The sequence below is a fragment of the Stigmatopora argus genome, chromosome 9 (assembly GCF_051989625.1).
Source record: "Stigmatopora argus isolate UIUO_Sarg chromosome 9, RoL_Sarg_1.0, whole genome shotgun sequence".
Lineage (NCBI taxonomy): Eukaryota > Metazoa > Chordata > Actinopteri > Syngnathiformes > Syngnathidae > Stigmatopora > Stigmatopora argus.
In genome coordinates, this window is record NC_135395.1 from 11,402,362 (window position 1) to 11,544,794 (window position 142,433).

Consider the following 142,433-nt stretch of genomic DNA (forward strand, 5'->3'; position numbering starts at 1 on the left):
GGAAACTACTTGTTTTTAATATATTGGTCAGATTTTTAAAACCAGATTAGAACCATAAAACATTTAGGGAGGGGGTAAAAAAAAAAAAACCTGATGTACTTTCTGGAAAGTCAGAATTGGGGAGCACAACACTAAAATGGGCCAAAAAAGGGAGTGTTAGTCAAACTGCAGAGTCGTTGGAGGTTCAATGGTGGAAACTTCATGATGCCTGAAAATAAAAATGAAGCATGGCATTTCAATTTAGGGTTTGCGCACATGGGGGACTATTAATTCTTACTTGGAAGACTTGTACTTCTCCTTGACAGACTGCTGAGGATGCTGTGGTACGTTCAGGAACATCTGGTGCAGATCCTTCACACATAGCATGAGGTCTTGCAGAGCGTAGCCCGTTTTCTCCACCAGCGACTTGGGCTGGAATTTGTGTGGGCCACATTTAAGCCACAGCCTTTCTTAATTCATTTCATCTTAACATACCCATGATGCACCAGTGATCGTGTGATTGGCCAGGAGGTAAGCAGCGGCAGCAGTCTGAGAAGGAAGATACTTCAGGAAGGGATCTGAATCCACCAGGCTGAGCTCACCAAGGTACTGAAGATTAAAAAAAGGGCATTGAATTTCCATTTAAAAATCCTTTTAAAAAATCATTTGTTTAGCCTTTAAGCAATTACCATGGCAAGGCTCTCCACTTGTTTGCTAGCAGCGTGGTGTAAGAAGTACTGCGTGAGAAACTGGTTAATGGTGGGTGCAGCCATATCAAAAGAGAGAACTTTAAGCACCAGCTGCTCCATCCTCAACACCTGCTTCTTGGTGTAAGTGTCATCTGTGATGTACACAAATTCTGACACCTCTGGGGGGTAGATTTCCTCAAATTTGCTGTTGGGCAAAAAAGCAATTTAATGGGCAGTGGGGTGGAAAGGAAAAACTGCAGGCAATGTTGAGACTACTTACGATGCCAGTAGCATGGCAGCAGTGCCCACCAACTGTAATTTGCCACGCAGCACCGACATGGACGATAGAAAGCGGTCGATGTAATTGACGGCCAGGTACAAAGTCTCACTCTGGAGCTTGTACTCCTCGCCCACTTCCACCAGCCAGTCCACCAAAATGGCACGCATGCTGTTAGTGATGTCAGGCTGCTTCTTCATGTAAGCCACCCGCGGCCTACACTTCACCTACGAGGCAATTCAGTCATGTTTAAGTGTGGCAAGTTACTAGCACAGTGCTATATTTTGAATTTAGAAGTGTGAAAATTACGATAACTTTCTCTTTTTAAAAGTCTTCATTTCAAACTTCTGTGAATGAGTAAATAATTGACTTTCCTCCTTATTCAAATATGAAGGTATCTACATTACCTTACTTTATAAGAAAAGAGAATATGAAATATGGTTTTAATAAGTATTTTTGTTGCTCTTTTGTGCAATAAAGTAAGACAATTCCCTTGTACTATGAAAAGTAAATAAAGCCTGCAGAAATGTTGACATGCGTCTATTTGTACAAATTTGCCCTTAAACCAAAAGTTGCTACAACATTTTCAAATGGGGAAACACATTGGTATGAAGTATGAGAAATAATACAGGCTGTCCTCAAATGAGGACAGTTTCAATAAGGCTGCTCTTTGCACACAGGAGGCATTTAGAGAAGAAAAAAAGATTACCACACAATTGCACCCTTAAAGTTGTCAGAATAGTCTTTCAAGATGTAGTTGCCGACAACTACACTGGGGTTCCACCATTATAAAATGAACAGCTGTAAGAATTTCTACTTGTATGCAACTGGAACAGGCTGCCACAAGATGGTCATTTTATAAAGTACTTCAGCCATTTGGATGGAATGCACCCTATAGGACTCATGAATACCAAAGTAGTGTTGAATTTACGAGAAGACTCATGTTTAAACCAGGAGACACATTTTCTCACCTCCATTTCCCGCAAATAAGTGTGAATCTCTGCGGCATATTCAGGCACCTCCGTGACGTCAATGATCTTCTCCTCACCACCGACCATGGACATGTCCATTGGAGAATCTTGGGTGGGATGGGGGTTTCACATCAGCTAAAAACCAGAGCTTTGGAAAAAGTAGTCTCGTTACATACCAAAACTGAAATCCATGTTTCCTGTAGGGATGTCGAGTACGGCAAGAGGCTGGCGTAGGCGGGCGGCGGCATCGTGGATTTTCAGCGGGGTGTCCTCGGCGAGTTCCTCGGCTTTGACAGTGGCGGCGGTGCTGGACTTCTCCTGAACGGAGGCCTGGTCGACGTGTATCTGGAAGGCTGGTGGTTTGGAGGTTTTGCCAAGATCTTCGTTTTTGCACACGAGTGGTTTGAAAGATTCCTGCAAAGCATATTTTATGTTAGGAGAAAGGCTCGTGGACATGGGCAAGGGCTCTCCATTTGGAATAAATAGATCTACGTAGAATTATGTGTTGGCTTATCATCTATACTTTTGATGGTGATTGTCATGCCATACATCTGAAGTTTGAAGACTGACTACATTTCAATGCAATTTATAGAAGCAGATTTCCAATCCATTTTGAGATCACCGTCAATATGTTAAAATACATTTTGCCTGATGGAAGTGGGCTCCTAAAATTACATTTAGTTAATGAAGAAATCTAATTGATGATTAAGTCTTATTTGCCAAACTGATGCCAGGTGATTGCAGACTTTTCATTACAATGAGCAATGAGCGTTCAGAACAAAGGTTTAAAAAGAAAAAAAAAGATTCAAATATAAAAGTTTGCATTAAACGCGCATTGCATCGCTGATATATGTTGCAGAGAAGTTTTAAAATGGCGGACAATGTGGTCAGTTTTTTTTTTATTCTACTCGCGCATTTATTAATGCATCGTCGCGTTTCTAAAGCCCACAGTACAAAAGTCCAAACCCAATTCTAACAATGAATGCATTCCGCTGAAGCGGCTTTAGATCGCAAAAATGAAACCAAGGGGGAAAAAAGATGAATTCATCAAGAACACATCTTAGCACGCAAGCTAATGAATGGGCTAGCGCAACTAACCTGCTTGTGGGCGCGCTGGTTCTGGGCTTTGCTCCTCTGGTTGTTCGATAATGCTCCCAACACGGTCCTAGTAGCCGCCAACTGAGGCGCAAAATTCTCCTTATTGTCCGCGGCGTTCGGCCGGGACTTATGCAAGCCTCGCAGTCTCGACAGCATGTTTTCTTGGTCCCCCAACGTGCTGGTTCCGTTATCGTGCACCCCCGACATACTTTCCGCTGGCATAGGATTTTACTCGATCCAGAAAACTAAATGCAATCAGCACTTGGCTTTTTTTGCAGTTTGATTTTCAGGGGAGCAATATCAAACAATAGAGTGGCTAATGCTAGCTGCGTGGGAAGCACTCGGGGCTGAAGGAGCAAAGTTATTGTACGAGATGCAACGTTAGGGCGCCATAATTTTTAAAGTTGACCAACCTGCAAAGACGCGGCGAACCGCCGATCGATTCTGGCTCTGACTGCACTGACTCCTTTCGAATTTGGACTTCCTTTTCTTTCGTTCAAGCAGCCCGCGAGGATTGAACGAGCCAATCGGCAGCCGTCATTTTTGGTGACGTATGATGACGACGGAAGCCGACCGGGGACAAGGCAGATGATTGGATATTCAAACCCGGTTCGCTAATACGTAAGAATAAAGTTCTTGTATTTTCCCTTTTACTGAATTACATGTTTTTAAATTTGCAATCATTTTATTTTTTCAAAGACTGAACAAAATGAGTGCAAAAATACACTTTGCTGCCAGCCCCAATTAACACTAACTAGTGTTTAACTTACTGCATGCCATTGACAGTGGTAGATGTCCAATTCATTTAAATTGGGAGGAATGGACCCGATTGCTCATATTTCAGTGCCATGGATGTTAGATGTGATAATGTCATTTAAATGTTGTTTAGTTTGCGTCTTGCTTGTAATCCAAAATGTAGACAAAAATAAGTAGCTATCATCAATATCGTGATTTATTAATCACCACACTAGTACGAAAATAATATATCACACGCGCATTGCAAGATCTACTGTGAAAGCAGTAGACATCTACAAAAACAACATAAATCATAATGCTTGACATACAAAAATATCTCAGTTGGACGACAAGATTACGCCTCATTGAAAAAGTCTAATAGTGAATTTAAGTCGTAACTATCGAGGATCTCCAAGAGCAACGATACTTTGGCTTTGACATTCTGTCCTTTGAACTTAAACTTATCGATGAACAGGTCTGTGATCATGCCTGCAGGAAAGAAAGCGGAAAAAAAAACAGAATCAATGGAAAAATAATCCCCAATATGAATGATGAAACATTACCATAAAGCCTTTCCAAATGTGCTGGCTGCCTTTTGTACTCTTCCAGCAGACTGTCCGACTCGTCCAGGATGCTGCGATATTCTGAGATGAGGAAGTCGGCGTTTCCCTCGTGAAGCTGCAGCTCCTAAAGAATTTAATAGTGGAATTTCATTTCAAAGTGACAACAAATGGCCCACGTGACCTCCATTTTTATGATGAATCCTTATCAAGCTACACACACTTGCCAACATTTTTTGTTATTCCATGAATGGAATAACCACATCATCCCGTGACTTACTTTCAGTGCATCAATAAGCTGAACTTTTCTTGCCAGCACCAGCTGATACTCCAGTTTGGGGTGGATCATCTTGAGGGTGTGACTCACAGAGTCATCGTTGATATCTGCGGAGGAACTGGTGATTCCCTAATTGTTCAACACGATTGTAATAAGCCACACGCAACCGACCGTATGAAACGTTGAGGTTGATTTTGCGTTTGGTGGCCTCTTTGGAGAGGACGTCGCTCAGGATGGAGATGGTGGAGATGTTATCGGACCTGAAGTGACCCTCCCCTTTGCTGGAAAACAAGTGCCGCTTCATGTTTAATCTGTGTCTGTGTAACGTTCGAGAACAGGAACGGACCTGTAGGTGGTCTGCAGCTGAGTGCCCAGGAAGGTGTTGAGGAAGTAGAAGGTGATGCTGTCTCCCGCCGGCGTCTTCTCTGGCACCTCCGGGAGACAGAAGACCACCCAGGAGTGGATCTCTGCAAAACTGAACTGTCCCACCAGACTCAGCCTGTTCATTGGCCTAGATACACAGCACGGTTAAAACAAGATTCTAAGGTTAGCTCATCTTCAAAATACTAATAAAAAGTGAGGGTAAGTTACCTCTCTTGGTCGATGTTGTGAGCACGCTGGTGAAGAGACAAAGGTTTGATGTGGTACTGGCGAACCTGACACGTCTTGGGCTGCAGTCTGTGGGTGACGTAAGCCTGCAAGGTGCCGTACTGCCCTTCGATTGATCTCACCTACAAAACAATTGTAGGCGTTAGATTGTTATGGAAACCCATTTTTCTTCCATATATGATGGAGGTTGAACATCTGGCTAACCTTGAGCTCCAGTCTGGTGGTGTTGGCTTGACAGCGGTAAGTTGCCAGCAGGAAGTTGCCATTAGGCTGTTAGAGAAAGAAATATTGAAATAAACTGACAGTGAATTAAAAAGTGGACTCTCTGCTTTAAGAACTCACCTCGGAGTCGCACTCGCTGAAGCTGACCACCGCGGAGTTGTTGTCTACATCGAGCAGGTCGATGGGGACGTCGCTCTACAAAAGACAGAAAGACAAATTGTCATTTTTTCCCCTAGATTATGAGAAATATCTGGGTCTACCACCTTGTATCTGTGAAGTTCCGTCACTGGAACATACCTGGAGTAGCAGGTTGTCAATGGCGGTCTGCACCTCCAGCGTGAGACTGTAGCTGGCATCATCTTGACACAGCGTGAATTTGTCGTTGATGCTGAAGGCGGGTACCACGGAGACGGCCGTCTCAGACCGCGACGTCTGCTGATACTCATCGCGACCCAGCTGGACTTTTACCTGGAGCTGCTCCAGTTCTGCCCTGCGGGAAAAGAGCGGCTCGCTTTTCCGCATCTCGTTTTGGATGCTCAACGGTGGCGGATACCTGAGGGCTTCCACTTTGGATTGGATCTCTTTACTCATCCTGACTTCGTCTCCGGCGCCCACTTCAGCCTTTTGGGGCTCCGTGGTTAAACCTGTAACCCAGCCTGCAAAGAAAAAAAACAACAGTCATAAAAAAATGTATTTGGAAAAAAAACAAGGGATTGAATGCATGTCGATTAGTGATGTAACCTGTATAGGTGGCGGTCAAGACCTCATCATAGGACTCCTTCCCCACGCATCCTCCCTGGATAGAAGTCACGCTTTCTGACAAGGCCTAAACAAAGGGAAAAAAATCACAAAATGTTGATGCCTTCAAGCCAAAATTAAGTCAAACAAGATTGGACATCTATTGCCAACAATGGCAGTGAAACATGATCCCTTATTGCCAGGTAGTTGAAATGGATTTCATGTCTATCACTGTCAACGGCTGTGAATGAGTTAAGATTTAAAAACCTTTCACTAGTGTTTTTTTGCTTTAAAGTAGGTGCTACATGACCCCTCACGTGCTCAAAGCGTAGCGTTGGCTCATTCGTGCTGTCAAATCCGTAAATGGCCACCATCCCGTCGTCGCGGCCCACCAGGATATCATTCACACCATCGCCAGTTATGTCATAGGTGTCGAGGCAGAGAATACCTAGGAAATTGCAGCCAAATTACAGGTTAGTGTATCATGATTATCCAAGCGTCAGATTCAAAGATTGAGGACAGAGCACTGTATGTACCTCCTTTCTTTTTGTCGTTGTCAATTTCCCATTTGGTAGACGCCTCACTCTCGCCGATGTGAATTAGGGCAATTTTCCCATCTGTTGTCCCGTACAGGACGCCATCGCCTGACAAATGTCAAATAAAATGGCAAACAATTGCGGTATTTTTCAGACTGAGGATTATAAAGGATATTAGTGAATCAATGTACTACAATGGTAAAAAAAAAGGTGGGACTAACTCACCTCCATCTTTGTTATAACATTCTAACACTGACGGTTGTCCGGACACTTCCACCTCGTAGGTCAACTCAGATCCCTGTCAGATTGAAAACACACCCCAAAGTTTAATTGACGTCATTTAAAATGAATGAGCAGGACAAGTGAAGAGCTTGGTCTACCTGCAGCACCCTAAGAACGCGATCTTGACACGCCAGCACGGGGACGGGGCGAGCAAGGTTCTCCGAGGACAATGAGACAATGTCGTTAATCTTGTCCCCAGACAAGAAATAGTCCTGGTCCTTGCAATCACAATAGTGGTTGTAGATGTAGCTGGCACACACAAAGAGGTCGGATCCGGACACATACCTTTGCGGGGGGCAAAAAATATGTTTTACGTTCTCATTTTTGAAGACACTTAAAGTTACTACCCTACTCTGTTTGAATGTTGTTGCTATGGTGGTACTAGTATGAGAACCAGTGTTGTTTCGTACATTGCGTTGATGCTCTCCGTGAGGTTGGCGTCAAAGGTAAGGAACTGTTTGCCCTTTTTGGTGAACCCTCGAACTTGAGATCCGGAGCAGACGAAGATCTTCTCCTGCGGTGTTCCTGCCGCACCGCCCAAGTCCATTCGGGATATTTTCTGCCCTGGGAGTGTTTTGAAGACAGGCTATATGACACATGGGCTTTTGTTAGCATCGATATCTTGATAAAATGCATCATTGATTGAATGGAAATGTCACTCACTACTGCTTCGCTTTTCTTCATCCCAAAACAGGTCAAGATACCATCTTGGTCGGCAATAGCAACCTGCAAAAAACAACAAGACACACACATATGTATACATTATTTATTGAAATGTGCGAAAAACATTGCCTTATTTGGATTAGCATTTTATGATGATACCTTCTGGGTAGCTTTTCTTCCAAGTGCTGGCAGAAGCTTCATTGTTTTTTGCGATGTTACCCCAACCTACAAATGACAGTTTGATTAGGAGAACAAAACACAAAGACCTTTATATAAAAGTTAAACTTCCTGAAATATGCCCATAAAGGTGTAGACCCAGCTAAAGTAAAGATTTACCTGGAGATAATCAACTCGGTTGAGATTAATCTCCATCTTTATTTGAGGCGAATTTTGAATCCGGAAGAATTAACGACACAAGCCGCCAAATGTGATGTTCATCTGGCTATAAAAGGTTGAATCATTCGGTCCATCTGTCAATTACAAATCGTAACCGACGTCTGATGTTATTCATTGGAAGAAAAGTAAGGAGATGGCAGATAGAGGGATTAGCCACTCAAGAAGATTAGCTCGAGTGCTAACGTGGGTTAGCTAGCTAGTTAGTAATTGCGACGTAATGACTCGAATTGTAAGGAAGCATTTGCAACACGACGACGAGCAGGGCTTTAAGTAAAATACAGATACAACGAACAGGTGAAAGTAAACGGAAACAACCCACGGGTCGAAAACGAGAGGAATATAGAACGAAAACGAGAAGGATGTAGACTTAAACCAGTTTCCATGGCAACGTTGCACATACAGTAAACTGCGCGATCATTGGACGGGGTTTAGAGCATTACACGTTGTAGTATTGTGATTGGCTAGCACGTTCCAATACAGAGACGTAGCCACAAAGATGGGAAAATAACAGTTCAAAAATACTATTTAGTATTTTATTTCCTAATCTTTAAGATCTCAATTTGGGTTAAACGTGGTTCATCAGGAGGCAATTGTTGAGAGAACATTGGCAAAACAATTAGTACATGGATAGCAAATGCATTAAAAAAGGATACTATATCCAAGTAATCATTATGTATATAAAGGCCGCCTCACTTCAACTTTGTGGATGACATGCATCATGCAGTTCATTTCATTTTCAAGAGAAATTCAAAAGTATAATATACATAATTTATGCTTTTGTATAAAATACAGCAGACGTGACAGTTGGACATTAAAAGAAGTGAAGCTAGGCCTTTAAAGAGCATGTACAAAAAAAAAACAATGTTAAATATAAAGTGAATCTAAATCACAATCATTACTCTATCTTCTTCTGGCACATTGTTCTTATTCGTAATCATATACTATAAGACCAACATGTTACTAATCTCAGAACATTATTGAATAAATAAGGTCATTGGAGGACATTAAGATGTATTCCGCTTTCTGGGGCGTAACAAAAGATGGTTGGGTCCGCCTTTTTTTTTGATGAGGTTATATTAAGACAGGAGATGGAGAAAAGGATGACAAAAAAAAGATACTTCAGTGCCGCAGTGCCACCGGCTGGTCTTGAATTGAAGCAAGCTGTCAATTTGTCATCGCAACAACAAAAACACAAAATGTCCATTGACGGCGCCATTGTGTGTCCTCATCCAAAATGGAGGTCACAACTTCAGCGGCGGTCGAAGAGGAATGGAGGGATGTCATTTCAGACGCCAGTGGGGGCCAGGCGGCTGACAAAAGCGATACTGCTAAGGCACATCCTCCGGAAGAAGACGGGGCATGCCGGTTTCATGATGAAGTGCTCCAGGAGGATTCGCAGCTCAGAGAAGAGAGTGCTGGCAAAATGACACGTCGCTATAAGAGAGAACAAAATGACGACGACCAGTCGGTTCTCTTACCGGCAGTACGGGTTTCTTCTGGACGTGTAGCGCAGGCTGAGGAAGCGATAGTAGATGAAAGGCAACAGCAAGTTTCCCTGGCCACTGCAGACAAAGGAGAAATAAAATCACGGCCTGCATTCTTTATCCTACTTACTACCAGAAAATACAATTTATGGGAAAGATTTACTTTCCCGTGAGTAATGTCCTACGGACGATTAGGATGTTCTTAAGCCGAACCTGAAAAGCATGAAGACGGTGGCAGGCATCAAGAAGATCTCGTTACAGGCGATGAATTTGAGGATGTTCTGCTGATTAGTTGAAATTTTGTCCATGAGGTTCCTGAAGAACATCAAGCTGTTGGGGCCTAATGCCTGAAGGGACAATAACAATGGTGTTTCCATGTGGAAAAACTCACCCACTAGGACTACATCTATTCAAACTAGCAATTATAAGCTTACGGCAACAACAACTAATAACTAAAATGGCAAAAAAATAACTCACATCAAAGAACTTTTTGGTGTAAGTGGTTGCGTGGAGTAGGGAGAAGAGGAAGACTGGAAAGATGCTCACTGGAGTCAAGAGATTAAGGAACAACTTGGGGACATTTTCACTTATAGCTTGAAAAGATGGTTAAATCAAGGATACTGGTAATGGGGTAGGAATTCACGAGGATGAGCGAGTAGAGCAAGTAGTGGCAGCTGTCCTCCTGAAGAGCTTGCGTCAGGAACGCACGGCTCAGCTGGAATCTGGGAAGCCTCTGGTGCAGTCGCAGGGCGCTAGTGAGCGCGTTGGACAGAAGGGCCCGCTGGTAGAAATTGGACGCTGCGTAGGGCCTGAGACAAAAGTGTCTTCGTGTAATGAAACATTTTTTGATTGGAAACGACGACGGATGTCAGTGAACTCACCCCAAGATGGGCAGTATGAACATGACTGAGCAGTAGACGGTGAAGAGGCGTGAGAGCCACATGGCTGTCTCCAGCTTGTTGCTCATTAGAAATTGCTAGGGGAGCAGAATCTTTTGTTAAAAAGTGCCTTCAGTTACAAAATATTGTATTCATTTCATCATTCGATTTATTTTGAAGAAAAAAATCTTAGCTATTCATTGAAAACAAAATCCAATTTTTGCATATTTTTGTTCCAAATAGACGAACACCTGAACAACAAAACACTGCTTCGACTAAAATGTAGTATTAATATGTTAAGAAAAACACATTTGTGTAGTTACTATGGAAGAAGCAGTCAGAAAAAAAGTGATTTGGATTTATGGGTGTCTTGATTCCGAGGACCATTCCAGAAAATACCACAAAACAACAACAAAACTTGAGGAATATTTGGTATCGTGTAGAAAATGCAAATTAATAGACAGATGCTTCCATGCTTGTCTTTTTGCCGAAAATGTTTTTAAATGGGTGTTTTGGGTAGGCCTACTGTGGACAAGAAGATATTACATTTGGGAAATTGCAGTAGCCGCTAACCAGTATGGTTTATTGTCATGTTCCAGCTGTTTGTGGTCTATCTCGTGTTTGTTTTTTTTATCTTAAGCATCCACTTGTGCTGTACTGAAGTTTTCAATTAAATTAGACACTGAGATTGATTGAATTTTGGGCTATTACGTAAAGTTGCGTACAGACAAGCTGCAGAGAGGAGAATGACTGGGAATTATTTTTTGGCAATTGTGAGTTTTAGGCATATCTAAGCAAATACACGAGAAAACAAAGTTAAGTTGGTGACTTACCAGTGGCCCTGGTCTCGGAGGACCTTGTTGGCTGTTGTCTGCCATCTTAAACACCGGTGTGCGTGTGTCACTCTGTTCAGGATAAAATACAATATATATATGTGTTTAATAACTTTGACGTAAGACTCGTGTTAAAATATAATAACTTATAAGACATGATACATAGAAGCATTACAATTTGAGAAGTAAAAAGCAGTCACGGAGGCGAAAAATGAGGTTGTGAAAGTCAGTATGTAGTTTATACCAATATATGGCCCACTTTGATAGCTCATGAATCCCATGTTGCAATCGGGTAATAACAAAGACATCATTTGAAATGACATTCATTCATTCATTTTCTGCATTACGTTAAAACAACCTTGCTTCTCGACAAGTAAACTTCCAAAGTTGCGACCGATCATGGAATGCTTTGCCATCACCGGTTGTCCTCTGAGTCATAAAATAGACTTTTCAATGAGATAACTTTATTTTCGACTTCACTATCAGGAATCAGAGATATCGACGTGAGCGCGCATTAACCACGATGACTCTTGGCTTTTCGACGCCTCTTCAAAGGCAGCTGGCGGCAGGTGAATCTCGAAGCTTCTTTTCGGCTAGCACCGGGGCTAAAGCTAACAGCGGCATTCTCCGATGTGCGCTCCCCAGATGACTAAATAACCTCGCTTATTTGCCATATTGGTGCACAGAAGGGGAGTTGATGCCGGACTGTAAGTGGACAATACTTACATGTGTCCTGGCGTGGTATCTCTTTGCCGCTTGTGGTGGTCTCCTTACTCTGACGTACACGCTAGTAGTGAATGATCAGCTGACCTTCTTGGTTGGACCACGAAATCTCCCAAACTATCGCGACAATAGGAAAGAGGCACATCCGGAGTTGGGTGACTTCCTGTTAACCCATCTCTAACGGTAGACACGATCCATTGTCAATAAAGTTCTGTTTATTGAATGTGTCTGAAACAAGATGGTCACCTTGAAGTGTTTTACACAATTTTGACAACAGAGGGCGCCCTTGGACAGAAAACTGGAGCCGAGTTTGCATACAGACAAAACTAAAGCGCTTTAAATGCACTTTATTCGCTCGCACCATGTTTTTAATGTTGCACTTGATTTTTTAGTGCATACCTGCGTTTTGCGTTCACTGTGCAACAACACAATATTCGCTTTCTCTCATATGCAGACGCCATTCGAAAATATAGGCAGCGCGTGTAAGCAGTGTAGAATCTAATTATTTCTTTGCAAAACCCAATTAGGCATTAAAAAAGGTTAACGCCGGCGCCTGAAACGTTTTTGTTTAATAATCCCATTACTGGCGGCTCATCATGTATAAAATGGTGCGCAGGAGGACACAAAGTTTTCACTTGCTAAAGGGAATCGCAATTGCATGGGGGAAAATATACTGCTTTATTTTTTTTTTCGTATTCATGTGACCAGGCGGAGGACCAGCACACATGCACATACACCCCCCCAACCCCCCAACACACGCACACACACATTGCGTAAATAGGTAAGAACCGCAGTCTCCTTGCATTGCATGCTTTTTTAGTAAAAAAAAAATGGACTGTATTGTTTGTGTTTATAGTAGGTGATTAATGAATGCGTTTTAATTAATCAGCTTTCAAGATTGATTGTGACAAATGAAGTAAAATATGTCATGCTTTAAAAAGGGACATGCACACACACTTTAAATTTCATGTCGTTGCGGCAAACCTGTGGGATTTGTAGTAAAGAGATTCACATTTTTTAAAATCAAAATCATCTAAAAAGATGATTGCATTTAATTTATTTTATTATTGTTTTTTCTGTATGGTTTGACAGTAGTTATTTGATCATTTGGGGGATATAGAAATGCTAATGGGTTAACAAACGGGGAAAACATGGAATATGAATGGTTTTAGTCTAATGTTTTCATTTTTAATATTGATAGAATTATTGGATGTATTATTTGTAAAGAAGACAATTTTACGTAATGGTACAGATGGTCATTGCATGGTATTTTGAAGATATTCAGTCAAATACTGGCCCATTCTAATTGCTGGTTTTCTATCAAAGCGTTCAAACGTAATTCTATATAACCCATACAATATTATTTTTTTAATATGTACATATAATTCCATTTTGTATTTTTTATAAATAAAAACTCGCTATTCAATTTTTAAAACGATTTAAAAATATACTTAAAAATAAGATGCAGTGCACATGTAGTATAAAGCCCTAATAACACACATTTTTTAATATTTGGAAAAACTTGTAAAATATTTGAAAACATAAATATAACATTTAATATATATTTTCCTCGTTGGTCCAAACGGAAATAAAGAAATAGTGAAATAAACCTAAAGTACACGTTCTTTGCCGATATTTGCGCGTGTTTTGAGTCTAAAACATTTCTTGGAAGTTGAAAGAGAAACAAAAAAAAAGAGAAATCAAAGTGCATGCGTGATACATCAAAGTGTTTGAGGAGAATAGAAGTGAAGCGTTAAGATTTGACTTCTTTTATGATGGCTCTTTTTAAAGTCCGAACAAAATCGTATTTGTTTGCCTCGACAAGCGAGGAAAAGGAAGCTAGAAAGGAGGAGGAAAAAAGCATAAGAGGGTCGTCACCATATCACTAATACAATTACCAACGCTCTTTTTACTTTTTGTCAAGCTTGGATTTGTTCTTTTGTCGATGGTCATGCACATTTACTGGATAAAATGTGTTAAAAAAAACTTAACTTGACAAATATACATATGCATATAGTTAAGAAAACAATATATTTAGATGGTAAAATGTATATATATTAATATCTCCAGTAGAAAACTCTAAAAACACACACAAGCTATTTCATTTACTGTATATACAGCAATTTTGCAACATAAAATACTTTACTGCATCTGTTTTTTTGTAATGTTACAATTTCAGAAATAAAAAAATAATTACATGATTTAAATATTTTTGTCAAAGATTGTGAATATTGATTTCAATCTAAATCGATAATGCTCATTTTATGAGTTGGGTCCAACAGTTTAATTCAGGAAAAATATTTGCAGGCCGCCATAGTAAATACAACTGAACATTAATCTAAAGTCAAAAATGTATTGAACAAAAAACAAAGGTAAAATAAATTTTTAAAATTTGAAAAAAATTGCCTTCCTGTATAAAGAAGAAGAAATATGTATCCGGCATCAATAATTATTGTGCACATGCAGTATTTGCACTACAAATGCCTTACAAAATATAATCTATTTACTACGGAGGCAAAAATTAGACGTAAATTGGGAAGCGTCAAATATTAATATGAAGATAACATTTTTAGGAGAAACACAAAGCAAGCACTATATAATGACATATTCCAACGCGCTGTTCATAAGCTCAAGGTATCATGTGTCGGACCACCGTCACCCCTTGGGAGCCTACTCGACGCATAGTGCAGTAAGCAAGAACACTATTGACATTGAAAGGAAAGAAAGGCTGACTTTTCTCAATTCGTGTGTGTTGAATTAGGGTGTCCACACACATACACAAACAATGGCAGTGGTGGCATGAGGAGGATGGTCAGCACAAAATGGGCTGCATGCCGGGCGTCCATTACTTGTCGTCTGGTCATGTCCTCCTATAATTTGGTCATTCATCAGTTCACCTCAGAGGCATCGGGCAGGCGACTTCTTCCACTTTGAATGTGATCAGGGGACCCTAGCAGAAACCACCCTAAAACAGACATCGCTCCCTCTAGCTATTTCTTTATCTGCAGTCCCAAATGGATGCAGTTATTAAAAAATAGCAATACTTTTAATTGCCTTTTGATAGCATTTTGCAAAATGAGTGGTGTAATAAAACCACCAACACACACACAAACAATCTCCCTACAACACACACCTCAAAACCAATCCCAAAATGCTCACAATAGTTGCATTATTATTAGCTATCTGGCAAAACAAATGTATTGAGGGGACACATGGCTGTATATTAGTTCGGATAACCTTCCAAAAATAGTGAGAAAAGTGTCAGTTGATACTTGAATTGCAAAATGATATAAAGAAGCATTTCAAATAAGTTCAATTATGACTGACGGCTTCTTTGGGCTAAATTGGAACTCAGAGGCAACAATAAGTCTGCATTTAATCAATATAATTAGTTATCCCTGAGACAAAAAAAATAAGTTGTAAGAATTGATGGGTTTTCATCCCGAGAATGTATTTACCAAATTTCATTTTCATCCATCCACGATTAACGTTAGAGTAGCAATTTTAATTAGTCTTGTCAAGTGAGAACCTTATATATTGAAAACTTGAAGTCTAAAATATTGTGAAAAAGTAAAACAAGTGGAAACAAGATTTCGTTGGACTTTGGTAATCATACTATCATTTCAATATAATAGAAAACAGAAGAGTAAATGCAAATGTATTTTATTGGACATCATTATAAAGTATGGTAAGACATTCACAAAAAAACAATAAACAATATTTAGGATGCAAAAGAAACACCCTAAGTATTTTTCTTGTGACAAAAAGAGGAAGTAAATAAAGTCATGCTATTGAAAATAATATTGAAATGAAATTCTGCACTCCCTCAATAACAAAAATTAAAACCAAACCAAAAATACATATTTTGTTAGACTTTCTTTTCAAAATAAAAAATGCAAATTTCCAGCCATAACGCCAAAATGTGAGGACCCATGTTCTCTTTAGGGAAAGACAAAAAGCAATCGAGATAATGTTAATAAATATCCTCGTTTAATCCCTTTAAAAAAGGCTCTCCACATTATTGCAACAGTTCTTCTTGGTGACACCTCGAAAATGTCATTCATAATTTGCATGATTTGTATGGAAATGCCCAGGTCCCATCTGGGGAGCAAAACAAAAGACCTCGACGGGCTTCAAACAAAATCATGCAAACATATTTGCGCGGCAGTAAAGCGGTCAAAAGTGCTGCAAAGTCAAGCGTCTTTTATTGCATCCTCCAACACAATCAAAAGGCAAATTAATCAAACGCACTCTCGCCCGCTCATTGTTTGCGCGTAATGGATGTGCTGTTAAATGTGCCTTTATTATTCGCCGTCCTTCCCGGGGAAACAAATTGAACATTTATTGCATATATATTAAAAATTATACCTAGCACTTGATGTCTCTGTTATTGAGGCGCACCGAGAGGTGAGATCCCAGCGGATCAATTTCGCTAGTTGCTGGATGTTTGGGGAAAATGCCTGCACGGCTAAATTGATTCCGAAACAGATTCATAACTTGAGGGGCTTTAAACAGCCCCCCACCACCCCTGCCTGCTAAGAGATGAGCAGAAGCCTCATTTTGAACTAACGGGATCCATTTGTGGAGGGCTGTCTGAGTCCAAAGTTAACTATTTCCCTGAACGGTCGCTGCCAGTTCGAATAGACTGGACGTCCGTGACCGACAAATGCGGTCGGCGAGTAAGCGCCGCCGAGATTCGTGTGTTTGATACACTGAGTTTGGGTGGTTTGGCAAACACAGCCATGAAGAGCTAACAATGCTTTTATTGTGCCCTCCATGTGGAAACGGACCGCCACGTCCGCGACAAACTGCAGAGAGAAGGCCCCGCTCTTTGTGAGCGCGACGCCAGATGAATGGCCCGTGTCAGCCGCATGATTAGTTTGCACTATTAAATTGTCAAAAAGGAAGATTTTCTTCTCCCCCAAAGAATTATGGAATTCAGACTTGTGTGCGACTGGCGACGATGGGTGGCGGGGGGCAGGGTTGAAGGTCACGCAGAGTTCTCAGCGTCTTGCGAGGACGCGACATTGGGTGCAAAGCCTATAATTAATGCCGTCTTCAGAAAGATTTGTAACATACTATTTACCAACATGGATTTATTTGGCGAATTATTGGTTACAAATCTTCTGGAAGTGGCTTGAGGAACTTGACTTAAGTCACTTTTGATCTTGTACATCTATATATCATGTGTTGTTTTGCACCAAAAAATCTTGCAATGCATTCTGGGACGTATGTCGGGGTTGAATGTACTTAGTGTTGGAAGGATACCATTTTTTTTGGTTCCCGATATGATATTTGATATTAGCTTGGATTATTTTATCGGTACACGGTCGATTGGTCGCCCGGAAGGTTATTGTAATTACCATTTAAATCGTTGCTCAAATTCCCTAAATACAAACTGCGAATTACTATTTAGTCATAGTTAATGCCCTGTTAATTATTAGGTTAAAGAAAAGCTCCAAATTTCCTGGACTTTTATTGTTTTTTGTTGAAGAACTTGTTAAGACCCTGACTGACGTACCTTCTAAGGGGACAACTCATGTACATACAAACTCTTCTACACTCACACGTCGGCTCAGTGAAACTGCTCATGGCCATTGTTGGCTTTCATTGATGCGTAGACTGTGTTGTTTTACCTTGTCTGGTCGCCGGTCTTTTGGTCGCCCGTTGTCGCGGTGTGGGCGACCAAAAGACCGCGACCAAAAGACTGGCGACCAAAAGACGGCGACCAAAAGACCGGCGACCAATCGACCGCACACGATTTTATCAACGTCAAAGCATCTGCTTCTTACTCATGGGACTAGACGTCAAATCTATTTGAAGTGGGAGGGGTGGCAGCAAATGAATAAACATTCACTCGTAACCACTCATCACCGATCATTTGCACAGCAGAAATTGGTGGCCATCTTGTGTCAGGCGACCTGCAGTTGTAAAGTTAGATCTCGAAAAGTGAATAATACAGAACATTGGCACATTATTTCCGAGTAAACGCCAATTCTATTTATATCATCGTAAACGGGATCGTAAACTAATATCGGTGCTGGTTCAAAGTAGCATTTGGGACACTGAAGTAGCGTTCAGGGACACTGAAGTTCAAGAACAGAGTAAACAGCACATGCCGGAAAAAGGACGCCCTGAGCATTGAAAGCTTTCTTAAGGTGGGCGTGGTGCTACGTTGAAAGTCCCGTTTTAAATATGGGAACGTTGAGGCAGCGGGGTGAAAGGGGGTCAAGAAAAGTCAACAGGAGAGCAGTCTTGATGACAGAAGGAATTCGATATCAAAAAGAGATAAATCTCGCCCTCCAGGGCAGGCGTACAATGGCCACAATGGAGGCAAGTGTTGGAGTCAACACACATTTGTTGTGGGCCATTAAATGCGCTGTGCCGACTTGTTAACATTTAACACAAAAAGTTGGTGCGGTGAGAAATGGCTGAAAGAGGAAGAAAGAAAAAAGGGCCTTCCCAGATTGAGTGGGTGGGGCGGCTTTGACACGCTAGCGCTAAACGGGAGAGTCGCGCACGCCTCCTGATCGGAACACTGACTAAATGATTTCTTTTAATTAGGACCCAAATTGGCACCACAATAGGATGCTGGTATTAAAAATGTAATGTTATCAAATCTTCTCAATCTAATAATTGAGAACATGAACTGTTCTTGAACATAAAAAGATTTAGGGATGGGAACCTGTTGATACGTCCCGATGCAATTTGCAATAAAATGAAATTTCCCGAATATGGGATGAATAAAGTTATCCAATCCAATCCAATCCAATCACAATAATGATTACCTCCTAATATGGCTATACAACAGGAAACCAATCTATTATGCAACTATTACTGTATTAAAACTGGCTATTTTTTAATGGAAAAATAGTTCAAGTTTATTTATTGCACATAGGTGGACAATCTTTCAAAAACTTTTGTGTTCCTCTCAATCTCTGAGACTACTATTTCATTGACAACGATGGATACTCAATGCATTCAGACTGGGAAGATTGCCTTTAAATGCTCATGTCTTAATGCCATTCACGGCATTAGACGGCAGATTCATTTTTTATTGTGAGGGGCAAATGATAGTACATTGAACCAAACAAAAAAAATGGAAATGAAATGATTGAAAGAAAAAAAGGAATGCACAGCACACATATCGCCGCATCTCATGCTTTGGCTTGAACTATCAACGCGTCATAACACAATGAAATTGAAGCTGCCACAGCACTTTCCCTTTTACAAAGCGGTGTCCGCACCTTCCGGTATGACGTCCGTGTTGTCCATAAAGCCTCCCCGGGCCTGCCCAGCTTGCTAATTAGTTAAACAAACCTTCCAACTAATGATCCCACTGGCATGGTGAGCTTCTGGGGCTTTTTGTTCGACTTTTTCCTCGCTGGAAACTTGGCCCCTGCTGACCCGAGCTATCAGAAGCGCTGTGGCGACGGCCGGACCGCCCTGTCCGGAGAGCCGCCACCCCCTTCTCACCCTTCGCCAGGGTCAAAGGCCACCGTCCAAGGGCCGGGAATGCCACCACCAGCTGCTGGCGGTGACACGGGGTACAAAAGGGGCTTGGTGAGCGATCCGTCTACGGCCTGTCAGAGTTGTGACAACGCTGGAGACACTTTTTGACTTATTTGTTCGCGGTGTCCAAGATACTCTTGGGTAAAACTGATTGAAAATGGCTGCTTCCTGGGGAGTTTTTAGGCAGGGTTTGTTAAGATGTTTCTTTTGTTTTTGGTCCATAAATGATAGATCTTCTGACCAACTTTCGTGATGCCGACTACAATTCAATGCACCCCCTGCCTACTTCCCGTAGTTGGCCGGGATAGGCTCCAGCACCCCTGGTTATCTCATTGGATCTTCGGGAGCATGACAGCCCAAATGCAACTTTCGCAAGCTCTTACCTAGAAAAATGTCTGTTACATGAAATGGATGCGGGAATGACAGTCCCAATACACATTTGTGAGATTTGCGCAAGAAAAACAACATACTTTTTTCCAACCCACGTGTGACAAGTAATCTGGGTTGCTTTTATTTGCTTGTCTTGTTTGTGCCATGATTCATATCACCTGTCCAGTCTAATTGGCCTCTTTTATTAATACCAGCAGCGTGCGTCCCCTTTGCACCCAATAAGGCCCTTATATTGCCTACTTAATACCGCATTGCCCAAAGGGAGCTCCAATAAATCTCCCTTTAAACACTGTTTTTTTTTCCCGCTCGCCCGTCCTAAAAGTGTCCTCGGGGCGACGTCGGGACCGTGTCGCGGCTCCGATTGTGCGTGGCGCGGTGCTTAGGAGCAGCTGCCGCCACCACAGACAAGGCCTTGTCAATTAGAGGTTGACAAGCTGCTCCACTGGCTGCCTGCAGGCGCTTAGTGTCGGCCGCAGCCGGCAGCCCCGCCGCCCGCGGGGCCCGCAATTAGGAGCCGCGTCAGCCCTGTCCGGGACCTTCGCGGACTCCGTGGGCAGCGGTGAGCTTTCCAGTTTTTTTTGCACCGATGCAACACACTGCTAACTTTTTATGCAGTGTAAGTACGAATTGCAATTTTTTTCCCAATCTGGCTCATTCGTATGTGGATAAAATCAGGATAACTCGTATCTGATGCCCCCGCATTAGAAACAAAGATCCATAGAAATATTGATCTTGAACAAGTGGCAATGTCGCCAGAAAAAATCTATACAGATACTTTTTTTATTAAATGCCATAAGACATCCAATATATTTCAAGTCGGAGACTGACCGCCAACCTCCCAGTTCAAGTAGATTGGACGTCTACTATTCACAAACTCATTTAAATTCACAGTCGCAGGATGATTGGATGTCAACTGTCCTTGATACCGATTAAGTCATTTTAATGCCATATATTAGTGCAACACTCCATGATACTATACTAAAAGCTAGATAATGTTAGCTCCGATTGTATAAAACCCTAAAAATTTTACAATACAGGATGCCAGAAACCTCACAAAATATGCATTTACGTACTTTCATAATACACATGACAACGATTTACAATGTGTATCTGTTATTTCACCAACAAGTCAGCTTTTTGCAGTGTGTACAGCCATAAAAAAAGAACAAAAATTCCGAATTCGCCATCATGGTGTGAACGCAGCTTTAGATTCATGCCCCATTAAGAGGGAAATTAAGGGAGGGGTGACCTTTATACTATATGCATCTTTATGTTGATCCACACCAACAATCAATTCATTATCCTGAGAGTGTTCTATGAGCCCGATCCTCGTCTCTATAGCTGAAAGCAGCAAGAACAAGTACATTGTTTCAGTTGTTAGAAGAGGAAAAAGTTTTCCTCCACTTTCCCACTGCCTGTAAAAGAAAACTTTGGACTTTTTTCCCCCCCGTCCCTTTTGAGGCTAAAATGGTGATTTCTTCCCTCCCGGGACGTGGCTCCCCTTTTCTTTGCGTGGGACAATGGCAACAGTGCAGCACCCCGCCGGTGCGCCACAGTTGGGGATCCCCCGGATTGCTTTGGACATCTTTGGATTTCATCAATCAAAATGACTGCGCTTTTCCATAAAAATGTGGAATTCGGTGGCTTGAAGCGAGCGGTGCAAGGTAGTAACATAAGAAAGCTGTCCGGTCGCCATGATAAATGGGCAGCCTTTGATTTGGGGGGATAAGGGGCTGGGGGCTAAAGAAATAAATACACAACAGTATATCACAACATTGGTGGAGCAGGATACGCTATTAGGTACACCTGAACCATATAGAGGTCGGCTCAATGTTTTAAATGCTGGCTATTTTCGTAGGCATGCATTGGACAAAATGGGGATTATTGAAGTCGTAGACATTGTGGGAAAATACCTTCGGAACCAGACGTGGTAAAAGACGTCCTCCGTTGTCCCGCGGTGACATTTTGTTCGCCGAAGGTCATGGGGTCAACTTAGGAAGATGAATTGCACCTGAAGTAAGGAGCGCACAGTTGGGGAAATACTTTGTTTTCATCAATCAAATGAGCTGTTGAGTCGTTTTTCCAGATTGGGTCTTTATAAAGGCCACTCATTTTATCCCTTGGCTGCCATGGACGGTGGTGGACATGGGATCCATTTTGACCGTGAGACGCTGGCAGCGATCATAGGTCGCTTGCACTTTTGGGTCACTTCCTGTAAAGTTTGGGGCATTTTCAGGTCAGTTCTTGTTATGTTAGGTCATCTTTTTCATCCCTGAAAATAAATTGGCATCAACATTAGTAATCAGTTTGTTTCTGCCTGTTTAAAAGGATTTGCATGGTTATTGTAGTCAAATACTATAAAATAAACAAACGAAAAAATGTAAAGTTCAATGGTGACGAGAGGGTATTTCTATTTTACCCCATTTAGTTGTATAGTAATTTTGTTTTCATTATTGTCACAATAATTTATACATAAAATTATAAAATCATTTAAAAAAAATAGAACAATGATTTATAAAAAATATTCATATTGTATAAAATTTGAGTTTAAATGTTAAATCCCCTCCCAGTTAAATTCATTATATTATGGCAAGTATTTTTTTTTGTTCAAGAAGAATTTCTCTTAACTCCCACCACTTTTAGAGGCATTGCATCCCCTTCCAGGAAGAAAAAGAAGAGGAGATCCAATGTGATTACAGAGCTATTTTACAGCAGATGCTGGCAGAGGCGCAATAAAGGCAGAGAGCACGGAAACTGGAGCGAGGTCCCATCAATTAGATGTCTATTAGCAGCCAGTGCAGACCTCACCTCAGGAAACGCAACCGCCTGCTACAAAATGAGACGATTCGTCAAGCAAGTCTTGCCACTGGCGCTAAAAAATCCAGAGCACTTCTTTTTATTTTATTTTTTATTATTATCAACCTTTTCGCGGACAATAGTCATTACAGTGGAAAGCGATTCGAAAGATGGCCCTTGTTCACTTTGGTCATTTGCCCCTCCAAGTCGAAATGGATTGGACATGTAGGGTAATCAGTGACAGAAAAAAAGTAATGATCAAAAGTTTATGCATGAAAGGGTTAAGAATTGTCTTCTTTAGGTTGATTATGGAGTTTGTTGGGACTGGATTGACTCCTAATTCATCAACAGTCCTTGAAACGTGTTGCAAATTTTGACCATTGACCTCCTTGTTAGAGTACAGAAGAAGTACTGAAACATTGAACAGTTGCTTTATCAAAAGGTAAAAAATCACACATTTTACATTCAGACTGTACATTTCCAAATTCCAATTTTGGAATGATTTTCTTTGACATTATTTTAGGTCGAAAGTTTTCCCCTACTTAAGATACTACTTCTGCGGTCCCTTCTCGGGCGCCGAACCGGCTCGCTGTCACTCAAAGACGAGCGCCGTCAACACGCCAATGTTCTATTTGTCTCTTTTAGAGCTTCCTGGAGGGCCCTGATTGGCCAAGGAGTCCGGACGGCGGGATGATTGATGACGGAGAGGGCAAGGCCGAGCACTGGCGGCATAAAGACCCATAGACGCCTCAATAAAGAGCCCTGGATAGTGGAGAGGCAGGCCCCCGCCACCGCTACCACCGCCGCCCGCTCAATAGAGACCCCACCCCCCTCCCACCAGCGCCCGTCCACCTCAGAGAAGGATGTTGGCGGGTAATCCGTTTATCCCGTCTGCAGGATGAGAGCAATGGTGGATGTGTTCTGGATGAAAATGTTCTACCACTGCTGCTAGCGGTGGCAGGGTCCAGATTGGAAGTGGGAACTCGATGATCCGGCCTCCAGAAAGTGATTGATGGTGACGACGCCGTCAGCAACTCTGGTGGCCACAACAAGAACGCTGACCTCTGCCGGGACGAGTCAATGACAGGCCGCTAGCTGGGATTCCTGCGCTACCCTGCCCCCACCCCCCCAACCCAAGACCCCCACCAACTACACACCCTCGCCCATCCGTCGGTGCACAGCGGCACTGAAAAGCACAATTAGACGACAATCTGCTCCGATGGCCGGACGACACGACGTCCTGCAGGCCAACATGAAGTTGCGATGACGGTTGCTCATTCCTACTAACTATACACTAGATCACATGTGTCAAAGTGGCGGCCCGGGGGCCAAATCTGGCCCGCCGCATCATTTTGTGTGGCCCGGGAAAGTAAATCATGAGTGCTGACTTTCTGTTTTAGGATCAAATTAAAATAAAGAGTATAGATGTATATTAAATTTCCTGATTTTCCCCCTTTTAAATCAATAATTGTAATTTTTTAATCATTTTTTTTCTGTGTTTTTAGTTCAAAAATCATTTTGAAAAATCTAAAAATATATAAAAAAAGCTAAAATAAACATTGTTTTAGATCTATAAAAACTGAATATTCAGGGCTTTTAATCCAGTTCTTTTAATCCATTTATAAAAAAAATCTAAATATTATATCTAAAATGGTCCGGCCCGCGTGAAATCAAGTTGATGTTAAAGCGGCCTGCGAACCAACCCGAGTCTGACATCCTTACACTAGATTGTTTTAACCCTGAAATGTTTGTATTATATTCATAAAGAACAGGTGTCTTAAAATTGTGGCTCAATGGCAGCCCATGGGACAATATTTTGGAGCCCTCATTTGAAATCCAATTGTAGTATTTTATATAAATGTATACATTATTTTAAAGAAAATGAATCCATTAATTGAGGGATCCAATTTGGAAATCATTCAGATCATACATATACACACAAAATCCATGAATAATGAAAAGTATAAATGATTCTAAATAAATAAAATGAAAAAAACGTTTGTAATAAATTGAAAAAAATTAAACTTTTGTTGTAAATCTGTCATCCCTGTGTATTTTGCCCTGGTACTCCTATTTTTTTGCTGTTGTGGGATCTCCCTTAGCTTAACTCTGGCTGATTTTGACGGCAAAGGACGTCCAATCCACTTAAGCGGTAGTTCCTAACATTGTTTTTTTGTGTGTCATTTCAATAAACAACTGAGAGTAGCAAAGTAACATCTATAAGTCTAGAAAAATATAAAAAAAATACACAAAAAGCTCAATGTCATAAACACCTAACTAGTAATATAATATAATTTTAGACAGCTACCAAGATTTAAATGTTCATCAAGCACTTGATTCAATGCAATTACTCCATTGCCGTGCCGATGCTGTTGTGCGGCTAGAGGGTCAACATGAGGCCGAGATGCGCGCTGGGGGAAATTATTGGCGAGCGGAGAATCAACGCAGCCTAATCCGATTTTCCATCTTCGATAATGGACAGATGGATAAATAAGAAAAAAAAATCTCAGGGCAAATTTGTGTAAATGAAAAAGGATTCCTCCTGACATAATGGACGCCTCTAATGAGCAATAATCTGTCTAAGAGCTTCTTGCATACACACACTCACTCACACACACACACACACACACACACACACACACACACACACACACACACACACACACACACACACAAGCGAGGAAGTGGATCGAAAGAAGCACTCTGCACAATTAAAGAATTTATAGTAGGATTATTTTGGCAAAGGTAACTATATTTATTAGGAATCTCCGGGGATTGTAAAAAATACCTTGAGCATAACCATTGTGGAAATGTTAAAAAATATTTGTTTGGGTAATTTAGTAGTTCTTTTGAATAAAATACATAATCATTTGGGAGGATTTTGTGTCCCAAAAATGCACCCAGTTTTTAAAGGTAGTATGGGACATAAGAATATTATAATAAATGATTGAACATTGTTTTTCATAATGGGTGTTTGTGTTAAGATTTTTGTGATACGAGAGGCTAGTGCTGGTGCACAACTTAAGATTTTAAAGGAAAATATAACTACAAAATAACCATACCAATAATAAAAACATGGAAAAATTAACTGGGGAGGACAAAATCGGGGGAGACGCAATCATAAAAAAGACAGAAAACACTTCCAGACTGACGCACTCAAACACGGGGTTTAAATACACAGACGGGTTGATGACAATCACAAATATCTGGGTCACACAAGGGAAAGAGAGCCAGTAAGGACACAGCAAGTGAAACTCATATGCAATCACACGGACAGGACACACAAAGAAAAAGACACCCAGTCACCAAACCCCAACAAAACATGACAGTTTGTAAAATGAAAGTATAATAAAAGAATCTGTTGGCAAAATCTGAATATTTTACTGGTTCGTATCAAGTTTGTAAATTTTATGATTCAGTAAGAAGTCATTCACGCCATGTACAATATCACCATTTTAGTGTGTCAAAAGGAACAAAGGTGGCCCTAAAATGATGTCAATATTTAGCATTGTTGTGGTAGAAATGATCACATTTATTGTACTTTATATTTTTGCATATTACACAGATTTCAAAGTGCCACTCACTTATCTCAATGCACAAACCATTACTTGACTTTTATTAACGTGCTGGTTGCCACCAACGGCAATAGACATCTAAAGATTAGATGTAACATCTGTTACCATCAATGACAGCCAATTAGTTAAAACAAGTTATTCGTAATGTTGCACCGAACAAACGTTCCGTCCTAACTTCCCACGTCCAAAGGATTGGACACCTAACTCTGTCAATGGAAGACAATAAGTTAAAAAATAAAATGTTGCTGATAAAGTCCTCATCTTCCTTCACACAGAAGGTTGGCGTAAAACCAAATTCTTCCTCATCCTCGTCTTCCTCCCCCCTACTCTTTGCCTCCAGCCACATCCTGACACCGTTCATAAATTATTGCAGATTTTCATATTTCAAATTTCATCTGCATCCATGCGGCCCTGGCGGAGGGGAGGAAAACTACCGTCCACCGCAGCCCCCACCCGCCCCCCAAACTTCCACTCCAAGCCCCACCAGTAGTGGCACCGGCTGCTGCCTGGCTGGCTGCTCGGCCCCAGAGACCCTCCGCCCTAATTGAATTGCATCCTGTGATTCGATTATCTTTGCAGCAGCTTGCTGCCAATCTGAAGTATGGCCGCCTTCTATCCTACTTAACCCCTCGGCCCCCCGCCCCGCCGCACACACAAAAACACACACAAACACACACGTAGGCATACGCACCCTCAAGGCAGAGTGCCCGATATATTCAGCGCGGCCATCACAGTTGGCCCGCTTGGTTATTTTTCTTTGGCCGCGTCCGCCTTTGTAAAAGCGGCCATCTTTCACTGGAAGGCCGGCCCCGCCCACTCACATCTACTTTGCTCGACTTGGGTTTTTCTTCGTGGCTTTTTGCCATTTTCCGATTGCAGTGGGGAGACACTAACTAACTCTTTCAGGAGTAGTGGTCACTACAGTGGTCCCCTATTCAAAAGTTATCAATAGCTTAGCTCATTCCCTGCCAGCCCAGGTCGCAGAGAATGTGTTGTGGTAGTTAGTGAAAAAGGGAAACTAATATAGAAAACACCTGTTGACGGCTATAAATGTCCGAGAGGCTCGAAAAGTATCTTAATGTCAACAATCTTTCTAAAGAGTATGCTGCAAAATTGCAAAATAGATGATTCATTTGTCAATTAATCCTGAGGCTGCATACATTAAATCTCTTAAAATAAATGGAAAATTTCCAGCTTTTCGAGTTGTCCATGCAAAAAAATGAGGCATGGATTTCACGCCAATGGGATTGTGTTTAACTGTAGTAGGCAACAATAAACAGAGAGAGGAGGAAGATGAGGAGGTCACATGATGTGATTACAGGAAGCAACAGACCATAATCACATCACAACGTGCACACACGCGTATTGTTGTTTTTGCATGGGGACACACATGAAATGAAAAGTCGCCTGAGGTAACGTTTGCAGTCAGTGCGTGGGAAGGCGGGGCCAAATATTCATCCATTTTTGAATCTATCATCCATCCACTTTTCCTAATGATTGAATTAAAGGCATTAAGCGAGACATCCTCTTCTCAACCACCTGCTCCATAGAACACCCCGTCTCTCATTTGCCGTCATCCATCTTTGGGCGTGAGCGTAACCCCTAAAAGCTTTCTGACTGCTCCATAATGGGGGACAGCGCTGGGTCAGGGGGCCAACAGGACCGTGAGCTCAATGTCGCCGTTGATGTTAAGGGGAGGGGAGCACCCTATTCGGTTTGACCCTTGCTTATATTTCCCAGAATGCTCCGTAAGAATTTCCAACTTTATGCTATCTATGGTCAAAACAGTACATCAATATATATATATATATATATATATATATATATATATATATATATATATATATATATATATACACACATATAATATATATATGTATATATATATATATATATATATATATATATATATATATATATATTTTTAGCAACGATCAGATTGCAATGCAAAAAAAAAGCTCAACATTACATTAGTGTTGCACTGATACAATATTTTTGATTACCGATGTCAATTCTGACACCTGGCTGTGTGTTGCATTTTGCTTTTAATACAGCATAATCACATACAATGTAATTGTTGTAATAATTGCAATATAGATGTAATGCATACTCACTTGAATGTAAAGTAATTGCTATTCTGGCTTGGTGAGACACTGCTTAACTCGATTTTCTGTCATTGACGATGCTAGACGTCCAACTTCAAAAGGATGGGAGGTCTGTTAATGATAAAAGCATGGGTGGGTGGGTGTTTCGTGGCTAGAAGAAAAGCAAATTTGACTTTTTAACTCATTGTCTGCCACGGACAGCAGACAAGCTAACCCAACTGCATTTATTAAAGCCCAACAACAACACGGATGGCCCTCCGCCAACAAGCGTCATGTTGGCGACTCAGTATGGGCGGGTTCGGGCGCGGACCGCATTGATGTCATTGCGTCTCGTCACGCTGACCTTTGCCGCGATGGCCGCCGCAGACGCGGCAAAGTCTCACATCAATTTGCCCCAATTGGATGTGGCATGTCTCGGCTAACTCGATTTGCCCACAAATGCACCTGTCTCTGCCTGCTCCACCCCCGTATAGATTGACTCCCCAGTGGGGAGGGGGCGGGAGTGGACCAGCAGACGACCCACCCCCCCCTTCCCAAAAATCCTTACTTACATTTGTATCAAAACAAGTTCTCATCTTCCACTCTGATCTTTTCTCTCCTTCTTACTTTGCAGATGTTGCCTCTCTCCAGAGTGTGTGTGTGTGTGTGTGTGTGTGTGTGTGTGAATGTATTTCTATGCGGGTGGGTGGGCAGAGCAGAAGGAAAGCCATTAGCCAGCCTCTAATCACATTAGTGAGACGTTAAAGGGGGGATGTGAGTTTAAACAGCCAGCAGCAGAGACGAGATGGAAAGGGTTGAGGATTTCAGAAAGGGGGGGCCGCAAAAGTTGTTTTTAAGGTGGGACGTGACTCGCGTGCGTGTGTCACGGGCAAGGTCACTTTTAAAAAATGGGCTGTCGTTATCAACGGTTGTTGCGAATGCGGGCGATGGGCTGCAAGGTTTAAGCATTGATTATCAAGCAATTGGTATTTTAGAAATGTTAAATAAAATTTGAATTCTAATTTGAAGAGAAACATCATTTATTTGAAAGATAATGAATTAAATATGGATTTGATTTCAGTCATTGTAGTCTTTAAATCACCAATTCAGCTGTCTGGTCATGAAGGAATTATTCATCAATTAAAACAAATTATAGAATATATTGAAAAATTGAGATGCAGGAAAACATGCATGAAATCCAAACCTATTGGAGGGTCTTTGTAATTTTCCAATTTCATATTGATGCGATATCCATTCTTGGGCTAAAAATGTGGTATTTGTCCATATTACACTTTGCCACAGATTCGGTTCGTCATTTCACAGGCAAAATTTCACACCCAATATTAGCTTAGCCGCGAGAGGTTAGCCGATGTTTGCCACTTCGCACTAGTTGTACAGAAAAAGAACTAAACGCGAGCTACGTCGTCTCCCATAATCGATATCGGGCCCCCAAAAATGGCGTAGGTGCAAAAAAAACCACACAAACATGATTAGCCTTATGAACTTTTTCTGATATTTCTCTATGTCTATTCTACTATGATAGAACAAATCGTTCCAAATGAACAGAGCACAAATATCGGCCCAATCGAGTTCTCATCTGACGCGAGAAAGGAGGCTTTTGCAGCATTTTCGAGCTGCCCGCATTGCAATCTGGCTCTTCCGTGGCAATGTAATTGTTCTCACCAACACATATTGCCTATCAATTTCGTATCCGACGTGCCACTCGGACGCCCGGCTCTAAATCCAATCCTGACTTCATCATGCTGTCACCTGACAGTTTTTGAGAGCACGCCTACCCGTCTCGGATGATCACATTAAGTCTTATTGCTCGGCTCGCGCTTTCCCCAGGACTCGATATCACCCCCGAGGCCGTCGGGCTTTCATTACGAGGGTCCGCGTTCGGGCCCGGACCACCTCTGACCACTGAGACGAAGCCTGGAAACTGTTTCCAGGTTCTCTAGAGATCCTCACGTGGCGCGGTGATGCATAAACATGAGAAGTAATGCGACGATTCATCATTAGGCGAGCGGAGGCCTTCGGGGTCCTCTCGCTCAGTCGTGATCAAATTTGCAGTTGGCGATGATGAGGGAGCGCACGGTCGCTCGCAAAAGTGCCCACGCCGGTGATTTGTCACGTCGAGATAAAACGGCAGGAGGAAGAGGAGGAATAGAGAAAAAGGGGCCTATTTTTAGGGCAGCCAAAGGAGCACATGTCATTAAGGTGGTAAAGTTAAAAAAAGGGTGAAATATTAAAATGAAAATGACAGCTAAAAATGAGAAGTCCTAATCATATATTAAAATCTGTGAGGTGGCGTTATGTACAGAATAACTGTGATGTGGTAAGGGAGCACGGTTTGAGTTCCAAATTCATATAAAATGACCGTGACCGGACGTTTGGTCGCCCAGGTGAATATCATTTTGAGAGCTGGTTTCAACAGTAGATATTTAGATATTAAACTCTCTCTCATGAATATAATTTTGAGAGCTGGTTTCAACAGTAGATATTTAGATATTAAACTCTCTCTCATGAATATAATTTTGAGAGCTGGTTTCAACAGTAAACTCTCTGTCATGTTGTCAAACGTCCGGCGACCAAACGTCCGGGCGACCAAACGTCCGGCGACCAAACGTCCGGGCGACCAATCGTCCGGCGACCAAACGTCCGGCGACCAAACGTCCGAGTACCTAAAATGACACTAGTATAGTTATTTTTTGACAGGGTCACCATTTCATAAGGCTTCAAAACCCTATTTAATTTCTACCCACTCGCTGTTTAGCAACGATTATCTTCATTACCCGCATGCAAATGAGCAGCGTGACGCCTGGTCGATGCAGGTGGAGGCCGCCGGCTCAATCAAGTGGTCACAACCGAATATGAAGTGAAGGTGGCGGGGAGGGGATGCGCAGGTGTCCGCGTATCCGTGGGCGGCGGGGGGCACACGTACCATCGTGGCAAAATGACGACCTTGACGTTTTATGATGGATGGCGAGGAACAGGGGGTACTGTAATTATGGCAGAGCTTCCTCTCGGCTAGACCCTCCGCGCCCACCCGCCCGCGCAGCGCCATTAAAAAGCTCTCCATCATTCTCTGCGCCGCCTTGTCGCCTGCCGCTCAGATGACCATTAATCGCCTCATTCCAGTAAAGGCGGTCCGCGCGCACAAAAGGCCGCTGTCTGCCGCTTAATGCATGTGTGATTAAGCTTTGAGGCATTATTAGCCAGCAGGTCCTTGTATAGAGGGGCCACATGCCTTCAGGGGGCCCGCGGACAGGGGTGCGCCGTGGAGAGGGAAGGAGGGAGGGAGCAAGTTAATGACACTGACCCTCACTTCCCCAACAGCTATTCAATTCAACAATAATAACGGGTCACGCAGCTGATTTATGGGGCCTAATCGTCGTCGATTGCTCATGCGGGGCTGGAGGGGGGTAGGGGGGGCTCGGAACGTAAAAATATGCTTTGACCTGCCGGTGTAAAACTGATGATGCTTCAAAACACTTTCTGAAATATTTTGGAAGGAATATGACAATCAGATGGACTATCTCATACAGGATATGCAAATGTGAGCAATGGGATATTCAAAGATATAGCCCAAAAATAGAGGGGGAAAAAAGACACATTTTCTGTTCGAATCACACAATTTGCACTTGAAAAAACAATACAATATGGCACAAAAAAGTTTTGCTGTTGTACCAATATTTGAGGAAAAACTGTTATTTCCAGTGGAGGAAAAATGAAAACATGTTAACAGTAAGTGACCTAAAAAAAATAAATCTACAGAAAGTGACTCAAAAAGGCCCTAAAATCAAGAGGTAATGATCCCAGAAGGAAGTGACCAAAAATCAACAAGGAGTAACCCACCCAAAAAACACAGAAGAGACACAAAATGAAGGCATTGCAGCCATTTTGACCAAATGGATCGGACGTCGAGCGACATCAACGGGAAAGTGACCGATGCACGTATCGCAGTCCGAACCGAGACATCCCGCACGGCACGGCCACGAAGCACAGTGAGCGCGGGCGCTGGCCAGATTGAATTACGAGTTTATTTACAGGCCGAAATCTCATGAAGGCCATCGGGCAGCCGCGTTAAGCGGCCGACCGACCAAAACGATGACAAGCGCTCCCGATAAGAATTTAATCCCGACGATTTTATGAATCAAATTCCTGAGCGCGGGGCAAAGAGATTTAATGATCACATCTTCTTCTTCCACCGTCCAAATCGGATTTGGAAGGCGGGTCGATGGACATTTGCCTGCGTTAATGTCCACGTGGAGCTCCGAGTCATTTAGGGATTGATCCTCTCGCTCGGCCGTGCCAAGGCCGCGTCGGAGGCTCCTGCGCTTCCTGATCTCATCCTCGAAATGAGATTTTTATGCTAATGCCCAGGCCCGCTTGCTCACTTAAGAGGCTGACGGTGGGGAAGAAAGATGCTGAGCTTTACGCATCTCAGCCTTTGCGAATCCTCTCAATGGTCATCAAACGATGACGCCATGCAATTGTCTGTCCTCAAACAAAACGCCCGACAAAAGTCGAAATATTGCAAGGAAAAAGGCATTAACATTAGGAGGTTTAATTAGGCGATGGAATGTTACGGGGGAAAGTTGTCACTTTATTTTAAGCGTAATATTAGCCGCAAACAAATCTGAAAAAATGACATGGAATTAGAATTATCCTGGTATATGCATTTAATGTTGATGTGCCAAAAGAGTAAGAATTTCCTTTTTTAAAATACTGATGACGGCCTCATGAACTGCTCTCAATATTTTCATGGGGGCGGCAAACTGCTTTGTAAAGAACGTAGTAGTCAATCCAGCAAAATTAACCACACTGAATCCATACATATTATATAAATATACCCCAAATTTTCTCAGTGTTAGATTTTAATCTTGTGATATTACGCAAAATAACATTATGACTTTATTCTCACAACGTTCAGTAAAGGCATGGAGTAATTCAACTTTAATATCGCATCACAATCATTTTTTTTCTCAATATATAATGACTTTATCTTGTAATATTAAATGCATGACTTATTCTCATAAGGCTAAAATTATTATTCTCATATACCTAATCTTTTTGTGTGTGTGATTGTGTGTAGCCCAATACTTCGTCATATGTGGTTCCAAGAGGCTGTTTTATGCATCATTTTAGGATAACCATTTTCATTTAATTGAAGTGCTTTTTAGTTATTAATTTATGAAAATTTAGAAATGATGAGAATGACTCTTCCAAGCAAAATGGTCAATTTCCTCTTAATGGGGCCTTGAGACCCAATTTTGAGTAGACCAGTGAAATTGGTGTCATTTATTTTTATTTTTGTGTGTGTTTCCATCATTGAAAGAGTTTTGGGGGCTTGGTTTTGTACACCACGGAAGTCTGTCCAATTTAATCAAGAAGGCTTTTCATGGCATAGCGCAACCTTCCACGAGCAAGTCTGAATGCATCGGTGACATGTTTTCATGCTGGTGCGTACTTCCTGAAGGCACGCGCGTGCGTGTTTGTGTGTACGCACAGACTAATTGAATTGGCTTCTTCTCCAGATGTCACGTTCCATCTGCGTGCTGGGAAACGCAACGCTTCTTCATCCCGTCTCACTTACTTTTAAGTCACATTTGTCATTGGCTCCCAAACAGGCCACCAAGAACTTAGATTTTTGTTGATGTTTTTCAAATTCAATTTCAGGCAACTTTAGAATAAAGCATGCATTTATCTTAAAATATTTACAGGTCTTCCCTCACTGAAGTACAATGTAGTATTAGGATCACAAATGGAAAAAAAAAGTAGGACTAGGACAATAAATTCATAATATTATGAGAATATTGTCATACCATGTATAATACTATGAGTAAAGTCTAAATATTACCATATTACTATAGTCATACTTTACATCAAATTATGATAAAAAAGTAAATTAAGTTACATTTTTGCAATATTACTAAAAATATTACAGCATAAATGTCATGTTAGGTATTTTAAGTTGTGCTTAATGGTTTTCGTTAAAATGAAATTTAAAAACAAGCGCTACTTAGTACTTAATAGCTAATTTTGCTCAATTAAACGCACTGCCTCCATACATATAACACCAACATAATGATAACGTTATTCTTGTAGCATTTCCACTTTTTATTATACAATTGCGAAATTGTTCCCGTAAACCATATTTTTCTTTGTGTGCCATTCATTTTTTGATATACAAAAGTGCATTTTGTCTGATCATAGTGGTACTCCTTAACTAAAAATACTGTTGTGTTAAATAATGTATACATTTGGTCATAATCATTAATAAAGGCCACATGTTATATATATTCTTGTGGGCAAATTTTGAAACTTAAGATTTTAGCCATGTTGGCAATTGAGACATCAAGTTAAAAGGTTGTTGTATGAATACGTACATATTAAAAGTGAACCAGCGGTGATATTAATGATGACAATAAGGAGTGACAAGGGGACCCCTCTGGCCCAGCCCCTCTTTAACCCACCACAATGGCATTCCTGGCCTCGGTTAAATGGAGGGGAGGCGTAAAGCTTTGTGTTGTGATTTATTGAAGTGAGGAACATCTTCATCTATTTTATACCACCGCCCCACCACGTCACCCTATTTTAGGAGGACCTTCATGTGCAACTTTAATGGCCGCTATATAGACTACATGGCTTTAATGATTTACTGGGGACAATATGCAACAATAGTTACCAGTCCAACAATAATCAAACAATATTGGTGCACACTTGAGTTTTTTGGGTCACTTGATGTTTTTTTAATCTTTTATTTTGTGAAAATTATTTTAACTCTTTCAGTGTTTACTACAGTGCACAGATGCTCAAAATTGCTATTTAAGACTTTTTCTCTGTGTGGGCTGGTGACTATTTTTGACCATTGAAAACACTTATGTTTTAGTATGCATATATTAATTTATATGCAGGGGCGAATGGGTCCTTCCAGTCAAAATGGACGTCTTCGCCATCATAAAAACCATCATAATTCGCACATTAATGGGTCTTGAATTTAATTGAATGCCATTGTTTTATTTATATGCTTGTTTTATAATTATTTGTAATAATAATGTATGAATACTGTGTATAATGGTTTAATTTGGTAAAATATACATTTTTTTACCGTACGTGTAAATATCTAAATACTCACATCATGCAAGTCCTTAAAATATTTTGTAATAAATGTTGTTGTTTTCATTTTAAAATCCTTTTATGGCCTTTTCATAATTTCAAATGAAATGGCATTACTTGTTTAACATTTGCACTTTTAATTTGAAGTATTGGTTCAAATTAGTGTACATTCAAATTATCTTTATATTTTTGTTCAATCATCTTATTTGGACTATCCCAACTGAAATTCATGGATAATTTAATATCTATATATTGTTTATTATCTTCATTTTTTCTATAATTTCTACATAAATGTGTGTGTGTTATGCATGTGCATCGTAGATATCGCTGGTTTGGTAGAGGCAGATGTGCCTCGTATTATGACCTGTGACTTGCAGCAGGTGTAAACATGGTAAAAGAGAAAAAGCAAAGAAAAGAACAAAGAAAATGGAGTTGGTGAGAAAGAAGAAATAAAAAGAAGGTGGGGAATACAGGGTTTGGACGGCGAGAAGGGCCAGCTTTTAATTGCGTTTGGACTTGTGCTTCCTTTTGAGCCTTATTCGATTACTTTTGCTGCCTTTGTGTGGCCGCCAGACGCGTGGAGGGAGGACGGTGGGCGCCGTTCGGACCTTTTCCCCCTCCGTAATCCAATTAGCTCAATTCTCCTTCTTCTGGCCTAGAAATGTAGCGAGCTGGTTCGTGTCAGAAAAGAACCTGCACGCCATTTACATAATTTGTTGGGCAAACTAAGCAAAATGACACAAAACTCACTGCAGGGGGAGGAGACGTAACAAATGCTTTTTGTTGCAAAAGACATGGGGTATTTTTGACTGGGAAATTTGAACAAAATATGGTTTTTAATAGGAGGGCTGTCAGCATATTTTCAGATTTTGTGGAGGAGAATCTGCTAGACTTGAAATTTGCTTGTTTGAATGGGTTTGGCCTCTTGTTTACATTTTTTTAAAGACATGAAAGCATTAGAGGAAGCAATAAAGACAATTAGGAAGTCAATTGAATGACGTTTAACAAGGAAAGGTGGATTGTTTATAATCATGTCGGTTCTATGAACTCACTTGAAAAAAAGATACTTATTCGAATGCATTGAGATTATGGGAGACTAATAAATCCCACAAAAAAAATAATAATTTATTCATTCAATCCTTTTCTGCACTGCTTAAAATATTATTTACAGATGATGTTTATACAAACACTGTAAGTTAATTTAACACAACTGAGAAAACATGTTTTTTATTTTAATTATTCATATTTTGACTTCATTTTCTGTAGCAGTTGAACCAAATACATGGTATTAACGCTATTTATTTATGACAATAAGTGTTTGTTCACTTGAATTTCACTAATTTATAAAGATGGGATATTCCAAGGGGTTTTAGTTGTTAGGATGTTTGTGTAAATTACACTTGTATATATGCTGAGTGGATTTTTATGCTGATTCATAGTAAAATTAGCAAAAGTTAGGCAGCAATAGACGTCCAATCTCATTGAACAGCAATTGAATGTTAATAGTCATCGCACACATTCAAATGCATAACTTCAATTACACACTATAGAGTTTACACCACAGTATTTTAGTGACGTACCGCAAATTCAGAATTTCTTTCAGCGCACCACACAATATTTTCTTATTGGTTTGCTATTGACGACGATAGACATCCCATCCCTTTTGACTTGGAGGGTTGGCAGCAATCAAGTTGGAATAAATTCAGAGTCATTTCTAATGTTACCAACCACTATTCTAATTTGAAAATGTAAAATTTGTAAGCGATCCAAAACGAACGCTTGCCCTTAAAGGCTCTTATATAGCTAAATCGCATGAGGGCGAATCATCGCCTTATAGGCAAGTGGGGAGATTGAATTAGATGCCCCCCCACCCAAAAAAAAGGGGCCACTCCTCGGCTCCTTTCCTGCGCCTGTAATGGCGCTATTGCTATTGCATTGCAATTAGAGGTGCAGCCACGTAGGGGCGTGGGGGTGGGGGGCTTACTTCTCGTGTCGGATGGGTTGGATCAATGATGCTGCAGCTCGGACGATAGATAGACTGATGACTTATTGTCATGTAAAGCAGGGAGGCAGCAGCAGAGCTCGTAGTAGGAAAAGGAGGACGGAAGGAGGCAGTGCACCAGCTTTTGTCCGCGCTGATGATGAGCTCTATATGCTCTGGAGACCTCCGGCGAGGCGGCTCTTAGGGGGCTTTTGACAAAACGCGACTGGGCTGCTATAAAGGGGGCCACTTTTGGAGCGGCCGCCGAGCAGTCAACATCAAGCGCACAGCCCTCCCCCCAAAATAGTAACAATCCCCATCAGCAGCATCAGCAGCATCAGCACCAGCATCAGGACCACCATCCCAGCCACAGCCGAAGCAGAAGCCCCCCGTTTTCGAGGATTTCGCTCAATTCTTTTCTCCCACGGGTTCCCCCCTTTCCCAAATGTATAAAATGGAGTACTCTTACCTCAACTCGTCCGCCTACGAGTCGTGCATGGCCGGCATGGACACGACCAGCCTGGCGTCGGCCTACGCGGACTTCAGCTCGTGCAGCCAGGCGGGGGGCTTCCAGTACAACCCCATCCGGACCACCTTCGGGGCCACCGGCGGATGCCCGTCGCTGGCGCCCGGTTCCTGCAGCCTGGGCTCGCTGAGGGACCACCAGAGCAGCCCCTACGCGGCAGGTAAGCACGTCGGGACATTTGCTTACACACAAATGAAGGAATTTTTTGGGGGGGCGGGCGAGTGGGCTCGTGCTTTCGTGTTGCGAGCCTAATTCGGTTACGGGCGCGTGTCACACCCGAAAGCCTCCAACAGAATTATCCTATAAGCCGCCCTAATGTGTTTACTTTGCGATGAGACGAATAATTAGATAAGCAAAGAGCAAAACTCATTATTGGAGACTAAATTAGGAGTCAGCGCGTGAGGCGAGCGCTTATGACAACTTGAGACGATTTACGCCCGTTTTGACACGCAATAAAATACTTTTACATGGAAAACTCACTTGTTGAATGCTTAAGTTTTTTTATTTTTTTATTTTTTATTTATACCCCTCCCCTACATTTCTCCACTATGCGTGAAGCTATTCAAAACGCACGCTGTGGTATGGTTAGTCATTTTATCTTAAAAAAATCCCTTCACCAGATTGGACGCCTATTTCCGTCTAAAAGTTGAAGCACTCCCGTTGGTGCATGATTTTTTTGTTGTTGCTTCCTCCCCCCGCAGTTCCATACAAGCTGTTCACGGATCACGGGGGTCTCAACGAGAAGCGCAAGCAGAGGCGCATAAGGACCACCTTCACCAGCGCGCAACTTAAGGAGCTGGAGAGGGTCTTTGCCGAGACTCACTATCCGGACATTTACACTCGGGAGGAGTTGGCCCTCAAGATCGATCTGACCGAAGCCAGAGTGCAGGTACGGTGGGATAAACATCGTCATTTTCAACATAGGCAATTTGTCAATCAAATAAGTCACTTCATTTCAAAGTTGCATTTCCAAAGTCCGATTTTCAGCTGATTTAGAAAAATGTTTGAAACATTTTTTATAGTGTAAATGGGGAGGAAAATGGCAATGCATTTTTTTTTAAATATTAAGTGGCTCAATTTGAAGGCTTCTATTTTCTAGTTCTGCTTTTTTTCATTCTATCAAAATATTTGATTCATTTCAAGTAACATATGGTCATTGTAGTTAAATCATATTAGTTCGATTCGATAAAATTAATGCATATTTGTACATTTTATAATTCCCCAAAAACATTTGGATTCTTTTCACAAATGTAGTCATTCAAGTAAAATGTGTTTTTTTCTTTCTGTAGGATTAATGTAAATATTTGAAGTGGAGTTACATTGGTGCAAAGATGAATAGTGACCGAGTGCTACTTTCCTGCACAGTATATATTTAGAACTAGCCTTTAATTTTCGCTTTAAAAAAAGTATCACCACCATTGATGTAAGTGTCCTTTTTTAACAATAAAATTATACTTACATTAATGCTGGTGACTGGTAGAGATTGCTGTCTTCCCAGTGAAAATGGGCGTGTAGCACCGTCAATGGCAGGCTATAAAAAGAAATGTTCATATAGTATTATTAGGTTGTAAAAACAGTGTATTATTTTTATTCAGTTTTTACAAACATTTACTTAATTAATATATTTAATGAAAAGTATGTGAAATTTATAGAAATACAATTCAAAAAATTAATGCAATACTAATGGACAATATTTTTAATGTAAGTATAATTACGTGCCCTTTAAAAGTTCAATTATTAACGGTTCCAATAATATCACTGACTTTCGTATAAAATAAAATCTAATGCATTTAATTTCTGATATGAACATATTCAGGTTAACAATATCTCAAAAAGGCCTACCTGGGATTACTGTATTATTATAATTATTTAGGACATTTAAAATTAAAACTATTTATCGGCTTCATCTCCAGGTTTGGTTCCAAAACCGGCGGGCCAAATTCCGCAAGCAGGAGCGTGCGGCAGCGGCTGCCGCCGCCGCCGCCAAATCCAGTTCCGGCAAAAAATCGGACCCGCGAGACGACGACAGCAAAGACGCCAAATCCACCGACCCGGACAGCACGGGGGGCCCCAACCCGGTGCCCACCTCCAACTGCGGGGGCCCCAGCCCCACCGGCGTGCAAATGAACGGCGGCAACGGCGGACAGGTGGAGGCCGGCAAGGGCGTCGTGTCATCCGGCATGGGTGTGACGGCGGTAGGGGTCACATCGGCGGGTCAAGGCTGGGCCCCCGCTCCGGGGACCATCACCTCCATCCCGGACTCGCTCGGCGGGCCCTTCGCCAGCGTCTTGTCGTCCTTGCAAAGACAGAACGGAGCCAAGGCCGCCTTAGTCAAAAGCGGCATGTTCTAATGACTGTCACAGACTGATGGACATTTCAAACCTGCTTGTTTTGTCCTCCTTTTGTGTGGCCTTTGCTGTACTTACCGAGAGCGTTCCTTTACACTTCCGAGCGAGCGAGCGTGGCGGATGGCCATTGGCTGCCGTTGAAGGCCATACGCGTCCAAAAGATCCACCTTTCCACCCATTAGTTGATCACTATAGTAGAATTCAATCCATTTCATTCACTGTTAACTTTCCCACTTCAAATGGATTGGACGTCTATCGCCATCAATGACAGCCAATGGGTTAAAATGTTTTCTTAAGGGAATGAAGTTATCACACGTAGCTTTTATTTATCGGTCCAAGGTTGGATATTTTTTCTTTTTAATACACCAATGGCCCTCTCTAATAATAATAATAAAAAAGGCACAACTACAGCAAAGCCCCCCTTCCCTTCCTACATGGACATGAATTTATGTTTTGTGAGTCTTTCTACTTCAGTGTGTTTGTGGCTCCAATTGTAAAGTGTTCAAACGTATTCTTGTCTCCTGATAGTTGAATTGTAGGCGCGTAGTCTTCATTTTATGTCGGAGAGTTTATTTTTGTTAAAAAGGGAATGTATGCAAATGTTGTATTTATTTAATTTGCATGTTCTTTTTTTTAAATCTCCCACTTTGTTGTGAGTGTTATTGTCTGGAAGGTTATTTATGTTATGTTAGGTACTGGATACTTATATTTAAGAAGGGAATATTTCTACGTGTGCACATAGTTTTCCAAGGTATTGAGATGGTTGTTGATGATACAAAAAAATAATAATTACCGCAAAAAACAAAAGGCCTTTTTTGTTTGTTTGTTGTTGCAGTTGTAGTACAGAACACACATCTATTACATATTTTTTGACATTATTTTGTTGCTTTTTAGCCCTTAAAAGAATCTTAAAAACCTTTTTTTCCACCTGATTCCGATCTCGTATGATGTGATCAGGCTGATGAAAGTGGAAAAAAAACACAAACTGATGCCGACTTTGGATGATTTTATTTATAAACACATCTTTGCATTGACACAGTGAAAGAAAGAATACATCTAAATGTGGTGATAGTTTAGGTGACTACTACAATAAATACACAAAAAGCCTCCACAGTACAAGAGGGAGAAGCGGGAAAATATTGACAAGAGGAAAAAGCTCGGCAAGCACATTGGCTATTGCTTTAATTTTTGAAAACCCTTTTTTTCTTTTTTTTTTACTTTTGGTTTTAGGCTTAAACGTGCATTTCATTTGCATTATTTGTAAAACATCTGCAGCACATTGAGCAGCTCTTCAAACGCAAATGAAGCAAAAAAAGGGTAAAACTCATTGCCCAGCATTGACAGCAATAAACGCCCAATTCATTTGGTAAGAAAATAAAAATAAAATCTTCCTCTGGCTAAGATGCACCCTTCCACCAATTTATCACTAGTGGACGTCTAAACCATTTAAAGTGGAAGTGCGGCATTAAATGAATGAATGCAAGGTTCATTTGCCATCCCTCTCCCACTTCAAAATGGATTGGAGGTCTATCAACGTCAACGGCCGTGAAAGATGACTGCCAGACCTCCAAGTTGAAATGGATTGGACGTCGATGGGAGAAAATGGCAGCTCAATTTTTGGGCTATTCAAACGACTATACGCGGAAGCCTGCATAGGTTTATCAAGAACAGAAAAGAAAACTTCCATTCAAGCATTGCGCACTCACTTTAAGGAGTTAAGAACAAAAATATACAAAACTGGATGATTCCGAGCGGCGCGGTTAAAGCGAAAGGTCAATTTTCAAATGGGACGACAAGTGCATTCAATCACTGCAAAATCACTGAGGCGGAAAAGTGGGCGACTTGCAACCAAGGAGTTTGCAGTACAATTACTAGTAGGCTTTGGCCACTTTTCTCCTTCAAATGAAATTTCACAAAAGATCCACCTCCCCCCCTTTTAAATGTTTCTTTCCCGCGTGGTCATCTTTTTTTGTTCCTAAGGCACGTGAAAGTAGCGAGTTAGTTATTGCCCAAGTGAATTACATTCAAAGCGTTTGTGTCAGTGGAAACTTTGCGGATGGTTTGGAATAACCATTTTGATCGTCGATACTCAAGTGGACGATTGAGTGCTCATTCAAAATAATGCTTTCCTTGGTGGAGGTCCCTTATTGCACGTTGCGAGGGTTCGTTTGCGTATCTCGCGTCTCAATTTCGGCAATGTACATCTTTTGGTGAAAAATAGTGGTCAGTTGCTTTCAAAATCCAATTAAAGTAGCGTAATTTTTGGACTATAAGTACTTTTTCATCCGCTTTGAACCCTGCGGATTACATTGCATTGCGGTTTATATGTTGATGAGCTGTGTGTCTTTAATATGTATAAGATAATTAATCATATTGGAACGCATAAGTAACGATACTCAGAGGTTTGGTATCATTTTCCTTGTTAATTCATTGGCTAGACGGCCGATTCATCTGAAATGAGAAGACTTCCAGTTCAAATGGATTGGACGTCTACTTGTGATAAATCAATTGTTGGTAAGGTGCATCTTGGCCAAGGAAGAATTGTATTTTTTACCAAATTGGATGCTATTTGTGGAGAAGTTTCATTCTCTGCCAACCTCCCAGTTCAAACAGATTGGACATTGGATTGAAATCCTTTTAAGAGTTTTGATTTAGTCGTTTTGAGAGCCACATGATTGCAAATATATCGTCAATGGCACTGAAAGAGTTCATAAAAAAATAATTCAATTTAGATTTTTTTTTATGTCATCACAAAAAGTGTACGGTGCGGCTATATATGAATATATACTATTTTCTTGTAAAAATTGGTGGGTGCGGCTTATAGTCCAAAAATTACTGGGAATAAACTGCGTTTGTTTTACATGTATGGAACTGAATAGCAGTTCAAATTGATTGTGCTTCATGCCAGTGATTGTTTTTCAGTGTTGACACTCACCAGTCAAAAAATAATAACACTGCGGTCAGTTGATGAAATAAATCTTTGCTTGGCCTCACATTATGACTGGGGGATTGGGCGGGGGCTTGGCAGGCGACAGGGTTCCACTTGACTGGAGGTGTCACAAAGTCGTGGGTTGTCCAGCCGCTTCAAAGAAAAATCAGCAGAGATCAAATGAGGAAAGAAGAAAAGTGACGAGGGTAGTATATACGTATGAACATAGTCGACTTACAGCGGGAGTGAATGTAGCACTGGTGGCAGTTAAGGAGGCCGCTCCGGATCCGCACGTCGGTGCCGGTGGACGTGTCTCCTAATTGGCCCTCGCACACACCGCACTGATGACAAGAGACCAAATAATACAGTTCAGCCCGTTCCTCACATGGGATTTCGCTGTCGCTCGCTCCCACGTTTGACTGACCTTAAAACAGTCAATGTGAAAATAGAGGCTGAGTGTCTCTATGATCATGGCGGCCCCCTTGCCCAATGGCTGCCCGCAGCTGGAGCACAGCTTCTTGCCGCTCACAGACCTACATAGAAAAGCCATTAGTGAACAAGTTTATACCAAAGTATTACCGGCACTGCTAACTAAGTCAGGAGGAAGTGAAAATCGCAGACAGACAAGAGATTATTTTATTCCACAGCCTGTTTTTGTGTTGCTTGCTACACAATGTACTCTGACATGCTTATGATGATAACAATGAGAGTAAATGAGATGAGAGTGCAGCAAAGATGAAGGTTTGTTTCCAATGAGTAAAGAGGAAGGCACGAGTAGTTGATGCCCTCTGCTGGTGCAACAGGCAAAAGGAAAGACTGCAAGTCATTCACGCAAGCTGGGCTTCTATTATTGAGCAGCAGTACAGTTGCCATGGTTACACTTTACCCTCATCAATTACTGCCAGTGGCAGAAAATATCTTTAGATGATGGAACACAGAAGCCAAAAGTAGACACATCAAGTCCATTTACACACACACTCATTTAGCACATACCTACGGTCTCCAGCAGGCTGCATGGTATCAACGTCTTTACGCTTCTTGACGGACGTGGACGTCTTTTGGTGAGACTTCTGGCCATTCTGCAGACAGCTGCTCTGAATTCCTGTGCTGAAGAAGGCCACAAAAAGACTACTTAGTGTTGCAACAATTCGGATGCAGCTTTTTTTTAAAAAACATAACATTCCAAGGGGCAATTTAAAGTGTTCAACCAGCCTACCCTGCATGTGTTGGGGATGTCGGACTTGGGATTGGACTCTCGACTCCAGAACTCTGAAGCCGACAACAAGTAACCACTTGGCTGCCAGCAACGGCCCAGTATGAGTTAATTATGAAGGGTGTAAAATTAAATTTTGTTCATAGGAAATGAGGAAGCTCTGTAGCGAGATCTCATGTCCTCTATTTTTTTCTTTTTTTCTAAGGCATACATTTGGCAGTGAAAAAGCAAATGCTGAACATAACCTGCGATTTTCACCAATTGTGAACAAACCTTTTTGCCGTTCGGACGCTGTCATCGACGGTACTGATGTCACTATTCTTGTTGTTTTCTCGGAGTCGACACCCCACTCTCTTTGTACCTTCCTTCTGCGTTGGCCAATCAGGAGGCAAGTACTTCAGTCAAAAAATCATTTCATTTGAGGCTACAAAATTGGTATAAGATTGCGAGGCATGTCGTTTCACAACAACTTTCAGTTGCAAAGGTGTAATAATACAACAACTAACTTGATGTGTTTGCAGTAAAAATATTTGCAAACTCGCATACAAATCACTGACAAAGACAATGTACGAAGGGTTGTTGTTTTTTTACCGTAAGCTTTTCTAGCCGCTCCTGCTTGCGCTCCCAGTCGGCGAGCGAGCGCACAATGGTGTCCTGGCTGTGGGAAGCAGGCGAGGCAGATGATAGTGGCGTAAGAGGTGTGACTGTTTCTTGCAGGATTAGACGTTCCTACCACGAGATAAACCCAAATTCAATACATACCATATCACAGGGGAGTATTGAATTATTGCTCCCACCTCCTCAAGGTACCGCCTTTCCTCCTGGGCCACCTCCTTCTGGGCCTTCTCCCACTCTTCCTTGAGTTTCTCCTGCTCGCGCTGGTACTTCTCCTATGTTACCATAGAAACACATCACATGTGCATAGACACAGAAGAAGCCAAAATAATTTGATGGATGTCAAATGTGTTTTAAAAAAGATTAGTGTGTACAAATATGAGCTTGTCGAGGTGAAATATGATGAAAAAGAGGAGAAAAAGAACAGCAGGCAGAAGCTGAACATGCAAAGATAAGAAGAACAAACTGTGGGTGGCAAATGTAAGATGTTTGTATGACAGGCTAGCACTGTTTCTACATGATTTAAGATATATCGGAAATGTGTCTAAACATCCAAAAGTGAGCATTATTACACTGGTCAACACAATTTATGTCATTTTGAGTATGTTGGCTGCTCTAAATACAATTTTGGGTAACGGAATCCCCAAAAAACGGATCTAATTTGCCGATACAGCACTGAAATGACGTTAAGAATTAACAAGCTGAAGCGCTGCGATATGTAGTCTTTCCCAAAGACATTGTGGGCTGGCAGCGGGCTTCTCTATCACCAGGTTTGCCCGTTTTCTGGGGGAAACGCTATTGACGAGATACATTGAAACAACTGAAATTCGTTTAGATTCGGCATTTAAGTTGAAAAAAACTGCTTTTGGGCCTGAAAATAATGGACATTTTACTTAGAACATGTTGCCCAATGTTAGGTTTATAATGACACTGATGGAATCACAAAGCAGGATACACAGAGGGAGGGGAAAAATAGCACAGAATGACATCACACATTCACTCATCGTCTTTGGCAGAAGAAGCCTTTCCAAGTGTGTAGCAGAAGAGAGTCAAGGGAACATTTAGGCAGTAGCACAAGCTATGAGAGCTTGTACTGTGCAAGGTTGCCCTGCAGATGGTGGCAGCGGAACGCAGGTGGATGTTTAAGACAAGTTAAAAGCACCGCTATAGAAGGCTGCGAACATTTAAAAAAAAGAGCAATGAAGGTCAGCTCAGGGTTTACTTATTAAGAGCAACGATGGGCAAACACCAGAAATGAATAATAATAATCCTCAACTATAACAAAATAACCAGAATAACGTGTCGGAAATGAGGAAGTACTATAAAACTATATGTATGCAAATGTGAAATGGTTTTTGACAGTCCCTTTCGCAAATAAAAACAAGGTTCCTGCCAGTGCAAGGAAGGAACCTCATGCGCCATGCTTTGTCTCCCCAACTATTCTTGTACTACCTGCAGCAGGCGCTCCTGCTCTTGCTGCCACCTTTCCTGACGCTTTCGTTCCTGGTCCGGGTCCCAGGACCAGCGGTCGGCCCGTCTGGCCTGAGGCGACACCGGCACAGACACCTAATTGGACGCCCGCCCACCAACATCGAACACGTGCACCCACAAAACCCACAGCACAGACATAGTCATGCGCACGCCGGACACCCTCAGACAACAGGAAACACACACACACACGTACAGGGGAAAAAAGAGGAGGGAGAAGAAGACTGAGATAGTTGATCTACCACAACAGCACTACTCCAATGCTAGCCAATCCACTCCTACTGAAGGAGAGAGAAGACAGAAAGGGACAGAGGTGAGCACAGGTGTGAGGAAGCTTCCAATGTATTGCGACCCCGCAAAATTGCGCCTTGGCATTATTTGTATTTAAACAAATCATAAACTCTGAAACGTTGAGCCAGATGAAAATCCGGACAAGTGGTCTCTAAACAATATATATAAAAAAAATGAATATGTTGACTGTACTAACGATGCTACGAACAATATATAAAAATATATAAAAATATGTTGACTGTACTCACGTTGCTAATGTGATCCTTGGCTCCATTATCTGCAGGAGGTGAATGCAAATCAATGTAAATGCTTTTCAATTCATTTTCAAAACACAAGAGTTAGTAGTTCAGGTTATAGTGAGGGGAACCTGACTGGAACTAGTGTTGAATCGATATTAGTTTTGGGACCAACAAGGCACTAAAATGACCTCGCCAGAATTAGTATGTACTAAGAAATAATGCGCCAATGTAATTATAATATTTACTGCTGGTTGCATACCCAAGATGGCTGCTAGCTACCACCTAGTACTGTCAACGGCAGCCATTGATTAAAGGAAAAAAAATGGCACACAATGAGTTAAGCAGTGGGATTCCGGTGTCAGAATCAGTATCCAAAAATGGTAACCAAATCAAACAGAAATCAAAGTAATAGTTTCCAGAAGGAAAATTATAAATGGAATTTACCCTCCAACAAAAACAGAGGTGCACTATAATTGGGAATTGTAACAGATGTATTTAATAAAATACTAATTCTACCACAAAAAGCCAGAAGGGGGACTTTTACCTGCAAAGAACTCCCAGCGTAAATTTAGGTTGCTGCTTGTTTGTGGAGAGCAGCTACTGCTGTTCAAAGCTGTGCAAAAATATATTTAAAGTATTCAAAAGGAGAAGGCCATTAATAGTATTTTGAGTAAAATACGTGTGTCGTGTCACCTTCTGGTGTTGGCGGCTGACATCCCACACAAGGAACTTCTATCTTCTGGTCCTCCTCTACGTGACTCTGTATGCTCATCTACACATTTCACAGGATTATTTAAAGGAGAGCAAGACAGTGTGTTATATATGAGCAATCCATTTTAACAGAGTGGGTGTCTGTCACTGTCAATGGCATTAGGAGTTATTGACTCACCACTAAGGTTCCAGATGATGGACATGACAGTTCAGTCTCTTGTTTGGTTTCTGCAAAGACATTGTATGAGAATTATGATGTGTACAAGTGAGAATCCACACCCATATAACCCTCTATGAAATGGGTATTTATTTCCCCTTCAAACTAATAATGGGTTGTGTCACCCTTAGGTATAAATTTTTTGAAGGAAAATTGTGGAAAAACAACGCACCAAGCCTGCAATATGAAAGATACACAAGCATCCAGGTGGGGGTAGCAGAGCTGCATGAATCTGACCTGCATATGCCTGGTCTTGTGTTGCTGGTTCGCTCATTTTTTCCACTGGCGCCAATAGTGATTGCCTTCCACTCTTCCTACAGCAGCTTTCCTCAGGCGAGTGTAATTCCTGGTTCAACAAAAAAAAGTCATTTTCCATAGCTTGTAGTGTCATAAATCATTCAAATATGCTAAAATCACTGTAGATATTACAAAATCACTGATTTGTTCACCAAAGGAAGCATGAAGTGAGGGCAAATGATGAAACAGAGGGATTATAAAGTCACAAAACGTAATATTCAGGGAGTGTTTTTGATCAAATTCACAGAATATGCAATTAATTTACCACTGGCAGTGAAGTGGGCCTGCTGGGTGGCGTTGAACACCGAACGACTTCTTTGTCTTGGACATCGCTTGACGCTTCCTCGGGGTTGGAGAACACCGGACTTGCTCTTTTGGTAAAGGTGTTCACAATATGGTCTGTGGTTTGGGGGCTGCTTTTGGGCGAGGACGGTAAAAAAACAGGCGAACAATCGCTGTCTTGACTCTCAGACGGGGCGGGAGAGTTGTCGTCGCCTCCTGCATTGCCGTTGACACGTGACGAATCATTGGCCTAGGACACATTTTTATCATTTGACATGATGCAATTAGAAAGCGACACAGGTGGCATGAGTTTTTTTTCTTCTTTTGAAATTTTGTTGCCAAGCTAGTCTAGATTGGACTTTAATGGTGCCATTTTTAAGAGCTCTGACACTTTGGAATAATACGAAACAGTACCAAATGATACCTTGGGGGAGGTATTGAGAATTACAACTTTCATTTATGCTCAGCACCGCCTTCCAGTGTGCTATTAGCTTATGCATGCAGACCTTAGCAGCAAGTGGGCCTCAGAGACAAAGAGAGGCTAGTAATATATGTGTGAGGCTCATGGCGAACTTCTCACTGCGTACTTTCCACCTCCCGATCCGGACCCCCTATATACCTCCAACTTCTCATGGGTCTCTAAGCAGCCTGTGTGGGCCCTCTTTGTCCACCGGGGAGCCCACTCCACATTGAGAGGGCCCTACTCCGACAACTTCTTAAGTCAATAGGGAACACAAGGCTCCATTCAAAGTGAGACTGGGATGCCTGACAAGACATTCCACAGATGCACTCGGCTACATTTACCCAAATAGTGAGCATCGTTGCCCTTCATTCTTATCTTGCATGTCTTGTTGTGGGGGAGCTTTGTTTTGCAAATATAAAATTTGCATTTTTTTTTCTGTCAACCTCAGCCAATGAATTAACAGCAAAAAAAAAATTGATGGTAATTGAACATACTAAATTTGTAAATCATGGTACCTTACAGTACATGGTTCTAAAACCTTGGTAGTTTAGTAGTATACATTTACACATGACATGAATTTTGACTCCAATGGTGAATGCAAATGTGAGTTTTGAACATTTTCATTCCAAAATGGAACATAAATATATTTTTCCCCGATTCAAGCAAAAATAACACGCTAAAATGGCACTTTTGTAGCCAACTAACCTTGCTCGGCCAAGGGTCCGGTGTGGCGGGCCAGGACTGAAAGTAAGGCTTGGGCGTCATCAAAGGCAGCGGTTTGGGCGACAACGCCCGATTGGACGGCGGCTCGGACGAGCGCGAGCGGATCTGCGGCCGGTGGGGCGGCGGGCCGCCAGGCCACTCATCGATGTGCGCTTCCAGCGTGGATGTGAATCTGGGGGCTGGGGCCGACTGTTGCCTCAGATACTTCATGGTCTCCTCGGTTTCGGTTGGCAGAGGCGAGGGGGGAGCGGGGAAGCCCGCCAAAAAGGGGTCGGCGGAGACGCTGCGGTCCAGAACCTTAGGCAGTTCCAGACGCTCCATAACCGTCTCGCTGATGGAGAAGCGCTGGGCGTAACACTGAAGGATGGAGGACGCCTCCTCGGGAGATTTGGCGCTCCGGTAAGCTGTTCGCAGTTCCTCCTCGCGACGTTCTCTGTCATTAAAAGAGGAAAATAGATGCTTTTTAGCAACAACGACAACAACAAAAAAGACTTTGGACGTGAGACCTACTTGTCCTCCACGATCTCTCTGTATGTCTTGATGCTTCTTCTCCTAACTGAGATGCAGGGGCCTCCAGTCATCAGCTGCTCCATCAGCTTCCTCTCTTCCTCCTTCTTGATGAGGTCCTGGGAGATGCTGCGCCGGCGATTTTTCCACCGGGCCAAGTCCTAAAAGATGCAAATGGCCACGGTTACTAGCGTTATAAAGGCAGATTTATGTAAGGAAATTAATGGAGTGAAGTTCAGCCTCTAGCTGGTCAACTTTTTGGGTGATAATGTACTGTACAACAAAACAGAGGTCGACCAATGGGATACAATATTATAAAAATAAAAAACAGATTGTCGATGTTTCAGACACTCATTACATAAATGTATACTAACAATGTATCGGTCGGTCAAGGCAGTTTGCTTACTTACATCTTGCCAGTGGCTGTCCTCTTCTTTCAACTGGTTGTACTGATTGTGCATTATCTCGTGCCGCACGTGACTATGTGGTGGCAAAATGGCGCCCGCATTCTCCTGGCTGCGCATGTCTATCAGGCTCACACTTCTGCACAGGACAAAAGGACAGCGAATATTAAATGCACTATAAAATATGCGCATTTGCTATTACTTCAGGGCAGCCCACATGATGTTTATGATTATCAGGGAATGAAGTCATGTGACCAAGTTGAAAATATCACAAGCCCATTTCCAATGAAGATGGTATGGAACAATAAGGTATTAAATCTTGTCTTTGTAGTGTCTTCAATTAAATTCATGTTGAACATATTTTGCAACTTTCCTACTGCAAATGATTTTTTTTTTGATCATGAAATCCTCTAATGCAGAAAGTTCAATAGGAAATCTGTAACTTTACCTATGTGAATATTTTCCACAATAAGAATGCAATTATGGCAGCAGTCCCGGATGCATTAGGTAAAAAAGGGCTGGCAGATTTTCCTATGTGGCAATTGGATGACTTACTGTGGGTCATGTGACACGCTGGCAGGACACATGAGAGAGACAAACCAGACAGACAAACAGACACAAATGTTACATTTGAATTAGGTATTTGATTTATGTCAACAGGGTAGATGGTGGAGAATTGAAATAATGGTTTGGGTTAGGGCAGTGGACGGCAACCCAAATTGTTGAAAGAGCCATATTAAACGAAAAAAAACCCCATCTGGAGCCGCAAAAAATTTAAAACCTTATGAGGGCAATGCAGGCTGTATGTATCTATATTTGCCTACTACTAAAATGGCTGCAATTAACATGGAACTTTGTTTGTTTGCCTTACCCAATCATAACAAATTAGGCTTCTAGCGCAGTCAATGGCACTGAAAGATGAGCATTTCCAGCCAGTCTTCCCAGTAACACAGCACCCTCCCCTCAGGATGCAAGGAAATGAGCTCCGTTTCCTTCACTCAGCCTGATCCCACCCGCTGGACCCTTGCTCCCACACCTGCCTCCTTTCTGCTTTGCAAGCTTTTTAGCGGATTTACAGGCAAAAATAAGCTTCATCGAGCAGAGACCAACATTTGTACATTCGCTCCTTTGCAGTGAAAATGAATTGGACATCGAGCGCAGACATGAAATGGTCTAGTTGATGGCAGCTAGTGAGTTAAATAAGTGCCCGGAATGGATTAAATTAAAAATCATAATTCGTGTATGAAAGTCTTAAATCAGAGGGGGAAAAAAGATTTCCGCTCATAAGTGTTTATAAACTGCTGTTATGTAAGATTTTTGCACTTTTATCTCCTTTTTTTCTCTCAGCTACATCACTTTCATTTCTAATAAGCAGAGAGGACTACCCACGCAGGCCTGGGATTGGGATTTGCTTGATGTGATACAACCGCATGACAAGTATTACATTTTGGCAGCACTAACGTACACACACTCTGCAGCCGGCCGCTAAGAATGCACACAGCAGCTCATTTCAAAGGAACAATCCGAGAGCCCGTTTATACAAGTCAGATCTCAGCCGCAGATTGCTTTCCCACTCCCTTGAAATGATGATGACAGACAATCCGTACCATCTGTTCTACAGACAGGCTCGGGGGAAACGAGGGATGGCACATGGAAGCCCTCGCAATTTCAATAAGAGTGCTAATCAGAAGCAGTCACCAGTCATGGGGTGGAAAAAACGCATTTCATGAAAAAGGGCGTTTATTTACTCAACTGCAACCATTTGTGTTTTAAAGTCTGTTACTTAAAGGGTTATAACACCCAGGCTTTTCATTAGCCCATCTATGGAGTTTTGCATCGCTTGCCGAGTTAAACTTTCAGTTCTCTTTTATGTTTACTTTTGCAATAAACTTTGACTAGGAGTGGAAACTCCTTTTTTTTCAACCCTTGGTAGGGAAAGTGACTATATTTGGTAATTAAAAGAACAATCTCATGATTGCCTGGTGTCACCATACATCACTTTTTTGATCCACAAGCCTTTGGTATACAAGTGAGTGACGTGTGATACTTTTCAGTCTCCTTTTGACTCGATTGCCGATGAAGGCCAAAATAATCTTCTCTCTCCCTATTTGTGCTGTCAGCCCCAAATCCAAAGAAAGAATCTCTCATTGAATAACCCTGAATAACTTTTTTGGGTCAAAAAACAGACAAACCTTGAATATTTTGGGGGGGATTTTTGACAATAAAAAAAGTAAAACAATGCATTGTGTCATCAATAAAAACCATTGAGTGCCCTATTAAGGGTTTAGTGGTGTGGCCAAATTATTCCAGAAAGGGGTTTTCATTCCAACCTATAAGAGGAAACCTTTCCACCAATCTGGTATCTTAGAAGTGCAATCAGTGGATTGTGGTCAGGTGCTTCTTGTTTCAGCAGAAACCTCATTGGTTAAACTGTTTGTTGGAACAAAAACCTGCCCTCGAGGACCAGTTTGGCCACCCATGGAACTTTAGTACCATGACATTCTGAACCAGGCTGCGATATGCACTCACCTCAAAGGTTTTTCTCCTCCTACCGGCGAGGTGGCCGTACTCCAGCTTTTGCGCTCGTCGTTTTCCGTGTCGCTGCACTTCTTGCGCAGCGGTGTCGGCACGTAGCCGCTCTGATTGCACTTGTTGGGCAGGTACTGGTTGAAGGGCATGGCGGTGCGGGGCTCGCTCACCGAGGTGCGGCGGGCCAACATGTCGTCCTTGTGGATGTCCGGGGCTCTGCGGTGCAGCGGGCCATCCGACTCGGAGTCACTGCCGCGGCCTGTTGGGGGGAGATGGAGATGGACACGGTGCAGTTTACCAATTTCATGATGATATGAGACTAACACACACTAACAGATCATAAAAGAATCTAAACTAGGTCCTGTCTATTCCTTTGAAGCAGACACAAAAGAGAAAAAAAGACAATAGTTTGTTTACAAAATAGTTGCGTCTCCACTGTGTCTCCTCAGTGTGAAAATATACAAGCAAGTACTGAGATCCTTTTTATCAGCTACTCATCAATATCAATTATATGTAATAAAAGACAGTAACAAGCCCGTTAAAACCTAATTTTACTGTTTTAAACCTAATAAATGTCAAGCTCCTCAAAAGCTACCGCATACTAATAAAACAGCTTGGTTTAATAGGCATATAAAATAATCAGTGCATCTGTTTGCAAGTGAGATGAATCACATTCCTGCATGCACCTTCTAGACTCCCAAACAAAGATTATGATTACAATCTCAACGCCCCGGCCTGCAACCAATTTTTTACAAGGTGGAAAGAAACCAGGGTCCACCTGGATTGGCAGCAGGGGTTTTCCCTTTTAATGTTACATAATAACCCTCAGCATAAACACGGAGAGGCATGGTGAGGATGTGGTGTTTACCATTCCTGTGGTGTGTGTTCATTCCTGAATGTGCACAAATACCAGGCATTGGATACCTGCATGACTCAAAGAGTCCAGAAATTCCTCCCCTAAATGTTCACCACATGTACTGATGGAATCTCAGACCATAGAGCAGAATCTAGCCAGTACCAGAGAAGACCACGTCAATAAAAATGTAACGAAACAATCATAAATCAGCCACTAAGTAGCGTACTACACGGAGGAAAAAAAATAAATGCCTCACTTGAGCGAGTCTGTGACTTAAGGGCAATATTTTCAAAAAGTAACATGACATCACTGGATTTATTCTTACCAAAGAAAGGCATTTTAATCACAAAGCATCTCATTCATATATGGTGTATCAAGTGACCAGACTGAAGATAGAACTCTTCCTCAGAATGAATTAGAATTTTCTATGGGTGCTCTTGAATGTCATCAGGCTGAGGATACTTTACACAGGCCAATTGTGCCAGAACTTGGATGCAAATGTCAGATGAGAGAGGAAAAAAATGGGTCATCGTGGATACGCCCGATCAGTCACTATCCACATTAATGTAAAAAAATGTAATCAATACTTACAGTGCAAATAATACTTGCTACTGGGATAATGAATGAATAAGGCAATTTAGAGGGCTATAATTTTGCTTTAGAGTTAGACTGTATTCCGCATTTTAAATATATTTGGAAATCTCTCAAATGAGTGTTTGTTTTAATACATTCTTTAAATGAACAACATTTGGTGCTCTGCGATTGGCTGCTTGGTGCCCATAGTTAATGGGGCATCTGCTGCTTTACTACATACAGAAATATCAAAGATTCCTACCATCACTGCTGCTGCGGGGCACCAGGACGTCCGGCGACGGCGTCTGTTGCGAACGCGAGCCGAACGAGTCCAGGCTGTCGAAAGAATCCTCGCGAAAATGCCGGGGCGGGGAAAGCGAATCGCTGCGCTCCGAGTCCCAGCAATCGACGTAGCCGCTGTCCCGGATGCTGCGTTGGGGGCTCTCTGCCTCTTCCGACTCCTAAAAAAGATGGAGGCCAGAGAAAATTGACGCTCATCCCTTCCAGTTGAAATGGAAACAAAAAAAAATGCTAAAAAAGGGGATAGAATTATTCACAGAAAATGAAATGTTACCTGGTCAAGCATCGTTTCTCAGAAATGTCTAGTCAAGTCATAAAGGTCCCACTCTTCCCACGTCGTTTAAAATGTGCACAACGTCTCCAATTTAATCTTCAAACTCACATTCTAAAACCTTGTCGGCTCCTCCCTTTCGTCTTGTCGGTGTTTAAAAAATGTTTTGAGCTGCTAATGGAAGGTGGGGAAAGGGCTTTCCTGTCCAGCAAAATCGAGGGTGGGGTGGGGGTTTCTCCTGCATGCTTTTTATTAGGTAACCACAGATTTGTGGCAAGATTTTATTGCATAAACCAGGACCAAGGCACGTCTAACATCATTGATGAAGTTTGATGGGGAGGTCTTGTTAGTTTTATGTAGTGAGCTGTCACTCAACCTGATTCAACAACCTAAACTAAGCCTACATTTTTAGCTCTTTGGTTCCCATTAAAATTTTTAAACTAACGATAACATTTGAACAGATGTCCACTGGAGTTACCATTTTCCCTGATGGGGTTAATACAACAATCACATATTAAAATATCCCAGGGGTTAGTTAAATCAGCCTACTATGAAGATTTTATCCCATCTCCAGCAAACGTGCCAATATTCACTTTCTCGTCCTCTACCGCTGCTTACGACAGGTGCGTTTTACAATAGCGATTGAGGACAAAGCTTGAGGTCATAAAAATACATTTGCTCAGAAATGACTGGTGTTTAGCTTATAATAAAGTGCTAACCATCAGCCCAATTTCTCTGCGAACAGATAAGTCAAATGAAGATAAAAACCTTTCGCATCTGTGACAGGAGGTCCTCAAACTCCCTCAGGTCCAAAGTGGGCCCGTTGTAAGAGATGCAGCTATTGGCAGCCCGACCCAGCCAGTAGATGGTAATCAGCACCTGAAAACACAAAAGCTGATTGAATTCCATTTAAATAAGTCTAGTGACTATACAGTATTACACAGAGGATATGGATTGAGTCTAAATGGGGGGTAAAAACAGTGAATAATTGAAGCCGGGCGATAAGTGTTCATGTGGGTGTTTGACTTTAGGGGTTTCAATATGCTGTGTATTGTGCATTGCATCTGGTGAGAGTATAAGATGAACACGAGAAGCACGCTGAAAATACAGTTAAAACAAGTCCGGTATGGCGTACTGCGCTCGCTGTCACTCTGCTTGTTTATCTTTCTGCTCGTCAAAGTAACACTGACGCACACTTGAGCAGTATGTTGTGTCAGCCGCAGAACCCACGCTGCTGCTGGCAAAATTCCAACACCAGCATAGTTGTGTGTGCGTGTAAGACGGCAGCTCACACTGCTTGTTTGTTGATGCAGATGCATTGAAAGCAAAACTGCAATACAGCAGTTAGGAGCGTATATGTGTGTGTGCACCTGCTTTGAGTTGTACTTGTAAAAAAATGTGCTGCACCGATACTAGCTTGGTCTTGATATGACACTTTCCAAGATGATGAAAGATGTCTAATCGTTTAGGGTCAAATAATTCCTCTGCAGTGAGGTAAAATGTGTGTATTAGTAGTAGATGTCCAATCCATTTAAATTGGGGGGTGTATTATTTTTTTTGCAGCGAACCAAAGATTGTTCATTCGCTGCCAACCCTCCCATAAATGGATAAAAATACAACAAAGATGAACTGAACTTTGAATCCGCTTTGTATGACAAGGTAGCTTTGTGTTCCGTGTTGAAGGTTACGTGACTGAAATAAGAAGATTAAGCCATGCTTAGCTCTCTTGTCGAAGTCATCACACCGTAGTTCTCTATTGACATGGGGGATAGTTGATGTGGAGAGTTTTGTGTAATTGCACGCATGTTTTTTTAGGCTATTTTTGCCCTCTCAAAGATTTGCGTCTTGCATTGTTCTATGTTCTGTTCTAAATCATTGCACAAACGAGTACCAATAAGTCAGCTCGCGTCCTATAGCTTTCAGCAGCAGCATCCCTGCCTCCTTTTCAAGGTGGGAACAATGTCTCGGTCTTGTCGTGTTTGTGCAGGCGCTCTGTGCTAAACACGTCTTTAGGAGGAGGAAGCCAACCCCACTTAGTATTGACAAAAGCGAAAGGGGTGGGATGGCAAAAAATGGCTTTACCTTCCGTTAACCCTTGAGTCGTGCTTTTAATGTCAAGACAGTGATAACACTGTTTTTTTCCTTGCAGTATTATTGCCAGTTTTTTTTTTTTTTTTTTAACCATCACTTTTAACATTGCTTTTACACTGAAAAGAGGCCACTTACATTTTTGAGCTTTCGGGTGCAATCGCTTCGTCTGTGGAGAATCACAAGCACACAGAGAGGAAGAGAATGAAAGGGTGACTTCATATGTAATAAATTATATTTGGCATAAGAAGAATCCAAAGCGGCAGCCGCCCACATGAATTGACAATCACTGACAAAGAAACGGCCTGTTCAGCGATTTAAGATTTCCCACGCAACTTGTGGGCCGAGATAGCGTAACACGGTCACTCGTCTTTCCCTGGGATGTTATTACATTTCAATGATCTGCTTACTAATGCAATAGAAAATTCAAATAAGTGATCTGCAAGTATAGCAAAAGAGCATGTGCTTGGCATATTTCAAAAATGTTTGAAGAATAAAGTGTCATTTTTCAGGATAATTGAGAAGAGTAGGTGAGTTTTTGAAAACAGGGGCAGCAGGAATGGGACTTATCAGCAGCAATGAACTTTATCGTCACTCCCTACAATTTATCTCGACTTATGCACCGATTACATTCATTTTGCCTTTAAACAATCAAAGAGGCGGGATAATGTTTTCCAGAAATGATAAAACAGTAACTCCTTCAATGTATACAAATAAATTAAAGCTGTTTAAAAACAGATGTGGAAATAAAATATAATTACCACATTTAAAACAAATGTCTTATAACTCCTGCAATGAGCAATTCCTGCACATTCCACATTAAGATTCCTAACAAGATTATTAAGATTACATTTTGGCAAATGAGGTGTCATTGTTTGAAAACACGTAAGAGATGAGTACAAAGGTCTTCTTAACTTCTATGGTCTAGAATTCAAAAAATGTGAGAACAGGTCCAAAAAAAATAGCTTCAAGACTGAATATACCCTCAGTGTTTCTTTTGTTAATGCACCAGCATCGGAACGACTGACTTGTTGACCAAAGAATTTCTCGTCTTGATAGAACAAGTCAGACAACATCACACTCTTGTGTCAGGATGTCTTTACGGAATGACACCTTGTTAGCGAGTATGAGGACAGCAACATTTATAACTACAAACACAGGCTTTTGTCACCAGGCAACGCCAGAGAACTCACAGCTAAGCGAATAGCACGTGCCGGGCGAAACATGGCTTGTGACTGATATTTTCATTGTTCTGCACAATTTTCCAGTGATTCGCATTGACTTATTCTTATTTGAGGTGACATTCAAAAACGCACTGGCAGGCAGACAGATGATGAAGCCATCAATAATGAATATTTATTAGAAACAAGGACGACAGTAAGACTTACTTGGTAGCAGGCCGTGTTGACGTGTCTTGAAGGTCTCCGGGGTCGAACAGTTGAGAGCCCTTCAGTCCTAGTTCCTCACATCCGCGCAGAAACACACTCAAGTTGTCCTGCATGCAAACCTAAGGGTTAGCTGACTGAAACGGCAGATGGAATGACGATAGATGGATGGATTGACACGTGGTCTAAAAGGTGATTGTTCCCTATCCCGTATTAAAAATCGTCTATCTGTATTTGCCAAGAAAATCAGCTTTGACACTAACATGAAAATGACTTTCAATTCAAACATGATTTTATGCATTGATAAGCTAATGTATCTGTTTTAAATTGCCCGCTTCCATGCTCTATGACTGCCGTTTATGTACCAAGAAGTCCAATATTTTCACCAGTGACAATTTCATTTCAACAAAATTTGTATGGGCCAAAACCTGAGCCAAGAGAAAAGGGAACTTTCCCCCCCAAAGTTTCCCCTGACTTTGTTTTCCTGCTTGCTGTCATTCTAAGGGCAGAAGGCAAAGCAATTTCTCTCTCGGCATCTCAGGGTGTCACCACTTCCTCTCCACCCTGATTTCCCCCAGACCGAAACACAAATACAATAGCCTTAACATCCAGAGGTTCAGACTCAATTCTAGTGTGAAAGGTTTATCAAAATGTACATGGAAACAGGTTGATAGGCTAAATTGCATGGAGATAAAAACATTAATGCACACAGAGAAAATTCTCATGTCTCTTTTAAACAGAGCAAATAATAAAGGGGACCTGTGGCTTCCTGTGTTTTGGGGACGGTGCTGTTTCCGCACTGAGGAAGCTACATTAACAACCATCACTTTTAGGAAATCGTTTTTAAATACTCTTGAATTTTAACTTGAATAGGTAATTCTGGGAAGTTTTTATCGCTGAGAACAAAAGTTCCAGATTTTTGCTGTATGCTGCAAACCTAGTTTTGTTGACAAAACAAGACCACAGAATGAACAGAGGGTTAAACTGGTATTTTGTTGGTATGTTTATGAAACGGAAGCAGACAACAAGCGACCTGTTGACGGCAGCCAAGCTGCCAGAGCGCTGAGGTAGCTGCTCTAATTAGAAAAACTCCTCAGAGGCTCGTTTTCCCTATTAGTTCGAAACAGGAAGAGGAAGGGGGAGTTGCCTCTGTTTTATTGTTTAAAAAAAGGCCTGATAAAAGCAGACCTTGTTTGCTTGCTTCTCACCTACCTAATTGCAGCCCCCGCAAGTCAAAATAAAGCATAAAAACTGCGGGAAGATAGGAATTATGGTTCTATCAAAGAGGTAAACATGTTGTATTCATTAGTTATGGTCGCATGTGAGTCAAAGCCAAGAGACATGAAAAAAAGGAAAATAATTAAATATATTAAATTTAGTAGTAGTCATAGTATTATATATTGAATCTCATTCAATCATTCCCTTTCTGGGAAACTTTAACCAAATGATGTAAACCACTAAGATCACAAAATTACAAAAGCATAACCCAACAAACTTGGACCGAGATACACACTGAATTGGTTGTCGGCCAAATGGAGCGGACGCTTTATTTGTTTAAAAAGTTTTGGGTAATGGATGAATTACTCAAGTTGTGTGTACTAATTACTTGTTGCAGTTCAGAAAAAGAAAAAACAAACGCCCGAGCTAAATGGGGCTGGTGTGTTTACCAGACACTTGTAAAATAATCTAAAAAAGTGGACAAGGCTCATTGGAAACTATTAGCTACGCCACCAGATAAGACACTTTAGCCCAACCCAGACTTGTTTATCTTATGCATTTTACTCAAATACCAAAGAACTATACTGTAATTCTGCCCATTATCACATGGGGAAGTGTTCTCAAAATTGTATATAATACCAATTTTCTATCAGGGTAGCAACATCGTTGAAGGATAAATAGCAAATTGTGAATACGTCTCTGTCTAAAAAATATACTTATTTCCCGACCAATGCATCGATAATTGTTGCGACATCATGCGGTGAGATAGTGATGATCACAAGTCATATATTGAACATCGTATTTTATCGCGAGGTACCCAGAGTTTCCCAATCCGAGAATATATGATCTGCTTGAAATTAATTCCTACTGTTTATGTTGACGCAACAAAGGATTAAAGGTCAACGACTTACCAGGCCAGCAATGGGTGTTGGAAGTCTGTTGATTTTCTTAACCAAGCCGGGTTTAATGGAGCTCAGTAATCTGAGGGACAAAAGCTCAATTAATAAATGAATACAATGTAGGAACAGTGAAGAAAGAACCTTTTTCAGTATTTAATTTAAGTTTTTAAGCTAGAAGAATCAAATTCATGATGATGCAGTGGACTTTCTTTATCTACTATGCATTTTCACCAGGAGAAAGCACTGGAATGAATTGTGTCGCACGAAGGAAGCAGACAGCCCGAGATCCCCTTGTGCAATTTGATATCGGTAGCATTCCGGCAAAGATATTTAGTGGTGAAAAGATGCAATTTTCTCATTAGAAAGCGCCTCTTTCCCACCACATACGTCCGACAACTTCAATCACGGAAAAGCCCTGCTCAGTTTCGCTCTCCATGAACAGCTTTCGACAGGTCCAAAAGAGAGAGGAGTGTTGTCTGTTGTAAAAAAAAGTAGGTATGCTGAAGTTGTCTATTATAATCCTGTAAATATACCATAGTAGGGCTGGGAAATTATTTCAGATCTACGTCTCTTCTGGGACTTATTACACTAGATTTAGGACGGTTAGTATTCATTCTTGTACCTTCTTATGTACAATGTAAGGTCGCACAACACAACCATTAAGATACCAACTTGTTGTCTATTCCTGTCAAAGGCAGTCAATAAATAAAAAATTGAAAATATTCTCTAAAATGACATGAGAGCCCAATTTCTGATGCCATGATTGGTTGAGGGACATCCCAAATAAAACCAGAGAGTTTTTATTTCTTAAGACTACAAAAATGAATATCATTCACCACTTACTCGCATAGTAGTATTCCATTTTCCAATCCTCCTCTGAAATGCCTGTCACCGAAGCATCTTCCCGTCACCGCCTACGAAAAAAAAGCAGTCGTGATCCAACTGATTAAGTAAATTACTCGGATATAAATCACAGCGATAAGCATACAAAAAGATGAAAACGTTTAATTTCCCGTCTTTTGAAGTTCTAAATTCCAGGAATGACGCTGCACAAAAGAGGGGCAGGCCATACGTCAAGCCCATTGCTGGTTAAATGGTACTAAACGCTAACGAGCTTGCCGTAAGCTGCAATCATCCTGACCGAATCGCCATGGCAGCTAATGTGTTGTGACAGGGGATTTATTACAGGAGGAGCTCCGCATGTTGGCATGCATTTGTATCACATTCTCAAATGGTGCAGATAAATGTGTAACATTTTTTATATTATTGACTTGATTTTAACAGAAATTCAATTCCTATTGTGGTTGCTGTCAGATGTCAGGGAGGAATGTGCATGACTTGCTCGTTTACATTGGAATGTCACTTGCATTGTTAGCCAAACAAATAGTTCTGGTGAATTCTCTGCCTATTATACCCTTTAGCTCTCCTTATAAAGAATGCAAACACGGAGAATCAAAATACAAAGTGGTCAAAGCCCAATCAAAGCTGCCTGAACACATCATTCTCTTGGCTTAAACAATATCAGAAGCAATGTGACTGAACCAATTTTCATTCAAATGCTTATTTTCTATTCCGCTTATCGTCATAGGTGGAGCCTATCACAATCAACTTTGGGCAAAGGGCGGCGTCACGCTCAATTGGTTGCCAGCCAATAGCAGGGCACAATGAGACAACCCTCTAATCACACTCACACTCATACATAAGAACGATTTGGAGGGTTCAATCGTCCTATCATGCATATTTCGGGGATTTTGATGGTGAACTGTTAGACATATCATTCATTGCAAAAGTGCATGCTGTTAGTCTGATATGTTGCCATTTTCTGGTGGTTTCACTATTCTCCAATTCATGGTGATAAATGGACTAAAATCGGGTAAATCCCACCGATTAAACCCTCTCAATCTCAAAAACATCATCAATTTACCATTGTAATATAGCAAAGTCATGAATACTGTCCAAGAATATTATAATATAAACTGACAGTAGTAACAAATATGGAACATATTTTTGTCACGCCTTCTTATGCTACATCAATATGTTCTTACACCTATTTTCAGCATCACACTTTGTAAACAGAGGACTACAATATTTTGTAATTCTACAATATCAAATGTAAAGAAAATTGCTACCCTTCACTCATTCAAAGTGTTCCCAGTGAGTTTGAATAAATAAAACAAGATTAAAAGAATTCCTCAGAGGACAAATCATGCCTGGCAATGGATTGCAAGTCCCTTGCCAATATAATCTTCTGTTTTGGAAAATTATCCTAATAAAAACAGGACTGTTTGAACTGCTTCCCTGCTCATCCTCCCACCCTGAGGGGAGCAGCGTCAGAAAATTCTACCTGTCCCAAAATTAACATCCAATAAGTGGCGGTATGAAGGGAGAGAGGTTGCCTGGTTAGGTAATGCTCTACTCTTTCAAGCCCAGAGGCGACAAACACGTGATCAGCCCGTTTAAGAGTTGATAGCTGGCTCTTGAGGACAGAGTACACAAACAAAACAAAAAGAGCACTGCCGAGCCACGTGGCTAGCTTTTGTAGTTGGACGCATTCTTCTTCCAGGATGTTGTCCACAGCGGGTTATGTAATTATCAAGTTCAAAAACACATGTGAGTGCATCTTGTGGCTTCAGGGACCAATAATCTCATTAATACAATTTGGCAGGAGAGCTTAATCTGTAAATGCCTTTGGTTCCTGATTAACTGCAACAATAGCCGTAGTTGCGCCTTTTGCAAACTTAAACATTGTGCAGCATGGTTCTTAGATTTAACACGTTCCCTGGATGGGGGTCTCAGCAGTAAGTTGAATCTGAGGTCAATGGTGGTGTCTGCTAACAAAACATTGATGCAGATCTTTTCTCTAGCCATCACTGCAGGGATCTCCTATTGTGAATATATGAATTGATGCTATGCTTATCCTCACATGGGTTGTCGCGGGTGCTGGAAAAAAAAATCAGGAGCAAATTAATGTAAAATCAATTGGATACGCTGAACAAGATAATGGTGAATGCTCAAAACTTCAATTTTTTAGATAAATTGTGCATGTAATCTCACTCAGAAATGTAAAAATATAACAGAATAGTTCAAAGAAAAATTATCATCATTTATTTATTTCATCAATAGACCCCTGTTACTCTGGTGAAGTAATATGTACATACTTTATCAGGTCGCAGCCATGACAACCATAGACCAGTTGTATACAAAAAACTGCTCAGTAGGATCCTCTGAATACCACAATAAAACCCATCATTGAAATCGGTGGCTGTATTTTTACACATTTGTTTTCCTAAGACTTTAACGCTCAGAATTCTAACACTGGTTCCTTTTTCTATCTCCACCATTGCCCTCAAATCTTGATAAATCCCTCCGATTAAACACACCAAATTTCCACTGAAGTGCTCTAATGCTGATCTGAATGTCAGCATTCCTTTTCTACTCGCATTAGATGATGGAACAATGTTTAGGCTGTGGATTAACCTCTCTCCTGGCCCGACTAGTTCCGTTCAGTTCCTCCCCAGTTCTTTTACAAGAGCAACAGGGTGCTGAGCACCCAAAAACAGGGGAGAAAACAGAATTTGGCTCCACTATGGGGCTTAGAACTTGTATTGGATTAAGTAGAGGATGATGACTGGTGCCAAAAGTGGCAAGAGAAATGGGATTGGGTACAGAATAAGTGAGTAGAAGAAAAAAAAATATTTGAATGGCTTTAAAAGCATCCACTGAATGCGCCCTTCAAGGTCCTCTCAACCTCTTTCTGCTGCACAAATGATGCTTCTTCAATTTAGCCAGCACAAATCCCCATCCGACTAACCTACATTATCATCATCGCACTTGCATTTTCAGTCAAGCCAGAAAGAGCAGTGTGAATGGATGTGATGGTTGTCGATTTGGAAATGAGTGGCAATTCAAATAATGAAAATAAAAATATTCTATAATCAAAATAGGCAAAGTTCAAAAGATTATATAAGTCATAAGTAAATTTAAAGGAAACATTTTGCTTCAAGCAATTTGGACTTTTTTTTAAGAGGGAAGTTTTTGTAGTCGTTCTATTGAATTTAGTTGAATTTCAGTTTAATTTAATTTAATACAACGTACTATTGGCGGTGGGTTTCTGAATACTCGCATGGTTTAAAAATCTGTTGGCTGTCAGTTTTGAATTACTTAATGCAAAGTTTAGCCGACTAAAACCTTGCCGCACACTACATAAGACGAATAGTGACAACCCCCCTAAAGCCTTGCGGGAAAAGAAACAAAGAGGCGCCGTGTTGACGGCAGCTTTCTCAGCTTAGCTTCTTACGCATAAGGTCTTTTCGAGAGGGCCTCCATGAGTCTCCAATATCCTGCTAGCTACATTTTCTTGGGAGTTCCGAAGGAAATGAGCTACTGACCACACCAAAAAGCTCATTCAAACAGGGAGGGAGATGCCTCAGCTTGACCTGCTGGCTTGGAGACCCAAAATCAACAAGGTTTTTAAAAAGGGCTTTGGTTCAGAACAAGACCGCATTGTAGAATTTAATAGTGACTACATTTAAAACTGAACAGTGTACTGTACACGATGTTTTCAAAATACTATCGAGTGTTTTTTCAAAGGCGATTGGGAGAGGAATGAGCTCTTCAAAGTAAATTCATCAAAATGCCAATGTTTTAAGTTTCATCTATTACTGTTGTGAGACAGTTTTAACTAGAGTAACTAAGCTACAGACAGATCAGCATACTGTAAAATAAATGCTGTATCCAATCATAGATGTCAACAACTGGATTCGTGCATGTCACATCTATTCATGCTGGGATTTGTCTAAAAGCAACAAAGACTCCTGTAAACACGCCAAGTGATAACATTGTGTTTTTTGGTCCTCGCGCTCAGACTTGTTCACCACGAGAACGATGTGCTGTACTTGTCAAGACTGAACTCATCAGGAGAGCTTCACCGATGTACTACGTCAACACTGAAGCAGAATGCGGGCTTATCCGATCGCTCATGTTGGCAAGATTCTGTTGAAACAAATTCCCTCGCTTTTTGCTTTTCATAAATCCTTAGAAAAATAGTGACCGTCAATATAAATTATAAAATAGAAAATAAAAATTCTCGTGACCTGTGGTCGTGCAAAAAAAAACAAAAAACGGACAACATTATTAAAGACATACAGCTCTTCGGCCTGTAAAAACTAGTCCAAAAATTACAGTTACATTGTTAACATTTTAAAGAAAACCAAGAGGATGCGCAATCACAGTTTTTGTATTATGTTATTCCAAGCACAGAACACTATCAAACGCCCATTTCCGCGGTCAATGGCTCAATAGTGTGATGTTAACAAAACATTTTCACAATCTCAATATTTTACAATTTTGCTTCTATGTATAGATGACTCCCCCTATCTGCAATTCTTGAAATAAACACCCACTGCATGGGGGAAATAAATTAATAACCCTGTTTGTTTACACTTTCGCTGACATTAAGTCCATCACTCCTGGGAATGTGGACGTCTGTCAGTCCAGGTTAGTGGTGGGCTCATATTAATAGAGAGAGAAAACACTGCTTCACCACCCTCCCACAAATGTACAGAAACTTCCATTGTGCCTCTCACTAGGGGGCTTCAGTACAATAAAGAGAAAAGAAATCCAAGAAGAAAATGAGGGCTAGATGAACAGCAATGCATTCTTCATCAGGTTCAGTAAGGGTCAGTGCTTGTTGCTTGTTACTTGTTACATGTAACACCTCAAACGGATTAGGTTACGAACAGTTATGTAAAAATCATCCCTTCTCTTGCCAACGCAACAAATTTCATAATTAAGATTTTTTTGAAACAAACAATAGAATTAGAACTGTGAACTACTCTAAAGGAGGACAATGTAGCATTAGTTCCCTCGGGTGTACCAAGCCTAACTAGTTACCCAAACAGTTTGTGTTTAATGTGTGTAGACCCGAGGCTAACAGATATTCCACATCAATGGATTTAGTCGAGTGTGGCTGGTGAGGTTTATTTACTTAACTGCAGTTGGAAAGGTTGTGTTTATTTATGCAGATGCACTTATAGAACGATATCAAACATGCTGCCAGTATATTACAGCTCATCCCAAGTCAAAATAAAAGAATATTTATGGAGATATTAGAACTGAAGTAGCTCTTAAGTTGCCCACTTGTACAGAATATTAACACAAATGTATCTACATCGTAAAATGATTGCACCAGAAGCGATTTTCTTAACAGTAGCAGATGAAATCAAAATTGCAATATTGCCCAGGAAACTCAAAATTAGATTTTTGTTTAAAATTAGCCACCCTGAGCCCATCAGTCTTACCATTTCATGAAAAAGTCAGAATCAGAATGTCCGGTGAACGTAGATTTACCTCTGAATAGATTCTGATGGCGTACTTAACATGCTGCTCAATTCATGCAAGGTGTCCAAGTGGGAAACAAGCCAGATTTTGGGGAACCATTAATGCACCCCATCACCCTCACCCTTAAAAGAGGGAGGTGCAACTGGGAAGATTAGTTAGGATTAGACTTTATCCCTTGCTTGTAGCAAAAGGATGGCGATACAAGCGCTCAAGAGGCCCGTGCTTTCATGTAAACTATTTCACTCCAGGAATTATTTGACATTCTTTACAGAAAAGAAAGTAGTGAAAGCACAGTGAATGTTATTCCGCAGTAGTTTTACCTTTCAAAATTGTCACGCATATCATACAGAGATGGGCGTCCTAATGTCAGGTGCTGAATTCAACGACAGAGGGATATATTGAGCTCATCCAAAGAGTGCATAAACATTTTGGACATACAGTAATGTCCAAAAAATATCAGGATAACTCTCATTACGCCACTAAGACTGTTTAGAAAAAAAAAACTTTTCAAGAGGATCGCATCGCAGTTCCCGGTAAAGTTTTCTGAGGTGGGGTCAAACAAGCTGTGCCCGCTGCCATGGCCTCACATGAGAACAAGGTCCCTACTGTAGCAGGCCAACAAATGCTAATGAGTGCATGGATTCATCACGTTTATCTTTGTAAGTGAGCTATTTTGTGCATGGATGAGCCGAGTGGAAAAGTGCCTCGCTAAGGCTGCCCGGCAACAGTTGACAACTGTGACTGAGGTTTAGCCACACAGCAGTAAGGTTAAGCTATGCACATACTCAAGGGCCTCACACTATGAAACTTTAAAAGTTGCACTTTTCAACTAGCCTGATTGGTGTATAAGTGCTATATAGTAGGATATGGCAAATATTCTATGCTATAATACTAATCTTGAGTAGTACCGGACTCAACACTGTCCAATGATTGGCCACCAAAGATTTTTTTTTAAACCGACATAATGAGCCTTCATTAATACAAACTACAACAACAAAAATAATGCAAAATGCTCAATGCAAAATATCGCACTGGCACTGGAATGTCACATTGCCACTGCACTGGCAGTGAGCCGTATGTTTCAAAAGTCCCTTGAGGATCAGAGGAGTGAAGCTCCCCAGCGTCTCAGCTCAGAAATGAGAAAACCAGCCCAGCCCATTGTGACCCAATTAGAAACAGTCCCTAGATGGGGGAAGGTTCCTCGGTCTAAGTCCTAACTATCAAACATGACGAATGGCATTTACCATTTTTGATGTAGTCTATCATGTCTCAATCTTCTGCTATCCTTAATCATGCAACAGTCAGGTGCGATTTGAATCGAGTCGAGGAGTACCCAATGCAACAGAAAGCCGAAATATTTTAGGCACCGTTTCAAGGTCATTTTTGAATGTGTTAACCTGAGGGGTTTACAAAACCAGCTCGTGACCCGTTAAACCCCACTAAATTATATCAATGAAATATGAGCTTCATTTAGGAGTCACGCAAAGCGACCCACTTTGCCTGAGAAGGAGGGCAATCAATAAATTGGGGTCAGAATGCACGAGTTGAAGCAATTAAAGGAACAATGTCGGATTGCCCAAATTTCAAAGCATTTACTCTGCATGACTTTATATATATATGTATACATGTGTGTATTATATATATATATATATATATATATATATATATATATATATATATATATATATATATATATATATATATGTGTGTGTGTCTAAATGTATATATGAATATGTGATTTTTTTGAATTTAACCTTTTGGTGACCTCGAGTTCTGATATGATCGGCTATTAGGGGAAAAAAATTAGCAGTCTCGGACAGAGATCCTGAATGGCGAGGCCTCATAACATTCAGCCACTCTTTTATTCATTCACAGAGACTCGGATTCCCTCGGTGAATCAGTGAGCGTTACCAGGCGGCCAACGATACCAGCCCCCTTCATCCCTGAGGGGCGGAGGGGAAAAGAGAAGAAAAACACGGTGATTGCACTATCAGTTACCTTTTCAGGGCCATGCACTGATCCCATTCTGATTCTGGGTCAAAAGAAGCTTTTTAAAAGATGCCAACAAGCCTCCCAGGAATTTGATGAAATGATGGCTCCAACGTCGAAAGATTTTTTTTTTGTGCAAAGAGTGTCAGGTGTACAAAACAACCAACTTGTCAATTGAATTACTGTCATTGATAAATGGAAGAGACTAAGATCACAATAAGCTAGACTGACAAATATACAAATTTAAATATTTTTCACTTCCGGTTGCTTTCTAATATGTTTATGTTCAAGATTTCATTTATTTGATATTAGACTGAAAGTAGGGCATTTATCAGCGATGCCAGCTTTTTTTGTCAGCTCACAAAGCCGTGGCTACATTCCACCAGCAACAATAACAAAAAAAACAGATAACAAACCATTCATTAGATTTTTCATTCAGTGAACTGGCCGAGCTGCCTGATGAGTCAAAAGCGACAAGTTGCTGTCACTGAAATTTTCCCTAGCGGCAAACAAAACCATGCTTGTGCGTTGATTGTTGGGTCGCTCTGCCATTGAGGCTAGAATTTATTCCACATGATGTGCTCATTGTTTCTGTTGGCACACTTCTAATATGGATCATATCTCATTATTCATTTATTCTCCACTTTGTGATTATTTAAAAACAACTGTGCACGGTCCAATTTCTGAATTTGTGGTTTCGTTTTCTTAAAATATGTTCTTTATCACAACATGTATTGAGATTTTCATCACTGTTACCTAAACGTAGAAAAATATGGAATCAATATCGCTCATGCTGATCTTGACGTGGGTTGAACATTTGTCAATGGCACTCAAAATTAAATTTTATTGAATTGAATTGAATGCTTTTATTGTCATATTGTTGTCAATTGCATTCAAAAAGTTAAAGACACTCATTAGATTGCAATAATGTTGCTATATTTTCCCCCCAGAAATGTTGCCCTAAATTAATGCCTTAGTCTTTGTGAAGACAATATATTTTGGCAGATGGTCAATGTCCATGTAAAAAATAAACTGTCCATTTTCCCTTTCAAAGTAGCTCTTAAATAGTTGTACCATGGAATATCATAGATTGATTTCCAAACCCATGTATTCATAATTGTTGTATAGCCATATTTTGAGATCATCCTTATCAGGAGCCTTGCATTGCAAATTCTTTAGGATTTCACCCATGAAGTCAAATGAGAGCAAATAATTTTTTGGTACACATATGCTACTTTTAGTGCCATTTTAATTTGTTTGGGTCACCGAGGTAGTATTTTGACACAGCAAAACGTGAAAAATTAAATTAGAAAATTCAAACATATTCATCTAATGAGAAAATCCAAACATATCCATCTAATCCATCTGATTTTGATATCCAAATTGTGAAGCTCGGTCTCCACAATTTGGAACACAAAACAGTAAGAACAACAAACCGACTTACTATCCATTTGAATCGGAGCCTTGCAGTCAATGGCGCAATTCACCTGTAAATCCACCTGTTGGCATTCAAGCAACATCAATATTTTCAGTTCATCTACACCTGCAAACGATGCATGCACTAGGTTAGGTGTGGGACTAATGGAGACCCCCTCTCCCCTTCCTCACTATTTCAGCATCTTTACCTTCCTTGACCAAATTCGTGATGGGCGACCATTTTCCCCCCTACGTCACCTTTCAACAGGTGACGAGACAACGAGTGAAAAGATGCCAAATTGCAAAAAAAAAAAGATGACACCAAACACGAGGATAATCCGATTTTGGAAATGAGGGGGGTTTACCTCGATCCATTTCTGCGCCTCCCGGAAAGCGGACGCGGTCGCCGGCTGATGCTGATGCGACTGTCGGGTGGGTGTCGCCGAATTTTCCATGGCTGAGCGTGATCGGAGCCGGTTAGGCTTCCCTCCCGAAATTGGAATGTTTATTCCGGATTAGTCGTCGTCGGCCAGTTATGGTACCGGAGAAGCAATCCAGCCGCGGTGGCTCCCCTCCGTTTGGGCTGCACGGCTGCAAGTGGTGAGGTGGGCAAGCTAGCGTCAAGTTAGCCTCAGTCATTGCCACTAGTTCCGGTGTCGGTGCTCGCAGTTGGAATACAAATAAAAGCCACACGCAGGTGGCAATTTCATGAGGAGTGTACCTTTTGACCGCGTGACGTAATAAAGACGAGCGTTCGAGCTGCATGTCATTTGAAATGCTGGCGCCTGTGGACGTCTTTGTAACGTGGCTCGAGTATATTTATTGTGTGCTTTTGCGATGAAAGTTGAAAAAAGACACACACAAAGGCAACGTCCTTCGTATTCATCCAACTTTCAAATCAGTCCCATTTTTTAAAATTGTATTTTTCATCATTCGCTATTCAATTTTGATAGATGGCTCGTAACAACGACAGAAAAATCATTTATTTATTGCACTTTTGTGTGAGAGATAAACAAAAATTGCCTAAAATATTTACTGCAACATTTCTGTTGAATACAGCAACATAGTATATTTTTTTCCCAAGAATTGTCTTAACTGACTCTGCCATTGACAATGATAGACGTCCAATTCATTTAAACTGGGATGACATCTTGCAGAAATCTTACGTTTGCAAGAAAAAAAACTTTTTTAAATGACACGCCACAAACACAAATTAAAGCAAATACAGTGGGGACACATATTATAAAGTATATTTACAAAAGAAGCAAAAGTAATTTCTGCAGAGAGAAATTCCCATTAAAATGTTTTAGAACTGTTCGAATAAAGATAACCACGTGATCAAAACGGGTCACTCTCATTGGTCTATAAGCTGCCAGGTGAGGGGCAAAGTAACATACAGGTAGTTAAAGGAAGTGTATGGTTTTTAATCACACGCGAGTCATATTCAATCATTTTTAGATTATTTATTTATGCAGATGCACTTATACATGCTCTTATTGTGCAACAGAACCGGATCTACAAAGGTATCCAAGCAAGTGACGACTACCTTTTGCAATAAGCAGGATAATTATATAACACATCAACAATACCTTATCGAAAGGTGAGCTATGATACAAGTGTGAATAAGATACATATTTACCTAAAAAAAAGTGTCTGAATTCTTTTCATCTGGTCCTCAGGCGTCCTGGTTGCCATGGTAGCCGCAAAAGTGAAGTACTAGTCGATCAGGGGTTTATTTGCAAGTCAGCTGTTGCGTCTGTGCATGACAGAAGCAAACGCAACCTGCTCTTGGTAAGTCTACTGCATCGCTTTTTAAAAAAAGGATCTTTTTATACGGATTTGTATTTCAACATGATCTATTCCTGTTTAGAATTTTTGGTCTTTAGGCCAACAAATGTTACTTTTGAAACAAAGTTGGAAAGATTCGTCTTAATCTTTGTAGTTATTCTATATATTTTTAAACAATATTTGTTTCATTTCAAAAAGTTTTCAAAGACAGTGTACGTATACTGTATAAAACTTGAAAATAATACTAACAGTAGTACTAATATTGGACAACAGATGGGGCCAGTCATTAACCTGATAAACTAATGTAATACAATGTGTAATGCAACCCTCTCTTGTGGTTTTATTTCAATATTTATTGAATTTAATCACTATATTGTTTTCATTTTCAGCAGTTTTATTCCACTGCAACATTTTAATCAATTTAGTATATCCCCAGTCATTACAAAGTAGCTTTTCCTTACTTTCCTCAGTCTGCTGCAGGTTTTGAAGCCCCCAAATTATTGCAGCAGAAACCCATCAAAATGTCATTTTGGCCAATGATGGCGTCTTTGCCTCTCCTTCCCGCCATCGTGCTGGGGTTGGGTCGCCACCGCGCACGTGCGGCCCAATTGTGTTACGTCGTACTGACCTGGATGTTGAGGCTGCTGCGAGGACAGGTCTGCGCCACGAAAACACACAGCTTTGTCTTTTCGCATTGCACCCACGGCAATGCTAACAGTGTCTTGGAGGCCTTTGACGTGTACGCAGAGACCCATGCCTCCGCCTCACTTGGCCCGCAGATTGGTCAGTATTCTCCTGCTCAAACTGTCAAATAGGGTGGAAGGCCTCACAATTATGTCACAGGTCAGGCCTTGAACGAGGTGGTCAAGCACGTGCGACCCTCGAGGGTGCTGGAACTCGGGATGAATTGCGGTTACGCCTCAGTGCTCCTCCTGCGTCTGCTACCACCTGATGGGAAGCTGCTTACGGTAGAGCAGGACCCTGCGGTGGCCGACCTTGGGGAGGAGATCATCCTGGTGGCAGGCTTTAAACAGACACAGGTAGGAATTGAAATACAAACTACAGGGCATGAGACTTCCAATCCATTTTCACTGGACTTTAACTAACTCAGTCCAAATGGATTAGACATCTCGTGCCTCAATGGCACTGAAAGATGATCATTCCTGTCCCAGTGTAGATGAGTTGGACATCTATTGGTGCCAATGGCATGCAATGAGTTAAATACGATGAAAACTAATCAAATTAAGTGTTACTTGTGACGTAACAGTATTTGTTTTTATTCATTTAAATGGAATGATTTTAAATGACCTATAAAAGGTTCAAGTGTCAACTTTTGTGTAGCAGTTCACTTTAATGATCTCAAACTGTGACATGAAACACATGTAGTTCCAGGTTTTGACTGGCAGCTCAGGTCATATCATCCCAACACTGCAATCTCTTCTGGAAGAGGCTCCAGGGACCAGCAGCACTTTCAACCTAGTGTTTATGGACCATGATCCACAACAGTACCTTTTGGATCTCCAAGCACTGGAAAAGGAGGGTCTGCTTTGCCCTTCAGGCTGCTCTATTATTGCCATCATCAGAAACCAGAGAGTTCTCAAAGAACTTAGAGAAATGGTCCAAGCAAGACCAGAGTGTTATATCATCAAATCATTAAATAATGAAATGATAGAGCTCTTTTTTCAAAGAGTACACAGTAAATAAAGCCTACATGATTGTGTAGAGTATCCCTTGAACAGCAAAAGTAATACAATCTTAAAAACATCTTATACACTCAGGTTTATGGTCCTCAAAGTGGCAAGGCTTTAACATTTAAATTAGGCTTGAGGAATCAAATACTTCCATTACTGTTAATTCAGCAGATTTGTACAATTTTTCCACTGTGAAAGGATTTTTTTTTTTTAATAGTAGGAATTATTGTATTCAAACCAACTTGGCAAGAGAATATCAAATTCTTTTCAGGTGAATAGCAGGTGGCCAACTATTCTTTGACATCCAGTAGCATTTAAAACAAAAAGGAGTTTTCACTAACAGTTTTATTTCCATGATTTGGACACAAGACTTAAACATGTGTTCAATACATCTAATATTTAGTTGGTACAATGACATCACCATACATGCAGTCTTCCTCTATAGCCAGGTTGTAAAAGGGTCCACTTCCTCCTTTGTAGGCACTGGTCACAATCCTGAGCCACCCACGCTCACCCTAATAGTAAAATGTCAAGTTAGAAGTGCTACAAAACCAAGCAGTTACTGCCGTCTCATTCAAATCACAACTAACCCAGGGCTCTCCCCAAGAGTTGCGTACGATCCAGTATTCTGTGCCGTTTTCAATGCCCCAGCCGGCCACAGACACAATGTGGTTGATCTGAGGATCTTTGACGTATTCCATGTACAATCCACCAGTGTAAAGATCCAGTTCCTCCGTGGCCATGATTGCACAGCTGCAGGATTGAGAGAGGCACATGATAGATTTCAAACTGCCATTTAATATTCAACTCAAAAGAATAACTTGCTGGCGAAATATCGTGCACATGTATATTTTAACCATTTTCTGATTCAATGAAAGCTATAAAAAGGAAGTGTTACTCTACAAACAACCAAGAATTTTTACAAAACCTGATAGGTCCTCTCGTGTAGATTTCTGCCTTCATTTTGTCCCGTCCTGTGATGGCACCGTAGTCTCCAACTCTCCACAGAGTGTAGTTACGGACTTTGTCACATTGCCCAAAAGTGACACATGTCCCACATGCATTGAAAGGATGGCATTCTGCAGCCAGAAAAGAGATTATACACAATGACTAAAAATAACTCAAACTCAAGTTCATCAACCAAAAATTTAAGTTGGTCAGGCAATAATTTTGCAAGAAACACCTTACACAACACTTACTTTGATCAATGGCCTGGTAGTTGTTGCAGGTCTCGTCCGGGATGCCGTTCTTGTGGGCATATTCCCACACTCCACCATGATCACCTCCGTGACAGGTACCAGAGTCTGCACAGTCCAGCACGTGCTGGACTGACAGGTAGGCTGAAGGCCATGCAGCTCTCCGCTTGATGTTGATGCGATCTGCCGAGAAGTTGGTATAAAACTGAATGTTTCCTTTTTCTTTTTGTAAATTTAAACAGTTCAGACATTCAAAGAAACCTTACCCGCCATGGCACTGGTGCTCCCATGGGCCCAACAGGACCCACAGTACTGGGGAATGTGCTGGTTGCGAGTGGCACTGACATAGTTGACGCCATCGATGTTCCTCCAGTCCCAAGACTTGGGCAGCTGCACCAGGGTGAGGATCTCATGGGGCCGCAGCACAGTTCTGAAAGGAAAACATAATAATGCGTGCTTTGTTTCCAGTTACTAATAAAAAGCTACCGTGTAATGAAAGCAAAGTCATTTGCATTTATCTGCCTTATATACTTTGAAGTGCACAATGTTTCACTTAATAAGCATCAATTCAAGCACATACCAAAACAAAACCTCTTACAGGCATTCATCTCTCAGTCATTTGTAAAAGTAAGGGTAGAATTGCAACAAAAAAAGAACTCACTTGACTCCCCAGTCTGCTTTGCGAGGGACGGGTCGATAACAGCGAGGCCTCTCGCTGAAAATGCTTCCCCCCAATATGGCCACAGGCCACGCAACCAAAAGGAAGGACCACCACAGCAAGGACATGTTGAGCAGACTTCAGCACAGTACAGTCAAGACTGACTCTCGTCCAAATTTAAGGAGGTGGAAGTGGAACATGGCAATTAGGCTTGATTGGTATCCACAGCCAGCCTACCATTAGTCCAATTAGTCACATGATGCCACAACCAAGGGCAGTTCGGCAGTTGACTGGTTAGTGCATAGGAAGGGACCTTTTAGATACCCTAACATTTACAAGGAATTGACCAACATTTAACTAATTGCTTGAAAGTAACACCAATATATATACAATTCATTTAAACTGGGAGGACTGGCTCTGATTTCTCATTTTTCAGTGCCATTGACGGTGCTAGACGTCTGACTCCTTTTGAGGCAATTTCTCTGTAATTACATAACACCTCCACTTGCTGGCGCTCTTTCCTTGACAAAATTACAACGTGGCTGCTTGATTCAGTGTAAAACATTAATTAATTCAAATAAGAATGGGATACATTAGAAGGCATTTGTTTCCCCTTTCATCTTTTAAAAACCCTCACATTTCAAGATGACGTTTAAACATTGTATCTTTGCAATTTTACTCCATTTGCATGAAATTTACACAAACACAAAGATGCACAAATTGCATAGTACATGTAATCATGAATAACATATTTCATATACAGTGCACATACATAATGTACCTGTAAGTATGCATACAAACACACAATTATGTAAATTTACATATACATTTATATACATATAAGTGTCACATGTGCAGTAAAATAAAATGATTACTATGACAGGAATTGATTACTACTACAGGACAGTATAATGCCTGTCAAACTGTAAATTTTTAATTTCTTACAATAGTTTCCAGCTAAACGATTAACTGCCATTGCGCCTTCTCAGATTAATTCGGGTCACGCACCTGGTGAAAGAATGATTGAAAAACATCCATTAAAAAAACATCTATTCAGATATCTATTGGGAAAAAAAATCTAGATTGAACTGAATGACCCTCATATCTCAGTTCCCCTTGTGACCTCCTGATAAAAACGCTCACTGGTTCTTTCTTTAATCTCATGGAGAGATCTTAGAACGTCAAGCAGCCCTACCACCCACTTTTGATCCCCAGCTTAAACCTGCAAACACACACACACACACACACACACACACACACACACACACACACACACACACACACACACACACACACACTCCTGTACACTCCCTGTGGAGTGACGGAAGATGGAAAGAAAATAGACCTCCCACCACGCGGCATTTTAAGAGGGTTGAAACCTCTCCCAATGTTCTCTCGGGATGAAGAGACCTCCTACGCTTAAACATTCTCAATTTTTTTTTTGGCATCAATAGTGGGATACTGTCCATGTAACGTACTTTGCTGAAAACTAAACCTGGACCCGTGATGTCCTTGGACATTTTAATCATTGTATTCTACATTGACGTGTGGTTGCCAACACAAATTGTATTCCGGGAAAAAACAACTCTCGATAGATGGGTGATTTGCGGCCGCAAGCTTAGTTTTTGGCCGCAAAAGCGGGAGGCCGGCATGAAAATGGGCCGAGTTAGTGCACTGCCCTTGGACATTTGAATTGTTCTATTGTACTTTGATCAATAACATGGGTGTAATTTTCAAAAGTCCCATGCTTCTCAAAACTTTCACAAGTAAAACCTCCAGAAATATTTGGTTATTATTGAAGAGCTAACAAGCAAAGTACAGTTGCACGATCATGTTGCGTATCCATTTACAATGCGACTCCAGTAATTCTTGACGGTCTCACATATACACTCTAATAGTAATGTCTAGAGTGATGATAGATAGAAAACGGAGAAATTATTTGGGGGTAAATTTAAAATATGAGTGACAAAACGGAATTTAAATGTATTTTTTATTTATTAAATACATACACGTGTATTTTTATGATTTTCTTTACATTTCTATTCCTTTTTTATTTTTTAATGATTTTTTATTTTAGGATTTTAACATTTTTGCTGTACTATTGGATTTTATTTTTATTTTTTTAATTGTATTTTTCAAACATTTATTCCTCCTATATTTGTTAACTCTAGCTGCCACCCTGCCCCTACAAATGGTTTGGACGTTTACTGATGAAAAACTAATTTCAATTCACTGCAGAAGGATGATTGGACACCACATGATTGGACGTCGAGCATCGTTAATGGCATGAAAGAGTGAAACGTAAATTCAGGTATTTGGTTACGAGAAAATAGTAACTGTATAGTGTTGCTGTATTTATTTACAACTCCAAACAGCTGAAAGTGTTCAGTCATCATTTTTTTTCTCGATTTTTTTTACACTTGGCACTACCAATTAATGCGGTGATTGACAGGTGGTGTTGCAGAGGCCTCAGCCCTACATGGGGTCAGCAGGGACTCTATCTCAATTAAGGACATGCTCACACATGGGAACCTGTTCTGATATTTATAGAATAACACAGAAGAGGCCGAGACCTGGCGCGGGTCATCGCTAGCTTCTCACAGATGGGAAAGTGCAAAGTGTCACCAGGTCCAATAGTTAAGCTATACAACCTTGTTTTTGAGTTGTAAATAAATGTACTTCCATTATAACTTCAAAAACGAATTGAAAAAATATGTCAGATTATCCGTTTGTTCAGTCACTTTTCTTTCATTAACAACACTAAATATGTTGATTTGCGAGCCAGATATTTACATTTGTGATTAAAAAGAAGGCACAAACATACGTATCCCCAAGCACGTGGTGCTCATAAATCAAAAGTTGTGTTAAATAATGTTGTTTGGCCCCTTTACATTCAATTAGCACCCTGAATGGCCTCCAGCCTTATTCTGAATGTCATTTCCATCAATGAAGCAGGTGACACAATGGACCCCCACTCCCCACCCCATGGCCCCTTCAGGTATTTTTCTTTCCTCGCTCCTCTTGCTCCAGCATCCTCATGGGGGGGTGTAGTACAAAAAAATCCAATGAAAAAAAAGGTGCATCCATATTTGGCAGAGCTTTTGTCTCCTCTGACAGCATAATGGGGTGGAGAACCCAACCTCCAATAATGAATTGGATTAGTTGTGCACGGTATTAGGAAAATGAAAAGGGCGGACACTAGGGAGGAGTCTTAATTTGGATTTAATTGTGTGGCTGTCGAACATTTTGGTAAACAAAAAGAAACACATGACTAAGAGTTCTGTTACTGTTTTGTTAGAGTTTTGGGTGGACGGGTACGTTTTCCTTGTGGAAAGTAAGTCCGCGTGATTCTTAACAGGCAAACATCACTCACCAGGAAATAATACTCCCACTAAGACGTACAAAAACACGTGGTTTAAATACACAGACAGGGGCTGATGACAATCACAAACACCTGGGTCACACAAGAAAAGGAAAGCCAAAAGTCAAGTTTGTTGGGTCAGAAATGGCTTGTTGTGATAATTGCTGCCACCTCCAGGAATGGCATGGAATTACTGATCACCTAAGAAAATGAAAAGAATACATGGAATTGTTGGAGGATTTTTCACCCCTTAGCTGCCAATTTTCAGCAAAACCTATCCTGGACAGGGTCAAGAAGAGCTGGAGCACTGCATTAAAAAACATGAAAATGCAGCACCCACTTGAAATCCAGTTATACCATTGTTTTTTTTTTAAATATTAAAATGAATATACTGTACCTTAAATGATGAAATGACAGGCACGTGACCTCTGTGTTCAACGCCAAACACCTCACAGAAAGACAAAAAAAATCACTTCTTTGTCCAAAAGAGAAGCTGCAGACTTCTTTTTAGACTTGAGCAGAATGTCAAGAATTGACCCCCAGGATGCTCTCCCGAGGGGAGCCCCATTCCTTTGTGAAATTCAAAAAGGTCATGGCGGCGGGCTTTCCCTTTTCAGAAGACGACAGAGGTGAAAAAGACGTGTTAGGGGCCCATTGAGGGAGTCTTCTATCTGCTTGTGGCAAGAGGCGACACACGGCAGGCGTAAAATACACCCTAGATGCCTCTTAATATGCACAAATAATTATATCATACTAGACTTCATAGCTCGTCTTTTAAAAGTGAAAAAAAAAACAGGAGTGGGACTTGATTTTAAAATGATCTAATTAATCAGAGGCTTTGGAATTAATCCATCTTGATTCACGTCATAGCTATATTTGTCCCAAAGGGCTAGTAGTTTTTTAATTGAAAGGATTTTAGTATGCAATAAATGCATTTCAATACAAAGCAGTAGAAAACTTGAATAATAATAATAATAATAATAAAGATGGAGAACCTAAGGGATCTGAAGTTGAAGTGCTATTTATAAGACAATTAAATCGTACATCTTTCTCCTAAAAATCAATTGAGGATCCCCAATTTTTTTTGCCATATGCTCAGCCATCACATTGATAAAAAAGAAGAAAAAAGAGAATGTTATGTAGAATGTAGTTAAGTATGGCATAAATACACTCATATATACAACAAGCTGTTCCTAATGATGGCAGACATTATAAAGACAAATGCAAAATAGAATCATTATGCAAATGCACCATAGCCTCATCCATTAATATACTTGCACCATTAAACTACACACGCTGCAGAAAAAATATACAAGGTGACCTTGGCTTTTAGGCCAAATACCCCTCCATCAATAACAATCTATTTATTATAAGACTACTTGACTACTTTGTTTACCTAAAACAGCCCCCCAACTCTGTGTGCGTTTGTGTCTTTTGTGTGCACTTTCATTTAAATATTTATTGTATGCATGTCAGAGCTGGAGGGGAGTGCTTGGAATTACCGCACTTGCTCGTTTAATTGCCAAAAGTGACGCGCACACACGTACATGCGCACACAAATACACACTTTGGGTTGGAGATGTTCCCTTTTTCTTATTAATGAGGCAGCTGCAGTAGTTTGACATTTTAGGTTGGGCCTGCATATGCAAATGAGGCTGCAAGGACCGCAAATGACTACATTGCAATGTAATGCCGATTACATTTGGACAAAAAAGACCCCGAAATATTTGAATTGTAAAATACTGTAGTGAAATAATGTACGGTAACAAACTAGTTTCAGATGTGTTGACTGGATTTGTAATGCATATCAATGGTGGAGACGCGGTATCATGAATTGGAGTAAATAAGGTACATTAGAGTTGCATATGATCATAAACATATACATGTGGTCCATTAGAATTGGAAAAAAAGAAAAAGAACAAATGTGTTATGAATACAATACACTGGGGTTGTATGGGACAAGTGAAAATACGGGTTGTTAAGAACATGACATGAACGTGATGGCCATAAAGAGTCGATCAGTATCTCCTCATGGCGGTGTGTGAGGAAATCATGATTACCAGCAGCAGCTAGCCAGTTTCCAGTTGACTTGTGGTTTCAGTAGGTCATCCCACTGCATGCTGTTCTACCACTTGAGACACGCTACCCCTGATAAGCTTAATTGCCATCCTCCGCTCTCCCCAAAATTCTGCCGTGCCTTTCTGGATCCTCCATTTGTCTTTGTGTAATGAAATCCCCGGAGTCCCACAAGCTGCAGATGTACACCCCCACAATCCCCTCCTATTGCAGGAGCTATTAAACACAGAGACATGGGTCGGTGTTTCTCTCTTATCACCGACCTTGTTAATCCCGGACCTTTTCCACCCTGAGGCCCCGCTTGGCTAAAGGAATAACCATAAATCAGCAAGACACCCATTGGGATTTTACTGGAAGTCAATGGAGAAAGACTAAACATGTCGAGGGACTTTTTTAGTTCTGTCTGTTGCTTTTATTTATTAATTTATTTTACATTATTTTTAGTTTATAGCAGCTCCCTGTAAATTTGTGGTTGCCTTTTTGTGAGGGTGCTTGGGCAATAAACATCCCCATTATTTCCAATGGCAAAAACTGACCCCATAGCAACATAAAAGGTAAAAAGTTTTACAAAAGAAACTGAATTACTAGAAAAACACACAAAACCTGCAATAGTAAAATTGCTAGGTCGCAAAACCACAAAAAAAACTATGACAAAAACCCAATTAACATGACAAAACCACAAAAATTGAGGACAAATAGAGTTAACAAGGAAGTAATGGGAAAATGCCACCAAAATAAGAGGAACGCATCCCCATCGATTTTCTCCCCTAGAATTTTTCTTGGATGTACCCAGCTTTCCAGTGGTTTGGAATGTAGCATATATGGGCGACATGGTGGGTTGAATCAGTCTCCCCTTTCCAAATATGGTCACATCCTATTCAGTCCAGATGGCCCAAATCAATGTGCAGCAGTCCCAGCATCATTTCTCATGCTTAGAGGGATTCTTCAGCCGGAAAGGATCCATTCATTGTTCACAGAGGTCATCCATATGTTCCAACAGACCTCAATACGCATCAGGCTGTGTATTTACGTATTTATTTGCTTCCCAAGAATTAAGATGCTAGCATCCCAAACCTCATTAGGACATCACATAGTTTTTTTTAGGGCATTTTTGCTCAATTGTTCCTCAATTCCCCTAATTATCTTTGGCTATACGATGATTCATTTTAAAATCGCCAAATTTTGCCGGGGCGGATACAGGGTGTCCGTTTCAAGGGTCTCCCATGTTAGTCTTTTCATGTTTGACATGATCTAAAGCTCTGGCCAGGGGCATATTTACTCAATTCCTTTTGAAAATCAGTCGGGCGGCACACGCGGGAGGAGCCATCTTGTGTTTCAGCTCGGAAAGCCCTCGAAGAAAAATACGTGTCATCATCGGTGGCACAAAAGGGTCAAAGAAAACGGGAATTAAGGAATCCAGAACTCATCCCCAGCCTCTCGCTATGTGATTTATTGGACAGTATCAGGGAGCAACCAGCATAAATGAGTCCATTGTTGTGAGAGTTCACTTTAGCGGTTCAGGCTTGAGTTTGCAGTGATACATAATTAGTAAGATTTTCATTATTGTCTTTCTTGGGCCAATTACATTCGCAGAAACATCACCACATTTTGCAGCTGGGAGCATGAGCAGTTAACATTAAATCATTGATTCATTTAGTCATTTTCTGTACCGCCTATCCTCTCAAAAGTCGTAGAGAACATTAAATTATATTATATTGAAATTAGGAGCTTTTCCAGTTGAGCCCAAGAGACAGTTTGACATAAGAAAATAATTCTTATGAATGTCACAAACCTTTGTCCCCAAACAACTGAAGTGCATACAGGAAAAATGTTCCATGGAGTTTCTGCTGCTTATTTAAACAATAAAAAAATATATATATATTCATATAAACAGTATGCTTCGAATGATTTAACACTCACCACTACCATAATGCCATCTTAACCTTGACTGAAAAGGGAACTTATCACACAGAACACATCGTGATATAATCATAACTCTTGCTGCAGTGAGCGTGAGTGCCGCAGGACAACAAAGACATTTAGTAAATATTCATTAAGTGGAGTGAAATGGCACTCAGTTAAAGTGACTTTTCTTTCTTTTTTTAATTCAAGGAGCCTGACTGTTCGTGAGCTGTTAGGAAATGTCCCACTAATGGCACGCAAATGTCATTTCAAGGCGGCAAAGAATATTGCATTGCGTAAAAATTGCTGACTGAAAAAGAAAAATATCACAAAAGAGTTAATCTTCACAATTAATGTGTCACCGCTATAAGATGCTTTTATTAAAAAAGGGTTAAATGCCTTCTTTGTCAACTTTTGAGTAGCTATCCACTGTAGCCACGACTGTCGCCGAAAGGTTTAAAGTGCACACAGTCAATAAACAATAGATGATAATGTAACACTGCAAAAAATGTTGAATATTTCCCCACCCACTCATGTCTTGGCTGAATACTCGTAATCCAATATCCATGGAAATGGAGAATAACTAAATTAGGAAACAATATATGCAGGTCGGGTCCTGTTCTCTGCATGTGTACGTGCACTAGAAAGAAGAAAATGATGGTCGCCGTGGTAACAGCTGCGGGATACTTGCCCGGGCAAGCAACGAGCAGTCAAGTTGGCGAGGATGAAAAGAGTCAACATTTACAGAAACTAATAGGATTTCCAACATTGCCTTGAGGAACTCCACGCAAAATGCATTTTTTTTTTATTTGAATTGATGCAAAAAGGGGTGTTTTGGTAGTAAAATAACCAGAAAAGAACTATAGAAGAACATCTTATGCTTAATTTTATATATATATATATATATATATATATATATATATATATATATATATATATATATATATATATATATATATGTATGTATATATATCTATATATACATATGTATATATATGTGTGTGTATATATATATATATGTATATATATATATATATATGTATGTATATATATCTATATATGTATATATATAGATATATGTATATATATGTGTATATATATATATATGTAAAGTTTTTATTTTCTGCATGTTTTAAATCAAAGTTACTAAGTACATAATTGCAATATACTTCATAATACTGAAACAAGAAGGGGGAAAAACATGTTTAAAAAATTATGATCCAAAAATGATGTTCTGCCAGTGATGCGAAGGGGAAATAAATTGTTCTTGTTTTGCCAAATTTGGAGGTCAAACCTATTATTTTTAATCATTATGCTTTAACCTTGATATATTAGGGGAATTGCTGTCATCTTCCATGTAAACAGCTGTCAGCCCTTTATAATGAGAATAAAGGTCACACACAGAGTAAGAAAAATACTTATCCCATATAACTTTGAAAGAGTTCCTAACGTAGAGATGTGACAAAACAGTGCCATCAATCATCATCGGTGGGGGGTGTCAGATGGGCCACCAAAGTGGCGCCAGCTGGTCATGCCTACTGTAATCTGTGGGGCTCGCACTAGGGGATAAGATATCCACGCCGTTGGTGGGGGGTTACAATGACGTGCGTGGAACTTGCTATAGGATTCCCTGGTTCTGAAAGTTGTTGGCCAAAGAATGGGTCAATTAAAAATGAAAGAACTGAAAGTAGGGAGAAATTTTAGGACACCAACTCTGGCAAAAAGCTGGGAAAACGTTGTTTCTCTGATAGTGTTGCACTCATATCATTATTTGGCTCCTGAAAACATTTGGAAAACATTTCTTTTCTTTTTTATACTGATATTATCGCTAGCTCAGACTCTGTATAACTCATTGGCTGCAATTGATGGCGCTAGATGTCCAACCCACTTCAAATAATTGGATGTCTTCTAGTGATACACTCATTTATGACATCCCTGGAAGAGCAAGATGTCTCACTGTATTTCACATGAATATGAAAACTCAGTGTTAGAATCTACCTTAAAGTACTAGCGGTGTGTTTTCCCTCAATATTGCACCTGCGTTTTGACCTGATAGCACAATGTGTTTTGACACAGCTCAGCGCAAACAGTCTCGATGATGTAATAAAACACAGCTGTAACAGCTGAGCCCCCTGAGATGGTGTTGGGTGATGGGTGGCAGTGGAGGGGCGGCAAATGAGATACGGAGCGTCGTCCTCCAAACTACCTGTCGACATCCATCCGTCATGCGTTGGGCTTTTCTCCCAGTTATTAGAGCGAGAAGCGGCTTGATGGAGAATCTTGTCGGCCACCTCTGACAGCTCAGGTATAAGTCCTTAACACCACTCCTAGCACCACCATAACATCTTATCCCCCCCAAACACTCCTCCTCTTCATCTTCCTCCTCACCACTCCGAGCACATCAGCCTGTGCCATCAATCCCATTTCAAGTCAGTAAGCCTGGTGATGAATTGTCTCTCAACAGAGTACATGACGCTCCTCTGCCGAACTATATACATGATGTGATAACATTAAAATGATCTGCGGGCTTTTTCATAGCCTATAGCGGTGTTGTCACACTTTTATTAAGCTTGCACACATATTTTACATCAGCAAAATCCCACAGAAATGAAGATAGGGACCAAAGAACAATGTCTTTTTTTATCTCTGCTGGTAGAAAATAGTTCAGTTTCACAATATAATTATGAATACATTATGCATGTTCTATTTTAGCAAGAGCAATTTTGCCTGTTAACGTGATGATTTCTTATTTTCATTTTACTGATTTTATTATGTGTTAAATTGTTCATGTTTCATGTTTGTGCAAAAGAAATCCCAAATATCATAGTGGTAAGTTTCACATTTTAAGGACATAAATTTCCCATTTTAACATCACACATTTTGTTATGCGATTAGTTTTTATGATCAATCAATTTCATTTCAAATACTGTAGGTCGAATAGAATACTACTGATTTATGACACAACATTAAAGCCTTCAACATTATATGTGTGTTTTTACATATCACACTCCGTATATCAATGTGTAATCATTAATAATCCAGTGGGAAAATGACTGTCATAAATACATTAAAAAAATGTAGGGGGCAAGTTGATAAGTGTCCTCTCATAAAACTCACCAGTTAACATAAATACTCTATTCATACATCACTTCTTGTCCACAGTGAACCTAATCCTGAGTGTCATCGTTAAACTGTGGTGTCTGGTGATCAAAACATGGGATGAGGGGCTTCGCACAGGTCGTACTATATGGAAAAATGTCAGGCACAAACAAAAAGCACCAATTTCCACAACAGTAACATTCACAGCTGTACAAAATAGTCGGTTCAGGTTCACCTAACTGGCTAATGTATGCGGCTAACATCACAAAACAAGCTCTGCTGAACAACAACCTCTGAAAAAGCGAGGGCAAAAAATGAGCACGTTCTATATAAGGGAAATATTAAACCTTGAAGTCTGAATAAATCTTTGCTTGCAAATTTGTTGATTTTACAGTTCTCCAAATTGTATGTGTAAAAATTCAAGGACATAATCCACAACCATCTTTTTAAGTGGGAGTGCTGGCAGCAAATGAACGAATGTTGCTACCTTGCCCTCAAATCATCCTGACATCCTTAAGCATGACTTGAAACACTAATCTGAAAGCCAAACCTTTGCCTGACCCTGACATTTGAAATTTCAAAGTCTCAGGCTTTCAACCCAAAATTGAACCTTGATTCCCAATCTTGAAACACAACTTTGGCATTTTAGATCAAACTGTAACAAAGTCAAACAATTCCATGTTGCATTTATGCAGCATATCACCATGTGTGTAATTTACACCTTTCTTTTATGAGGCCCATTTTAATGGGTATTGCAAATATTTTTTCTCACATTTTACAAAAAAACTACTGCTAATGCCTGTAGTTTGATTGTGAGCAAGACAGAAAATGGATGGATGATTAGATGGACAACATTCAATGCATTTTTCATCAAAGGTCCAACAGCTGTGTAATGATAGCTTGGTAGTGGGTGGGCGACTGGTATCATTGGAATGTCATTTCAAGATGGGAGTGACCTCACTTTTCGGGAGAAAAACAGCAGAGAAATTGCACCACAGGCTCTCGACTCTCATCAGCTCGTCATCCCACCGCATTCCCACAACATCCTGCGTTATAAGTGTGACGGCTTAATGGCTTCCTGAGACCGGAGGCCAATGTAAGAACCCACGGTGTGTTTTCTAGCATTATGTTTAATAATTACATGTTACTTGGGAGGGGGAATATTTTCCAGTGAGGTGAAGACTTTGCTTCCAGGATAGATGAATATTAGAGACAGAGAAAGAGAACATAGTGTGTAAAACTTGTTAAAAATGCTCTGAAATAAAGAACACATGAAAAACTACTGAACTCTTGTCATTTTCAAAATGCTCTGAAATAAAGAACACATGAAAAACTACTGAACTCTTGTCATTTTCCACCTAGAAAACTAATTTGACACACATTTTGTTGGCTTTTACCAGTTCATAGACATTCCATGCTAAAGAATTGATCAAGGAATGTCTACTGTTTTTTGCAGCGATTCTGGTTGTGATGGAAAACTAGCAGATGTCAAAAATCTACAACTCATTCTAGTCGTGACGTCAATTTCTGTTTGGGTTTTTTAGCGGGCAGGGCAAAATTCAGTTGAGGAAGGAGAACTAAAAAGGAAAACCATGACTAAAATAGTCTGACCCTGGCTTGACACCAGAACTGAAAAGCCCTTTTCTCTTTACCCTCCTTCAAATCAACTGATCCCATTATGATAGGCCCAAAGGCATATTAAAGCAGTCAGGTTGAGTTGAGTTGTGCTCAAAGTGCTTTGTTGTGATTGACACTCAAACCCACCAACACGATCTAAACCAAATGTGAAACGGCGGGACCCCCAATGATACATATTTATGTGCGCCACCGTGGAAATGCTATCCCAATAAATCTGACCATGTCGCATCTGGGGAGCAAACATGAATTATATATCAGCTATAGACACTTCACTCAGCAAATAAGGCGGAATAATGTGAAACGGGATGCACTTTCACGCTGCTAAACTGGGGGGACATCTTCGGCGGTGAAATGTCAAAGTCCTGAAAAGCCACGGGAGATACATTCCTGGATTTGTAAGAGGGATTTTCCCTGCCAGCAGATGAGGGCGAATATTAATGAGGCGAGGAAGTGCGCTCCTCCACTTTTGTGCTGCCCCGAGTCATCGTGACAGCATGGAGGAGAGGTCGCATTCAGGAAATTGATACCACCAGATCAGCCTGAGGTCACATCTGGTAGTATAAAAAAAATCCTTGGTGATATTAACCCTTACCGAGTTCAAATTGGACAGCGTCTTTAGAATCCAGAAGCATTTGATGAGAAATTACCGTGACTATTTTGAATGTCTAGTTTAAATACGAGAAGCTACCTTGTCTAGAAGCACTTTTATATTTGACTATTGATGCCTTAGATTTTTCTTTTTTTCTAACTATTCCGCACAACAACAGATTTCTTATTTCTTACACCATATGTATATATCATGGCAAGAGACGTTATGTTTTCACATGATTCGCTTTTGTGGCCCACATCAAACCATGTGGCAGGCGAGATCTGTCTCCCGTTCTCTAAGAATTGATTGTAGTCAGTTTAGAGCCTGCACATTTTAAGAGTCATCAAATCACACGTCGTACACCAACATTCAACAGAGCCCGACCTCCCCCTTCCTATTCCAACCTGGATCAAGTAAACTCCCCGTCAGCACTTTCCCCCGCAGCCTGGCACTCTGTTTATTTTTGCAAGACACACACAGTTGAATAGACTTTCATAACCGGCGCATCCCGGCTTGTCACAACTCGTAAGCAAGCTGCCAGGCCGCTCGGGTCCCGCCATTCCGTGTTCACTCAACGGATGAGTGCGCCTGGCTCGGTCTCCTCGGGACGTTTGGAAAACTGCACCGCTCAGGATGGAGGAAGGAGGGAGGCAGGGATCGAGGGAGGCAGGGATCTAGGGTGGGTGGGATTGCTGTAGGTTTTTTTTTTTTTTTTCGCTGAGCAGGATAGCATGGATGCAATTTGATAGATGGACACAAATACTTTGGAATCCTCAGCCTTGTAGTTTTTGCTTTGCGCTTACTCGATTAGTGGCTCAAGTGGGAGTTTCCCAGCATTCCACAGTGGTTTCATCCGGTCTTAATCTGCACAGATTGGAATTAGTGTCTGCAGACACCTTTGATCTTGCCTCAAGATTCTGATTGGATGTGTGAAGTAAGGCGGCCACATTCCCTTTTTGGAATCAAGACAAGGACGGAGGCTTATTAGGACTGTTGCACCGATCCCATTCGATGCCCATTCCGACACCCGGTCGCTGGTGTGCCACGTTTTCAAAAATATAGACATTATTTTTCTTCATTCGTGCAGTATAACGGATGGTTACGATCCAGTATATGGTATATAAATGTAACTAGATTGGTATGTGAAATATAAATGCCATTTGTCCCTATTTAAAGCTAAACTACAGATGGAATTCCCATGAAAGCAGGAGTACTGTGATTCATAAAAGAGTAGCTGTCTACCTTAGGCCATATTTGACGTGTGAAAGAATCTGAGAGAAACACCAGCGAGCAATTATTAGCTGACTCAAAAGCCATTGGGCCCGAATGACAGCTGCTCCTTGTTCCCACACGTCAACTCTGGCGAGAAAAAAATCTGAAAACATGGTCTCACCTACTGGAAGTGGACACGGCGGGCCTGACGCGCTTACACTAATTTGTCCTACCTGCCATATGATTCTTCCTCAACACTCGGAGGGACGAATTCTCTACCTCTACCCGTGAGAATACGCCTGAAATATGCTATAAAATAGAGAGCTTGGAACTGGTATATTTCATGTTAAATCTAGGCCAGTATGCGTGATTGTGGAGGTTGGATTGTGGTGTCAAAAACTGGGTACACTACATTAGGTAGAATCTAATCGCCTCCTCAAGTGTCACTCATTACCAAAAACAGAAATGACTAATAATGCATTTGCTGCTGTTGAAAACTATGCACATTGAATTTATTCATACTAGGAACAGTTTAAATATTTTTAATGTCTTTCAGCATTAGTGGGAACCAATTCATGAAATAATGTAGTTGACGAGGTAAAATGGTCATTGGAAGGCAACCTTTGGATTTTGATTTCTCGTCAAAGAGTTAATTAGCTTGATCAAAACTTCCCTTTTCATCCATTTTTAACATTACAATTGAACTTTTTTTTAAATTTGTCAACTTCAGGATATAAATTGAACTCTATCCCTATTGAACATGACATAGCTTTTTCTACTTTAGGATAAAAAAATGTCACTGGTTGTTGATTTGTGATGATAAACTTCTATTTACAGGTCATTTGGGTAGCAGCACCTTTGACTTTTGTTTTGCTTTGCTTTGAGTAGCGAGTGTCACTAAATGAGCTGCGAAGTTAAGCCTCTCACCAGTCAACATGGGACACTTAAAAAAATGACCAGTTTCCCGAAAACGTATGTTTGACATATCAAATTCCCTGGAAATAACTGAGATTATTGGCTTTAAAGCCATGTCTTTGCTCTATTCAAGCCTTACAAAAGGAGACAAATTAACTCTTTAATGCTGCGTTGAGGATGTAGTCTGTAGCTGTAATCCAGCGCACGCATTTTCCGGCAAAACAACAAGGCGTCCATGAACAAGGCGGCCCTTTTGTCAATGGTTCTGTTATCGGGTCTGAAACCTGACACTGGCAAACACCTGTTCTTTTGTGTCATTTTTTGCAGCAGGGTCTCTGGCCCTCATCAAATCTCCCTCCTTTCTTACGCCTTTAGCTTTGTACTCGCCGCCGCTGTTGAACACCTTTTCTTTACACGCATGCATTTTTGTGCATTTTTGTCGTGATTGGTGGTGAAGGTTTAGGAGTATATTTTCCTGATGGCGTAGTACTCATCGCAATCAAAATAGCAAGGATAGTCAACCTGGAACACAATTTTTATCTTTTGAGTCACAATGGTGGGAATGCTGCAGTCCAGTACATTTAGTATCAAAATAAAACCGTGGTTGGCACATCAGCCTCACAATTCTGGGGTTGAGTGTTCAATCCCAGGTTGGTCATCACTGTGTGAAGTTTGTATGTTCTTCCCGGACTTGCGTGGGTTTTCTCCAGGTACTCCGCTTTCCTCCCAAAACCAAAACACTCTAAAGTGAGAGCGTGAATGGTTGTTTGTCTCCTCGTGCCCTGCGATTGGCTGCCCACCCATTCAGGGAGTCCCCCGCCTGGTGCCCGTAGTTAGCTGGGATAGGCTCCAGCACCCTGCGCGACCCTTGTGAGGACAAGTGGTTCAGAAAATGAAGGAATTTATGATCACTTTAATTTTGATTCACTTTCATCTTTTGTGATGAAAATGTCTAAAGAATGCATCATTCCGAGGATAAAGCCTTGAGTTTATACATTGCTGAATTGTATCCATCTACCTATTTAACCTTCACCTTTATTTTCCTGTGAAGCAATATGCTGATCTTCACTTCTCACTCTCATTTCGCATCAATGCCTCGCTCCCCAACGTCGCTACTACGCGCCCGCATGGAGGACGAGGTTAAAGTGAAAGAAAGAGAAAGAAGCCTTCCCTCATGTCCTTTCATTTTCTTTCTTCTTGAAAGCCAGCCTTTGTGAAGCGGGCCCGGGAGCAGCTCCAGTGTCTCCGAACGCAGCCTTTTCAACGCAGAACGAGAGTTGGGAATCTCACTGAGCCTATTCATGCGCTGCCAGGGCCTTCGCTTGTGTAGCGCGAGGCGAGGCGATGCGATGCGAAGATGACGACAACCATTGGGGAATGAAAGTCATTTAGTGAAGGAGGAGGGAAGACAATTCGCAGGGGAGTTTGAAATGTCATTTTAAAGGCTGTAGGCTGTCCTATGGGGTGAAACAAAAGAAGAAAAAGAAGGGAAAAAAACCTAAATATTGAGCTGTTGATGAGGTGGCCTCGAATTAACAATGCACAAACCCTCTTGTTGCAGGTTGTTCTCAAAACTTTTGGGCCAGGAATCCCTTCCAGAAAAAAAAATATGATTTCCACTCATATTCCTAATGCAAACATAACTAACACGAGCACTAAATGCCAAAGGAATTAAAACCTATGTTCGAGAAAAAACAACAACTCATCTTGTGGTTCAAAAGATCTTACTTGTGCGAATAAATGGAAAAAAAAATTAAAAGAACTGTGTCAAATTTTAGGGAAAAATACCTCCAAATAATGACATACAATGAGTTAAATACCATTAAAAATTAAAACAAGTGTTACTTTGGACTGTAACCAATGTGTATTTCTGTTTTTGATCATTTTAACTTCTTGATCAGTTTACATTAACATAGTTTTAATTTATAATAGTATTTATAATGATGTGATATGACATAAAGTGTGAACTTTTGAATAACTGTCCAATATAGTGACCGTGATATTTCATGAATGTGAATATTAATCCGGCAACAACAAATGTAAAAAGAAAAGTCATTACATTTGATGGAGGTCAGACATCATGAATAAAGCATGACAGGCTGGTGATTAACAAATCCATCAGCAATAATAAAAAGAACGGCGTGCCGGGCTCATCACTTTAACGGTCTCTAATCAAGCAGTGACACAAATAGTAAAGAAATAAAAAATCCAATTCATTATGAAGCCTCAGCACGTGGCCAAAGTGTGAAATAAAAGCAGGGATTGCAAGGTAAAAGAATACCATTTCACGGTCTTCTGTTAATAAGCTTAATAAGATCAGGAAAAAAAAAACAATAAAACAAAACACACTATAAACTTCACTTGCCCCCTTCACAGCCAAAATCAAATGGTCATCTAAACCTGTCAATCACATGGAGAATCTTGGTAGACACCTGTTGGTTCATTACTAAATAGTGAGATTGTTCTAAAATGATAAATTGGTTCTCTACTGTAGCATATTGATCAACTATTGGGGTACAAAATGTCACCATATATAACCATATCAATATATTGTCACACTTCTAGTATCCTATGGGATTTTTCTTATGTAAAATATGTCCCAACTCAACAAAAGTAGCACACTACTGGATTCGCCTGGTTGCCAAATTGGGTCAGTTATCGCCTGGCAAAAATTTCACATCCTGGCAGGGTGATCCAGTTTCAAGGGTGAAAATCAGACTTCCACTCCAAGCCATCCCAAGCATTTGATTTCAGCACACATCCACAGCAAAGAAATACTCATAAGGGTGAAAATCAGACTTCCACTTCAAGCCATCCTAAGCATTTGATTTCAGCACACATCCACAGCAAAGAAATACTCATCCGGATGCATTGGGCTACAATGGGTCACGCTTGGAAGAGCGCTATGTGAGCACGGTCACGGCTAGTTGAGCACAAAGTGAGCATTTGGGTGGTTCGGTCCTAGCTGAGAAATAGCAGGAAGGGAGGGCAACAAAAAGCACAGTGTATATTCTTTTCGTAATACCAATAACAATACCAAAAGTACAGGTAGGTACTGCAGCAGTAGCTAAAGTAAAGTGATGCTTGTGTGCCTCTGTGGTACTGCTGCTTTGGTTGCAGTAAACCACGAACAAAAGCATTTTACCATTTTGGGGGCAATCACTACAGTAAACAGCTATTCAAAAGTTATCATGAGCTCGACTCATTCAATTCCAGCCAAGGTCACAGAGTATGTATTGTGGTTGTGGTGCAGCACTGCCTCTGCTTACAAATGTCTCTACGTACGAAATATTCAGGCCTCAAAAGGAAAATTTTGTCTCAAGATATGAATGAAATTCCAAGTTACAAAATTGGACCCTATCACTAATGATTTCATCACTGTGAGGGTGGCAGCAAATGAATGTTTGTCAATTCCTTGTCAACCCTCCAACTTCAAGCGGAGTGGTGTAGTAATAGTCAATGACAAAAAAATGAGTGAAGCTCACATCTGACAGAGCTATAATAGCAATCACTACAGTGGAGTAGGCAATAAGTTAGTATTTATAGATGACAAATATATAGTTTTTACATTTTTGGGATTAGGCGATACCAGGGATGGAAATGGGTATCACCTGGACTAGCCCTAACACCAACTGTTCCTCTTCATGAGGATGACGACCAGTAACTATGACCGAGTCAGCCTCATTTGGAGGGCACTCAGAAAAGCAAACAATGGCAAGCAGGAGTGGCAGCGGCATTAATGTGCCGCTCCTACATTTCTCATACAAGGAGCCTTTCCACTCCAGCTCCCTCCTCCTCCTATCCCAGGTTTCATTCTTGAACCTGAATGAGCTCCAGACAAAAGAGGAGCTGTCAGTGGTCTTGCGGACGTGCCGGATTAAGGGGGAGAAATGAAGACCTGTCGGAGGGGTTCAGCCAAATAGACTCCGGGCGGTGGCAGGCGGCCACATTTCTTTCACGGCGGCCTTGTAATGAGTTCTAATTAAATACAGGCCAATGCTTAGGAGCTGAGAGCAGGGAGCGCAAAAACAACATGGAAAACAAGAAAAAGACAGGAGAATTCTGGCTGACATTTGGATATCAATAATCTAGGCGTAACATCATTAAAACAATATGTGAATAATGGAGCTGCAATGGTTGGCACTGCTCAAATATCTAATGTGATTTCCAATAACAATAAAGCCTGAGAAACTTCTTTTTCCATTTATTTCTAATTACTATAATCCGATTGTCAAACTACGATCATTAATTCCTTCATTGCTTTAATGCTAATTGAATCTACATTTCAATACAGATTAACTGTGCCTAACAGTTTATGATGATGCAAATCTGACAGTGAAATATGCTATGATATGACACTCATGTTTGAATATAGATCACATAATAACATACTGTATGCACTATAGCATAATATCATATCATATAGTATCAAACAATGCTGTATCATATTGTATCATATACTGCAGGATCATAACAAAAACGGTATGTTTATGTTGTGTAGTGCCATATAGTTTAATAATGTACAGTACTAATTCATGCTATATCATATTGTACTCTAGGAATCCCATAATGTGCTATCATTCATTCATTCATTCATTCATTCATTCATTCATTCATTCATTCATTCATTCATTCATTCATTCATTCATTCATTCATTCATTCATTCATTCATTCATTCATTCATTCAGAAGCCTATCCCAGCCAACAACGGGCAGTAGGCGGGTCCCCCCGATATTGGTTGTTAGCCAATTGCAGAGCACTCAAAGACGAACAGCTATTCACGCACACACGTCTAGGGACAACTTTGAGTGTTCAATGAGCCTACCGTGCATGTTTTTGGGATGTGGGAGGAAACCGAAATACCCGTAGAAAACCCACACACATGCAAACTCCATAGAGGGATTGAATTTGCGAAGAAGAGGTGCTTGCCACATTTTCCACATAGCATATGGTTTCATACAGTGTCTTCTTTTCAACAGACACCAGATGACTCTGTATCGTTCCACATCATACCCTGAAATAGATCATGCAATAATGCATTCACTTGTGTTTTCACTTGTAGGCTCCATTGGTTTCCCTTGATCAATGACTTTAATAAAGGAATACACTGCCATTAGCCATCTGATGGCTACGGCCTTGTCATTGTTTTCCCCTTCTGGTAATCCCACCGGAGCTTTTCTTCCCAGTGCACAAGAGAGGGAGGTGGAAAATCTCCCCCCTCCTCCTGCGTTTCTTCTTTTTCATTATTATTTGTCGACACATTCTTGTGCATAGAGCGTGTGAACACCTTGCAGTACTTGTGATGTGCTTACGCCCGTTTGTGTTTCATTCACGACTGCCCATGTCTGCTCCATTAAGTACCACAGAAACCTCTGCTTGGGAAGGAAGTGCATTTTGGGAATCAGTGATGGCCTACTGTTAAAAAAAACACACACACTAGCACACTGTACAGCCTCGGGCATAGGCATTATTTCCAGAACATGTGCATTTTTGTTGCACATCTTTAAATTACATTACATTACAGATGTCCTTTTTATGGGATCAAATGATTACCACACTTCTTGTGCATGAATAGTTTCCGTGTTACATTAAAGCTCCTGGAAATAGATTAGGATTAACTTTTAATAGGGTGAGAATGGTTTAACATTCGCCGTTTTTGCACAGGGACAGAAATTGCTGCATCAAAAGATATGGCATGTTTCCACCTTGCTATGAATAATACAATACATCGAAGCCCTGTGGTTTGATACCCTGCAACTCAGCAAGAATTTTTGCTCTCTCAGCCAGAGGCGATGGAGCAGATGTATGGGAATAAGAAATATAACAATATTTGAAACCGATATTGTTTATCCTCTGTAAAGAACACTAATACTGTATTACCTAATCAACAATTGTTACCGTCTCCTAAAAGTTAATCTCGAAGCCCTAGTGCTAGACTTCCAAAGTTCATTCACCCCCCCCAGTCAAAATAAATTGGACATATATCTCCGTCAATGCCGCCAATGAGTTAACAAATGCCGACGAAAATACCCCCAAAATAGGTTGTTGTTTTACATTACAATGGGAAAAAGTCAATATTATTGTTTTGAGCGAGGACTTAAACTCTTGTCGCAAAGCATCGTTTATTAAATATATATGTATATAAAAATATACACACACATATGTACATATACATATTCACTTAGTGAAAAGCAAAGCATAATTTTTAAACCACAAAACTGAGGAATACTGGCTCACCACAATGTTTTTTAAAGTGACAAAATCCCTTTTTATTGTGTTTTTCTCAACTCAGACAGCGACTGACACTCGGTGTCTTTTCATTTTGGCTTTATTCTAACAGAAGGAAAAGTCCCACTGAATCCATGTAAAACCTCTCAGCTCGTTAAAGTGGCTTTGCAGAATGAAATCATTTCTCCTCGAGCAGCTGAGAGCTTGTATAACTCCCGCCTGGTAATGAAACTAAATTATTTCTGAAGGCCTTTGATTCCTTTCGTGCTGAAATGCAGAATCGGGAGGAGGACGTGACAGCAGAGGAAGAGGAGGAAGAAGAAGAAGAATGTAGTGAAGGAGTGGGGAGGGGGGGGTAACTGAATTGAAGATCTGTCTCATGACTTAAACATTCGAACAAGCCCACAGTGCTCAGATTCCCCACCAGGTCATTTTGCAGCCTCTGCGAGTGTATCAGTAGAAGCATTGTAATGCTCTTCTGTCATCACGTTCTGCTTATTCTGCTACTTCACTAATATGGCAAAAACATGACTAGGGCAGGTGGGAAAGACTGCTAATGGAGGACCGTGGAAGAGGTGATCAAAAATGTCATCACTAAGCCTGTCTGTCATTTACGACAAAAGTATCGGAACAACACAAAAAAAGGAAAAAATAAAACTTTTAGTCGTTTTTCTTGTTCGGTTTCACCTGATTAACACAGACGAATGCAATTATATCAAGAGGATACTACATTTGTTTGTTTAGTCTCCCAGGGGTTTCAACTGACAATGTAGACAAGGTTATAGTGTTTGTCCTGGGAAGGGATTTATCTAAGTTGATTTAGATTTTTGAGGGCTTCAGCCGACCATGCAGATGACCTTTGGATTCTTATGTTTCTTTCCTACTTTATATGAGTTAGACAGTATCGAAGTCAGAAGGTCTGCTAGTGCTGTTGCCAATACTCCAAGTGGAATGCAGTGAAGGTCAGATTCTATTAGGGAGCATTATACAAGCCGGGTCCTGGGTGGGAGTCTACAGAGGAGGGCTTTCACTCGCTCGCCTCGCCGACTTCAGAGGCAGCTCAAATTCCTCGGGGGCATTTATATGTAGCCAGGTGATTTCCGAGCTCGCCTGTCCTCCCGGGGAAAGAAAAGTGTTTATCTTGCTCGTTGGTTAGAACAGAGTAAGGAGGAGGATTAACGGGGTTTGCAAGGAGAGGAAAATAGAAAAATGGGGTGCAATAATCGACTAACAGAATCAGCGTATGACCAAAACCTGCATGTGGATGTAACGTGACCAATAATTAACATGAAAGAATAGGAAGAAAAAACAAATATACATGCGGGTCAAGGGAGGCAAGAAAAAGTGGGGACAAAAACATCAACAACTGGTAAAGGTGATGGCAGGGAAGGAGGAAGGAAGGAATATATATTTTTCTAACCATTTCAACAAAAGGCAAGCTTTATTGTTGTGGTAATCCAATTCCTGTGGTGTTTGGGGTTCTGCTGCTGATGCATCTTTTCTTTTATGAGACATACATTTATTGTCCGAAACCCATCAACATGACCGAACCGGCACATAACATCAGACTGTACATGACAACAACAACAACAACAAACAGAGGCATCTTTGTTTGTGTGGCAATGACAAGCAGCGACATTAGCATTTAGATAACTCCTGTGGACGTGACAGAACTGAAAGCAGCAGAAGAATAAATGTGACCAATCATAGAAATTTACATTCATAATGAAGATAATATATTCATCTCTCTATGAATTCAATCGGCTTTCAAAAGTAGTGGCCTTCCCCTTTATTAGTTGTGTGCTAACCAAAAACAGCAGCACCTATCCATCTCTGAAATGATGTCATAAAAACATTTCTGTAAAAATTGATGTTGTGTAGCATTTTTCTTGACATAAATTGAAATACATGATGTCCATTTATTTTCAATACAGCTTACCCTTTTGTGTGTGTGCATGTATTCAGACGGTAATGGGTTATAGAGAAAATCTGAAAGAAAATGTCAGGTCTGCCAAATAAACAGCCCCTGAAGACATGTCCCTATAGTTGCGTTTAATTAAAATGTAAATCAATGAATGCTGTTTGTAAGTGTTTTAATCAAATTTCTGTTGGGGGTGGGGAAACCCAAAAGCCATCAGTATTCTAGTCACCTGCTGCGTGACGTGAAAGCAAAAACAAGAAAGCTCTGGATAAAGGTGCACACACAAGCACACACATACACAAACAGGCTTTCCAGACAAAAATGCCCCTTTGAAATAAATGACAACCTCTGCAGCCCAAAAAATGACGAAAACCTGCGTAAAGGTTAGCAAGCGAGATGGCTTGCCTGCAAGTCACTCAGCGGGTAACGATGATAGTCCACATTCCAGCTAATGGAGATGATGGAGACGATGGAGAGCAGAGGACAAGATGGAAGATTATTCGAGTGATGTCTTCAAAGGGCAATCCGCTTTCCCCCACACAGAGAATGCATTTGATTGGTCATGCCGAGTGAATACATGAAGTTAAAAACAGGTTCGACCCTTAAATTGGATGAATAAAAACAGAACAATGGCAGTTCTTAACAGTTCCAAGCCAGTTGAGATCCTTCTTTAGGGTCTATGAACACGACAAATTGAAAAAAAAACAGGCAAGTCTGTCAGGTTGCCTAAAATGATATTCGGCCTTGTTTGAATGAGGCCATTTGGTCATTGTTGTGTTGGTAAAAGGATACAAAACACCATTTTGATGGACACTTCGCATCGGGCCTCCGATTTTGCCGTCAATGATTCCAACCGCGACAAAAACAGTTAATATCTGACAGCTTTGTCAGTACAGAACACACACATACACACACTCAGACAAAAGCAGATTCTCGATTTCGGGAGGGGATAGCCACAACTAGGCTTTGTGCGTGTCCCTCCTGAAGCCTTCTGCTGAGTGAGGTAGCCCCCCTTTGTGTCACCGTATTGCCCCCAGCCAGCTCCCAGCTCACTTCCACCCCTTTGTTTGCTTTTCTCCCGTTACCGTGACAACTGAGCACAGGGGCCCCCTATCAGAGACCCATAACACTGACAAGAAGGGACTATGGCAGGGGGTTGACGGTGAGAGGGGCTACACACATACACAAGCCATCAATTATCAAAAGGTAATGGCCTGCTTCTAACTCATCCGCCAGAAATTAAGCATTGGTTTGTCCCCTTGGAGACCAACTCAGGTGAAGTGTCTTTTAACTCTTTCATTGCCAATGACGGCGGCAGACTTCCAATCCATTGTAACAGGCAGCATCATTCCAGAATTTGAGGATATTTGGGCTTCAAAATTCAAGAAAATACGCTTTTTTAAGCATTTCTTTTAGTTTCTTTTTTTATATTTGGTCTCAGAACAATTAAAATTGAGTCGGAAAACGTGGATTATTTCAAATTTGAATGCAGGGTGGGATGTAAAATGCCCTTCAATTCTGTAATGAGTCCAATGGTGCCGAATGAGTTAAACATGGTGAATGGACTTTTGAACTGAAAGGCGACAGTGACTGTTTCAATGAAGTATACAGGAAGTCAGACTCTTAAAGCAGTGCTTACATGTTGCCTGAGCCTCATTAACCAAGGTCTTAACATTAAGGACCTTCTCTCTCCCTTCGAGCCTATTTGTGACATCAAAGGAACCGCTAAAAAGGTGACAGTAGGCTCCATAGCCTAAAGCTCATTCATCCTCCCGGAAATCGGGCTAAATAGGAAAGCTGGCTCCTCCTTCCGCCTGCCAAAAGAGGCTTCACAGGATTTTTTAGGGCTGAAGAATTTCAAGTGGCCTTTGAGGAAGGCTACAGAAGTAATAATGAAAAGAGCCAGGATTAGTTGTGTGAAAGAGACACACCTGGAAGATCCAAACCGCCCAACGTGGACAAGCAGGATGAGATAACGCACAACAAAGAGCCTTGGAGCGCGGGTCTGTGTAAAAGAGCCGGCCCTTTTCCAAAGCAAGCGTCTTCTACAATCTTGTTTTTCTCCAGTACGCTTCTTTCTGTCAGCGTGTGATTGATACACACGCTTGCAGCCGATATGCTTCTCCTAAATTTAGCCTGGCCCGCTCCCTCGCCGGGGGGATGGCAACAGGTAGGGCGCTCGGCAGAGCGTGAGGCCATCTGCGCCGTAAATAGGCAGTGATGAATGACTTCTCTGTGGCACAGTCACACACTCCATCTAGTTAAGGTACATTAAGTAAGGGCTTGCACTCGCCTGCAGTCTTGTTTGATTGTAATGCAGGCCTATGCAATTATTAAACTATGAGTACAGGTCACCTATTGATTCATTGAAGAGATCCTTCCTTCTTTATTGTGTGATTAAGGAGGCGCAATTTTCCACAAACAGAAGTGAACAGATATTTCTCTAATTTTATTTTTGTATTCATGAGTTTTTTATGAAAAAACAATACTTGTATAATAAATTATAGATTTTTTGAAATTATTTCACTATATTTTTAGTTGTTTTCCTGTTTATATAGACATTCAATGTTTCATTTGTTATGATTTGACTATTTTATTTCTCTCAGTCCATAGTGAAAAATTGAGATCATGGAAACAATGATAAAGATTGTCTTGCGCCGATGCTCTTCTTTTGACCTTCACTCGTGCTCCAATATTATTAATTTTTTATGGCTATATGAATCGGGTTCACGCTCGAAGAAAAGTAGGTCACTTTCATCATCGAGCATCGAGGCCAACGGGGTACCTGGCCCATTTAGGTCAGAGTTCATCTTCGCTCCAGCATACATTTCTTTTCCATCCACCGTCAGTGGTGATTAATCCGCTAATGTGCGCATGCAAATTGTCCAAATGGGCCTCCTCGGATTGTTCAGTAGCCCCTCCTCATGCATATGTATGAGCCCCTATATTTGGTTACTTCTCATCAGGGTGCAAAGAATGAGAGCATTGGGGTGAATGATGGTTCAGAGTTGGGCTCGAACCTCACTTTCACTCGGAAAAACAACAGATGGAGCGATCAACTTGCAACATTTGAACCCAAATGCAAAGTAGTCAAAGGTTTTATGATAGGTTTTCAATGCTTTTATAAAGGTGTTCCTATATTTTCAAGTTTCATTCTTTCATAATTGCGATTACAATATTCATAAAAAATAATCATGATCGTCATTTGAGCCATAATTGTGCAGCACTAGTAAGGAGTTGAAAATACAATAATCAAATGTTACAACAAAAAATGAACACACAAGTAACAACGTATACATGAAAAATTGTCTTAAGAATAAGTAACTTCCAGATTTGGCATATAGAGCCGTTGTCACATTCCCAGACGGGGACACATCTGGTCGATGATGTTTAGTGGATGCTATGAAGCAATCTTTCGATTAGAAGTAGGAAATTGCTTCTGTCAAGACCACTCAACAGTGGGGGGAGAAATGCTAGCTCTTTGGCTCCAATTGCGTCTCAATTTGAGAAAATAGGCTTAATCTAATGTGACATCTTGATCACATTGATCATATAGCAGAAGAAAGGAGAGGGAAGGTTATTTTTCGGAGACTATTTCTTACATTCTAGAGGGTATCAACGGAGTTGCCATCTGTGGCCATTCACTTGTTCTGATCACCCGCTAATGTGCAATGTGCAGAATAGTAATTGCATGGAAGTACAATGCAGTGTTGTTTCTGTTTCTGTGGATTTTTTCAGACTAACGTCACTTTTGTCACGCAGAAAACGACATATTCAAGATCCCTTTAATTCCAAAAGAAATGTTGAAAGAAATGAGTCTATTCCTTCATTTGGCAGATTTAGTGGAATAGTAGTGATAGACAACAATGCGAATGAACTGATCACTGCTTGGATGAGAGGTAAAACATCATCAAAGAAAACCAGAGGAGCAATCGATCCAATGCCCTGAGAGTATTCTCTTCAACTTCAAGAACCAAAGTAGTTAGGAGCAGACAAATAAGCATGGAAGGACTTCAAAGTGGACTTGCAAAACAGTGCTGTGTGGTCAAAAACTCCCATGTAAGACTTATTAACGATTGACTGCCGCCCTGACTACAGTGCTCAGGCAGAGAATTATTCCCTGCTCGAACTCCAATGGATGACCTTTGGATTCTTACGTTTCTTTCCTAATTTATATGAGTGGAAGTTTAATAAGTAATGTGCCAAAAAGGGGTTGCCACATGAAGCTGAACTCTCTGTGGGTCACCCTTTACCTAAGGACAGGGAGGAGGGAAAACCTTTTGTTGAGGACTCAGGCATTCCGTTTGTAACCGTTTTAATGGCCACGGCCTTCTGGTCAAGAGGTGCCTGCTGAAGGCACTAATCTACGGGATTAGTTTGCCGTGTCGGCCAAACAAACCTGACCTGACTGTGAAGAATCGGTGCATGTGCGAGTATACATTGACTCCATAGGAGAGCAAAGGCATCTGCGATCAGGAGAAGGGAGTGTAGTGGGGTAGGGTAGGGGTGAGGGGACTGTCCATCAAAAGATTAGCGGGGATCAAGCATTCAGCCGTACATTTAGACTTTGAAAGGCTCTCCAAACAAGAATCGGCCCTCAGAAGGGGTGATTGATAGCAGCCGAGGATAAAACGGTATGGACAAGAAAGCTGAGCAAATGTCTAATATTGGAAAACATCAAATAGGGGGTGAAATTCTAAGCTTCTGACAGAAAAGCTGAGAAGAAGCAGAAGAAAATGCTTGCTGTAATGAATGATCATTTACATGGCGACACAGTGGAAGTGGTTGAGAGTTCAGTTAGGGTTTTGAATCTCTGGCTGCTTACATGGCTTTTCTCCAGGTAACCCATTTACAGTGTGTTATACAAGGGAAAGATGAAAGCGCGTGCAGAACCATTTCAGGAACTAAAACTGCATTGATTGAGAGGTATTGTATTTCCCTTCCTGGGAGTTTTCTCCTCCTACAGCGTTGCACGTGATTTGGCCAAGTCAGATACAATGGGGGAGTATAAATACAAACAAACCAATCAACAAATCAATAAACAAAGCAAACCCTCTGCTGGGGCTGCATTTAGAAACAGTGGATGATGGAAAATGGAGTCCTCACAATACAATCACACTGATTAGTAGCTTGAAATGACAGGAAATTCTACAGCGCAAAATGTTTCTAATAGCAAAACGGAGAGCTGGTAGATGCATGGATGCACAAATCATTGTGGACACATTCCAGACACCACGTGAAATCATTCAAAAACCCCGTAAACAAATTGTGTTATACTATTACCATTTTTCGGCTCCCAAAATTGATTCTGACATGTGGATGTGTGAAATCGGCCGACACAGATACTGAACCGGTACCACATTTTTGGAAAAATAGATTTCTCACAGCATTTGCACATTATTGCTCAGTGCTCCCTGATACTGATGGTTTCATTTTAGTGCCTTTTTGGGGTTCAACACTCTTAAAAATGTAAAACAAATCACAGAAATTCATAAAAGGCTTGTGTGAAAATGCTTGAGCCTTCAAAATGAAAGTCCCAAACTCCAGGAGGTGCTCACAACACCAGCTTTACGACAGGACCGGTAAAGCTCATTGGCATTCCTCTGGTTAAAACTCCTGTGATCATCCACTAATGCGCTCGCCATTAAAAAGCATTTACAAGTGCAGTGACCGAAAAGGGCTCAACAGGTCCGTCACCGCCAAACTGGCTTTTGTTAGCTGATCCAAAGTGAAACAAGCTTGCTGAGTGACCCCAAAAACAACAACAACAGGGAACTTTGCAGGCTAAGAAATCTTTGGGCAAGTGAGTCCAGTAGAGGTGTTAATCCTTTAGATTTTTCCCAAAGGAAAATGTGGTTTTTATTTTTTTTCATGCAAGTATGCATTCATGAAATGAAAGTTGTACTACACAATTCAGCCCAGCTGTGGAGACAAATAAACTCCTGTTATTTTTGTTTTCTTTAGTTTTAGTACTCAATACTCTATTACTAGTATACATCTCAGATTTTCAGTGCCATATCAGCACCAATAACATAATCGGTATCGGTGTGACACTATTAAAAAGTATCAGTGTTAGTGTAGAAATGTGTGAATGTTTTCATATTGACTTTGATTGACACTTTACATTCTATCAGACTATTTTTTTTTAAATATCAGGCCAAAGTTAGTTAGGGCAACAGGCGATTAATGAAGGTTGGGAAACTGCATTCACAAGAGAGACAAAAGATACACACACATTTTGTACATGAAAGAAGCTGATCCAGTTGACCATCATTCTAGGACAATAAATATGCCGCAATAATAACCTCCACTCTCCCAGGAAGAAGGCTTTCCATAAGATTTGGGGGACTGCCCGCAGGGATTTGCTCCCATTCAGCAAGGAGGGCTTAGACAGCTTGGCCTCTGATGTTGCCTGATAAAGAGCCGCCTGCCTGGCCGCTGGTGTTCCGGCTCATAGCATGTGCGCGAGATGAGGTCCGAGCTCGCTGCGGGCCTATTAGCTTCTTTAGAATCAAAGAGCAGGCAAGCAAAACACCTCTCAAAACCCGGCTTGTGTTCAATCTAGGGATGTGATTGCACATGCGATATGGAAAAGGGGGAAACACAGATTCGGATATATTTTTCTACTGACTCACACATGAAAGACTTAAAATGTCCTTGGAGCACAACCCGTAGCATTGAACCCAAACATACAGAACATGAGGAAATGAAATGTCACCCAAGGGCGGGTAAACAGCATAGTCTGGGGTTACCATGGTGATGCTAACTGCCTTGGTGCCCAGAGGCAATTATTCATCTTCAAACAGGTGGTAAAAATGTATTACAATATTAATTTAGAAAATTATGGGGGAAAGGCCTTCTTATTTTAAAAGCCTCTATGTTTATTAATGGTGTTTTGTTGAGATATTTAGAAAGATTGAAGGGGGTATTTGTAAATTTACTTTACATTGAGTCTCCCTGTTACTGATATTAGTATCGGATATCAATGGGGCACTAAAATAACATCATTGTTATCAGGTACTACAAAAAAAACTATAGGAATAGAGTATTACTTTGCAAAGAAATGATTACTGGAACAGCTGGACTGGTGAATATGTGGAGAATGTTTTGGGATGGAAAAACAAAAACCTTTGTTTCCTGAACTAGTTTGGAATGTGCACATCTTTCAACATTAAAGTGTAGTACAAAGACTCCTCTCAACTACACACCTGCATGAAGGCCATTTTGGCCCCATGTTCTGTGGCATGATCATCACTGGGACCTTGTTATTAATAATTTAGGACAATGCGAACACTATCAAATGCTTCTTTGATTGATAAAATGGTTTGTTTAAATAAAGACAGTAACCCTCTCAGGGAAAATGGTCACTACAGTGGACATCTATTCAAAAGTTGACACTTAAGGCATTTAACCCATTATAAGTCAAGTGATATTTTTTGGTACAAAAATGAATGATTAATCATTAATGTACTTTTATAATTCAAAATTACTCTATAAATTAATACAATATTAATATAAAAAACTAGGTTAATGAAATTCAGATGAATACATGAAATAGTAATAATAATATTTGGGGCATAAAAACTGTATGAACTGTATAATGATGTATTCACTCGGCTGGCTTTTCTACAAAGGACACCCTTAAGTCATAATAACAGTTAAAATTACAAGAGAGGAATCGGAGAAGATGACAAACTGAATTTGGAGACGACTCAAATGTATTTAAATGGACGTCTTAAATATCATTTGCAATCCCAACAGCTGATTAGGAATCAGAGATCTGGTTTCCTTTCTATATCTAAATATTAATAGTCTCTATTACACAGCAATGGCTTTCATCTCCGACTGGGTGTGGAGGGGATTAGATTTTAATCAAGGTATTAAATATGACTTTCTATTCCTGCAGCCTGCAGATGGCAGCTAGTCAATTAATATCACGCTCTGTTTGCACTTCCACTCTGAAAACCGATAACGTCTTTCTCATCCAAGGGTCATACGTTATAAACGAAGTCATGCATTATGCGTAAATTTTCTGTGTTTCGGGCTTGGTGCCTAAACCTTGTAAACCACATGTGTCAAAGTGGCGGCCCGGGGGCCAAATCTGACCCGCCGCATCATTTTGTGTGGCCCGGGAAAGTAAATCATGAGCGCCGACTTTCTGTTTTAGGATCAAATTAAAATGAAGAGTATATATGTATATTAAATTTCCTGATTTCCCCCTTTTAAATTGTAATTTTTTAATCATTTTTTTCCGTGTTTTTAGTTCAAAAATCATTTTGTAAAATCTAATAATATATTTTAAAAAGCTAAAATAAACATAGTTTTAGATCGATAAAAGACTGAATATTCCGGGCTTTTAATCCAGTTCTTTTAATCCATTTATTAAAAAAAAATCTAAATATTATATCTAAAATGGTCCGGCCCACATGAAATCGAGTTGACGTTAACGCAGCCCGCGAACCAACCCGAGTCTGACACCCCTGTTGTAAACAATGAGGGTTTACTGTTATATAAGGCAAAATATTCTATTAAGTGGTGTGTAAAGTACATACCTTCCACACATCAACTCAACTCATTTAAAAGCTGTATAAAACCACGTTTATTTAGTTGTACACCCCTTGCATATACATTCACAGTAATATTTTCCCTGGATGTTCTTTGTTTGCAGTATAAAGAGTGCATTAAGCTCCGTGTTTAAATGACATGCTTTAGTTTCAAAGCCATCACGCCTGTAGAATAACATTGAGTGTAATCGCCAGTTATCTTGTGTGCCACACGCACCATAATAGCTTCCTTGGAGTTTACGTGCAATTATTGTCATGCCTGTCGGGCCAGGGAACAAAAGAAAATGCAACAATTATATATTTGCTGCATGGTGCAAGTGAGAATACATCAATTGGCGCTGCAGTGCTTTCCGCTGATATGGAAATAATTCCCATTAAGTGGGGTTCCACTGTGGAGACAAGAGAATAATCAAAGATGTACAGGCTCCATTAATGTCAAGACAGCACGCCTTTCAAGCTTTTAAGGCCTTATAAAGTCAAATAGGAGGCCTCTTTTGGGGGGACTGAGATCGGTGGGATCCCATCCCTACGGCGGTTAATCAAATCTGATTCAATTTCCTGCATCTGTGCTTATTTGCATAATGATGCCAAGCAAAGGTTTTTTGAGCTTCATCTAAAACATGGACTCAGCTCTATAGCCCCAATTGGAAAGAAACAAAAGAATGTAAATACTTAGCGGATAAACTGGCTATTTATAAAAATTTGAGCAGAAAAAAATATATTGGTTCAATTTGAAAACTGTGATGTTGATAAAATTTCTGGACATTTGTGTAAATTATGTATCATTACAGCATAAATAGTCAATCCAGTATCATCACACTAGCTCCAGAAGGGGCGCCCTGCAGAATTACCGTATTTTCACGACTATAAGGCGCACCACATTATAAGGCGCACCCTCAATGAATGGCACATTTTATTTTTTTTCCCATATATAAAGCACACTGGATAATAAGGCGCCCTGTCTATTTTGGAGAAAACTTAAGACTTTTAAGTGCGCCTTATAGTCGTAAAAATACGGTATCTTCCGAGTATTAATCCCTCTTAGTCTCAACAATTACAGGAATAATACAAGACATGAATATTTTAGTCCGACCCACAATTGAATCGACTGGTACGCTTACATACACACGCAAAAACATGTACGCGCACAGAGACACACTCTAAAGAAAAAGCAATACATGCAATATTAATGTTTCATCATGAAATTCGGGCCCCATGTGAGTGCGAGTGAGAATCCAATGAGGAGTCAATACTTCACAGAGAAAAACTCAAATGAAGCATGCTTGCGTGTCTTATTAGATCACTGGCAGGCACATATGAGAAGTCAGTGAGTTCCTTCCTGGGAGTTTTAATTAGAACAACAGTCACTCGACTTTATCTTTGTTCTGAAGGAGGGTGGAGGGGATTCAAGCATTCCTCAGGAAAAGGAGAGAGGCCCGATTCCACCTGACATTTCACCCCTAGAAGGATCCATACTGATGAAAAATTGAAGACCTGTAAGCAATCCCAACAAATGCACTTCCTCCAGGTAAACCGGAACTCAAGCAAAGCACTTTTTTTTTAATAAAGAAACCAATAACTATGAATTGACAGTCTGAAAGTGTTTTTAAAAAATGTATGTAAAATAGTTTTAGTTGGTTTGTGGTGGTGCATTTCTATGTTAACATTTTCGTGCATTTTGATCATTTGAAACTGAATTTTGAATCGGAGAGACTAAAAATGTGAAAAGAAAACATTTCAGTAAAAAAATATTAAAGTATATAGAAGTGTCAAATACTGTAAAAATGCCATGAATCAGTTTTCCCTGCAGCAGCTTTTGTTGGATCTCTTCTACAAGTTCAATATTGGCAGGTACCTTTCAGACATGAGTTGCTCAGTTCCTGGCTTGGAATCAGCATTGGGAAGTGAGGCCATCCAAACAGCCAAAATAACAAGTCCAAAAAATCTGGCAGGGAAGCTTAGTTCCACCTTTGAATGAATTAATAACAAGTCTTATTCCCTCTTTGTTTTATTTTAGCTGGGATTGCACTCTGCTGCCCTCTGTTGAAAGATGCCATAATTTATGGCATAATGCATGCACACAACTCAAATAGAGATCATTAATACAGTGATGATAACAATGGCAGCTAATCAAGTTTATATATTTGCTATGTTTACATAGCTACAGTAACACAATGTTTAAATCTCAAACAATTATAGTCTACCAGAACAAGCAAACATATTATTGATCCAAAATTCACATTTAACATTCTGTTTTTGATCATTGAATTCAACACTTTAACTATTTACATTTCTATAAGGCTTGTAACCTATTCCCACAGACACATTGAAATCATAAGTGTTTTATACAAAGAAAATGAAATACACAGAATGGCAAAAGCACATTGCAAAATGTACGAAATTAAGATGGAATTTGATTTGTGTCAAATGCTTCAAATAAAACTTTTGGCAATAAACAAAGCTTTGCAAGTTGCAACTGAAAAACAGACTGACCTAAAAATGCAGCTCAAGCAAGCCAAGTCATCTGAAAAATAGAACTCGGCACTTACGATGTTTACCATTTGCTTTTTTATACATTCTCGCTGCCCAGACTATTATTTCTCCCTTGTGCGCCTTTTTGAAGACTTTCATTTGAAATATAGTATGTAGCTTGTTTTGATTTTTAATAGTTGCATTGTGTAATATCGTATCTGGATTTCGTGGCCAACGTAGTGATCATTCATGTATCGGCTTATTGTGGGATCATGGTTACCCTAACTAAGCCTTGTATCACAAATCGTATCGTATCGTATCGGGTCCCACCCCTACTGTCAACCAAGGATTCCAATCCCCATTTGCTGTGTTGTTTGAACTGAGTTCCAGTCCGGCTCATCAAAATAGCTCTCGTTTGTGAGGGTGTGGAGATGAGAGCAAAACGTGGTTCGGAGCAAGCCCCGCCCACTCCATTCTTCTTCATAAGGCTCGGTGCGAGCGCTGGGAGCCCAGATGAGACCACCACACTGGAGATAGGTTGAGAGCACCCGGGAGGATTTTTTATTCTCATTTGCCGGCCAGCATGGATTTTCTCAATCACAGCTACTTGAGCGCCAGGGGCCCCTACGACTACACCTTTAATTTCTGGAACGACTACCTGGGCTTGACCACGCTGGTCACCAAGAACCCCAAACTGAGCATGCCTCACATGAGCCCCAACTCCATCACCGAGTCTTTGAAGGCCACGCTGGGTCTGGACGACGCTCCCGAGTGCGCCTGCGCCTGCGGCTGCGAAGGCGGCGTGCTGGAGAGCAGCGGCTGCTGCTGCTGCTTCGTCTGCCCGCCCGGCACGCCCCCTTCGCCGGGCTGCGTGGCCGAGCTCAAGGAGCGCTTCTCGATTCTCAGCCCTTTCCAGAGCCAGCTTCCCGAGCGGGACACCCACGGCTGTTTCCCGGGCTTCGAGCGCATGAGGACCCGGGGCAAGCCCGCGTCCGCGCGTGCCAAACTGGAGCCCAAAATCTGCGTCTTCTGCCGGAACAATGGCGCCCCTGAGGAGGTGTACGGCTCCCACGTCCTCAAGACGCCCGACGGCCGGGTGGTCTGCCCCATTCTGCGGGCGTACACTTGCCCCCTGTGCAGCGCCAACGGGGACAACGCGCACACCATCAAATACTGCCCGCTGTCCAAGGAGCAGCCCCCGCAGAGGCCACTCAAGGGCGGCCGGGCTGTGGGGGGTAAGCGGATGAAAATATTCTAGAAATGCAGTCATCAAAATACTCATAACAATGGAAAAAGATGACTCTCAAGTATGATGAAGAATTGCACTGACAACAATTTGCAGATGCCTGTTTCTTGATGTTGACTTTCATCCCCTATACATGTTGATTATTCATGCACATGGGTGTCCAGAAAATTAATACACAAAATAGTATATATATATATATATATATATATATATATATATATATATATATATATATATATATATAAATGGTTGGGATAGGCTCCAGCACCCCTGCGACCTTTGTGAGGATATAGGTCTCTATATATGTTTTCTAAAAACAAAAAAATGTACTGTAAGTTTTGTTTTCAATATAACAAAGCCAATATATGTTTTCTTCCTTTTTTTCTTTTACATATTAGTGTGGTCTCTAATTTCAGTCGGCAACTTTTATCTTAATCGTTGTTTTTATTTTTGCATTAATTCTAATCCATAGAGAATTTATTTTCTTATTTTTCTATATATTTTCTACTTTTTTTTAACTTTTTGGTGTGGCACTAATTCTTAGGCAGTTTTCTTTGTTCACTTTATATAATAGTTCTTTTAAATGAGCCCCTAACCTCCTTTGCAACACTCTTTTTTTTAACCTTTTACAATTTGTTTCTTTCTCTCCTTATAATAGGAGGATATTAACTAAACCTCTGGCCGCAAAATAGCTCCCCTACCGCACTTTGGACACCCTCTCAATGTATCCATATCTATTTTTGTAGTTCCTTAATCCGCTCGTAGAGCCTTTGTACAATTATTTAGTGTTTTCTTTCCTTTTTAGCCAATGGGAAGATAATGTATGTGTAAATACTATACACCAATGTACAGAAATCATACAGCAAGATGAACAAAAAAATGAGTATTTTGGTTAGTGGGAACTTGAATGTCATGTTTCTATACTGAATATTTTTGTATTCCTGGCAGCGAAGCTGACCTCTTACGTTATCGTTCAGAAAACCAAAGTTTCTTTGGCCATCAAAAACCCTCCTGTTATGTTGCGGGTCAAATTGACCCATATGAAACTTGATAAATGTTTAATTTGACATGTTTGCGGTGAAATGGTAACTGTCTGAGTTCAAGATTAGACATGAACAATGTGTTTTTCCCCATTTTTGACACATTAGGTTAATTACGTCATTGGCTGCCATTGACGGCTTTGGATGTTCAATCCATGTCAACTGCGGATTTAAATGTGTTTATCACTAGTATACGTCCAAACTATTCCAAGTGGGAAGGTTGCTGCAAATGAAAGTTTGTTTAATCACTGTCAACTCTCCTACATGAAATGGATTGGACGTCTCCAGATGTCAATGGCAGACAGTTTTTAAACAGACCTGAATCAAATTGTCTCCATCTTCTCAGAATAATGAAAAATGTTTCTAGTCTAATAATAATTTATGGATCATGTTTTTATGAGATGAACCCAAACTGACCCATACTAAAATGGCTTGTTGGCTTTTATGCTTCAAATATTCTCAATGAAATAGTCAATTACGGAGTTATCAATGACAAATGATCATTGTCAAATTCACTATATGTTTTCTGTTTTGAGCATGATTGGATCATGCTGCCCCTCCCCACTGGGTCAAATTGACCCATATGAAATTAAGTTACTATTTACATCAGTTTAACTGTTAGTTCAGCTACTTGAAATCAAATTGTTTGTTAATTGAATTGGATTGTTAACCATGGCTTGGGTCAAATTGACCCAAATGAACCTTCTCAAAAAAGTGTTCCTCCTTAAGGGTCAAAATGACACACATGAAATCAAATTGTTTCACATATTTCCATTGAAATGATTCATAATGACATGTCATAATGTTCCTTTGTATGTTTTTGACATTTTTGGCTCATTCGACAAAACACGGCCAGGTCAAATTGACCAAATGATAATATTGCTGTTCTCGAGAAGAGGAAAGTAAAAGGGGGGTTTAACAAAAGAATGTGTCCAGTCAGGAGTTGCTTGATCCAACCAAGATGAGAGTAAATCCACAAAGGCAGGCCACAATGCGGCCTCTCTTTAAGGGAGCTGCTGTTCAATTCCTCACAGGAATGTTTTTCTGCACCAAGTTTTTTTCTCTTTCGCTCTTTCTCTTTCTCTCTCTTAGCCAAACGCCTTCATTTTTGTTTACAATGCCAAATAAGGGCGCCAACACACTGGATTTAATGCTTCTTCCCACTCGGAGACAAGCAAATGAATGTCAACCACACGCCCGTTATACTGAAAAATTCCCAAATAATCAACAGAACTCATGTAAAACTGTTGCGAATGTATGCAGGACTGTGCTTGTCTTGATAGTTTACCAAAGGAATCAACTGGCTGGCATAATAGTATATATGTGTTTGTGTGTGTGTGTGCGTGCGTGTCGTCACTATTTGAATAGAAAGTGGCTCCAAGAGGCTGCTACCTCAAACAGCTTTTTGTACTTTAAACAAAAAAAAATGTGTTTAAGGCAGTTTATTGATAGAGTGCCATTTATAATGAGGGTTTTTGATAGTATTTTGGATCTTTGTATAACATAATTGTATTTCTGTTGCATTTAACACACAATGGGAGGGAGGGAAAGCATTACCGAGCACGTTGTTGTGTAAATACTAATGACCTTGAGCGTACTTTTTAGACAAATATACTTTGTTGTTGTTGTTGATGTTGTTTGGATTAAATGAAGAAGCGACGATGATGATGATAATGAAAACACTGTTGTTATTTATATTTGACTACAATTTGTTTGAGCTGTATGCTGCTGTGCAGAATAACAAACATGAACTCATTAGAGAAATAATAAACTCTTACAGAATATTTGTCTTTTTACTTGCCCTCCGCTGGAATTTTTACTTATTTTAGAAAAATCATGCATGCAAACGTGAATTGATTGTAGCCATATGTCATGAGATCTATGCTATTTAAATAAAAGTCAAAACACTTAATAGATTCAATTTTATTTTAACTTTTTACGCCACCCGCAAACAAGAGACATTATTATTCTTGTTTTTGAAAATGGCAAAATTCCATCTTCTGGTGTCCAGATCCCAAAGCAATGCACATTTCCTCCATCCTTGGCTTCTGCATGAAATATGGATGAGGACAAAGTGCGACCGTGATTGACTTTGGCGAACCCACAATAGGCTGGCTTTGCAGGCGAGCCGGTTATTCCCTTCGGGCCGTCGCCTCCATTAGCGCAGCGCATGCCGGGCTTCGCATAATCCAGTTATCCTGGCCACTTATACGATGTGTATCTTTCATGAACGCATAATATGCCTTAGCTGCCTGACTTGAGTGCACCGTCAAAGTCTGATGAAGGGAGTACATGCTCTTAACTTCAGGCCTTCAATCTATTTAAACCCTTCCAGTTTAAATAGATTGGACGTCTATCACTGTCAGTGGCAATGAGTTAAGAAAGTGCATGGAAAAAAGTACATTAATGTTAGTAGAAAATGACTTGAGTCCGTGTTCATTAGTAACTTGAGAGATACTATAGTCAAAAGTCTTCAAGAACATGGAGAAAAATTAATAAATCACATCATGGAGCCTGTTTATCTTTATCGGATGACTACAAATTGGCCTTTGCAGGAAATTAAAGTCCCTTTTCAAGGAAGGGAGAAAAACAAGTTCCCTGCTGCTGATAATTGACTTCATTCACATGTTTATACTAACAAGTTAGCCATTAGTATACACACTTTTACCAAATGTGAGAAAAGGGCATTTCAGTTAATGGAAGCATTAATTATCTCATTCAATGAAGTCATTTCCCTTCTACGTAACCCCAATCGGTAGTCTATACCTAACGAAGTGACTCCAATCCTGTCCTAATATCTACAAGGATCTTTTTAGCCTCTGACCTGCGTGACAGTCGGTGGTGTCCACGGATTATAAGTAACAGATCGGTGGTGATGGTGTATGGGTCTCATCACGCTGACGTCCCTGCCTGTCGCCTAGCAACTACTCCTGAAGATAAAATTGAACCGCAGCCAAGCATGAAAGTCATTCCACGGTGCGAGTGAGACTGAGGTGAAAGGGGATAGCATCTTTTAGATCAGAGGGCTGAAGCATTGTGGACCTGGGGAATCATTTGGTACAGCTCAATCAGTCTTCTGCATGGCTCATTTAAGCTACTGAATGTTGCACATGTATGCACGGTTAATTAAGCATATTTAATATTTTGTTAGATGGGTACACTTTGAAGAGACGTACTAGATCCACCTGTCGGAAGATGTCCATCGCTGTCAATGGTTACTTTTTGTGATACATATGGTAAGTATTTGGGGACAAGCTATTGACCTATGCAATACTCGTGTATTTTTTTGGGGACAAACAAAGAGAATTCCATTTTAATTAAAACCAGCCAGAGTAATCATAATTCTTTTATTTACTCAGTTTTCATTGTGAAAAGGTTATATTTGTCATTGAATCATTGACTTTGGTTTATTCTGTACTCTTGGTTGAGCACCTCAAGGATTAAAGTGCACACATACAAAAAAAGAGAAATTGATGACATCATTCCAGTTCATTCCAGAAGTGGGCTAGAAGGTAATTGGATGACATTGGACATTTTCTGTTATTCCAGATCTGAAGGCTTTACATCCTCTTCTCGGTATTGTAAGGAAGAATCATGGGGTGGATCTGGTGGTTTTGTGCCACTGCTGATTAAAGACAGTGACTTATTATCTGGACCAAAAAGGACCATGTTGATGCTGACTGATCCAGTTTCAAAATCATCTTCTGATAGGGCGTATGTTTTTGCTTCTGACACCTGCTGAGGGGAGGATATATCCACAACCTCAATATCAGGGCGCTCGTCTAGGTGCAGCATTTCCAAATTCTCCAGGCTAGTTCCCTGTAAACCTGGACTACAAGGTAGTTCAGAATCTGCAATCACCAAACTCAGTTTGTTCTCATGGTGCTCAATTGTTCCTAGTTCCATTCCTGTCTCTATAGTAAGAACAGAGATGTCCTCCTCTGCCATTCCTGTGTCCTCGCCAGAAATAATGTGTTTAATCTTCACCTCCACTTCTTCATCACAGTGCTCTGCTTGGGAGTCACCTATTTTTTCCTGGTTTGTGTTGGTATATTGTCTTGTTTGACTTGGGAAAAACTCTGAATGGCCCTTTTGTGTGTTATCTTCACCAGGTGGTTCAACATCCTCAAGAAGAATGTCATCAATATCTAGCAAGACTTCATCTTCCAGTTCAGTCTCAATCATACCAGGACCTTCTGGTTCATTAGGAAAATTTACCACTGATAAAAGTTGGTTTACCCATGGCACTGCATCTATAACTGCTGCAGGTTCTTTTCCAGTTTCTCTGGTAAGAACCTGAACTGCCTCTCCTTCAGTCTGAGGTTGTTCTATCTGTTCTTGAGACATCTCTTCTTCTTGACCCTCCACTTCTTCAAGGGGCTCTGTTTCAGAGTCCCTATTGCTTTTTTGATTTTCATCTGGCTGCAGTGTTGTTTGATTTTGGAGAAACTCCTCAGCCTCTGGTGTATCCTTCACAAAACTTTGAGTGCTTTCCACAAGTGGTTCAACTTTCTCAAGAATAATACCATCAATCCGGATGAGCTCTGCATCCTCCCACCCTTTAAAAGATTCTCCCGCCACTGAATCTGACTGACTATACTGGCATTCAGGTTTTCTGCCAACTTGATCACCAGTAACCCAATCCTCTTTTCTATCTACCTGCTGTGATGTTTGAATTTGGACAAACTCTTCATTGACCTCTGGTGAATCCTGCACAAAGTAATGAATTTTCCTAGCAAGCGCTTCCATATTCTCATCTTTAGGATGATCATCGGTATGCACTTGAGTATTAAGTAGCGATTGAGAAAGGTCCACCTTCACACAAGACAACTGGGTCTCATGATTTTCATGGATTACAACTTTTGTAAGTTCTATAGTTGCTTCATCACTACGTACATAACTGTTAGCATTCTGAGGTTGTTCTTGTTCTTCAGACATACGCTGCTCTGATTTGGAGCCTTCTTCTTTTTCCTGGTATCCATAAAGTGGCTTAGTTGTCTCAATTTGGAGAAAGTCATTGTTGTCCTGTTGTGTGTCCAGCACAACAATGTGGATGTTTTCAGTAGCTGGTTTGACATCCTCAAAAGCAAGGTCAATGAGCAATGCTGGATCCTGCAAGCCTTGGGGAGAATCTACCCTTACCCAAGGAAGCTGAATCTCCTGGAGTTCAGGGTTTAAAATTGTTGTGAGCTCATTTCTTGCTTCAATGGCAAGAACCAAATCTTGCTGAGAATCACCTGTATGAGGCCATTCTTCATCTTCTTCAGTTGCTTTCAAACCTCCATCAAGCTGCTCTGATTCAGATGTCTCAGTTTGGAGAAAGTCGTTGTTGTCCTGTTGTGTGTCCAGTACAAAAATGTGGATGTTTTCAGTGGCTAGTTTGACATCCTCAAAAGCAAGGTCAATGAGCATTGCTGGATCCTGGTGAAAATCCTTTTCGGCACTCAGTATATCATCCACAACGACGGGGATGTTCGGAGAAGTTGTTTCCAGATCCAGAAAACTATGCAGCAACTCTGCACTCGGCAGGTCAGTTTCTAGTAGACAGACATCTTGTGGCTCTTCATCAGAAATTACCAATAAAGAAAGCTGTTTCATCTCTTGGTATGAAATTGTTATAGATTTTTTACTTGCTTCATCTGCAAGAATTTGATCATCTCCTCCATCAACCTGCTGATCTTCTTTCTCTTCTTCAGAAATCTCCAGAAAACTATGCAGCAACTCTGCACTCGGCAGGTCAGTTTCTAGTAGACAGACCTCTTGTGGCTCTTCATCAGAAATTACTAATAAAGAAGGCTGTTTCATCTCTTGGTCTGAGTATAAAATTGTTATAGATTTTTTACTTTCTTTATCTGCAAGAATCTGATCCTCTCCTCCATCAACCTGCTGATCTTCTTCCTCTTCTTCAGAAATCTCCAGAAAACTATGCAGCAACTCTGCACTCGGCAGGTCAGTTTCTAGTAGACAGACCTCTTGTGGCTCTTCATCAGAAATTACCAATAAAGAAGGCTGTTTCATCTCTTGGTCTGAGTATAAAATTGTTATAGATTTTTTACTTTCTTCATCTGCAAGAATCTGATCCTCTCCTCCATCAACCTGCTGATCTTCTTCCTCTTCTTCAGAAATCTCCAGAAAACTATGCATTAACTCTGCACTCGGCAGGTCAGTTTCTAGTAGACAGACCTCTTGTGGCTCTTCATCAGAAATTACCAATAAAGAAGGCTGTTTCATCTCTTGGTCTGAGTATACAATTGTTATAGATTTTTTACTTTCTTCATCTGCAAGAATCTGATCCTCTCCTCCATCGACCTGCTGATCTTCTTCCTCTGCTTCAGAAAACTCTCCTGCAGTTCCCGTTTCAAAACAATTAAGATGCTCCGATACAGAATCTTCAACGTTTCCCTTGTTATCGTCAAATTGCTGAAATGTTTCACTTTGTTGAATCTCTTTACTGAGGTCCAGTGTGTCCTGCAAAGGTCTGCTGATGTTTTCAGCAGGTAGTTTGACATTCTCAACAACACAATCATCAACATGGAGTGTATCTCCACCCAAGACCAAAGGAAGCTGGACATCTTGGTTATCAAGGTTTGACATAGTTGCAGATTCTCTTCCTGCTTCGTTGCCATTACCTTGAGCCTTATCACCACCAGCCTGAATCATGTGTTCTTCGTGTTCGTTTTGTCCAAAAATCTCATCTTTGGTCTCCAGTCTTTCAAGAAGCTCCAATTTCGAGTTGTCTCCTTTTTCATTGTTCTGAACAGGTTGTAGTATTGTTTGTGCTGCCAGAAAGTTATCATTGAGCTCCAGTATTTCATGCACAAGGCTATGGGTACTTTGAGGTGTTTCCAAATCAATATGACAAATATCATCAACATGCATCGAAACTGTATCCTCCAGTTGAATCTGGGGAATAATAGAAATATGTGCTTCTTTAGGGGAATTTTCCTTTACAGAAGAAAGCTTGTGGTCAGGGTTTAAAATTGTAGGTTCTGCTTCATCCACAAGATTCTGATCCTCTTCACAATCATCATCATCTGATGCTCCATCAAGCTCTTCTGATTTGGAGTCATCGGCAGTTTCCTTGTTTCCATCAGTGTGAGGAATTTTTTCACTATGGAGAAGCACCTCTCGGGCCTCCAGTTTGTTATCCACAGTAAATTGGATACACAAAGTAGGTGGTTCATTTTCCTTAGCAACATGAAGATCATCAATATGCAGCAACTTTGCATCCATCAGTCCACTTACCGGTGAACTGGGATCACGTGAGTCTACCTCCACTGAAGTAAACTGGCTCTCCGGGTCATCAGAGATTACAAATATTATAGTTCCTTTTCCTGCTTCATCGCCAATAACACAAGCCTTCTCTTCTTTTAATTCTTGAGACCATTCTTCCTTAGACATTTCATCTTCATTGTTGGACTCTAAATCTTCACTAAGCTTCATCACTTCTGGTTCCTCTTTATCGTTGTGGTTTTCAACGGTTGTTTTTTGACTTAGGACATACTCATCATGGGCATCCAGTGTGTCCTGAACAAAGCTTCGGATATTCTCACCAGATGATTCCTCACGTGAGGTTTCAAAATGTCTTGAAGCCTCACAGTCACCTGGCAAAAGGCAAGTAGTGGGTATAAAAATCAACATATTTTTGTGAAGGACATCAAAACGACTTACCTCGCGCTATTTCCTCTTTAAGACGCAGTTTCCACTGTGCTTTCTTCTTAATCAAGGCCAAGGCATCCAAGCTCTCACGAATTTTCTTTCTGTCCTGGTTGTCCCATTGCTCCCTCTCCTTGCGTTCTAACGCAAGACCACCCAGGGCCCATGCCTCAGCACACGCCCTGTCCCGGGGGAAGACAGGGCGGTCATCAAGAAAGGTGAGCTGCCGAAGACGGAGGATTAGCGTCTTTCTGTAGTTGGGAATCTGGCTCACCACCTTATTGCCGATCAAGTTCAGTACACGCAGTTCTGGCATGGCCTCTAGAACGGGAACAATCCCGGGCTCGTGGAGGAGATTGTGTGACATGTCGAGAACTGTTAGGGCCACACATTCACTCAGGTGCTGGATGTCATTGATCACCTCAAGTTTGTTGTGGGAAATCTGCAGGGTGCTGAGCTGAGGGAGGCAGGAGATGTTCTCGATGGTATTAATGTAGTTGTTGGAGACATTCAGGGAGCACAGCTTCTGCATGGGTGCCAAGTTTTCCAACTTGTGGATCAGGTTTTGCTGCAGGAACAAGCAGCGAAGGTTGATCTGGGCGTCCAGATTTTCAATGCGCTGCAGCCCGTTGCTCTCCAGCCACAGACACTTAAGGCCAGTGTACTCCTCCAAGTTTTCAATAGTAGAGAATCCCTTAAAATGTAGATAGAGTGTATCGTTCAAATTCGGTGTGCTGTATAGTCTGTTTTCCCTGCAATGGTCCTTTAAGAACTTCTTGGTCATCCTTGGCCCCAAGAAACTTTTGAATGGCGTATTCTCCTCGTTTCTCAAAGAGACGCGTTTCGTAGGAGCTGCTTTTTCCATAGTGTTTTTGAACACAACACGGCTCACTTCCGGGTTCGTCAGGCAGGGTGTCTTAACAACAACAACCACGTGCGTTTAGTGGCCTTTTGGAGTCTGTAAGGTTAACATTTACAGCCATTGGGCGCTGAATTCTGCCCTCTTGCGTCACAAAAGAGTAAGTTTGTTTTAAAAAGGTGCACGAAGCGAGGGGCATGACGTCAAAATACGTAGGCGTTTGACGGAACGTCACAACCTCCATGTCACTCAACCAGAATGGCGATTGTTACTCGCTTTGGTTAAAAGATAAGTATCAGGAAGAGAATTGCAAATTTCCCCAAATCTGTCATAATATTTGGAATAGTCCGTTAAATTAGTGTAGTAGAAGCTTACCTCCCGCTGACAGCAGGAGCCCACGCGTTCATCGGTATGTTGTCGTCCTTTAAAACTACACAAATTCGTCTCACTCATGATGAATTTCAGAAATGCCTTAACTTTATTAATAACTTTGTTCTTACAGGAAAGAAGCACAATTCCCTAGCAGGTATAGTTGCCACTACCATTCTTATAATTGCACATAATTTCTCATATTCTATTTAACGTAAAACATGGCTCTCCAAATTGAGGAAGATTTGTTTTTTGGGGGGGGGGTCAAACACATTTTTGTTACATGACAAAATGAAACTTGGAGTATGTGTACATTTCGGTCAAACAATGCCCCTTTAGTTTGGTTTAACAAACATAATCGGGGTGGGCAATTTTCAGATTGAAATCAATAAAAAAGAAAATTGAGGTCGCTTGTGGTAGTCATTCCCCATCCTAGTGACCTTATTTAAGCACCCTTCAGCAAGATACTGAACCTTACATTGCTCCTGATGGTGTGTCATCAGTAGGTGAATGAGAACATCTTATTTACCATTGCATGGACAAAAACATGCCTATTTAATTTAAATATGGTGCTAAAGGAAAGACGGAAGCTGACAAGTTGTAAGATTTTCAACAGTCCCCAGAAAGAAGTTGAATTTAATCTAAATGTGTACTGAATAGAAAAAAACAAGCATAAAAGCACGTAAAATAACATTTAGTATTGGAAAATTAGGATGCCCCTCAAAATACGCTTTCAATGTTTAATTTCATACAAATTCAAAACATTCCACATTTTTAGCTTTGCAATGAACAGTAACAAGTACATTCAAAGCTTATGCCAAGTGACATGGTTACAAAAATCTTCATTGCCTTGGCAACATAATTATCATCAATATTAATGATTCATTCGCTGACCTTTTTACTCTCACCCATTAATGGTGATATACATCCAATCCATTATAGCCTTGCATTTCAAATGGATTGGACGTCTATTGCCGTCTGTGGCACAGACCGAATTCTGTAATTTGGCCTAACGTTGGCCAGTGAAAAATGAGTTTTTCTTTATATTCTTCTGCTGTGATGCTGTAATGAATGTATGAATTAAATTGCAGCTAGAAAAGTGGAGGTAAACAGTCAGAGGACACCAAAGATGCTCCTGACAAAAAGACCTCTTTGACTAGCATGCTATGAAAAGGGCTTGCAAGAAGTTATCAACCAATTGGAATTAGCCTCAATTTAGTTTTCCAAAAGAAAAAAAGGAACGTCTTGCTACTTACAACGCAAGACTCTAAACGCTCTTGACAGTAAACCCTGTCAGTGCCGCTTTTTCATTCCAACGCTCACACACTTCTGCTTCAGGAGACATGGTGAGTGTGATAAAGACAATACATTGTGTGCAATGGACAAAACCCCAAATAATGTGAATTTGCTAGTGCCCCTGCAAAGTTAACTAGTGACACTAGATCCACAGAATAACACCCAATATTTTCTCGTGTCTAATCTGATTTGAGTGTCAACTATTTAGATTGAAGCAAACAATTCAGGGCATTTCTGACTTTAGTGGAAGAGGTTTTTATAAGATTAAACCTATAAGTTTTGTCACAACCCAAAAGACATTTGAGTATATTAGAGTCGTCCTCACAAAACTAAAACAACCTCGTTTGAGGTTACTCCCAATGACCATCCTCTTTATTGCACCTAATGAAGACTGGTTTTTCTTCCTTAGCGCGAATGTATCTCAATACATGTGGGCCAGGCTGGCGTCCAGATCGGCAATGCCTGCTGGGAGCTCTACTGCCTGGAGCACGGCATCCAACCGGACGGTATGATGCCCAGCGACAGAGTTCAAGCAGTTGACGGTTCCTCCAACACCTTCTTCAGCGAGACTGGTTCGGGAAAGCACGTCCCCAGGGCGGTTTTTGTGGACCTGGAGCCCACTGTCATTGGTAAGTCTCCGGCATTAATCCACAGGGTGAAAGTTTTGATGACTCACAATGATCTTGTCTGTAGACGAGGTGCGCTCTGGAACCTATCGTAAACTCTTCCACCCAAATCAGCTGATCACAGGTAAAGAGGACGCGGCAAACAACTACGCTCGCGGCCACTACACCATAGGCAGAGAGATCATCGATCATGTAGCTGACAGGATACGCAAGCTGGTAAGCAGATTTCACCAGAGCACCAACATCTCCCTACACATTTAACAGTGGGTTATATCTCAGCCATTCCACTGCGGATACTTTAGCCAAAATTTGAAAAATTAGATTTTTCTAGCTGTCCTTATTTTTTGTTCTTTCCATTGGAGGAAAGTCAAGATCATAAAATGTAAAAAAAAAAGGTCAAATTAGTCATCTCCATCTACCCACCATTCCCTCAAGTGTCCACTGCCGTGGTGAAACCCTACAGCAAAGTACCAATCTCTTATTTAATTAAATCGTTACTAACATTTATGAAAAATATGCTCTTAAATCATTTACAAAATATTGCACAAAAATGGGATAAAGACACACTTGGCATTGAGAGGGCCTTGTACTTTTTGCCATAGTATCGTTTCAGTATCCCCTCAATGTCACAATGTTGGCATCATGACAACACCATTGTCTTGTGTACACCGGCTAGGCCGACATGTGTTCCGGCCTGCAGGGTTTCCTGGTGTTCCACAGCTTCGGCGGTGGCACCGGCTCGGGTTTCACCTCACTGCTCATGGAGCGTCTCTCTGTGGACTTTGGCAAGAAATCCAAGTTGGAGTTCTCCATCTACCCAGCCCCCCGGGTTTCCACCGCCGTGGTGGAACCCTACAACTCCATTTTAACCACGCACACCACGCTAGAACACTCAGACTGCGCCTTCATGGTAGACAACGAAGCCATCTATGACATCTGCCACAGGAACCTGGACATTGAGCGTCCCTCGTACACCAACTTGAACCGGCTGATCAGCCAGATTGTGTCATCCATCACCGCCTCGTTGCGCTTCGATGGCGCCTTGAACGTAGACTTGACCGAGTTCCAGACCAACCTGGTGCCTTACCCGCGAATCCACTTCCCACTGGCGACCTACGCGCCAGTGGTGTCTGCCGAGAAGGCCTATCACGAGCAGCTGTCCGTGTCTGAGATCACCAATTCTTGCTTCGACCCGAACAACCAGATGGTGAAGTGTGACCCTCGCCACGGTAAGTACATGGCCTGCTGCCTGCTCTACCGTGGTGATGTGGTGCCCAAGGACGTCAACGCCGCTATCAACGCCATCAAGAGCAGGCGCACCGTTCACTTTGTTGACTGGTGCCCCACTGGCTTTAAGGTGGGCATCAACTACCAGCCGCCCACCGCCGTTCCCGGGGGCGACCTGGCTAAGGTGCAGCGAGCCGTGTGCATGCTCAGTAACACAACCGCCATTGCCGAAGCCTGGGCCCGGTTGGATCACAAGTTTGACCTGATGTATGCCAAGCGTGCCTTTGTGCACTGGTACGTGGGCGAGGGAATGGAAGAGGGTGAGTTCACCGAAGCTCGCGAGGACATGGCTGCTTTGGAGAAGGACTATGAGGAGGTTGGCGCCAACACCCTGGATGTCGACCAGGACGAGGGGGAGTACTATTGAATCTCACAGGAATGATCGGAAAGCTTGGATTGGTCGCTGGGAAATGGCAAAAGTGGAGTAAGACACTAAGGATGCCAAATGTCCCTGATTGATTTCTTGAAATGGATACTAGTTCAAATGACACCTGGTTTATGGAGGGTTTTTTTATAGGTTGCATGAATATTTAAACTTTCAAATTATGTCAGAGACTTTTTTTAATCAAATGTTTTATTGTATGAAAATTGATTACTTTTTTATTGTGATTTTTTTTCAAGTTAAGATTGTTTATCTAATTTAAGTATTCTGTTCTGTTCTTTTTTTTTGCAAAGTTTGTTTGCAGCATATGATGTAAAATGGAATATTACATGTACTGGATGTCCAGGAAGAACTAAGAAATGACCTTTGTTGCTGATCGTGTCTATAGAACAGTTAAAAGATTGATTTTCATATACGCTGATATTTTTATTAATTCCATCAAAAGTATATCGATCTGAAATTTGAAAAATGCTGCTTGGAATGATTAAAATGTTGGTGTACATCAGATTATATTCAAAAACCTACATTTATTTCCCTTGCAAAGCGAAAAAAAACTTAAATTCACAATGTACTGCTTTTTTAAGTTAAAAAAAAGACATTTATTTTAATCTATTCTAACATATGCCAGCTGGATTCTTTAACTCATTAGCTGCCATTGACTGAAAGATGTCCAATCCATTTTCACTGGGAAGGTTAGCAACAGAGATTTGATCGCTGCCAGCGCTCCTGTCAAATGGATTGATGTAGTTTGCTGTCAGCAGCAGTCAAATGAAGCCATTCAACTAAACAAGCACACTCTATTTACAACCTCCATCTAGCATCCTTCTATGAAAGAGGTAACAATGTTTTTGTGTTGCAGGAAATGTCAAGAATGAGGCACTTTTTGAGAAAACGAGTTGTGTGACAACAGTGACACTCAAAGGATGGCACAAGCATCGACAGCCCTTCGTGAGTTACCTTTCATTTTTGTTCAACAGCGCCCTATAAAGGAGCTTTTTAGTGTTACAGTAGTTTGTTGGAACTGAAGTACAAAGGAACACAATTCCAGTTTCTTATTTTAATTATGTATATCTGTAAATATGTTGATGTTTTCTGAGATTTAACCAAATATAGCAGTACATTTTATGTAACTGAAATATTTAAAATAGCAAAAATAATAATAATTTTGACTAAAATAAAATACTATAATATAAATTATCAAACATTAATGTCAATATCACTGAATTTTTTAATGCATGGTTTTAGGTATTAAGATTTTATATGAACAAACGAACTTTAATTGTAATTTATTAGACAAAAATTGACATATGACACTTAAGGACAAGACTAATGCCTGACAATAACATCATTTTGAATTATTCATATGTTTAAATTTGCTTTTGAATTTATATAGTATGGGTAAACTTTATATCAGGGGTGGCCTAGTCCGGTCATCGAGAGCCCCTATCGGGCCCATCCAGTCTGTTTTCCATATCTCACTCCTCTACCACACCCGAATCAAATGATCAACTCATCATCAAGCTGTCCAGAAGCTTCATACCAATCCCGATTATTTGATTCAGGTGTGTTGGTGGAGGGAGATATGGAAAATAGACTGGATAGGGGCTCTCGGGGACCGGACTTGCCCACCCCTGCTTTATATCGTTGACTCCTATTGTAGAAGTTTCAAAAATAGTAAAGTTCGTTGCTGTATGTTGCCGCTTGGTGTCGCAGCTTCACAACTCAAGTACCAGATAACGCTGCCATGGAGACATTAGCAAATTGGTCAAATAAAGTCAAAACAATCTTAAAATCAATTCCACAGACCCAAAATAATTATTACTGGCAAAGTTTTATTTATGAAACATTCAAAATAGGTTGATATTTTTTTGTTTTTTTTACAGTGTGGGAAATTCAAAATGTTATCCTGTAAGCATTTTTGTCTTAAATTGTCTTCAAACAATAGTCTGATAAATGATCATTTTCCTATATTTACATATACTTGAAAATATATAATTATATTATTACTATTATAATTTGTGAAGTTATAAAAAACATGTTGCAATATGACATTACAAGTTGAAATAATGTGAAATCATTTTAAGGGCTCCGATACTACAACATTTGAGTTTAAATGCTCACGATATCCAACCATAAAAAAAGTTTCACTATTTCAGTATGACATTTTTTGGAATAGGGGATATTGTCTTAATTATCTAGAATATTTCACTAAAATAACTGACACAATATGAAATACATGTGTTGTAGATTAGCTGGATGGTTAAAATTGAAATGTGAATTTTCATGTGATTTTCTAATTATTGGTAACAATAATAATACATCTAAAGTGTGGATTTGAAAGGAAGCATCTGGTGTGGGCCTTTTATGCCTCACTTTTAGTCTAAATAACCCCCACACTCCCTGACCACCAACTCAGTTGGAAGTAGTCGCCATAGGAATTCACTACCTCTTAAAATATTCCACCTACGTACGTTTTTTCCCCTTCTTCTTTAAGAGCCAGCCCCCAATAGCAATGAATGTCAGCGCAATATGGCCGCCGCCTGGCCAGGGGAGGGGATTGACTTGTTTCCAAGCACTTAATTCAATTTGTCACTGCCACTGCTGAGGGAGGGTGTCGGGTTGGTTGGTTGAGAGGGTGCTCAAATGCTCTAATTTGTGTTAATGAGGGCTAATAAAGTCATAGCCCCCTATATTATTGCCGAAGGGCCACGGGTAGGAGGTTGTGTGTTCGTATGTGTTTGCTTGTGTGTGTGCCCTCTCAGACGGCTATTCACATGGATCATTTCTCTCCATCAATGCCCCCCTTTAATTCTAATGCAGCTAGATTTGTTATTAAATAAATCATGCTTTTTTGAATTAAACAACTACATTGCTTGAAGAAATGTCTAATCTGAAGATATTTTCTTACTATTTTGACTCAAAAATGCAAATGATAATTTGAAAAATTACACATGCTGGCATAAAAGGATATAATTTCAAAATTTAAATGAAAATGTAACCATAGTAAATTGTAAGTTGAACTAATGTGATTTTTAAAGACAATTCAACAGCTCATGCGATGTAATTTTTTTTGAAAAATATGCAATATTTTTTTTATCCAATAAGTTACAAATGTCCTCTCTTCAAATTACCTCAGCAGCTGAAATATTAATATTTTGGGGGGCTAATTTTGCTCATAATCCAATACTGTGCCGTTCTTGTATGAGAAGCGTGCGTGGAAGCATGTGCGCCCATGTTGTCTGACACAGGCGGCCCCTCTTTCCATTGTACTCCTAATTAGACGTCCTTTGTTGAGTTAATGCCGCCGCCATCTGGACGGACCCTTCCGGGGGTGTCGACCAGAGGGTCTGCGGACGCCCCGCCCCGCCCCACACTCAATAGCACCGGCGGGGACCATCTTCCCGCTTTGGTTGACACCACCAGGACCCATTCACAGTTGAAGGAATTAGTCAAAGATTGATGTCCTCCAACACATAGGCACAGACACCCCCCTCAAGCCACCATATTGTCGCCCATCTTGGCGACTGAGGTCAAATGTCAACTTTTACAAAGCTATTCTTCTGACCGCACCAAGCATTTTAAGACCTAATTAATGCCAGCTTTGCAGAATCAAAATTTGCAGACATTTTTTTGCCAATTTCAAGTCTTTTCATCCGAAATATGCATTCTTAATCTTATATTTCTTTTCAAACACACAAACGTAAACCATTTTTGTTCATAAGGTTTGTTTGTGTGTTCACTTGTGTCAAGTGGTCTGTCCATCCCATCCGTCTTCTTCTTTGAAGCGGTGATTGCAACCCTTTGCCGACCTCCAGCAGTTGGCCTCCTTTACGCCTCCTTTCATCCCACCCGTCAACAACAACATTGTCCATCTGACCCCCCCAACCCCTCCACACAAACATAAACACACACACTCTTGCCAGCATGCTGACAACCACGCAAGAATGGCCGTGTGCCTCCATACAAACACACTCACGCACACTTTTGCTGTGGCTCTTTTTGTTAACAAGAACTGCCGATGGTTTAACTCGGTGATGCCAAGTCATCAAAAGCAAATTTTACAAACTTTTTTGTTCTGGGATGGTCTCAGAATCCGAGCACCTATTAAAAATAGCTACCACGTGCACCAATCAATTTCCCCTGGAAATTTGAGGGTAATTTAAATTTCCTCAGAAAATAGTGCATTTTCATTCTCAAAATGTCTCTTTTTAAAAACAAATGTTAACCACTTTCACGCACACCATGCTTTTTTTGTTTTTGACAATTAGATGGCACTTAGTTAACATTCATTAATTCAACCCTACAAGTCAAAATGGATTGGTCGTCTAGCTAGCACCATCATTGACACTGAAAGATGAGCATTCATAGGCAGTCGTCTCAGTTTAAATGACTTTCGTCTATGGCCGTCATTGACAAGCAAAGGGTTTAATACATGAAAAAAAAATCAACTTGAATAGCTGTCAGCTCATGTGGTCACCACATGGTTAAGATGATAAAAAATCCCTATAAGTAGTATTAGTTTTTTTAATTTCTCAAAATGTGCAACAGTTTTTTAACTCACATTGACCTAGATAGACGTCCAATTTATGGTCCATATTTTAGTATCTCCCAGTCAAACTAGTTTGGAGGTCTAGCACCAATGAGCATTGAGGTAAAAATATTGAAGAAATATGATTATAAATTATGATTTGCGATTTGTTTTCCGCCTTTCCCGTCCAATGATCGATGCCAACTCTTGTCCATAAACTCAAAGCCACGCTTTCCCTCTCTTGATTTTCATTCCTGACATTTCTTTGCTCAGATGTAAGTTTTAAGTGACCCAAAAATGGCAGCAGTGCAGCTTTGAAAGGTGTTATTGTAGCTGTGAAAGTTGTTCTTGGAATCCGCCAGCACGCATACATCACAGCCACTTGGCCTGAGGTCCTCTTCAATTTTTTTTTTTTATAGAATTTTTTAATGATTCCCCTGCTCGCCTCTCGTCTTCGCGTTACAGCCTAATTAGAAACTAAACTGGACCGCGGCTCTGATAACAGTATGGAACTCGAATGGAATCAAGCACAATTAGGAAATGTATTAGTTCTTGTCATGTTCGTAGGGGTAATACAATAAACATGACTCTGAAATAATAGCAACCAGAAGGGGGGCGGCATGAGGGGGGTGCTAACAACGGACGTTTCCTCAAAACGTCTGTACAGTGTTAACGTGTCCTGCCAATGTTGAGCCATGCTTGTGCTCTGTCAAAACATTTTCACAAATGGATCCCTTTTAGCAAATAAACAAAAGGAAGGAAACTCGATGCAAAGCTGCCTTGATGTGCGACTTCAATGAGATCCACGTCTATGCTTGTAACTCAAATGGTGTATCAAATTACCATCATTTTTGGACTAGAAGGTGCACCTGAATGTAAGCCGCACCCACCATACGTAACAAGATTTTTTTCATAAATAAGATATACTTTAAACTTAATCTTAAACTGCAGGTGTCCACATCATATTAATATATATGTATATATTAGTACTTTGCTTCCTTGTAAACGTACAATAAAAGTTGCGAAAAATGTGCCCCCCATTCTAAAATATTCAGCCCCCTGCTGCCTCTTAACACCTCATGGTGGCGTGAACACCCAGATAAGCACAGCTTCTTCACACACCAAAAGACGCGTACACACACACACAGGGAGTGACACAGGGTTAAACTAAACGTCGTCGCTGAAGCATATTGCAGCCCCACAAGCAAGCCCCTCTCTCTCCACATCCTTTATTCACAGGCGCGTAATTGGTAGTCAATTGGAGCTCCCCCTTTGCCCATTGTGGGCACATTTTGCTCTTGACAGAGTGCGGAAGATTAATGGCTACGAGCAGCCAAGGGAGCCTCGCCTCAGCGAGCATGAGCGCCCTAAATTCATTACGCCAATTTCCCCCTGTCCTACGCTCCCTTACGGCCAGCCCACACTCTGTTTTAAAAAAAAAATCATAAATTTCCAAAAAAGGGTGTCTGCAGTCAGATGGTTGAGGGCAATGAATGACAGAAACAAAAGATTCACAACAATAACAATGCTTTTATCACATGGATGCCAAATAAGAAAGAAGCTGAAAAAGCTCTTGTAGTACAGGTACCCACTTTCTGCTAAAGATAATCGTTTCCCTCAAGTAAACACCTCCAATTAATATTATTGTCTGACTTTGGTGGCAGTAGACTCAACTGTCAGTTTGCATTGAACATATATATCAGCAGTGAATAAATGAAATACTAAATAAATAAATAGATAAAGGAGAGGGCAACGGCCCAACTGCAGCCCGTGAGTCAGTTTTAATGGACAGTTTTAATGTTCAAAAGGTGTTGTAACCTATCCTAACTTTTTCCATAATGTTAAGTAAATTCTCTGAATTTAATGATATGTTGGCGTTTTTTCCCTCACTTTTGTTGTTGGACTCGATCTCTTAATGCCTAAAATAGCCAGCATTCCTTAACATGATACAAATTGGATTTAAAAACAAAAAGACAGCTTGGACATTGGAACAAGCATAATTGTGCTGATTTATTCTTGCTGTCAAAGAGCAAGAACCCCCTACTCCCGTTGCAGCCGGCCTGCATTTTGGGGAAACTGTGCACTGGGCGGGCATGACGGCCATGGCATCATGCCCAAAGACATTTGGGAGCTGGGAAGGAGGTGTCTGTTTAAGGTCGTTTTATGACAATGATGTAGTCCGTCATCTCGGTGACAGTCCAGAGTGGACTTGTCACATAATCTCCACAACACAGACGTATCTTAGTATTCTCTGCCCTTAGGTACATATTTCAAATTAAAGGAAACTAAAGTTTTCCACCAGAATGTGCGTCTATGTCAACTCATTGGATGCTATCAACAGGGCGAGACCCCACCCTCATATAGTTCTCTCGAAGACAATTGTAGATTGAGATCTTGCATTGATAATTGTTGTATCGGCATATTGCGAGAGAATCGTTTGGTGAGCCTAGCATCGCAAATCATATTTCATAGGTCGAGTTTTTAAAAAGCCTCAGTACATAGTCTCCTGCCTTTTTCATAGTAGAAACAGTGTATTTTTCTGACCACTGTGGGTTTAACTGAGGGATCGAAACACTTTTGTGAATGCCTGTCATACATAAATAATACACCACCTTAGCGAGAAGCTTCCTAGCCGCTTGAGTCTCCTTTCAACCGGCATGTTTCGAGCGTGAGGCTTGAGAGGGAACAGAGGGGACAAGCCCTAAGTCAGCAAGTTATGGAATATGTGCTCCAAAGCAATCATTCCCAAATTGTTTTAACAGAGCCTTTAATAGGCAATAAAGACATCACATTCACACAAAATTTTATATGTCGACTGATTGCCGTTAGACTTTCAATGTCACACACCCCTTGAAGGGTGTCCACTGCAGTCTGGGAATCGCAGAAGTAAGGAGAAACTTCAGGGGTTCAGGGGCACTTCCTGGCAAGCCCATAAATCAGCAAAGGGCAGATAGATTCATCTAGCGGTGTAATGTCGACAAGGTGCGCAGCTTCAATTCCAATTTTCACAGCTCCTTGAAGGAAGACGGCGCAAATGTTTTGCATTAATGTTTCTCCGCCGCGGGGTCGGCGCGAGGGTGTCGGGGGGGGGGGCGCGGTCAGGTGAAGGCCAGGTTTATAGAAGTGAGTAACAGCGAGTCTTCATAAAGATGTCACAGGAAGACACAAAGTCTCAATTTGGGGGCGCTGCCAGCCAGATGTTGAGGCGCAAAGCAGCAACGGGATCATAAGGACCCCCCCGACACCCCTGAGCTAAAATGCGTAACCGCCGCGCCCCCGTTTGAAGCGGTCGCCAGGAGGCGTCCGGCCATCCTTAACGACTGGCAATTTATGAGTGGCGAGGAGCGCGAGGTCGACATTAGCGCCGCTTGGACGTCTTTGTCAGAGAGCTTCGTCTCTGGGTGCCACCTCCCCACACTTGAATTTTATTCGTCCCGGTCTCCTCTTTCGCCGCACCTGTTTGACACCTTGACTCCTTTTACAAGCTTTGTGGAGCGGCCGTTAAGTATTCTTGATGACGGCCGCCTGCCGAGACATGCAGCTGGACTCCGCTATAGGACCAACGCTCTCCTTTTTCACTTTTCTTTCTAGAAAAAAGAGAAAAAAAGAGAAGCATTTCCGATTTCCAGTTTTGAGACTTGCTTGGCTGGTTTTGGCATTCATGATTTGAGCGTAAAAGTGTCCTATAAGGGTTTAATGGGCCAAAAGTACAGTACGATTAGTAAACACTGTAGATGAGTTTTAGTGTCATGTTTTCTTATACACTAGAGAATTTGAGGTCAGTAAATATGTTTTAATAGTGGCAATTATTTTGTCTTTACGAAAGCTATAACTATTTTTTTTATTGATCTTAAGTAAAGATATACTCTTACTCCACAAGGCAACAATTGTTATTATCAGTCAGGTTATGTGCAACTGTTGTTTTAGCCGTAGCTGTATCGGAGCACCCGCAGATGGTCTGGGGGAAACGTATTCATCATAAAACAAAACTTTGAAATATAATCCCAAAAAGAACACATGGACTCCAAAGGGGATTCTTTTGATATCCAATTAGATGACTTTGTATCCGTTTGTGTTTCGCTTGAAATACATTTTGAAAGTACTTTTCTTTTCTTTTTTGCATAGGAAGTATTTACTGTGGCAAAGGAAATTGATTATTAACTGAGATGGACATGGGCCACCCTTTCAGGGCCTGTGTTGGACTGTAAGCATGGATTTTTTTTGTTGTTATATATTTTGAGTGTGGTAATTTCAGCATAATAGCACGTTTACACTTGGCTTACACTTCCTATAATAAGCGCCCCCGCTGCTACATCTGTGTCCACTTTGTAGATGGCGCGCAGAAAGACCGCAGTTTCTGTTTTCTTTGCTAATGAATTGTATCGGTGTAGCAAAATTACACACAGATTGGAAATTATGAGCAATTTTATATGCTCTGGAGGTAGAAAAATGCATCTGTGGAAATTCATAATTAGAATTTACTGCCAAGAATATATATATATATATATATATATATATATATATATATATATATATATATATATATATATAAAACCACTTCATAATGTCATTTTGAAATATTTTAAATATCAACGCAATACTATCACTAAGTAGTAATAGTAACTGTACTGTAAGTAATACTGAAATTTATACTCACATTTAATATTTGACTTAGTATTCATGCGATTAGCCCTTCATATAACTTATCAAACAATACCATTATTGCCTACCACTAGTTATTTTTTGTCGTGATATTTGTGATCCCATCTGGCTATTTTTCATTGATAATTGTGTAGTACTCATACTATTTTTTTAATTTTTTATAACTGTTACTATCATCATTATTACATTTTATATTTTGTGATGGATATAAATCTATACAGCTTTATGACAAACAAAGGCCTTTTGAATCGTTTGCTACTTAAGACGTTAAGAACCAAACGAATCAAAAAGTAAATCCATTCAATCCATTTGTTAGGTAGGGAGGCAACCAGCATACGTTGTGAGTACTACTAAACATGTTAGTACATGCCAACTGGGCATAACATCACTGAACATGTATACATAGTGTAGTGATGCTCAACATGAGACAACATGACTTCTAGTTGGAGCTGAGTGGGGTCGTGGGGGGGTGGTTCTACCAGCGGGGGTCTCTGGCTGGCACCGTGGCCCATATGGCCCGTCACTCAAATTAGAGGCGAGGGCGTTTTTCTTTTTTTCCAAAGCAGCAACTTGACGCAGGACTGTCTCCATGGGGTGTCAGTCTGTCTGGCAAGCCCCCCACCACACCACCACCATCAGTAGTCCGCTCAACTCTTGAGTCTTTCCATGTTTAGCACAGTAGGCCCATTAACAGGTTAAAGACCATGACCTTGAGACGCAAACACATTGTCTGGTTGACTAAACAGTTTTTTTTTTCTTTCCGCTTGTGTTCATTTCGATCATATACTACAAACAAATACTTAAACGGCAAAATTTTATTCATTTAAGTTGTGACCAGTTGAACTCCTGGAGGGACATCTATTAGGGACGTGTTTTTATTTTAATTTTAAATAACACCAACCACAGATACATCAATGATAATAAAAAGTAAGGTAACAATGGCAGCGCGGCTTCCTGCGTAATGACAATGAGTGATGCACATGTTTGAACTCTCAGGGACTGGGTACCATCCGACAGTTGCCATATTCTGATCAATAGTACAATTGGCACACACGGAGCAAAGGTTATGTCTTAAGTACAAAGGAATGAGATGGTCAGTCAGAATTTGCGGTCTTGATCACATAGGGTTTTGGTCCTGGTATTAGGGTAACAAAAAAATATTTGGGCTTGAAGCCAAGGTGGGTTTTTTTTGTCTCGCTTTGATAGATAGGTAGATAACTAGAGCTTTGACAGATAGGAAGACAAATGCTAAAGGCGGCTGCGTGGATATCTCAAGCCGTTATGTCAGCATTCCTTTTTTCTCTTCTTTCAGCTGTGCTCTTTTGGTGTCGGATCATGAATCACATTAAGAAATTGCGAGCGCGACCACTCGGTTCAATGACAACTCAGATGTGACCCCTAAAAGGATGCGCCGCCGCCACGCTGCCGGTGTAGCGCTCCCCGAGAAATGACCGCTCACATCTCTCGGAAGGAATGAAGACGTCCCGTTTAATATTACAACTTTCGGAATCGTTCGGCCACTAGACATAGCCTAGTACCCTCGTGTCTTTTGCGCGCCACTATGCTAACAACCTCCTTCCAGGACTTTAGATTCCCGGAAGATGCAATGCATCATGACCTGACTGACGAAAACATGGCGGCTCAGGTGTCGTTGCTGCATCCAGGAAAAAATATGAGCATAACAACGATGCAAAATCCTGTCATTGACATTGATTACAAAATACGCCAACCCAAATAAATAATAAAAACAGTAACTAGTAAAGTTATATATAAGATTAATTGAGGCAATGATTATTTACGTCCAACGCTGTTACTAGTTTAAATGGAATTGACACCTGTTACCGACAATGGCGGCCAATGACTTAATGATTGCTCCAGATTTCCTGAGTCTTCTTTTATTATGACAATAAATCTGCTGTAACAAGCCGAAAACAACCATAAATCTGGATGCGGGCTCGGATTGCATTGCGCCAAATCTCCTTGGGGTGTGCGGTAAAAGAGCCAAGTGTGTGTGTGATGGTATCACTGCTGTGGTGGGCTTGCAACAAATATGGCGATCGGATCCTTAGGGGAGCAAGAAAATCGGACTGAATTACGTTAGCAAAACTGAAGAACAATTTGAAATTTAGATATATACATTTTAGTAAGGAGAAGACATTTATCCAAGAGGACTCTAAAGGCAAAAACACGGGCACCCCGATACAGGCCAAGGGTAAATATTAGTTCACTAATTTACTTTCCAATAAACAGATCTGAGATACAAATTCTAGAAAAGGATGGTGCTCTTTGCAACATGTTGAATAATTGAAATGATTTATTTTGGAGAAAGATACTTTAATCAATTAGGTGATTAAGGGCAGGAAGAAATGAATCTGTTTTCTCCTGGATTAAATGTTTCATAATGTAGATAAAAATGATGATTCAATTGTCTGTTTTGACATTGCTCTTAGTCTACTGTTGGATAAAATGTATATATTTTATTTCTATTTTACCACCTGGATCTTTTTTTTCTTGATTCAAGTCATATCCGAGTCCACTTTTTATGATTTATAAAACCAATCCATTTTGATTTTAGTCTTCCAAAGAACTCCATCGGCCAGCGGCTCTCTCGGAAATACGAGTATTATTGTGTAGGCGCTTGAAAAACTGTCCAATAATGAATGGTTGTGGCATGAGCAAAGAATAATATTCAATCATAATAGGCCTAATACAAACTCCTGCATATTTGGACTTGATGAGCGGCTGACCTCGCCAAAGGTTTTTTGGAAGCCGCAGGCAGGCGTCTTTTTGTGGTCGAGATGAATTTGAGACGAAAGACAGAGCGGACGCGGAATCTGTGCTTCAAACACACCCGACCGTCGCACTCGTCATCCTTATCCTCATCCGCGGGGCGACCGACAACAAGGTGTCCCAGCGAGGAACCAGAGCGGGTGCTGAAAGACGCACCTCACGTGTCCCCCTCCCGGCCAACCGCCTCCACCCCCTTAACCTCCTCCGCTAATTCATCTTCCCTGGAGCGTCCTAATGAGCTCCAGTTGTTCCAAAGCGGCCCCGTCAGGAAGTGAATATTTGGCCCGCGATCAGTGCGTCTTCACAAGGTCCCGCTAATGTGCTGCGCGCCCTTCGTCATCGCTCTCTCGTCTTTGGAATATGTTCTTTTGCTTTTAGCACGTCATTCCTTGAGTGAATCATCAGAAATTATTGCAGGCTTTTTGAACTATAGGCTACCACAAATTTAAAAAGAAATCCTGATCTTTTGTGCTAAGTGCATTTCATCTCAAGCGAATGAAAACCTAGAAAAGTTGAAAACAACTAGGGAAAAAGGGACTAAAACAGCCTATTAAAAAAAACAATACTATTGTCATTAATACATTCAAAAATTGGGGAAACTTTAAAAAAAAATCCGTAAACAGTCAAAAAAAAACCCTCAAAACTAGTGTCACCCTATATATGGTTTGTGAAAAAGGTAAAAATGTCAGAAAAATATTTGGAAAACATTTTTGTTAATAAAATTAAAAAAAAATAATTTAAATGTGGAAAAACTACCTATATAAAAAGATCAGCCACCACCTAAATTCCAAATCAACGGTAGAAAACAAATAATGTGATCAAAATGTGAACATTTGAAAAATGTCTGAAGGAAAATATTTTCAAAAGCCTAAAATACAAAGCAACCGTGAACGACAATTCAAGCGTCCACACACTAAATCTTTCTTCACTGTCATGAGAGGAAAACGTGGTCTCTTATCTCTCCAATCAAGTTGTCATCCATTACCGCCATCAAACGACGCCACTTTGACCGGGAGAAGTCAATGCGGCACACGTCAATAGAAAACAATCTCATGAATTTGCGTGCTCTTCATCAAAACCCGCCATACAGTAGACCACACTTATTGATTTATCCACAAAGGGCGATGATCATTTGCCAAACGCACGTTGATCTCATGGACGGAGAGAGGGAGGGTGAAACAATATCCCATTATCGGCGTAATTCATCGAGTCATTTTGGCTTCACGGGGGCCTTTTGCCAACTTGCAATTTTGATGAGCTGTCCGATGACGATCCTTTCTTTTCTTTCATAAAATCCGCATTAAAAACTCATAAAAAGCTCATCTGTCAGGCTTCGTTTTCACTCTGTTTTGCTGTCTTGTTTGTTCTCAATTCTCTCCAGTTAGTTTTATAGCTATTCTTTCCTTTTGCATTTGCTTTCGACCCCCGTATCCAAGAATTCTATTGTCTTTGGGTCTGAGACACTCACTTGTAATTTAATACAAATCAGTACGTCTGCCTTGAGTCACTGTTGTTGTTTTTTTGTGCAGAAATGGCCTCAGTTTGAACTGTTTTCAACTGTTTACTGTAATAAGTTGCAGTCATTGAGCTGGAAAAGTGTTTTTCCCCTTCACAACAATGCATTTAAGACGGTCAAAAGTTTGAGGTCTTTCCTGAATGTGAACGCCCTGATAGGTTCCCGTATCGGAACGCTGTATATTCATAAGGCCCATGACAAAAACAAGGGGAGAGATGCTAGGGCTATGATTAGGGTTGTCAAAAGTATCAATACGCAAACGTTATATTCAGATTTGAGATTTCATTGCAAAAGTATTGATACACATTTTTTTTTTTCATCAGAAATTTGTTGTCAAAGGAGGAATATCATTTGGCACCACTCTTAATAGTAATGGAGGATATTTGGACATTTTCCTTCTGAAGAGAAAACTGTACTACTATTGAATTTTGGGCTTACTTTACCGATAAAGCATCTAATAGTTTTTTGAGTATAATTTAAGTATCATGACAATTCTGGCTGTTGATAATGAACATGTGTAAAATCAAATACATATTCAGCACGTTGAATATTTTGGCAAATGCAATCACATCTTCTGTGTTTGCTTATATTTGATTATAAAAAAATACACATTTGGGGATATTTACATGTTTGGTTGTGCAAGTGATCCAACACAGTGAACTCATTTTAATGATGGATTATTGGTCATCTTCCAAGGCAGCATGCGAGCCTAACTTTCTTCCCGCAGAGGAATTGTTCTTGTTTTTTTTAACATTTTAATAGCTGATTTTGCCAGAGGTCATAGATGTAACTTCATCTGAAGGTTCCTTTGTAAATCAAGTATATTACAATGAAACAAGTTCATCACTAGCAGTTGTCCACTCTATTTTCAGTGGGATGGTGGCAGCATATAAATGCTCATTGATTTGCTGCCAATCCTCCCATTTCAATTGGACTGGACGTCTTTTCACATCAATGACAGCCAATGAGTTTTAAGGCATGATCTGTCCAAGCCATGGTAGCAATTACTTTACATCCAAGTGAGTATGCAGTAATTTAGTATTATTATTCATTTTTAAACCATGGCGTCGGTACAATCAAGTGTTGGAATCGATAGTGGGAGCCCAAAAAATGTTAAAGGTACAACACTAGTTCCAAGCATGAAATTACCCAGGAGCCCAGTTTCAAAGGGGCATGCATCCAAACTTGAGAAGCCTGTGAAGTCAACAAGCGTGAAGGTGGGCTTCGTCTCCATGGGGTCTGTACGCAGCGGTGGGCAGGCAGGGTGGATTATGTCCGACGGGGCATCTACGTGCTTCTATCCAAAATGAAGGGGACCAGACGATTTACGAAGGAGATTAAGGAGGGCCTCGTAAACGCAGCGTGATGTTAAATTTCCAAATAGCGACGTTTGCGTGACAAAGAGGGAGGGACGAAATGTTAACAGGCCGGTGGCGATAATCTCAGCTCCCTGCAACCATGCTGGGGAAAAGAAAGACAAGAATGCTGCGACGCTCGTAAACGTGTGAGAGGGAAGCAGCTGCCACGTTGGGAATGGTTGAAAAGCACCAGGAAACATGATTGGACAAAGTCGAAATGTCTTTTTAATATTGTACTAGAGGGGCTCACATTGTGTGTACTAGCGCTCCATAGAGAATTATTCGAAGTAAAGATGGTTATATGTTCTCAATAATAAAATATTGAGATTTTTTTTTCTGGGACAGAAGGCTTAAAAAATATGATTTTATGTAAGCGTTCTTGTAAAAATGCATAATTTACCAAGATAATAGCTTTGATTATGTTCAAGAAAAAAAAGTTGAATCATAATTTTTCTCAGGAAAATAACAAGAATAAATACACATTTTACAGAAAAGCATTTTTTTAAAATCTTCAACTATATACATATATTTGCTCTTTGTTTTTTGAAATTTCATGTGTTGACCTCTGGACTGAGATGCTTAGGTGCGCAAGTTCAAATATTTTTCCATAGAATTGGTATCTTGACAAATGGACTGATTTATGACAATACTCAACAGACCTGAGTTTTGTGTTTTCCTCTTAGCAGGCACACATGTTAATAATCCACTAATGTTTCTACAATTGTTTAAACGTATAACCGGAGACATTTTAAACCGTGATGGAGTAGAAGGGTGTTGATGTTTTGTCCTTTTTGATGTAATTGACTTGCGAGGCGAGGACAGCACTCCAAGCATTTGATGTTGGCCAGCAGTTGGTATTCCTTTTGGGAATTGCCTTGCACATTGATTTCTTCCTGAAAAATCAATAGCAGACAATTAATGTGGTTTATGTGGCTTTTTGGGAGACCACACGTTAAAATTGCTAACATCTAGCCTTACTCTTACTATACTTACTATAATAATACAAGCAAGGATAATGGAGAATAATCGTCTAATTTTGCATCGGGATAAAAATATACTATAGCAAAATCTAAATTCTTATTTAAAAACAAAGTGTGTACTGATGCCGTAATGCTGATCAAATTCAGCAGAACTGACAGGAACAGTGCTACTGTATGGTAATGAATGCAGGCAAAATGGCTTTACACTAATAGTGTGCAACGTAAAATATACGAACAATACTATTAAATGAATTTCCTCTTGAGGGATTTTAATGAGCATAATCAATGCAATTAAAACAAATTGCTCTTGGGGTTCCTTATTGGTCATTGGGCCCTAAGTAGCAGTTTAGTCAGCTTGCACCCCGGGACCGCTCTGCACAAAAGAGTCTGTATCAAGTTTTATTATATTGAGCTTCACTTGCGAGCAACTGCTCCTTTTTCAAATCCATGCTGTATTTGTTTTGTTAAATTGTCCAGCTATGACAAGGGAGAGTTTATCACGGTGCTGACAGGCTGTGGTAAGGCGACACATAACAAATGGACTCGTGTTGTGGCTTACGTGTCTCTACTCTAAAAGACAACAACAACTGCATGAAATAAAATGCGCCACACTTTCTGGCAGGTCGCCATTATCGCTAGGGGGCCGGAAGCAGGCTTTAATATTTCGATGTGTGGATTTGTCGTGTTTTGTCAGAGAGCACACATAAATGCCAAATTAATGTAGACACTTTTTGAACAGATTTGGACAATCAATCAAGACCCCTTTTGATGCCTTTGCCACAAAAACTTATTAGAGACTGAGAAACAAAGGACTGTATAAGAAATAAGATGATTTCCATCTCATTCTGAAAAAGTGTCATTAACCATTGTCAATGATGATTACCTTTGTTTCTCAGTCTCTAATAAGTTTTTGTGGCAAATTTGGTGCTTGTTCCAATAATGAGCTGTGGTGGTCCTATACTAATTATTCCAAAACCTGTTGTCAGAAAAAATTGGTAATTATTAATCCCTACATTTGCTGTGCTGTGTCAAATTCTAAAATATTGCAATAAATGAAAACCTGTATTGGAACATTCATAGACTAGTACTTAGGTTATCAAATGTGGCAACTTCTTCCGTAAATAAAGGTGACAAATTAGCCACACTGAGGCTGGCCCTTTAAAGAGACAAGAGGTGCGGTCTTGTACTGGCTTGTATTTTTTGACACATCCGGGTGTAAAACAAATGCACTATCGTTCACGTACAGCTGTCTCACAGCAGGACATAAAGTGCTACATCATGAAGATTGTCTACAACGCGCTCCTAGTGAGACGCATTCCAACATGTCATACAGGGCTACCAGTGTGAAAGAATACATTGGTCATCATTACCTTCAGATAAGATCCCCTAAACACCAACATGCTGAGTAAGAACCCTGCTGGGCTTTCCCACAGTTGCTACAATTTGCGTGCAAACTAAACATTGTCTTTCTGAGCTGACACAGTCGCTGATAGACTTTTCCAACTCTTTGATATTACAAACCAAATTCACCGCACTCCACTAAGTATTTTTTTAGTGCAAATGAACTAATAAGTCATGCAGCTTATAGTGCGGAAAATATGTTACACATTGTATGTGTATGGTTGAATGGAAGTATTGGCTAGCAGCACTACTAGAGAGGCACAGTTCAAAGTTTAAATGTATTCACACAAAGCTTGTTTTCTCAGTTTTGTTTTGTTATCTGAAATTCGGCTTGGGTAAAAACAGCTTGTTTTGCTTCCGTTTAGTAAAGATGGGGATGCGTTGGCTTTAAAATAGCAGTCAAAATCAGCCAGCACTTTAAAGGTTCAAGTGTGTTGTGGTATGTAGTCAGCATACTTAAAAATGTAATACATTGATTGGGTGGAAAGATTTGTGAACGCTTTGGAAGTTATATTTATCAAAATCACTAGAACAAAAAAAACCCTCTTCAATAATACCATATATGTCACATATGTTCTTTTAATATTGTAAGAGGCAAGG

General features: G+C 40.7%; 10 protein-coding genes across 13 annotated transcripts in view; 4 read left to right on the forward strand and 6 right to left on the reverse strand.

Annotated features, from left to right (window-relative positions):
- Nucleotides 1–3,486, reverse strand: part of ccna2 (cyclin A2) — a 3,615-nt gene extending 129 nt beyond the window's left edge. Inside the window, exons 1-8 of the mRNA XM_077609108.1 lie at nt 3,015–3,486; nt 2,093–2,330; nt 1,917–2,023; nt 949–1,172; nt 669–873; nt 475–588; nt 278–411; nt 1–208 (exon numbers count right to left, since the gene is read on the reverse strand). The exon at nt 1–208 is cut by the window's left edge and continues 129 nt beyond it. Of these exons, the coding sequence (XP_077465234.1) occupies nt 157–208; nt 278–411; nt 475–588; nt 669–873; nt 949–1,172; nt 1,917–2,023; nt 2,093–2,330; nt 3,015–3,236 (1,296 nt within the window). The 5' untranslated portion in view covers nt 3,237–3,486 and the 3' untranslated portion in view covers nt 1–156. The remainder of the gene's footprint in view (nt 209–277; nt 412–474; nt 589–668; nt 874–948; nt 1,173–1,916; nt 2,024–2,092; nt 2,331–3,014) is intronic.
- A 462-nt stretch (nt 3,487–3,948) lies between these two features.
- On the reverse strand, nt 3,949–8,416 carry bbs7 (Bardet-Biedl syndrome 7). Of its 2 annotated transcripts, none has more exons than XM_077609376.1 (19): nt 7,973–8,416; nt 7,796–7,861; nt 7,637–7,699; nt 7,384–7,559; nt 7,072–7,258; nt 6,917–6,989; nt 6,692–6,799; nt 6,473–6,603; nt 6,159–6,243; nt 5,971–6,073; nt 5,715–5,907; nt 5,538–5,612; nt 5,400–5,465; nt 5,178–5,317; nt 4,933–5,097; nt 4,758–4,867; nt 4,590–4,693; nt 4,313–4,436; nt 3,949–4,238 (listed from the first exon to the last, which is right to left on the reverse strand). In XM_077609376.1, the coding sequence occupies exons 1-19, from the start codon at nt 8,006–8,008 to the stop codon at nt 4,105–4,107; spliced, it is 2,139 nt and encodes a 712-aa protein (XP_077465502.1). In that variant the 5' UTR covers nt 8,009–8,416; the 3' UTR covers nt 3,949–4,104. The 2 variants fall into 2 exon arrangements, with proteins under 2 accessions (XP_077465502.1, XP_077465501.1); XM_077609375.1 differs by having other exon boundaries at nt 5,400–5,468.
- A 135-nt stretch (nt 8,417–8,551) lies between these two features.
- tmem33 (transmembrane protein 33) lies at nt 8,552–12,096 on the reverse strand. Its single transcript, XM_077609385.1, has 8 exons — nt 11,954–12,096; nt 11,228–11,299; nt 10,398–10,492; nt 10,138–10,325; nt 9,994–10,061; nt 9,730–9,863; nt 9,511–9,594; nt 8,552–9,447 (listed from the first exon to the last, which is right to left on the reverse strand). The coding sequence occupies exons 2-8, from the start codon at nt 11,270–11,272 to the stop codon at nt 9,318–9,320; spliced, it is 744 nt and encodes a 247-aa protein (XP_077465511.1). The 5' UTR covers nt 11,273–11,299; nt 11,954–12,096; the 3' UTR covers nt 8,552–9,317.
- Nucleotides 12,097–37,715: 25,619 nt separating this feature from the next.
- phox2bb (paired like homeobox 2Bb) lies at nt 37,716–40,797 on the forward strand. Of its 2 annotated transcripts, none has more exons than XM_077609764.1 (3): nt 37,716–38,096; nt 38,638–38,836; nt 39,837–40,797. In XM_077609764.1, the coding sequence occupies exons 1-3, from the start codon at nt 37,856–37,858 to the stop codon at nt 40,285–40,287; spliced, it is 891 nt and encodes a 296-aa protein (XP_077465890.1). In that variant the 5' UTR covers nt 37,716–37,855; the 3' UTR covers nt 40,288–40,797. The 2 variants fall into 2 exon arrangements, with proteins under 2 accessions (XP_077465890.1, XP_077465891.1); XM_077609765.1 differs by having other exon boundaries at nt 38,638–38,825; nt 39,850–40,797.
- A 478-nt stretch (nt 40,798–41,275) lies between these two features.
- LOC144082636 (LIM and calponin homology domains-containing protein 1-like) lies at nt 41,276–71,184 on the reverse strand. The gene is made up of 28 exons (XM_077609911.1): nt 70,892–71,184; nt 61,626–61,696; nt 60,795–60,864; nt 58,669–58,775; nt 57,419–57,449; nt 55,961–56,071; nt 54,884–55,082; nt 53,193–53,451; nt 51,219–51,236; nt 50,670–50,802; nt 50,263–50,420; nt 49,735–50,185; nt 48,547–48,816; nt 48,225–48,333; nt 47,949–47,998; nt 47,753–47,831; nt 47,604–47,672; nt 47,069–47,097; nt 46,772–46,971; nt 46,683–46,692; nt 46,494–46,607; nt 45,224–45,316; nt 45,018–45,155; nt 44,700–44,821; nt 44,207–44,320; nt 43,638–43,746; nt 43,452–43,554; nt 41,276–43,366 (listed from the first exon to the last, which is right to left on the reverse strand). Exons 1-28 carry the CDS (start codon nt 70,979–70,981, stop codon nt 43,341–43,343), a joined length of 3,333 nt encoding a protein of 1,110 aa, XP_077466037.1. The 5' UTR covers nt 70,982–71,184; the 3' UTR covers nt 41,276–43,340.
- Nucleotides 71,185–72,799: 1,615 nt separating this feature from the next.
- Nucleotides 72,800–74,018, forward strand: LOC144082966 (transmembrane O-methyltransferase-like). The gene is made up of 3 exons (XM_077610473.1): nt 72,800–73,097; nt 73,158–73,354; nt 73,701–74,018. Exons 1-3 carry the CDS (start codon nt 72,836–72,838, stop codon nt 74,016–74,018), a joined length of 777 nt encoding a protein of 258 aa, XP_077466599.1. The 5' UTR covers nt 72,800–72,835.
- Nucleotides 74,019–74,335: 317 nt separating this feature from the next.
- On the reverse strand, nt 74,336–76,025 carry LOC144082343 (cathepsin Z-like). Its single transcript, XM_077609445.1, has 6 exons — nt 75,863–76,025; nt 75,468–75,631; nt 75,205–75,384; nt 74,934–75,084; nt 74,596–74,758; nt 74,336–74,520 (listed from the first exon to the last, which is right to left on the reverse strand). Exons 1-6 carry the CDS (start codon nt 75,985–75,987, stop codon nt 74,398–74,400), a joined length of 906 nt encoding a protein of 301 aa, XP_077465571.1. The 5' UTR covers nt 75,988–76,025; the 3' UTR covers nt 74,336–74,397.
- A 34,340-nt stretch (nt 76,026–110,365) lies between these two features.
- nanos1 (nanos homolog 1) lies at nt 110,366–111,262 on the forward strand. The gene has a single exon (XM_077609770.1). The coding sequence runs from the start codon at nt 110,421–110,423 to the stop codon at nt 111,093–111,095; it is 675 nt and encodes a 224-aa protein (XP_077465896.1). The 5' UTR covers nt 110,366–110,420; the 3' UTR covers nt 111,096–111,262.
- A 4,194-nt stretch (nt 111,263–115,456) lies between these two features.
- LOC144082428 (uncharacterized) lies at nt 115,457–120,767 on the reverse strand. The gene is made up of 2 exons (XM_077609590.1): nt 119,795–120,767; nt 115,457–119,727 (listed from the first exon to the last, which is right to left on the reverse strand). The coding sequence occupies exons 1-2, from the start codon at nt 120,642–120,644 to the stop codon at nt 115,664–115,666; spliced, it is 4,914 nt and encodes a 1,637-aa protein (XP_077465716.1). The 5' UTR covers nt 120,645–120,767; the 3' UTR covers nt 115,457–115,663.
- On the forward strand, nt 120,659–124,855 carry LOC144082429 (tubulin alpha chain-like). Of its 2 annotated transcripts, XM_077609591.1 has the most exons (6): nt 120,659–121,047; nt 121,141–121,164; nt 122,099–122,353; nt 122,713–122,932; nt 122,997–123,145; nt 123,606–124,855. In XM_077609591.1, the coding sequence occupies exons 3-6, from the start codon at nt 122,351–122,353 to the stop codon at nt 124,581–124,583; spliced, it is 1,350 nt and encodes a 449-aa protein (XP_077465717.1). In that variant the 5' UTR covers nt 120,659–121,047; nt 121,141–121,164; nt 122,099–122,350; the 3' UTR covers nt 124,584–124,855. The 2 variants fall into 2 exon arrangements, with proteins under 2 accessions (XP_077465717.1, XP_077465718.1); XM_077609592.1 differs by lacking the exon at nt 122,099–122,353.
- Nucleotides 124,856–142,433: the final 17,578 nt, after the last annotated feature.

What these genes read in the sequence shown, in the direction of transcription:
- tmem33 (XM_077609385.1), bottom strand. Translation starts at nt 11,272, where the DNA reads ATGGCAGACAACAGCCAACAAGGTCCTCCGAGACCAGGGCCACTG. An exon ending in CTCCGAGACCAGGGCCACTG is followed by an intron (nt 10,493 to 11,227) that starts GTAAGTCACCAA and finishes CTGCTCCCCTAG; the next exon opens with CAATTTCTAATGAGCAACAA. An exon ending in ACCGTCTTCATGCTTTTCAG is followed by an intron (nt 9,595 to 9,729) that starts GTTCGGCTTAAG and finishes CTTTGTCTGCAG; the next exon opens with TGGCCAGGGAAACTTGCTGT.
- phox2bb (XM_077609764.1), top strand. Translation starts at nt 37,856, where the DNA reads ATGTATAAAATGGAGTACTCTTACCTCAACTCGTCCGCCTACGAGTCG. An exon ending in GAGCAGCCCCTACGCGGCAG is followed by an intron (nt 38,097 to 38,637) that starts GTAAGCACGTCG and finishes CTCCCCCCGCAG; the next exon opens with TTCCATACAAGCTGTTCACG. An exon ending in AGAGTGCAGGTACGGTGGGA is followed by an intron (nt 38,837 to 39,836) that starts TAAACATCGTCA and finishes AACTATTTATCG; the next exon opens with GCTTCATCTCCAGGTTTGGT.
- LOC144082343 (XM_077609445.1), bottom strand. Translation starts at nt 75,987, where the DNA reads ATGTCCTTGCTGTGGTGGTCCTTCCTTTTGGTTGCGTGGCCTGTGGCC. An exon ending in GAGCACCAGTGCCATGGCGG is followed by an intron (nt 75,385 to 75,467) that starts GTAAGGTTTCTT and finishes ACTTCTCGGCAG; the next exon opens with ATCGCATCAACATCAAGCGG. An exon ending in CTACCAGGCCATTGATCAAA is followed by an intron (nt 75,085 to 75,204) that starts GTAAGTGTTGTG and finishes TTCTGGCTGCAG; the next exon opens with AATGCCATCCTTTCAATGCA.
- LOC144082966 (XM_077610473.1), top strand. Translation starts at nt 72,836, where the DNA reads ATGTCATTTTGGCCAATGATGGCGTCTTTGCCTCTCCTTCCCGCCATC. An exon ending in CTCACTTGGCCCGCAGATTG is followed by an intron (nt 73,098 to 73,157) that starts GTCAGTATTCTC and finishes ATTATGTCACAG; the next exon opens with GTCAGGCCTTGAACGAGGTG. An exon ending in CAGGCTTTAAACAGACACAG is followed by an intron (nt 73,355 to 73,700) that starts GTAGGAATTGAA and finishes AAACACATGTAG; the next exon opens with TTCCAGGTTTTGACTGGCAG.
- nanos1 (XM_077609770.1), top strand. Translation starts at nt 110,421, where the DNA reads ATGGATTTTCTCAATCACAGCTACTTGAGCGCCAGGGGCCCCTACGAC.
- LOC144082636 (XM_077609911.1), bottom strand. Translation starts at nt 70,981, where the DNA reads ATGGAAAATTCGGCGACACCCACCCGACAGTCGCATCAGCATCAGCCG. An exon ending in ACAAGACCAGGCATATGCAG is followed by an intron (nt 47,999 to 48,224) that starts GTCAGATTCATG and finishes ATGTCTTTGCAG; the next exon opens with AAACCAAACAAGAGACTGAA. An exon ending in TCAGCCGCCAACACCAGAAG is followed by an intron (nt 47,673 to 47,752) that starts GTGACACGACAC and finishes ATTTTTGCACAG; the next exon opens with CTTTGAACAGCAGTAGCTGC.
- bbs7 (XM_077609375.1), bottom strand. Translation starts at nt 8,008, where the DNA reads ATGGAGATTAATCTCAACCGAGTTGATTATCTCCAG. An exon ending in CACAACATCGACCAAGAGAG is followed by an intron (nt 5,098 to 5,177) that starts GTAACTTACCCT and finishes CTGTGTATCTAG; the next exon opens with GCCAATGAACAGGCTGAGTC. An exon ending in AGCTTATTGATGCACTGAAA is followed by an intron (nt 4,437 to 4,589) that starts GTAAGTCACGGG and finishes TAAATTCTTTAG; the next exon opens with GAGCTGCAGCTTCACGAGGG.
- LOC144082428 (XM_077609590.1), bottom strand. Translation starts at nt 120,644, where the DNA reads ATGGAAAAAGCAGCTCCTACGAAACGCGTCTCTTTGAGAAACGAGGAG. An exon ending in TAAAGAGGAAATAGCGCGAG is followed by an intron (nt 119,728 to 119,794) that starts GTAAGTCGTTTT and finishes GCCTTTTGCCAG; the next exon opens with GTGACTGTGAGGCTTCAAGA.
- LOC144082429 (XM_077609591.1), top strand. An exon ending in CCTGGAGCCCACTGTCATTG is followed by an intron (nt 122,933 to 122,996) that starts GTAAGTCTCCGG and finishes TCTTGTCTGTAG; the next exon opens with ACGAGGTGCGCTCTGGAACC. An exon ending in CTGACAGGATACGCAAGCTG is followed by an intron (nt 123,146 to 123,605) that starts GTAAGCAGATTT and finishes TACACCGGCTAG; the next exon opens with GCCGACATGTGTTCCGGCCT.